At 38.0% G+C, this 121,998-nt stretch overlaps 4 protein-coding genes and 1 long non-coding RNA gene across 8 annotated transcripts; 1 reads left to right on the top strand and 4 right to left on the bottom strand.

Annotated features, from left to right (window-relative positions):
* Positions 1-7,074: 7,074 nt before the first annotated feature.
* LOC136263152 (uncharacterized) lies at positions 7,075-14,527 on the bottom strand. Of its 2 annotated transcripts, XM_066057656.1 has the most exons (4): positions 14,327-14,527; positions 12,164-12,228; positions 7,828-8,584; positions 7,075-7,574 (listed from the first exon to the last, which is right to left on the bottom strand). In XM_066057656.1, the coding sequence occupies exons 2-4, from the start codon at positions 12,206-12,208 to the stop codon at positions 7,201-7,203; spliced, it is 1,176 nt and encodes a 391-aa protein (XP_065913728.1). In that variant the 5' UTR covers positions 12,209-12,228; positions 14,327-14,527; the 3' UTR covers positions 7,075-7,200. The 2 variants fall into 2 exon arrangements, with proteins under 2 accessions (XP_065913728.1, XP_065913727.1); XM_066057655.1 differs by lacking the exon at positions 12,164-12,228.
* A 1,254-nt stretch (positions 14,528-15,781) lies between these two features.
* Positions 15,782-20,867, bottom strand: LOC136264858 (uncharacterized). Its single transcript, XM_066059619.1, has 3 exons — positions 19,878-20,867; positions 18,532-19,323; positions 15,782-18,430 (listed from the first exon to the last, which is right to left on the bottom strand). Exons 1-3 carry the CDS (start codon positions 20,865-20,867, stop codon positions 15,782-15,784), a joined length of 4,431 nt encoding a protein of 1,476 aa, XP_065915691.1.
* Positions 20,868-24,303: 3,436 nt separating this feature from the next.
* On the bottom strand, positions 24,304-73,493 carry LOC136263145 (scavenger receptor cysteine-rich domain-containing group B protein-like). Of its 3 annotated transcripts, none has more exons than XM_066057645.1 (10): positions 73,281-73,493; positions 63,936-64,262; positions 46,771-47,112; positions 34,946-35,269; positions 34,225-34,363; positions 33,975-34,174; positions 33,595-33,921; positions 28,897-29,068; positions 26,950-27,101; positions 24,304-24,874 (listed from the first exon to the last, which is right to left on the bottom strand). In XM_066057645.1, the coding sequence occupies exons 1-10, from the start codon at positions 73,333-73,335 to the stop codon at positions 24,450-24,452; spliced, it is 2,463 nt and encodes an 820-aa protein (XP_065913717.1). In that variant the 5' UTR covers positions 73,336-73,493; the 3' UTR covers positions 24,304-24,449. The 3 variants fall into 3 exon arrangements, with proteins under 3 accessions (XP_065913717.1, XP_065913714.1, XP_065913718.1); XM_066057642.1 differs by having other exon boundaries at positions 63,936-64,265; positions 73,281-73,492; XM_066057646.1 differs by lacking the exon at positions 73,281-73,493 and adding an exon at positions 71,135-71,183.
* LOC136263156 (uncharacterized) lies at positions 56,203-57,344 on the top strand. The gene is made up of 3 exons (XR_010704477.1): positions 56,203-56,722; positions 57,136-57,200; positions 57,260-57,344. It is a non-coding gene; the product is annotated as an uncharacterized lncRNA (long non-coding RNA).
* A 4,908-nt stretch (positions 73,494-78,401) lies between the features above and the next one.
* LOC136263150 (uncharacterized) lies at positions 78,402-104,601 on the bottom strand. Its single transcript, XM_066057651.1, has 6 exons — positions 104,436-104,601; positions 103,077-103,227; positions 87,243-87,624; positions 80,765-81,053; positions 79,970-80,704; positions 78,402-79,147 (listed from the first exon to the last, which is right to left on the bottom strand). The coding sequence occupies exons 2-6, from the start codon at positions 103,149-103,151 to the stop codon at positions 78,796-78,798; spliced, it is 1,833 nt and encodes a 610-aa protein (XP_065913723.1). The 5' UTR covers positions 103,152-103,227; positions 104,436-104,601; the 3' UTR covers positions 78,402-78,795.
* Positions 104,602-121,998: the final 17,397 nt, after the last annotated feature.

A 121,998-nucleotide genomic window follows, 5' to 3' on the forward strand; every position in this document is an offset into this window, starting at 1 on the left:
CGTCTTAAAAGCTTGTGCTAACACACTTTATGTACCTTTAACCATTCTGTATTCTCAATCCTTATCTAGTGGTGTCCTCCCTGATGAGTGGAAACAGGCACACGTTGTTCCTGTTTTTAAAAAGGGTCAAAGAAACCAAGCTTCCAACTACAGGCCAATTAGTTTGACATCTTTAGTTGTTAAGATCCTGGAATCTATTATACATTCTGAATTGGTAACCTTTCTTGATGGGCAAGGCATACTTAATGGTGAGCAACACGGTTTTGTTAACAGGAAGTCCTGTTTTACTAGTTATCAACTTTTGAAGAGTGGACTTCTGCTTTGGATCAAGGATTTGGCATTGATGTCATATTTCTAGACTACAGTAAGGCATTTGATTCTGTACCTCATCATAGATTGATCTCCAAGTTGGAAGCATTTGGTGTTCGTGGTAATTTGTCTTTGTGGCTATCAAACTTTCTTTCCAACCGCTTCCAGAGAGTTGTGTTGAATGGTCACTTGTCGTCTTGGGCTCAGGTGGTGAGTGGAGTCCCCCAGGGATCTGTTTTAGGGCCCTTGTTGTTTATATTATATGTTAATGACATCCCAGACCTTATTGAAAGTAATGTAAGAATGTTTGCTGATGATACAAAAATTTATTCTGTTATTCAGAGCTTTGACGATCACCTTAGGCTGCAAAGTGATGTTGACCGATTGTTGCAGTGGTCTCACACATGGTTGCTTCGGTTCAATATAGCTAAATGTAAGCTGATGTGGATTGGTAACTCTGCTCCGTTCACCTACTCTATGCTGGACAGTTCCACCAACTTACCTTTTGAAATCACAGAAGTGCAAGAAGAAAAAGATCTTGGTATTTGGTGCACTGAAGACTTGAAACCATCTCTACAGTGTCGTAAGGCTGCAGCAAAAGCTATGCAAGTTCTTGGTTTGCTAAGAAGGTCCTTCAAACTTTTTTCTGTTGACTTGTTGACTTTTTGTACAAAATGTATATCAGACCTCACTTGGAGTATTGCATCCAGGTCTGGAGCCCTTACTTGGCGAAAGATATTGATCTCCTAGAGAAAGTACAGAGACGTGCCACCAAGTTATTACCTAGTTTATTTGATTTACCATACGAAACTCGTCTAGAGAGACTTGGTTTATATTCACTGTATTGTAGACGTCAAAGGGGAGATCTAATTGAGACCTACAAGATATTGAATGGTTACTATGACATCAACCCTACCTCATTTTTCATTTTGAGTAATACGGATACCACCAGAGGTCACCACCGTAAACTCTTTAAATTTCGATCTCGGCTGCTAGTGAGGCATAATTTTTTCACCAACAGAGTAGTTAATTTGTGGAATTCTCTTCCAGCAGATGTTATTTCTGCACCAACCGTGGCATTGTTTAAGAAGAATCTTGATGATTTATGGAGAACAACAAGATATGGGCACTCTCAAAGGCCTGCGGCCTAGCTTGACAGTCTTGTACTGCCAAGCAATTTTTGTCCATTAATAATAATAATAATAATAATAATACTAATAATAATTTTTTTTTCACTGTGGCATCAATCTATGTAGCAAGATTAAATTAGACATCGGTTGCTGTATAGCTACGTACATAGTGGAGATTGAGGGACAACTAAGTTTATTAGTACCTAGACATAGCTATAATACTGCGGCTACTAGTTTTTATGTTATAGCTTTGCAGACCTGATAGCTATAGATTTAGAGCTGAATGTAGTCTATAGAAATTCCCTTATAGATCTAGCCGTTCCAGGACGCCCATGGCCACCAAGTAGCTAATGTTATAGTTGATGCACTGGGGGACTCGTGTGTCTGCTCTGTTCCGTTCCGGAGAATAATGCCACGGAATATGCCATTCCGTTCCGTGCCGTTCCGTGGAATAATGGTAACCGAATAAGGTAGTGTGCCATTGTTTCAAAGTGAACAAGAGTAAAATTTAGAAGTCATAATATAAGATGGTTAATTTAAAGCTTCAGTGCAGGTGATTCAGGGACAGAGATTACAGATTAGCCATGTGCAAGGCAATGTGTGACTTCTCTGGGGACTGGAGGCACATTTTTATGCCTATATATAAGAGTGTAGTACACGAAAGTAAACTCCCACTGTAGCTATTTGTTGCTAGTTGTTGCCTAGCTATAGCTAGTTGTCACTGAGCTGTTGAGCAGTCTGAGGAAGAAATTTTTTGGAAGGATAGTTAGCTATTGCTGCATGCCGGAGCCAAAACATTGTTTCAGTGTGTAACCAATGGCAGCTTTGATTAAATAAATTTACATTTTTTCTTCCGATACAGATCAAGGGAAATTTGCTGGTCAAAAATAAAAGCTTTGGCATAATACTTACAATTGTATACGTAGCTATAGCATGCTAGACTATAAAAAAACTGCTGTGATATTACACAGTAAGCTATACTGTAACATTTTCTTGGGATATTGGTTTGTACAATAATTGTACACAAAGGACTGGAAATCTGACCATGCGGCATTGCATACTGGTATGATGTGGTATCAAAGTGGAACAAAAGAACTTTCTGGCAGAAATCAAGAAGGTTCACAATGTGTGTATGTGACACCAGATGGAAGGACATGTGTGCAAGTCTTTTAAATGCTTGGCTTGTTAAATATTGCCTAAGTGTGATTCATGTGCAATACTACGTACATATAGCAGTCCAATTTCCATATGAAACTTATAGATCAGGGTGTTATAGTCACTCAAAAATTCAAATCACACAATGCAGGGGCGGATCTAGGATTTATAAAAGGGGGGGGGCTAACTCAAGGTACTAATCTCTTGGGTAGAGGTGTGCAAAGCACATTTCCCAGCATGCTTTGCATGCTGGAACTAGGGGGGTCTGGGGGCATGCCCCCCAGGAAAATTTTGAAAAATAGATACTAAAATACTGCAATTTTGAGACATTTCCACATAAAATTCATAGGCCTGTAGATATTTTATATACTTTAAATTATAGGTATGGCTCCCTGAAGCATTTTGCTAATGGAAAAGTTTGGGTAGGTACAGACAACCAAGTACATGATGCACCCCTCTCACAATTGCACAACACTGAATAGGTGCATGTTAGAATAATAATGTTGAAAGTGGAAAATTTTGAAATTTGAACAATACAAGATTGAATCTGAGAGCATTTTCAATGGAAATTGTGAACCTGAATTAAGTATTGCCATACATATTAACTACACAAGTAGATGAATGAAGCCCTTTAAACAGACCAATTCACTTCATTGCATGTATAGGTGCAGGCAGATTTGGAAAAATTCCATAACAGAACCAACTACATGTTTCCAGTGAATGTTCTATTAGAGTAGTTAGCTGACTGCTCTATTAGAGTATCTCGATCTTGTAAACCTCCAATGCTGATCCGGATCCTTGTTGCATAAATTTTAACATAAATCCACTGATAATACCTTGGAAATACGTTTATAAGGTGGTTTTATGAGTATTTGTATTACTAGTGATCATATAATTATGCTAAGACAAAATTTCATTATAATACTCAGCATATTGATCAAGTAAAGCCTAAATATGAAGGGGGGGCTTCAGCCCCCAAAGCCCCCCCCCCCCCCCCCCTGGATCCGCCCCTGCAATGGTTACAAACAACACACAGGTAAATCCCCACTTTGAATGAGACACAACAGCAATTCTTACAAAACTGAAACTAAGTTGTATTACATCAAGGTGCATGTGATTTGGTGTAATTACAATTGATAATGTGCATGCATTATTACAAGTCATTAGCTACATCTCCTCCTTTAATTGATGAAGCAATTATAATTAAATAGTAAATAATTCTGATACTGACCTTTCATAGGTTTGGTATACAATTACATCTTGGGTTACGATGTGGCAGAAGGGAGGAAACAGTCTCTGTTATTGGGTCTTCCACAGGTGATCTAAATGGATCAGTGACAGTGGTTTCTTGGTGTCGTCTTAAATGGTCTTGATGTCTCCTCCATATCATGTCCCATCTAACAAACAAACTTTAAAATGCATGGGCCACTCATGATTGGATGTAATTACAATCATGAGTGGCCCATGATTGTAATTATAATAATATAATGTATGTGTATTATTGCATTATTATACAACTCACTATACTCAGGGTTTCTGATAAAGCATGCAGTGATCACCACAGGAGCATGGACAAATTGCAGTATCATCAATGCCAGCCAGTTTACCCTGTGCAATCAGCCAAGATGTTTATAATGGACTCACAATGAACTATACATACTCAACAGTCAGTGCTAGTTATATCCAAAAATTTAATGCTACATGATGGTGACAGACATCACTGGCTAACTGTCAGTAACCTAACCAGGAATTACATATATGTTATATATCATGTAGCTAGCTCTCATGGTTGAGCTCAAATGGCTTGTTTACAACAGACAGAGAGTCCATGCATATTCTAAATTTTGTAGATGTACATGCATAGTCTAAGTCCTGAATTAGCTATGTTAGGTAATCCTAAGGCTGCAGCAAATGTTGCTGTCAGACCTTCAGTGCTGGTCACTGTAAAGTGCTAATAATAATAATGAGAATCTTGATGACTGTGACATATAGTTACTAGCATTACTTATTCTGTTGCTTTGCGCCTTGGTCGACAGCCTGGATCTTTACTTTATGATCGGCCATGGGAAATGTCTTCAAAATCAACACTGTAGTTTTCAATGTTTCCTAGTAAAGGAAACTTCTATAAGAAGAGGGCATTTAAAGTCTGACAGCAAAATAGTGTGATTCTATTATTCCAAGGCAACCAGATATCAGTGATCTGATGAAAAGTGGCACCCTCGGTGGTAGCTACTATGGCAACAAAGATGCTTGGAATAGATATATGTTCCTTGGTCAGTAGCTATTGCTTACAAATTCAGGCTGTGCTTCAAATCATTATGATTATGATTACATTATATTGGAAAGACAGCAATGTGATGATATACATCCAATAATATAAATTGATATCTATGCACATGCTTGATTATTTGGCTGTATGAAAAGCTTTCAAGCTGCTACATGTAGCTACAGGCTGATAATATTATAAATTATTGTTGAGTAGTTACTATTTTCAATCATTTGATTTGTTCTATCACCTGAAAAGCGCTAGCATGTTCGACACTATATCAGCTAAACATTTGCTGCTACCAGGTAGCTAAGGGCATTACACTGTGAAAAATGAGGGATATAAGATGGTATTTCGAGTGGCTTATTGAATACAAAAAAGTTTGATATAACCTGTAGTATACTAACAATCTCATGTAAGGCTTTAATTAATGTGTTAAACACACTGAAACCACTTATGTGATGGTATAGTGTGGGCATTATATTAGATATAAGCTATTTCAAGTAATGTGGTAAATAAACTGAAACCATATATGCAATAGTATAGTATGGATTATACTAAAGTATAAGATGAGTATAATACAGCATTTATATTAAGGCTTATTTGTATTCAATAAGCCACTGGAAATACCATATTATATCCCACCTTTATCACAGTGTTAGCTAGCAAGATTGCTGTCGTCTCTGATATGGACGTGCAAGCTTCACCCGTGAACAGTTGCCATCGAGGTTCACTGATAGATACTGTAGTTACATGGCTTTGTAGTAGGGTTATGGCTTTGTAGGGCTATGGCTAGCTAGATGCGTACGCCCAGCACGAGAGTGACCAGACCAATGCGAAGCTACAATCATCCGAGTACTACAGAGCTGGCAAAATGTTCGTGGGCTGGCACACAGACTATTTCTAGTCTGGTCCGTAAAATAAATTTGAACGTATCAAACGCTTGCTAAACAGGAACTTCCGGTCCGACGGTCCGGTCTGGTCCGGTCCGTAAAATAGACATTCCCCTTGCAGGGGGATGTACTCGGGGATGTGAAACTTCAGAACTCACAGAACTCTGAAGCTGAGCCTCTTCACTTTGATTTGATGATGGAATAGAAACAGCAGAGTTAGATCTACTGTTAACAAAGCTCAAAATAGTATTATTAACACTTTACAGTGACCAGCACTGAAGGTCTACAACAACATGTGCTGCAGCCTTATAGGATTACCTAACCTAGTTTCAAGGACTTAGACTTAATGACTTATACAGTAGCTGGAAAGGTGTAACAGAAAAGGGGCCAAAGTAAGGAAAAAAAATCCCTCCAGCCCCAGGAATCGAACTGCAGGTCACCCGATGTCTAGTCGGGGCCACACTCAGTCTTCCTCCAGGAGGGATGGATTTTCTTCCTTAATCCTAAGGTATTCATTATTAACACTTTACAGTGACCAGCACTGAAGGTCTACAACAACATGTGCTGCAGCCTTAGGATTACCTAACCTAGTTTCAAGGACTTAGACTTAATGACTTATTCAGTAGCTGGAAAGGTGTAACAGAAAAGGGACCAAAGTAAGGAAAAAAATCCCTCCAACCCCAGGAATCGAACTGCAGGTCACCCAATGTCTAGTCGGGGCCACACTCAGTCTTCCTCCAGGAGGGATGGATTTTCTTCCTTAATCCTAAGGTATTTATTATTAACACTTTACAGTGACCAGCACACTGTACACTCATTGAATTAATCATGTAAAGATATAACTAGTTTTACTTTATCAACTCTAACAAACAATCATAGAAGTAGCATCAAAGCTAGGATTTCTGCCATTTCAATTACATGGCCATCTTCATGTAAGGAAATTATACCAAGGTGTTAGGCCACTCCAAGAAAATTCATTGTTTCCCATTTCCTGCCTGCATGCAGATTCTCTTCCAGCATGGTCATCCATTATTGCTGTCAACTGAACATTTTATTCATTATTTATCCTGTGATTGCATAGCAGTAACTAGTTTAGCATTCAGAAAGCCCATTTAGCTAACTTTTCACTGTTCAGGTTCTTAGTTTGCTGTATTCTTATCTGTAGGTTAGTTATGAATTTCAAAAATTAGTGGAAATATCTACGTATAATGAATAATGAACTGCCTGCCTGCATGTATTTTTGAGGTCAATGAAATAGGAAACAAGGAATTTTCTTGGAGTGGCCTTAAGTTTCCGAATTGTCTGCTGTTTTTCAGAGCCACTAAAATTAATGAGTTATTAATTAATGTAAACATCTATTATAGTTGTAGGTATGTATACATGTATAACAGTTGGGTAACATACTTAATGTCAAAATAATAATTAGAAATGGCTAACTGTAGGTAAACTATTTAGTGATTGACAGAAGCCATTCATTAGCAGTCGCACTGTCCTGTAAAGTTTCGTTCCAGTTATCTTGTAGTATCCAGGTATTGTCTTTAGTCATTTGGGACTGTTTATCACTCCCAGTATTTTCAGCAACATAGGGGTGCCATATGTAGCAGATTTCTTTTAAATTATTAGTGCAGTGACGACAAATCACATTATTTGGCAGCAGTGTAACTTGTAGTGACACAGGGTTACTAGTGATTCCTTGATAATATTGATATATCTCAGCCTTTAATAACTTCCACTTTATCCTCATGTGATAGAATACATAATTCACAGCCACCTGATCATCAGTTTTTACATTTTTTATCTTCATCATATGCCAAAAATGCTCTGCAAATTAAGAGACCAGCTAATTGTTAACCATACATACCTCTATCTACACTGCAGTACTATAGAAATGAAAATTAACTACGATTGATTTCAGTTTTGGCTATCTCATGCATTGATTATACAATAGACAACTGTACAGTTAAAGTAGGAAGTTAGCTAGCTAGCTTTTCTTCAAAGAATAGTAAAAAATTTCAGTTTCTTACATGTATTTCTAGCACTACATTGCACATACAGGTAGTGTATGTAGGTTTACCTGTGGCAGGAGTGGCTCTGAATAAAGCTACACCCATACACAATGTTGTTTTCCATTTCTTTTGCAATTGCTTTGGATATGTACCAGATGATCCTATGATATCACTATTGTTAAAGTATTCTAGTAATGGTTGTATATCCTTTAAAACCAGAGCATCACTGTCAACTACTAGCACGCTATATTTCCAGCTGTTTAGTAATCTGATCACTGTCATCCTTGTTATCCAAACATTAGAAAACTCTTTAGCTATAAAGCCAGGTTGCATAATGGATTGCTGTGGGATGAAAAGTGACTGAAAACCTTTATTAGTTAATGTTTGATGGGTGGTAATATCAAGTGACAAGGTCAAGATGTCCCTCACTGGTAGGGATGCTTGTGAAACAGCATGAGCAAGCCAATTGGCTAGCACATTCAGGTACTGTTTATTACATATTAGAAGTGTAATTTGTGGTCCTGCCAGCTGAGTTGCTTGTCGAAGATCTTGCACCCAACTACAGTTAGCTGTCACAGGCAGAGTATGTGAAGGAAACAAAGTTAACCAATCAGCACTTTGATTAACCATCACTGATGAAATGTTAATAGGTAAACTTTTAGGTTGAGTCGTTTGTAAAGCATCTGTTGTTGAAGCTTCACTTTCAACATGGCTCATTTCTACTGTTGTTGAGGCTTCAGTTTGATGATGGCTTATCTCCACTTGTGAATGATGTGACGATTTAATGACCAGTGGCAAACCATCAGCTATATTTGCCATTTTATGCTATAATTCAGGGAGTAAAAGTGACACTATTGCACTATATAGGTTTACATCAGTTTGTTTTATGTAGTTATATTTAGCATACACACAATATGGAAGATGAAGAAACATACCATAGGTTACTAGGTTGCTGAATGACTGTCTAAGTATGCTGAAGTTCCATGGCATCCTGTGCCATTGAGTGACCACAATTAAGCATAATTAGTGTAATGTTACTACATGGAAGTTTTAGAAGTAAAATTGTGGCACAAATTAGGGGATATATGTCACAGTGAACTCTTGCACAGGACCAACAAAGTGATCTTATAAAGATAGTGTATACTTGTGATGTTATTAATTTTATAGTGTCCAAATTACGATGCCTTATATATTGCATTACTGGTTCTATGCTTATGGGAAACAATCTAGTGTCAAGAACTATGTGAGTTCAACTTAGGTCAATCAAAACAAGATGCACTTTGGATCAAATGATGGTTGACACATAGCGTTGCTTTTAATGGAACATATTCTACATACAGTTATCAGTAAATCTGGTATACCTCAAAGCATGATCGGATTTGCTTCCACACACATCCAATTCTATGAACTTGGAAGACCATAACTTTGTGTTCAAGAATGATACAAACCTGAACTTTTCACCATCCATTAACCTATGTTGGTGCTCACTACTGACAAAATTTCCAGTCAATATCTTTTTCCAATTCCACGTTATGAAATTTCAAAGTTTGTAAATTGGATGTGTGTGGAAGATCCCTTTTCGCAAATCCGGTCACCTATATGTACATCTGTCAACAATATTATTAAAGACTTATCTTATAGTTTATAAGATTGCTTACATATTATTTATTTACTTATTACTGTGTAGGACCCAATCAGAGTATAACACACAGATGCATTAATTTTATTATGCAGCAAATGATAATGATTTAATAATACTATGTTTGCTGTTGACTGTTCATTGTATTGTATGATTTCATGCAAGGAGGACATGGCTGAACTTCAGCATGATTGATCTCTGCATGATTTGTGGCAAATGAGATACTTAACGTTTTACCCTGAAAATTAAGCTATAGAATATTTCATCAATGCATATAAACTATAAGCATTAAGCATCCATACATATTTGGATATGGTATTCTAGCAAACCGCATACTTCATACATGTTTATGACTCCATGTATTCACAGGCTTTACACCTGCCCACAGTTCCCTAGTGGGGTAGATATATAGCATTCACAGATTCAAATAAATGATGTCTTTTATTTTACAACATGACATATAGAACAATCAGAACAGTAAAGTTCGTTAAACAAAATCAGAGCCTACTCTAGTCTCAAGAGACCAATGTGGGAATCCCCACTGTAATAATCATATTACTTTTGTGGAAAAATTTTGAAAGAGAGCTCTTTGATGAGTATTCAATGACTATATATAATGACATGCACCATTGTATATAATGCCCTTTCACAAGACCATCCTGGTGTTCTCAAGCAGCAGCATGCTTCATTTGGTAATGGGTTACATAAGGGTGATGTTTTCCATCCTAACTTCCAAAATGGCTGGCCAGATATCTTCATACACAGCACTACTCAACCTGCCTTTATTTTCTCCTCTGCTTCCTGTGCTGGGGTGGCAGCTGCCACAGCTGGAGAGGTATAGCCAAGCATTTGGCAGCGAATGGGATCTGATTTTATTCCCTTAGTAGTTGAGTATTTGGCCTAAACTTGCAAGGAAGAATCTACTGCAGCAACTTTCTGTTGTTGAACAATGCCAGAATGATCTTGAGTTATCGAGAACTTCAGGGAATTGATATTGATGACAATCCCCTTTTCCTTTAGTGGTATTCCCCTGCTTGTAGTTGTAGTAGTAGCATTTAGAGTAAGCAGACAGTTACGTAGTTTTATTAGTTGTTGTACTTATAGTCTATTTTGTTTTGATGTTTGGCATTGGAAATCCATTAAATATTTAAAATCCTGAAATTGAAATCATTCACAACATCAGATGTTTTCATTTCCATCTGCTCTCAACAAGTGCAAATGGATATAGCAGTATTATTACAAGTAGCTATAAGGAAAATTAGGAATTTTAAGTTTGAATAGGGATTATAGAAAAAGTAGGAAAACAAGGAAGTCACCCCTGAGAAGTTGCCCACACTTGCAGATATATTAATGAACATTTAATCCCTACTTCAGTCTACACATGACTGAATTAGAGATTAAATGTTCACTAGTATATCTGCAAGTGTAGGAGACTTCCCAGGGGCGACTTCCCTTGTTTCCCTATTTTTTCTATGATCCCTATTCAAACTTAAATCTCTACTTTTCCCTTATACTTATTTTTGTAACAGTAATTATTATGACTGGTGAACTCACGCATACTGCACCAAAAGAAAGGATGGCACCAGGGTTAATGTTTTCGTCTGAACGTGCACTCCAGCTATCAATTACTGACTTGAAGGGGAGGCTTGATCCCTAGGCTTGTAGGCTCTGCTTAGGTCTTTTCTGTAGGGTTTAGGCAAAAACGTTTAGAGACATGGAAGTGGAGGGGAGTACCATTAAGGCCAGTATAAAATTAATAATTTAAAAAATAACAACTCAAAGGTAAAGTGGTCATTATGCTTTGCTTTCAGCTATGTTCAGCCCATTACACAGCACTACAAACAAAGAACAGTAGCCTCTGAAATCAATCCTGTCACCATGAAGAATATGGACAATTTGTGCACTCCGGCCAACTATCATGAATTACTGACTTGAAAGTGATGACCATTAATAGCAGTATGCTTTGCTTTCAGCCCGTCACACAGCATTACAAATGAAGAACAGTGAATGCCTCTGCAATCAATCCACTCGCCACAGAAAATATACAAATGTATGGAAACCATACATTGTGCTACTGTGAATCGAGACTTTGGGTTGTCAGCATAAAGAAATGGGACACAAAGGGGGACAAAACATGATGCACACATTGTATGTACTGCAGTATACCAAAAGGCATGTCTTGGGATAAAGTGACATCAAACAGCAAGCATGTAGCCTTAGCCATTATTGAGTTATGCCTGCCTGAAGGCACCGGGTATGACAGGCAAGCAGGAAGTTAGTCAGTAGAAAATTCCAATAATGTTTTAAAATTCCATAACCATCTATTGAAGGTACTTTTGAGCTTGGTTATACCTAACCAATACTGCCAAGGCACCAGAATGGTATTGTGAAGCTGGTTTTAGGGTGATTTTTTTGGCCAAATACCCCAAATCTCCATGATCCCTAATATTACCAAACTGTGTGATGCTGCTAAATTGGAGTAGTACTTGTGTGCTCCTGTTGAGGTTATGTGGTTTACTGTTTGTGCAAAAGTACAAGTAAAAACATTTTGGTAACTAAAAATACTGTATTTAAAATTTAAAATACATATATACTGGACTCTTGTACATGATTTTGAGGATTTGTGGGTATTGGCGAATCCTTAGTATAAATCTATTAATGGTTTTATAGCTCCATACCCATTAATACAAGCACAAGAATTCATCATCACCATTCCTAATATTACTTCACAGATCTCAGACATGGATATACATATTGTTGCTTACTTTAAATTGTAATTTATGCATGGGCACATCTAGCTCCCTGGGCATAATCTGCCTGGTATAGATAGCTATAATAAAACACTCGTATGAGCAAGGATGACTGCATGTATCCATGCAGGAGTTGAATACTATCAAGCAACACCACAAGTACTTCTATATTAATTAAATTGGCCATTGATATAGCTATTCATGAACATTATAAAATTATATCAGTTAGCTATATAGATTCACAATCGCATAACCTCCTCTCACTACTATCATATTAGTAAACTACCCATTACATTGGAATACCATATCATATGGCTGTCACTCTACATATTAAGAAGTTAAGTCTATTACACTTTGCTATATTATTATATATGTGACCAGGCCTGTGAAAGCAGGGCATGTGGGCACAAACTACACCTTGTTACTCTACAGGTCATATCTCAGTACTGAAAAGGTATATTTCCATTCTGTAACTTGCATCATGATGCCAATTAAATGCTTACTAAGAGCGTAAAATTGCAGTGCCATAGCATAATGGTACAAGAAGTTATGAGTGATGAAACTTTGAAAAAGTAGGCAAAAATCATGTGCCCACATGCCCTATTTTTGCTGGCCTGGTCACATAATTATTATGTAGCCTTTTACTGCATGTTTTCTTTGTTTTGTCAGTAGCAAGCTAGGTTCTTGTTCTGCTAATTTTGATTTCGTAGTTAATCTTTGCTTTAATGCTGTGCTTTATTTTAAAAGGAAAAATCATGACGCAAAAATGAATTAGAAAAAGGAAAACTGCCATATGATCAAAAGTTTTGATAAAGTATTTCAGTTCTTAACTTTAGTGACCACTGTACGTGGCTAGCTATAGCTACCGACACCTCATTAACTCAGAATTAAGAGGCCAGTGAAGGTATTATAACCAAAGCCGAACCCTCAGTACCCTAAAGCCTGTTAACTATATAATAATATATAGCAACTACTGGTGTGTTGACTGCATGTGTGTATTGAAGGTATAGATAACTTATAGCCCCAATCATTCTAAGGTTGGCAGCATCTTCCAACTCTAGAACTCGTGTAGCCAAATAAATTCTCTGCTTATCATCCACCGTCCAAATCTGATTTTACTGTTAGCTCTAAATATTCCATTATCCTTCCAGTTTTTATTACTGTAGCTATGGTAAAAGCAAGCTTGTAATAGTGTCAGCTCAGGAGGTGTCAGCAGTGCTATCAAATTGGCACAAATTCACCTTTATGTTATTTTTGTGACTTAAAAACAAACTTAGGCATGCTAATATGCAGCTTTTGTTGTTATGCCAGGTAAATAATGGCTTGGAAAGCTACGAATCTTGTAAATGGCATAATGGAAATGAACCGCCCTCCTGCATGCAAATATTCCTGAGTTCATGTTACTAGATTGGCCTAACCTCAGAAAAACTTGTAACTGTGAGATTAGTGATTAACAAATAAATCTAGTTATCATTACTTCTAAAGCTGGGTGACCGACTATAGAATTTAATAACGTCGGTATTTTATTATTTTTTAATTCCCAGGGTGCCAGCACCTCTTGCCACCTCCTCCAGTACTAGCTAGATGGTAAAGTGATGCTGAGATAAAAAATGAAGACTATAATCATAAATGGATCGATGGGATGGACCTCAGATATTGCAAGTTCAATTGCACCAGGCTAGCTAGCTGCCACGATGAGACCTTCTCAATGCAAACAGGTCCCAGCTGACTTGAGTATTGAAAAGCCGGTGGAGCAAGACAGCATTGCTATAGCTATATCTCAGGTCTACCTGAGCAGCAAGCATTGATGCCAACCGCTTGTAAGCAATTGTGGCCACACCACCCATTAATTTCCCCCAAAACAACACCAATATAGGATTAACTGGGGAACCCATTTAAATATCCCTTATACGCTGTTCATATATTCACTGCTAGCTTGTCACGCCGCAAACCTTCAGTACAGAGAAGTAGCTAACTGCCGTGTTAACTACGCCTATCGATACTGACAATGAGGGTTAAATCAAAGAAGTATAACTGATATATAGCTATTACTATGATGGCTTGTTTAGTAATAGCTAATAGCTAATAGCTCAGAGTCTATGGCTACACCAGCACAATCAATAACATAATTATATATAGTATAGTAGTATATAACTAATATGTATGGTACGTTCTTACCCGCACTGTGTCTACTGGTGTATCCGTGAGGCTATAAACGACGCACATACCTATTGAACCAATAGAACTCGCTACTAGTATTAGGATGCAACGGAAGAGTCCAGCCTTTCTTGCCATTAGATAATTGGCTACAACTTAAAGCTTACACAGTGGATAGACTATAGAGCACCTGGATTCCAACACAAATCACTTGAATATGGCGCAATCATGCAAGCAAAATGAAATGGAATGTGGAAAAATCTTTTATAAGCCCGATTATTTCCGTATATTTGTGGTAAATTATTATTATTATTATTATTATTATTATTATTGTTACTGAGCAGACAGCACAGCTGATATGCTCAGGAAAAAAAAGCAATCATAAAATGAATTTAGCTACGTAGTTACAAAGATTAGCTACAGTTATTGAGTTCCATACAATGTTTGCAGTTCCGCTGAAAAAGAGTCAATATTGTTGCTCTCAATGATGGAAGATGGTAAGTTGTTCCAATCCTTAATTGATCTGGAGAAAAAGCTCTGTTGGTATGAATAGGTGGATGAGTTTGGTAGAATAAAACGATGTGGGTGATATAGTCTGGTGGATCTTGTCATTGAAATAAAATGAGGAGGAATTGACAGTGAATAATCTTGATGCATAATTTTAAAAAGTGCTTGTAATCTGGATATTTTACGTTTCAGCTGAAGGCTTGGCCAAGAAAGATGCTGTAACATAGCTGTGACTGAGCTGAATCGATTGAAATCATTTAGGACCCATCTAGCTGCCCTAGCTGTACTTTCTCTAGCTGTTGAATATTGTTATGGTGGTATGGGTCCCAGATGACTGCAGCGTATTCCATTGACGGTCGTACTATCGTAAGGTAGGCTGTTGCTTTGATGTTAGATGAGCAGCATGTCGTGAACGACGAGTCAAAGGAGCAGTTGAATGTCCAATATAGCGGGGATCCGGAGGGACTATTGATCGATACACTAACTCGAATTCTTATTAAAGCCAACGTACTCAAAACATGAATGAACACGCATGCGTCTACAACAAAAAGTATTTCTAAATACAATGAAACCTATAATTATAGTCAGTCTGTGACATCCTCCCGGCGCCGCAATATTTTGCTCCATTCAGTCATCTTGTCCTTAGCTCTAGCTGCAGCCCTTCTCTGAGGTCGTACAGGCGTCTGGGGTTCTTCAGTAGGAGACGAGGATGAATCATGGGGGTTATTATCATCATAGACGGACGGTCATCATCAGTATTATTCTCTACTGTAGTTTCTGCATTAACCTCCAGTGGATAAAGCTTCGTGATTGGTCGAGTGGTTACGCCAGTGGTTGTTTGAATGCTAACTGATCTCACAAATCCGTCATATCCTCTCTGTAATTCCTTGACTACACTGAGCTAATCGCCACTTGGCTCTCGGGCAATCGTCATGTACGATTACTACATCACCAACCTTCACAATCTCCTTATTCGCTCCATTGGCAGTGTGAGTTTCTCGTAGTGATGTGAGATATTCTCTTTTCCAACGATCGATTCCAGAAATGTTCAATGATGAGCGTTTGAGTCTTGGCCTTCTTACTAAGACTGGAATGTGAGGAAGGATTGATGGTATAGTCTTCGTCGTCAATTTCCTCTCGTTCTACTGTTGGATGAGGCATGGTGATTATCAACCTCCCGTAAAGAAGATGTGAGGGTGTCAAGGGTTCCAGGTCATTCAGTTCTGATCTGACGTACGTTAATGGATGGTTGTTCAGGTGTGCCTCTATTTCCACTACCAATGTCTGTAAGCTGGTTAGAGTAACATGTGCACGGCCAAGCGTCTTCTTCAGTGAGCTCTTAGTCAATCCAATGAGACGTTCCCAATACCCACCATACCATGGAGCTCGACAAGGAATGAATTTCCACTCTACCCCCTGCCTTGCTAAACCTTCATGTACCTTATCTGACTTGAACAAGTGCTTCAGTTCTTCAGAAGCTGCCATAAATGTTGAGGCATTGTCAGACACCATGAGTTGAGGCAATGACTTTCTACTAGCAAATCGACGAAATGCTTGTAAGAACGTCTCTTCTGACAGATCACTCACCACCTCCAGATGTACAGCACGAGTGTTGGCGCATGTGAACAAGCATATATAAACCTTGTCTTCTCCATTTGTTGTTCGAATGTACAGTGCACCAGTAAAATCCACACCCGTTACACTGAAGGGGTTCATCATCTGGACTCGGTGCTTTGGAAGTGGTGGCGGGTCAGGTGCTCTGTAATGGGTTCCGGAAACCTTGTTACACACAACGCACTGCTTCAGTATATATCTCACACACTGTCTGGCTGCTGGAATCCAGTACATTTCATGCAGGTATGTCACTGTGCCATTTGTTCCAGCATGACAATGCTTTTCATGGATATCACGAATAATGAGTTGAGTGAAATAATGTTTCTTCGGTAGCAGAAGTGGAAACTTCGTCAAATGGGATAGAGGAGCATTATGTATCCTCCCACCACAGAAAATTAGGCCATCTTTATTCAGTTGGAGATGAAGTTGTCGGACTAAGGGTAGTCGCTTTGTTGATTTCGACTTGAGATCCACAAGTTCATTTGCAAATACCTGTTCTTGTGCAGACTTAATCCACAGCTTCCGTGCAGTGTTGAGTTCAGTAACTGAGATGACTCCATTCTCTTTCTGAGATGCCTTCCGGGAGTTGTTGATGAACCGTAAGACATAAGCTGTAGTTCTGTAGAGATGTGCTAACTTGCTGTACCTGGTTATGTCTATAATCTGGTGTAATCCCGGTTGAGGAATAGTTGGTTGTTCTGTGTTAGAGGTAGTTGGCTCAACTTCTTCAGTGGTGTGGATATGATGGACAGAAGTGGGTGACCATGAGGGCCAATCACATTCAGATGGTAACCAGGTTGGGCCCTTGAGCCAAAGCTGTGAGGATGTCAGTTGGGTTGCAGTAATTCCCCTGGTTAAAAGGTCTGCAGCATTATCATTTGTGGGACAATACCTCCACACTGAGGTAGGAAGCATGTCACAGATTTCCCTGACTCGGTTGGCTACAAACTGCTTGAGTGTTTTGGTGCTGAATATCCAATGGAGGACAATTTGGCTATCACTCCAAAGTCGAACGGTTATCTCTGATAAGTGTCGTTGCAGTGCAGATAGAATGAACGTTCCAAGTTTTGCTGCTGTGACTGCTGCCATTAGCTCCAGTTTGGGTAGGGTGTGGTCCTTAAGTGGTGCAACACGTGACCTTGCCATCACAAAAACAACATTCTCTGTGTTCTGAAGATATGCCACCACTCCATATGCTTTTGTGCTTGCATCAGCAAACACGTGCAAGTAAATAGACTGACTTGATGACAAGGCAAAGTACCTGCGGTTCAATACTATGCAGGCTGCATTCTCTACATCTGCTGCTATCTGACACCAATCGTTCTGAAGTTCTTGTTCTAGAGGGTCATCCCAAGCAACTTGTTTCCTCCATAGTTCTTGTATAAACAACTTTGCACAGATGGTAACGGGAGCTAGCCATCCAAGGGGATCATATTGACGTGATGCTCCTTGTAATACACTTCGTTTTGTGACAGGAGTTGTATCATTGGGTTTAATCTCCCGCTGTGGAAAGCTAAGTACATCTGTGCAAGTGTTCCACTGCAATCCTAGAAGATTAACTGTGGTGTTCAAGTCAAGTGTATGATCTGCCTGGGCTGTTATCTGTAACTGTCGACTGTTTGATTCCCAAGAGCGTAGATTAAAGTTAGCTTCACTCATGATGGTTCTCGCTGTTGTATAATACTGGATAATGGCTTCCTCTGATTGGCAACCAGAAATAATATTGTCAACATAAAGATTTTCTTTCATATCGGTTGATACTTCTGAAGTATGAGAATTGAGATGGTGATCTAAGGTTGCATTCAACAAGAATGGGGAGCTGGTTGAGCCGAAAAGTACCACCTTGAATCGGTATGTGATGAGAGGGCTGTCTGGGTTACTTGGGTCAGATAACCAAAGAAATCGAGTAAAGTCTCTGTCATTTTCTTTAAGTCTTACATGAAGAAAAGCCTTCTCGATGTCCGTTGATAGGGCATAGTGGTGTAAACGGAAACTAGCAATATGCTACTCAGGTCAATTGAAGGTGGGCTACCAGCCATTAAGCAGTCATTGAGGCTTGCATGGTATTGTGATGGTTGAAAACTGCAATTGTAGACGATTCTCACAGGGGTTGTTGGAGAATTCTTCTGCACTGGGTGGTGTGGTAGGTAGTGTACTCCTCTGGTGTTCTGGATGACTGACGGGGAAATTTGTTCAATAAAGTTCCGTTCTTCCTGTTCAGCGATAATATTGCTATACAGTTTGAGCAGCTCTGGTTGACGTCCTAACTTCCTTGCCAATGTTCTTGCTTGACGTTCACAGATGGTTAGATTAGTTGGGAGAATGGGATGGTCTAGTTTCCAGGGAAAGCCAACAATATATGAACCATCTTTGTCCCGTGAAATGCAATCACGTTGATAGGCTTTCATGAATACTGCTGAAAGTTGGCTTGCAAATTGCAGGGAAGAATTGGGACGGGGAACTGGGACTGATTCATCTATGTCAGACAACTCTAGCACTTGGGTGGTACAAGCATGGAGAACACCAGTGACATTGGACTGTACAGGTAGTGGTAATGGTCCGGAGAGTAAATACCTTAGTTTTGACTGCATGGCTGTGGGTCCCCTGCCTCTTATGATGGGATCCTCCACTATATCCCAGTAATAGTCAGCACCTATCAGCAGGGAGATATCAAACCTTTCTTCATTGCCAACTGGATGAGCTAGTCGTAGTCCGTGTAGATAGGTAAGCTCATGTAGATTTGTGCTAGTAAAGTACTGTAGGGGTGCAGCAATCTTTGGGACAACTAGTGCCAAAATGTTTATGTCGCCTAAGTTGGTTTCAAGCTGAATTTTGACGACGTCAACTGCAGTATTGGCGGTGGTCTCTCCACCGAATGACGAGATGCACAGATCCTCCTTGTAACAGGGGATTGTTCATAGTTGGTCAGCTAAAGCTTGTGTTATGAATGATCTTTGTGCCCCTTCATCAAACAAAATATTAGCGGAAGCCTTGTTGGTACCACCCTTCACCAATGCTATGGCTGTTTTCAATAGACACACTGAGCTCTGATTACTACTAAGTAAGGAGTGTGTGGTTGTAGCTAAGTTGGCACTAATCTGTTGGGTGGGATTGGAATTAGCTGAATCAGATGGTTGGTTGGGCACAAAGGTTTGAGCGGTCGTACGTAGTGTGCCTTGCAAAGGCTGGGATGCAACAGTCTGGTGATGTTGGTTTGCGGGTACTGATCTGGGGCCACCATCCATTCCACATAGGCTGGTATGGTGTTTCTTATGACAAACTTTACATCGATTCTTAGAATTACATTGTGCAGCCTTATGGTGTCCCAAACAATTAAAACATAGTTTCTCCCCCCTCACAATGTCTACTCTTGCATGTACATCAGTTACTGTATTACAGTGTAAGGTGAATGTGGGCCCTTACAGTACACACATGATGGCTTAGCGCTTACTGCTCTTCTGTCATCTGGAAGTGAGTTTGGCTGTTTCTTGTGTGTACTAGTGTGAAATGATCCTGTCAAGGTAGATTGACTCCTTTCCCCTTCAACGTCAAGTCCAGACTCAAGGATAATGATCTCCTTCTCGATGGCTTGGCGGAGTTTATCAATATTCCATTCCTGTGAAGGGTGTTCCCGAGTCAGATTTTGTTTGATGGGTGGAGGTAACTTTCCAAACACAATTGGGACTAGAAGATCTCCAAATGATGCCCTTTCCTTTCGCAACGACTCTAAACCCCTGATGTGGATTTCAATCGTGTCATGTAGCTGTCGAAGACTAGCAGCCGTGTTGGAGGGGGATTGTACATCAAGCAGGGCTTGCATATGTGCATTCACAATTCGTTGTGGCTGACCAAATCTTGCCTTGAGCAACGTAACAGATTGTTCATAGTTGGTGTTGGTCAGTGTGAATCCCCTCACTGTCCTGGCTGCTTCACCCTCTAATTGAGCCCGAGGATAATTGAATTTCTCCACATCAGTGAGGCTGTTGTTGAGATGGACTACTGCCTCAAAGGAGTCCCAGAAGCTCTGCCACTTAAGCGGTTCGCCAGCAAATGTAGGTAAAACTAACTTTGGAAGGCGACTGGCCGATGAAGTGTGGGATACGCTATGAACTGTTCCAGTGCCTACTGTAGTACTAGGTTGCTGCTCCAGGTATCGCTTCAATCGAACTGTCTTCTCGATTATTGTATCCTGTATCCCTTCAGCTTCGAACGTATCCTGTTCCAATTCGTTGACGTCTTCAATCGCGGACGAAATCTTTGCATCTAACTGTCGTAAAGTTTCTGCTTTCCTGTTCATTTGTTCAATATACGTTGTAACATCAGTGGCGATGGCTTCGGTGAGTGGTTGTGTCAAGTCCAATGCGTCTACCTTCCCGTAGATGCGCGATAGATGGGATCGAAAGGCTTTGCGCGAGCCTTGCAGCTTGGTCAATCCCTCCATCCTGTTGTTACGTTCACTACGAAAGAAAAGCAACAACAATGGTTCTCTTTATAAGGTCCGCTTGCCTTACGGGGTACCGTATATGAATGCCACGGTACCACGACGTCTGAACTTCTGGTTACAAAGTAGCGTAAGGGAGCGGATCCTGGTCACAGCACCAAAATGTCGTTAACGACGAGTCAAAGGAGCAGTTGAATGTCCAATATAGCGGGGATCCGGAGGGACTATTGATCGATACACTAACTCGAATTCTTATTAAAGCCAACGTACTCAATACATGAATGAACACGCATGCGTCTACAACAAAAAGTATTTCTAAATACAATGAAACCTATAATTATAGTCAGTCTGTGACACAGCAACTCAGATTGCGTTTCAAGAAGTTTAATGTTCTATTAGCCTTAGCAGCTATATTACTAATATGTGGAGACCATGATAGTTTCTTGTCCAATATAACACCAAGGTAGGAGTGTTGGTTTGATGTACCCAAGTTGTGATTGTTTAGCTTGTAGTTGAAAATGATTGGTGATAATGATCTGGTAAACCACATAATAGTACATTTGGTTACATTGAATCTTAATTGCCACTTAGTTGCCCATTCGTGTAGTTGATCAAGATCATGCTGAGGTTGAATGGCATCCTCATTGGTGGTGATAATTCTGTAAAGTAAACAGTCATCAGCAAATAACCGTAGTGGCGAATTTACATGTTCTGATATATCATTAATGTATAGAACAGTGGCGTAGCCAAACCCGGGCAAGCCAGGGCATTGCCCGGGCATCAGACTTCTTTGCCCCACCATCAGCTCCTAGAGTAATTATAAAGACGTGGGCTGGATAGCTCGAGATTTTGTAGTCTCGCAGCGCCCGACCCTAAAAAGAGGGTCTGGTGAAACTGTACAAAAAGTTTGAGCTCTGGAATGTTTATTGGATGACGTTTTACGTTTTACGTAAGTGTACTGTTTACGTCACAACATCCATTCAACCAGATCCGCTTACAGCATCACCAAACTAATTGCGCTACTTTATTTATTCAACATTAAAACGAACCCAACAGAATTGTATGGCTGTTTTCTCAATGAGTCTGAGCGGCAGAGTCACCGGATGTAATTAACCGTAAGCCGCGAATCTTTTGAAATGTACGCATTACATAATCAATTTGAAATAGAGCGATCTGATTGGAGCTTCCAACATTCCGGCAGCGCCAAACTTTTTGTACACAGTTTCGCCAGACCCTCTTTTTAGGGTCGGGCGCCGCGAGACTAGAGATTTTGCTAAAGTTACTTAACTAGTCACTGTACAAGAATAAGTATAGCACAACTTATACAACACTCAGCGTGCCATTTTCGCCGATGGTTTCCTTCTTTTTGGCTAAACAGAGATGGGGTTATCCAAGGGATTTTCCCTACGAGTAACTTGATTGTGCAAAAATAGAGGAGGCAATAAATAGAAGCAAGATCACGTGATTACAAAAAACCGCGCAGCATTGTGGAAAGGAGTGAAGTACAAAAAATTGGTTTCACTATAGTGGGCTGGACGGTTTACAGTTGGATTAAGTGATCACGGTAGCTATTGGTGTGGTCAAAATTCGGGAGGCAAAGCAATCTAAAGGTATTTGTGAAATTAGCACCCATCTATCCGTGTGGATACTGCTCAGTTCAAACGGTATGGAGTACTTGTTCAGTCAGCAATTCTTTTCTTTTTGTTTCCACTTTTCTAGGCTAACAACTGTAGTGGCAGAGCATAGTCATCACGTGATAGAGCGCCTCGTGCTTTAATTCAAGAATCTTTGTAGTCTGGTAATAAGACACATGTAGCTAGATGTATGTAATATGTTAGAGGGCCAATAGCTAGCTAGGCGTTCGCTTCTATTAGGTTGATATTAGTCATCTTGCATACAGTAGTGTAGGATGGTACATAATGCATTTTAAAGATGTTATATTGATGTCCATATGAAGATGGGCATGTGTACGTGTGTTGTATGGGAAATGACTTGCCCAGGCATGGCGAAAAGTCTGTCTACGCCACTGGTATAGAAGAAACATCAAAGGGCCTAGGACCGTCCCTTGAGGGACTCCTGAGTGAATAGCTATCGAGTCAGAAAAAGTACTGTCCAAAGCTACTTGCTGTGACCTTCTGGTCAGCCAAGTATTGACCCACTGACAGATGTGATCGTTGATACCATAGTGTCTTAATTTAACTAATAGTCTTTGATGTGGGACACTATGAAATGCTTTAGCAAAGTCAAGGAGAATGACATCGGTTTGTTTCTGTTGGTCTAGAGCATGTGACAAGTCTTCTATCGGTGAAATAAGTTGGGTAACACAAGAGTGCTGGGATCTGAAGCCATGCTGGGTATCCGAATGAGAATGCTATTAGAGTTTAAATGATTCATTATGGAATGATATATAATATGTTCCATAGTTTTGGAGCATATATGTAGAAGTCAATGATATTGGTCAGTAGTTTGTGGTACTATACCATTATTAAATAGATATTTGTACACAAAAGCTACATAATCTATGCAAACCAAAATGAAACGCCTATTGCTTCAGGAGGGGGGCACGGCTTCCCATGCAGATTATATATATCTATATGCACCTTTCTTCCAAACTCTGGATCAGCCCAGCCCCAGATTTCAAAGATTAACAACAGTAACTTGAAAATGAGTTACTGTATCTAGTAGCTATAGTATGTATATTCAGATCTCAGAGCTTCTCTATATTTAACTCTCACAATTTTTTTTAATTAAAATAAGGACTGCTTTAATTATGATAGTTTAAGTACAGTACCTGATATATAAGGATTTACCTATTTAATTTCCTAAACTTGCACGTAGTGATAGAGTGGTAAACAATAACACTGTGTATGCAGTTACTATACAGTGATGCTTTTATGAAAATATCAAGTATACTACTAAAACAAGACTGCTAGTGATTATAAATTTTATGCAATTGAGTACCTTTATAAACCAAATTTATTGGCCAATATTCCAACCTACTATAGCTACCGACTAATGCAACATATTGTCCACCTGTATCAAAATTTTCCCTCAATCATTTTATATTTTATTCCACACCTAATACTGGCATCTTCCTTTCAACCAAACATGTGGGATTAGTGTGTGCTTTGTGGCTATTTGCTACATACCTTGACCTTAACAGTTTATCTGGCTGTCCAGGAGCTAAAATAGTTAAAATCTTAATTAAATCCACTTGGCTGATTCTTACAGTACTGCATGTAGTTCTCTCTCTCTCTCTCTCTCACACACACACACACACACACACACACACACACACACACACACACACACACACACACACACACACACACACACACACACACACACACACACACACACACACACACACACACACATACATGCACACACGCATGAACGCAAACACCCATTTCTACGTATATCTGTACTGCCTAAAACAGTTTCACAACAATTTCTCAACAATTTTGCAACAATTTATGCAGTTAGTGTAGTATTAGACTTGTCAAATGTTCTGTTATTATGATTATAAGGCACAGGGTAAATATGGTGAGGCTAAGCACAATACATGTATACAACAAGCAGTCACTGCACAACATCTTTAGTAGTAGGTGTGGCTGTCAGCCCATCATTAGGAGCAGCAGGAGGTGGCTTTGTTGGAGTATATTCTGGTGTTGGCTCTGATGCAGCATCACAAGACTGTGAAGTCATAGTCTTGATAGTGCAGTCTTCAGCAAGTTGATTATAGCTAACAGCGGTGGATTGAGGCTGTAGGGAATCTGATGATACTATATAGCCAGTCTCATCAGCTATTACATCTTGATTTGTAACTCCATATGTACGGACTTTTCTTTTCACATAGTGACGTCTTGTGCAGACACATGCAACAACCAGTAAAATGATGATTATTATAAATGATAGGACACTGGCAATGGAGATGCCAATAATAGCTCCAAAACTAAGATAGTCATCATCCTCATAATAATCATAGTAGTAATACCTATAATTGTCTAGAAAAAATATCGCATTAGCATTGCATAATCATTATGTAGGGGTAGCATCGTACAAAACTCTAACACACTATTTCTATATTTGTAGAGATTACAGTTTGACGGTTATAAATAGCTATGGTCCTGTACTGTTCACACAAATTTGTATCACAACAAAGAGAGATAGCTATCCAGATACACTGAATTTAAGGTAACTGTACTTCCCACCATTTTTAATATACCTTTTTAGTGGTGTTAGCTATTCTATTTATATGGATGAAGGAAGGGAGTATAGTACGTATGATTTAAGCTGAGCCCTCAAACACATTTAATAATTCAAGGATGGAATTACACAAGTTGTTGAATTTTGGCTCATTTGTAGTAGTACTGCTTGATCCGCTAAAAATGTTTCAAAATCTTTTGATTCAATTGTCTGACACAATTATATTTATGACCAATCAAAACTTTCACCATACAATTCCTGTCAATAGTTGTCAGACTAATGCTAGTGGCTCATACAATCAGAGGCCTGGAAAAGCAGCCAGTGTTAAGTTGTAGCCTAAGTGGTATACAGCACTATCCCAGTTTGAGTTGTGATGCATGCAAAAAAGCTGGGTTTTAGCTCAGACAAGTTGACTGTTATACACAACACTGTGTACCACCATTGTGAAACCACAAAATACTTTGTTCATATCAAAACATAAACAATGCATATAGTACTGTATAGTATAGGGATCATGAATGTTTGCTCCTTTCAATAAAAAATGTTTACCATTACATATAGTATACCTGTACTGTAGGTTACAGCAGTGCTTTTAAACTTGCCACTTTTAATATGCATGCGTGTACTTTTAAACTGGCACGATTGAGTTCAAGCCATTCAGGGCTTACTATTTTCATTGTAGAATCATCATAACAGACCTGAACATCATGAAAAGGCTCACAAGAAATAATCACAGTGTTCAAACAGCTCGCACGGCTGGTTTAAAATTCGCACATGCATATTTTGAAACGGCAAGATTATAAAAAACCATTGTATTATGTTATCCATGTAAAACAGCAAAGGAAGGTGTTTCCTTTAAAAGCCTGGGTGAAATCCAAGGTGCTGTCCAAGAAAAAGCTGATATTACTGGATTCATCATTAAAATTGATGAGCATCAGTGTCACCATCTTTGATCTCACAATTATTTTCACCCAGGCTTTTAAAAGTCACACTCTTTTCTACAGCTTTCATGAATTTTTCTTTCTTACTATGAGAGGTTTAAAATATTAGCTCACCATGCACTGAATAAATCAATACAAAAGCTGTTTTGTGCAAAGTGTTTAGTGCTATACTGCATAGAAAATAGTCACATTGCAACAGGAATCTAAATCCAAAATGTCTGGGTTTGTTTAGCAGCACTATCACATGTAAGGCTGCCTCCTTTATAACAACATATGCCCATATTTAACAGCTCTTAGACACTTGGAGAACAGTGGGAAGATGCACAAATCACAAGTTAAAGGTAAATTGTTTGATCCCTGCTAAGGGAAACATACTAACTTTTAGGAATGTCTTTTATGATTCAATTTGACAACTCTATTTGAGTATTTGAATGCTTCAATGCCCTATTAATATAGTGGTGTAACCCCCAAAAATTAGCCAAATTGTGCACTTTTCATAAAAGTATGAAACTTTTCACATAAATTGTACTATCTTGGCCACCACTTTCAGTTACATTAACCTTTGATATACAGTGGAACCTCAAACTCCTTGGGACCAGGGATTTTCCATATTAAGTCTGAAAAATCCATATCTCTGAAACTGCATAAAAATTAATAGCGTAACAAAACTTTGTTATTTTTAAAATCTGCATTTTCAACTACCCTAATAAACAGTCACTACTCTAATAGAGCAGTCAATTGCATAGTTCGGTTAACCAAGAATCTGAATAAGTGGGGTCTGGATTAACTGAGATTCCACTGTACGTAGCTAAATCTAAGTTCCGTAATAAGTACAAATTGGTTGTGCATTATTATACAGGTACACATAATGTTAATTTTTCTATGCCACTATACATTATTGCATTTCTTATTAAAACACTATAATGACTTACAGCAGGAGAGCCTAATATCATCAGAGTGAGAGCAAGTAGAACAATCCTGTCCTATATAGCAGGATCCTAAATAGGGAATATTTGTACTACAACCGGTGTAGCAAACAGCAAATGATGCATTTGAATGCTGACAGGGATGATTTTCTTCTCCACTGTAAATAAAGTAAAGGCATCATACACGCATAATAAGAAGTACTTTGTTATTATATAGAGTACATACTAGGCTTGAGCCAGCCTATTATGCTTTTGAGCACTGCTTAAAACTCAGAACCAATTGTACTCAAAATTATCCTTTCAAAATGAAGACTATGCTTAAGAGTTGACTGTTTTATTATAGTTTCCTGACTGTTGTGTGACTGCTCTATTAGAGTACCTTGATCTAATTTCTATAAAGTGTATGATAAACTGTCAATTAATAATATTATGTGTTTTTTAAAGATATGAAATGCAGAAACAATGTGTAGTGTATGCTATCATTCTGGTGCGTGGACTGTGCATTTTAATCAGAAGTTTGAAAATCACCCACACTATGCTGGTATAATGCTTGATGCTTTTTCAAATCTATTACACTCAAAATTATGTTGGCACAATTGGCACAATTGGCACAAGTCTAGTCCATAATTATGTACAAAGTTGTGTGTCTTGAATACAATGTGCACAAAGTTATAATATAGCTGATCAGAATCATACAGTAAATAGGAACAATAACAAAATTAATATTACTGTAGTACATATGAATTTGCTGTATTATTCTACAAACAACTTCCACAACAGATGTGCCATGAACTTTGGACTGCTTTGGCCAGCTGGAGGTTTCAGCAGGTCACTGTGAGGATGCCAAGCAGGCAAAGAAGGGTGACATTTTTTGGTACAGAGGAGGTAGGACATGTTGCTTGCTCTGATTGAATATTACTATCACGTGAGTCTCAGTAATTACAGTACAAAACCAGCAAACAATGGGACTCACTGGGGCTCATGAGCATTTCAAAACATGTACTTTGCTTTGTAAAAGACCCTAAATTTGTATGCTTAAGGGTTCTTTCAAACAAAGTACATTTTTCTTGAAGCTTTTGTGATACCCTAAAGATATGCAGTATGTATGTACAAATAGTGAACCCCATTGTTTGTTAGTTTTTGTATTATGGCTACTGAGACTCATAAGAGATTCTGATTAGTAACATGCAACTGTAAAAGGAGCGCAATGTATCTCTACCATATAGTGAAGGCCTAAAATGTCTAAATTTTCTGATTTTGGAAAGTGATAATTATTTGCACTTGATCACCAACCTTGTGTATTTAGAAGGTTCAGCCTACATTATTGTTATGAAGATTGATTGGTATGAACATTGCAGTTGGCTGTCACCTTTTTATTTCACAACTTTTAGAACCCTGGCTTTGTTTGAAGACCACATATTTTTCACAGTTGCTATTTAGGCATGAACTACAGGATAGATTTAAACTAGAACTTTCATTAACTGAAAGAGAAAGTGGACACCTGGCAGCAGTACTATGATTTATGGTATTATTTTTTAAAGTGTAACAGTCCATAGTTCTAGCAACTTTTTCAATATTACTTGTACTAGCTGATAAATTATGGACGATATCCTTATTCAACTATCTTGTTTTATAGCTCCATAGTTATAGGTATATATCTCCAATTTAAACCACATATAATTTGAACTACAATGGTTCGTGAAAAGTGTACAAAATGAAGAATGAAGAAAAATTGTAGAGGAAACCAAACTGTTGGTCACACATGTGGATGTATCTTGATGTGATTTACTCAAGATAAAGCTCTAATGTCCTGCTTCATGCAGCCTTGTTGTTAATAGAGTTCTTATTCTGGGAACTTAGTGCATTCCTGATGATAAACAAAGTACTAAACACTATACAGTTCACTGAAACTAGTATTATTTCATAAAATCAAGTTTGTACATAATTGCTTACCATGTTGAAAAATAACCATAATAATAGCCTAATTGTCTACAGGCGATTCTAGCAGCTTTATAATCAAATCCATGCTTGCACACTGTACCCCATGTGCCATCAGCAAGCTGAAACATCAGTGTGCCATGTGCATACGAACTATTGCCATCACCAAGTCGCAATCTGCTATAATCTACAAAAATTTGTATGCAGTAGAACATGAGTTTGTGCATACATGCAACAAACAACAACAGTAATAGAAATTATTTTGTTAACCCTTCGAAGACAGTTGAATTTAAAAAAATGTGTAAGTGTGTACTGTAGGCAGAGTGTCAGGCTTCTTTTACTGCACAATGGGATATTCTTATACATGAAACAAAACTTATTTCAAGCACTACAAGAACATGCAAACAGTTTTACACAATACTAAAGAGTACTTTTGATACAAAGCGATGAATGGCAGACATCATCTTCATCAGAACTAGATGGCATTTTAATTGATACGAGCATCCATTTAAAAATCACATGACCTATTGTATACCACTCGATTCAGTAGCACACAAAGATTCTAATGGTGCTATACTGTCATTTGCATCAGTGTTCGAATCCTGTAACGTCATGCGTAACTGTGTAACATTGTGCATAGTGGTTATTTTATCACGCTAACCAGTACCACCACCCATCACGCAATGCTAACTATGGTTAGCGTGATAAAATAACCTCTACACACTGCTCTATGCAGTCATGCACAGCATTACAGGATTCGAACACTAATGCAAATGACAGTAGTTTAAGGCCGTAGCGTTAAGCATGGCGATGATATGCTTGATTAGTGAACCAGTGTACAGCCATGGTGGACATTTGATGAAGAAGGCTCTTTTCTAAGTGGTGTGATGAACGGGCATTTTACTCAAATTCTTTAATATTTTATTGGGAAGTTCATGGTAAGTAACATGGTAGTGGTGGGATCCTACTGTCATTAATACCTGAGGAGATATTTGAGTTTGTATAGAGGCATACGTCAAAGCCTAAATATGGGGCTACTGTTGTCAAAGGGTTAATGAACAAAATGCATACTTAGGCTTGCACTCATTATAGCTAACAAAAATAAAATGTTTATGGCAGCAAAACAGTGAAAATGTTTAAAGATACAAGTATTCAATTATATTGCACAATGCACACATCCCAAAAAGCCAAAAAGTACACTAACAACAATAGCGGCTGATTATTTACACTTTGCAGAAACAGATCATGGTTTCCTCTAAAATGAGAAGTCACTCTAATACAATAATCAGGGATATCATACACAGTTTTCGATATTCTTTTACACAATCACTCTGTAGAGAGATTAGCTAGAAACAAGTCACCCTGTAGAGAGTTCAGCTACAAACAAACAAACAAACAAACAAATCACCCTGTAGACAATACAGCTAGAAACAAGTCACCCTGTAGAGAGATCAGCACCAACACAAATACATATTTCGATTACCTTGAAATGTCGTACAGATAAAGAGCATATACATGTGAATTCACGTACTAAGTCTGCAATGAATTCCCACTATAATATGACATGTTAAAAAAATTGAACTTTCTGTCACAACTGCAGGTCAATCAAGCTACAGAGTAAATCATGCATGGGAGTAATTTGAAAATGGTGTAAACAAAGGCTAGTCATTGTAGTAGTGCCTTTTGATGGTGTAAAAAATCATGGGGACCAGAAAGAGAAAATTCATCATTAGGATGTTTAAACACACACAAATACAATTCCTCTGACACATGCAACTACACATGAAAAATGTACAGTACAAATATGGCAAGGAAAGCACAAAAATAAACATGACATGCAATTTGATAGTAACTTTCTGGAAGCATTTCAGGTCATGCTAAAGGCACTTTTGGGTGGTTATGCATAACCAATTCTGCCAAGGCGACATGAAGGGATTTTGAGGCTGGTTTTAGGGTGATATTTTTGGCAAGAAAAGCCCAAACTTTCATGATCCCTAATATGCAGTAGTATGGTATTAATACTGCAGAAATCAAAGAGATTATAATGCAAAGGTGTAGTCATAGATGTTCCTTAGATTGCTACAAAAATCAACATAGGGGTAGACGTTACTTAAATTATTACCAAAATCAATGGTGGTAGTGGAATTAGATAGAGTTGACTCCATAATTTTATAGTAGAAGGAAAAAAGAAATTAATATGCATCAATCAGTGTTATACCCTGTATACGTAGTAGCCACTCCTCAAGCTTGAAAGTTTGGGGATAAGGCCAAGCTGTGATATTGATTCCAACTTGCATACGTTAGCCAAGGTGTGAGGTCCCAAACAGATGCAACATATTCAATACTGGGGTAAATCATAATCTTATAGGTAAAGGAAAAATTGAGAATTTTAAGCTCGATTAGGGATAGTAGGCAAGGGAAGTCGCCTACAACTGCAGACATAATAGTGGACATTTAATCTCTAATCCAGTCTATATATACCCATGACCGAATTAGTGATTAAATGTTCACTAGTATACGACTGAGTTAATGTTTTCATTTGAACATGTGCCCAACCCTGCAATCAATCCAGGCACCACGAAAAATACAAACGATTTGCATGCATGTCCCAGTTATCAGTTACTGACTTGAAAGTGAAGTGGCCATTACACTTTGCTTTCAGCTACTATCAATTTCATGTCTGATTAGAAATTCCATACTGCAATTGCTTATTGTGTAAAGAATAATGTCCAGGTAAATATTTGGGGTTGTGTAGTATGGGATATTTCAAAGGGCATGAAATTCACAGTATGTTCAGCTCATTACAAGCAAAGAATAGCAAGAGATGCACTTCTGCAATCAACCCAATCTCCATGGTAAATACGGTTTACAAGTGTAGGGAAGCCATCATGCTACTGTGAATTGACCACTTGGGCTGTCAGCAAAAAGAAATGGGACACAAAGGAGGACAAGGAAGTCCATGATGTGTTCATTGTACATACTGCGGTATGGCAAAAGACACCTGCTGGGCTGAAGTGATGTCAAACAGTGAAAAAATCAAGCCTGTATCCTTACTTGTCTAAACGCATTATTGTATAGAGGGAAACTTTGGTGGGGGTAAACTTTGGTGAATAGCCAGCTAATTAGCTGGCAAATTCCATTTCAATATTTAGCTATGAAGATGCTAAACTCAGATGCTACGAGTAATTGGAGGGTTAAACTTCGGCGAATTTGTAGCAAATCGCCAAATTCACCAAAGTTCCCCCCACCAAAGTTTCCCTCTATACAGTACGTAGTTGGTCAGTCAGTTTGTCAAGCAGTAGAAAATTACACAAAATGTTTCATTTTGTAACAATTTTTGGAAGGATTTCAGGTCATACTGAGGGCATGTTATACCTAACCAATACTACCAAGGTGCCATGAATGTATTGTGAGGCTGGTTTTAGGGTGATATTTTTGGCTAGAAAACTGCAAACCTTCATGATAATTATGTACTACCCTACTGTATGATAACAATTTATTACATTTAACATGGTCAAGATATTGGCAAAAATTGTGATACATAAAAATAATGTGTTTACTTGTCTAAGTTTTCTGAATGTGCTTAATTCATGGAAGGTTACTGGCTATTGTTATTTTAAGATATTTTGTGTGAAAGACTTGCCTGATAGCTAAATATAATTCTATGCAGTAATTAAAAGGCAAAGAGTTCTTTTTATCTGCTATTCTCTTACTCACACTTTTGGTGGTTGAACTCCATCTGCCAGGTTATCTGCCAGATGTGTGCCCATTGTACGAGTGCATCTAGATCTGCCTGTAGAAACTTACAATCACACCTTTGGACTTTCTAAAAACTCCTTTGACTTTTAATGACTGCATAGAATCTGTCTCTATCAGGCAAGTCTCTCACACAAAATATCTTGAATTTTGGAGGTTAATCAAATACTAGTTATGGTATTATTTATACATAATTGATAGGTGACTGCTCTATTGGGGTGACTATACTCTATTGGGGTGACTGCTCTATTAGAGTATTTCAATGTCTTCACCTGACAATTATTACACAATACAGCTTTGCAGTAATATTGTTGGGAGCACTGGAGCACTCCAGCAACCCCGCTTCCGCTGCCTGTGCAATATACATAATACAATTGTTTGTTTGAACACTGCCCATCATAAAACTGAAAATAGTTTATCCAGAAAGTTATACCTACTGCAGGAGGCACAGTAACTCCAAAGCCTGTCAGTAAAAATATATAAATACAGTGGAAACTGTCTAAGCCGGTCACCATCGGGCCAAGATTTCTTGGCCTTAATAGGCAGGTGGCTGCTTTAGACAGGTAAATTAGTGTATAAACTTCTCACTAGGGGAATTTAAAGCTGGTCTTTTTAAAGAGGTGGCCTTTCTATACAGGTGGCCGCTAAGGCAGGTTCCACTGTAAATAGAATGATGGTAGATATAACATGATTAACTACAATACATACTCACTAATTTATTTCATTAAACTAGGGCCAAACTGTCAATAATGGATTAGTGTCAATATATGGAAGACTTGGACAATATTGGTTGCAATTAATATTATTTCTGTGGAAACATTAATTAATACTGATCCTTTTAATGTCAATGTATTCAAGATATTTTACTACATCAACTATATGCTAGCAACAAGTTTTACAGCACAGATTCTGGAGAAGAGGTGCCTTTATATTAATTGATCAACAAATATAACTTACTGCCACATATCACGCCTGCATCATTGTAATGGTTACAACTGTATAATCTGAATCTTCTTGAATAAGGGCAATCAATTAATCGAGACTCTGATCCTTCACAGGATATAACATTACCCCAGACCTGTCCTGTTCCAGGTCCATGAAAGGAGTTCGTGGTGACTGCTACATATGGAAGTCCCAATTGACGACAAGCAACAATTCCTTCATTTCTTCTCCATGGGGAGTCACACACAGTTACCCATTCACTATTGTTGCATACTTCCACCCGACCTTCAAGATTGTGGTTTCCATGAGCCAGACGAATATCACCTTCAGTACAGGACTCATCTGTAAAACCGAAAGTATATTCATTCTATGCAGGTTAAGTATTGATAACAGACTTGATCCATTACAAGAAACAGCAGCAGCAGCAGTATTAGAAAGTCCACAATTAACATTTCCCCAGCCATCATGACTACATTCAGACAAGTACTGATCTCCAGTAGTACATTGTATTTCATCCAACCAGATAGTTGAGCTCCTAAATCTTTGTACATAAGCCTCAATAGCATCATTATATCCAAGCTGATGGCACACAACACTACATAAGGCAAATTATAGACCACCTATTGAAGAGAACATGTACTCTACCTTGCATCCACTATATCCCAGTTATCATCACAAACTATTCCCCATTGTCCGTCATAGTACACCTCTACAATACCTTCAAATTGGTTGTCACCATGTGTTAGACGAAGTGGAGCATGTACAGCATCAGTAGCACTGGTGTCTGGTAGTATAGAAGAATATAAAACATTATAGCATTAGTCTTATCAAGGGTTCACAATAATTATATCATTAACTCTTTGGTTTAATGGATCCTTATATATGCATGCGAAAGAAACATACAACTTCTAGTATTCTACCTAACATGCTAAAACTGGTAAAAATACACTACATTAATAAGCAAATCAAATGGCATCTCTAACTTGATGCACCTGCAGTATTTTCAGATAAAATTAATTTTCGAGCTTGCTTTTCCAGCAAAAAATACAGCTTGGTGCTGTACTTATAAAATTTAGCTATAGCTATAGCAGACTATAATGGATATTTTCAGACAATTCTTCTGTAATACAAACATTTTCCTTTTTCAGGGCATTGATGCTAAAACCTTTGTCTTTATTATAAAAGTTTCCTATTGTGTCTACAAATTTGTAGAGTCCTTTAAGAAAGTAATTGAGATAAGTATTATAGTAACATTCTTTTGTAGAAAATCTTTGACAAACATAATGCGATTAGTAATAACAATTGTGGACAAACAGTTTAAATCAAATCATCAAGGTTTATTACTTATTTGGCGTTAAGCACTTACTATCACAACGTAACCCTGCTACTTGACTACAACGGTATGAATCAAATCCACTATGAGTACAGTTGGTCAGTACAGTCTCAGATCCTGAGCACTGTACACTACTTAGCCAGATCTTTCCTGATCCTTGTCCATGGAAGTAATTATGTTTACTGATTGTTAGAAACGCAAGTCCCAGTTGGTGACAAGCTACTATTCCATCATTTCTATTCCAAGAATCACCACAGATAGATCCCCATACATTGAGGTGACATATTTCTACAAGATCCCCATAGTTATCTGCACTCTCCACAAGACGAACATCACCCTCGACACAGCTTGTTTCATCTGTAATGAAAGGCATATGTTTATTCATAAATCACAAAGCCAAAATCTTTTTGGTGGAAGGACTTATGTACATTCTTTGTTGTGTATGTTAAAGATCAATTCAGTTCTGGCTCTTTTCTTCACACTGGTGCATTCAACTCTTTTTCATTGATTCAATTTTGCTCCACAGTATAAATTTGTATAGGGATGCACCAATTTTGCCAGAAAATGTTTTGGAAAAATACATTGGTGCAAAGAGCAAAATACTGGAAAATAGGTAAAAATGGGCATGAAAAATCGAGATACTCTAATAGAACAGTCACGTATAGTACTAGGACAACATATGCTTATATATAGGATACTCTAATAGAGCAGTCACTATGTACAAAATATTCTAATAGGAAGAGCAGTCACACATGCTTGTAAGCTTGAGATACTGCAAGTGATTTTATTGATGCTCAACGAAATTTCGAGGAAATATTGAGTAAAATAGGTAAAGAAAAATAGGTGGAAAAAGCAGAACAGACTCATCCTTAAACTTGTACTTATGTGACTGGATTTGTGAAAAAGGATTTTCCACACACATCCAATTCTGTGAACTTGGAAAACCACAACTCAGTGTTTAAAAAAACATAAATCATTTCATCCTATAACCTATGTTGGTGCTCACTCACTACACACCATATTTTTAATCAATATTTTTATCAAAAGTTATGAATTGTCAAAGATAGCAAATAGAAAAACTCTTTTTTCACAAATTCAATTACAGTACATCAAGACACATGTCGTGCGCCCAAGAAGCCGGCGTGCCACACCGTGGGAGGAAAGAAAACGTTATTTTCACACCTTTGTATCTCGGTAATACCTAATCCGATTCGAACCAAATGTGCTGCAGAGTTGCCTGCCAGCTAGGGGAATCCACATTCCAAATTTGATGGAAATCGCTCAAGCCATTTCCGAGTTACGAGTGGCCAAAGTTTAGGTGTTTTTTTTCTTGGTTTTTTTTTCTTCTTTGTCTTTTCTCACACTTACAAAAATTGCTATAAAACGCAAATGCGTACTCCAATCGCCTTGAAATTTGGCACACAGAAAGGCAGTCCAAAGGCGAATCCTAGATTCAAAATTTGGTGCAAATCCGATGAACGGTTAAGGATCTATGACCAATTATTTGCGTAAAACAGGATCGATTTGTTGTCACCCCCACAGGGTAAACCGCTTCATGGAATGAGTTGAAAATCGTTTTGTGGATAGACCAACCATTGCAGGAGTGTCTTTTGGTGTTTGAAAGCAATCAAAGTAAAGATCATGGAGATATGACATGAAACCGAAGGTGTGTAATAATTGCGCGATCGAGATTCATGAATAAAAATACCAATAATTTTCACGCCTACCGGTAGGCGAACCGCTTAGAGCAGTGAGCTGAAAACGGAAATGTAGCTGGAATAGTCATCGTAAAAAGTCCTTGCAGTAGTACAGAGCAATCTAAGTACAAACCATTAAGTTATGATTACAAAGCCAACTGCGTGTAGCAAATGCGAGATCGAGATACTCTAATAGAACAATCACTCTAATAGAGCATTCTGCTAGTTCACGACTTACTCCATTACAGATTTCTATTACATTGCAAGTTATGCTGTAGGGAGTTCAGCAGCAACCAGTTAATATTTAAGACAGTTCAGCTACAAGCAAGTCACCCTGTAGACAGTTCAGCTTGATATATAGCTGTATAATTATTACAAGTCACACTGAAGAGAGTTCAGCTATCAACAAGTAATGCACCCTGTAGAGAGTTCAGCTACAAACGATTCACCCTGTAGAGAATTCTGCTACAAACAAGTCTTCATACAGAGAGTTTAACAATTAAAATCCACCCTGTAAAGAGTTCAGCTTTACTAATTATAACAAGTTATTCTTTAGAGAGATCAGCTAGAAACAAACCACCCTGCAGAGAGTCCAGCTACAAACAAATCACACTGTAGAGAGATAAGCTAGAAGAAGCCACCTTGTAGAGGGTTTAGCTGTGAACTGATCACCCTGTAGAGAGTTCAGCTAGAAACAAATCATCCTGTAGAGAGTTCAGCTACAAAAAAACCATCCTGTAGAGAGTTCATCTATACAAACAATCACCCTGTAGTGAGTTCAGCTACAAACAAGTCACCAACTAGAGAGATCAGCTAGAAACAAGTCACCCCGTAGAGAGATCAGCTAGAAGAAATTACTTTGCAGAGAGTTCAACTACAAAGAAACCATCCTGTAGACAGTTCAGCTACACACAAATCACCCTCTAGAGAGTTCAGCTAAGACACAAGTCACCCAGTAGAAAGATCAGCTAGAAAAAGTCTCCTTGTAGAGAGATCAGCTAGAAGAAATCACCTTGCACAGAGTTCAGCTACAAAGAAACCATTCTGTAGAGAATTCAGTTACAAACAAATCACCCTGTGGAGAGTTCAGCTACAAACAAATCATGCTGCAGAGAGTTCAGCTACAAAGAAGCCATCATGTAGAGAATCCAGCAGCAAATAAATTATCCTTTAGAGAGTTCAGCTACGAAAAGAGACACCCTGTAGAGAGTTCAGCTAGAAGAAGTCACCTTGTAGAGAGTTCAGGTACAAAGTAACCACCATGTAGAGAGTTCAGCTAGAAACAAATAATTCTGTAGAGAGACCAGCTACGAACAAATCACCCTGTAGAGAGATCAGCTAGAAGAAGTCACCTTGTAGAGAGTTCAGCTACAAAGAAAACACCATGTAGAGAGTTCTGCTGCAAACAAATCATGCTGAAGAGAATTCAGCTACAAACAAATCATCCTGTAGAGAGATCAGCTAGCAGAAGTTACCTTGTAGAGAGTTCAGCTACAAAGAAACCACCATGTAGAGAGATCAGCTGCAAACAAAATCACCCAGTAGAAAGTTCAGCTATGAATAGATTACCCTGTAGAGAGTTCAGCTACAAACAAATCATCCTGTAGAGAGGTCAGCTACAAACAAGTCACCCTGTAGAGAGATCAGCTAGAAGAAGTCACCTTGTAGAGAGTTCAGTTACAAAGAAACCACCATGTAGAGAGTTCAGCTGCAAACATGATAATACATTTATGATAAAATCAGAAATAATTAAAATATTTAAAGTCTTCTTTATCTTTTTCTTCTTCCTGTGGTAATGAAAAAAAGATAGGTTAAATAGCCCAAAAGCCGGCTAAAGGCTGGCTTTGTGGTATACAAATACAAAAAGAAGTGAAATCTAATTCAAAACAGCCAAGCTGTAAAAAAAGAGTGTGGCCCTCAAAAAGGCTATGGTGAAAAAAGATGTGAAATCCAAGGTGCATGGCGGCCAAGAAATGGCTGTGATGGTAGGTTAATGGTAAAAATTTTAATAACGACAATTCAGGTGAATTTTGTGCCAAGATCAAGCGGCACCAAATTCACCTGAATTGTCGTATTAAAATTTTTACCATTAACCTACCATCACAGCCATTTTTTGGCCGCCACCTTGGATTTCACATCTTTTTTCAACATAGCCTTTTTGAGGGTCACACTCTTTTTTTTACAGCTTGGCTGTTTTGGATTAGATATATGTACCATACTGATAATGTTACTCTTTCAAAGTGGTTTATTTACAGTGATTGCTCTATTAGATTATTATACCATTTATACTTTTGTTACAACTAAAGTGCAGTAGTACTGTGTAGTAAGGATCATATGGTTTGGGATTTTCTGCCCAAAAATATCACCCAAAAACCATTGGCAGTATTGATTAGGCATAATGCTTGCATAGCAACTCCAAACAATTTTCTATGGAATTTAAAAATAGATTTCTACTAACTATTTATTGTATGCCTCCAGCCAAGCATAGTTATGGAGGTTTGCTCTTTCTCATGAAAATATTTACCAGAAACCAGCTTTACAATACCTTCATGGCTCTAATGGTAATGTAGAATCAACCTCAAAAGTGTCATCAGAGCAGCCAAAAATGCTTCTGATAAGCTGCTACAGAATTATAAAACAATTAGTTTTTTAACATACTTTTCTATTTAATGACTGGCTGTCTGTCTGATACTTTCAGATAAGCATAACTTGGTAACAGCTAAGGTTATGGGCATGATTTTTCAGTGTTAGACATCACTTCAGCCTGAAATGTGCCTTTTTACATACTACAGTACATACAATTACCTATTTGAACTGTTATTAGGCACAGGGACATAGCTGAAAATTTAAAATATGTGAGTGGCAGCTTATTTTGGACCATGAAATGATGCAGGTACTACCAACCACAAGAAAATGTTTGAAAACTAGGTGTTACAAGTTTGAATCTGTACCATTATAGTGTATAGTTTCAAAAAGTGCACATACAATACTATGTGCCATTCATTAGCTGTAGCTGAGGCCTTGATTTATTGTATGTAGTTTGGCTGAGAAGTATGTACCAGTACTTGCAACAGACTATTTTCAAATATTAAATGTATGTTAGAGACCTAGCACAAGGATTTTCATCGATTTTACTATGTAAAAACCGAGGTGAAGCTGAGGTTTTTAAAACACAAAGATCAAGGGCGTGGTCTCTAAGTGACTTAGAAAATGAAAGTGTTTTATATGGGCATATAGGTGCATGGAGTTATTGTGGGATTGGATTTAGATATTGTTTTAAAACCGTCACACAATCTTAACATGAGTGCAGAAGATGGAACATATTTTTGTTGAAGAGCTGAAGAGAAATCGAAGCGAACCGTTGCTTCCTGAAGATGGATGCTAGTGAAGATAATAGTCTCAACAAGGAGACAGACCAATTGCTGCTAGGGATGTGGCGATTATGCCGGCACAATTTCGGGCATAATAGGTAGAGTAGTGGTGGTAGTTATGAGACACTTAACTTCAAAGCATTGCTATTACCTTAAACTGTAACCCTGGTATTTCACAATACTAATAGGGAAAGGTATGCCCATAAACTATATTATCCTAAAATTTCAAAAATTTTCATAACATTTGATGGTCTGTTTAATCATTTTTCTGGAACACTGTAGGTGTGTGTATTATGAGACATAAGGGGGTATTATGAGACGCTGTGCTTGCAAGTTGACTATTTCGTATTTGATTATGGTAAATTTCATATGTAAAAGGTAGCAGGGACACTGTAGACAGTCAAAGTAGATTAGTTGACTTAGTACATGCACTTCACATCTTAGTATTCTTTACTGCATAGTGAGTGGTACAAAGACAATCATTGACAGTCCTCCATTATGATATAGCAAATTTTAGGAGCTATATTATTCCCTAATTAGTATTGTGGTTGACTTATAATCACTATCTGTGATGATCTGAATAGGTACTATCTCTTTACTCCTAAATCTGCAGGATTTAACCCACTACACTTGTTTTAAGCTATGTGACCCATATTACCCCCTGTCCCATAATACCAGCCTCTACTCTATGTGTGGGAATCAGGAATTATGCTAGCATTTTGAGGTGATTATAAAGCTTTAACAGTAGGAAAATCTGCAGATTGCACAATTCCGTTAAAAAAGATCGAGATACTCTAATAGAGCAGTCAGAAACTCTAATAGAACACTCACTGAATCAAGACACACGATAGTGTGTCGTGCGGCCCAAGAAGCCGGCGCGCCACACCGTGAGTATATTGACAGGAAGAAAGAAAACGTCATTTTCACACCTTTGTATCTAGGTGATACCTTATCCGATTGGAACCAAATTTGCTACAGAGTTGCCCGCCAGCTAGGAGAGTCTACATTCCAAATTTGAAGGAAATCACTCGACCCATTTCCGAGATACGAGCTGCCAAAGTTTCGATTATTTTTCTTCGTTTTTTTTCTTCGTGTTTTCGCACACTTGCAAAAATTGCTATAAAACGCAAACGCGTACTCCGATCGCCTTGAAATTTGGTGCACAGAAAGGGAGTCCAAAGGCAAATCTTAGTATAAAATTTGGTGCAAATCCGATGAACGGTTCAGGATTTATTATTGATTATTCGCGTAAAACAAGATCGGTTTGTTGTCACGCCTACATGGTAAACCGCTTCATGGAATGAGATGAAAATTGCTATGTAGATGGACTAACCATCGTAGGAGTGCCTTTTGGTGGTTTGAAAAGAATCGAGATAAAGACCATCGAGATATGACACAAAACCCAACCTGTGTCACAATTACGCGATCGATTTTTATGAATAGAAAAGTATAAGTTTTACGTCTACTAGGCAAACCGCTTAGAGCAATGAGCTGAAAATCGGTGTATAGCTGGAATAATCTTCATAGAAAGTCCTTGCAGTAGTACAGAAGAATCGGATTACAAACCACTGAGTTATGATTCGAAAGCCAACTCCGTGTAGCAAATGCGAGATCGAGATACTCTAATAGAACAGTCACCCTAATAGAGCATTCAGCTAATTTATTTACTCCATTGTAGAATTCTATTACATTGCAAGTTATTCTGTAGGGAGTTCAGACAGTTAATCTTATAGACAGTTCAACAAGAAGCAAGTCACCCTATAGAGAGTTCAGCTACAAATAAATCGCTGTAGTGATTCAGAACATTGCAAGTCACACTGAAGAGAGTTCAGCTATAAACAAGTCATGCACCCTGTAGAGAGTTCGGCTACACTCTCTAGAGAATTCAGCTACAAACAAGTCACTGTGGAGAGAGTTCAGCTACAAAGAAACTACCCTGTAAAGAGTTCATCTATACAAACAAGTTACCCTATAGAGATCACCTGCAAACAAGTAACCCTGAAGAGAGTTCAGCTACAGACAAGTCACTTTATAGTTTATACAGTGTTCAGTTACAAGTAAGTCACTCTGTAGAGAATTCAGCTACAAACAAGTTACTCTGTAAAGAATTTTGCTACAAACAAGTCACCCTGTAGAGAGTTCAGCAACCAAAATACCACTCTGTAAAGAGTCCAGCTATACAAACAGGTTACTCTGTAGAGACATCAGCTAGAAACAAGAGAGAGCTCAGCTAGAGAAATCACCCTGTAGAGAACTCAGCTGCAAAGAAACCCTGTAGAGAGATCAACTACAAACAAATCACCCTGCAGAGCGTTCAGCTATAAACAAATCACCCTGTAGAAAGTTCAGGTACAAACAATTCACCCTATATAGAGTTCAGCTACAAAAAAAATCACTCTGTAGAGAGTTCAGCTACAAATAAGTTACACTACAGTGAGATCAGTTTGAAACAAGAGATTTCAGCTACAAACAAATTAACCTGTAGATAGTTCAGCTATGAACAGATCATCCTGTAGATAGTTCAGCTAGATACAAGTCACCCTATAGAGAGATCAGCTAGAGGAAGTCACTTTGTAGAGAGATCAGCTAGAAAAAAGTTGCTTGTAGAGAGTTCAGTAACAAAGAAACCATCCTGTAGAGAGTTCAGCTACAAACAAATCACCCTGTAGAGAGTTCAGCTGCAAACAAATCACCCTGTAGAGAGTTCAGCTACAACAAATCAACCTGTAGAAAGATCAGCTTGAGGAAGTCACCTTGTAGAGAGATCAGCCAGAAACAAGTCACCTTGTAGAGAATTCAGCTACAAAGAAACCACCATGTAGAGAGTTTAGCTGCAAACAAATAACCTGTAGAGAGTTCAGCTAGAAACAAATCACCCTGTAGAGAGATCAGCTGGGAAAGGTCACCTTGTAGAGAGTTCAGCTACAAAGAAACCATCATGTAGAGAGTTCAGCTACAAAGAAACCACCATGTAGAGAGTTTAACTGCAAACAAATAACCTGTAGAGAGTTCAGCTAGAAACAAATCACCCTATAGAGAGATCAGCTAGAAGAGGTCACCTTGTAGAGAGTTCAGGTACAAAGAAACTATCATGTAGAGAGTTCAGCTACAAAGAAACAACCATGTAGAGAGTTTAGCTGCAAACAAATAACGTGTAGAGAGTTCAGCTAGAAACAAATCACCCTGTAGAGAGATTAGCTAGAAGAGGTCACCTTGTAGAGAGTTCAGCTACAAAGAAACCATCATGTAGAGAGTTCAGCTACAAAGAAACCATCATGTAGAGAGTTCAGCTACAAAGAAACCACCATGTGGAGAGTTTAGCTGCAAACAAATAACCTGTAGAGAGTTCAGCTAGAAATAAATCACCCTGTAGAGAGATCAGCTAGAAGAGGTCACCTTGTAGAGAATTCAGCTACAAAGAAACCATCATGTACAGAGTTCAGCTACAAAGAAACCACCATGTAGAGAGTTTAGCTGCAACCAAATCACCTGTAGAGAGTTCAGCTAGAAACAAATCACCCTGTAGAGAGATCAGCTAGAAGAAGTCACCTTATAGAGAGTTCAGCTACAAAGACATCACCCTGTAGAGAGTTCAGCTAGAAGAAGTCACCTTGTAGAGAGTTCAGCTACAAAGAAACCATCATGTAGAGAGTTCAGCTACAACGAAACCACCATGTAGAGAGTTTAGCTGCAAACAAATAACCTGTAGAGAATTCAACAACAACAAATCACCCTGTAGAGAGTTCAGCTAGAAGAAGTCACCTTGTAGAGTGTTCAGTTACAAAGAAGCTGCCATGTAGAGAGTTCAGCCTCAAACAAATCACCCTGTAGAGAATTCAACTACAACAAATCACCCTGTATAGGGTTCAGCTAGAAGAAGTTACCTTGTAGAGAGTTCAGCTACAAAGAAACCATCATGTAGAGAGTCCAGCTACAAAGAAATCACCATATAGAGAGTTTAGCTGCAAACAAATAACCTGTAGAGAATTCAACAACAACAAATCACCCTGTAGAGAGTTCAGCTAGAAGAAGTCACCTTATAGAGAGTTCAGCTACAAAGAAACCATCGTGCAGAGAGTTTAGCTACAACGAAACCACCATGTAGAGAGTTTAGCTGCAAACAAATAACCTGTAGAGACAACAAATCACCCTGTAGAGAGTTCAGCTAGAAGAAGTCACCTTATAGAGAGTTCAGCTACAAAGAAACCATCGTGTAGAGAGTTCAGCTACAAAGATATCACCCTGTAGAGAGTTCAGCTAGAAGAAGTCACCTTGTAGAGAGTTCAGCTACAAAGAAACCATCATGTAGAGAGTTCAGCTACAACGAAACCACCATGTAGAGAGTTTAACTGCAAACAAATCACCTGTAGAGAGTTCAGCTAGAAACAAATCACCCTGTAGAGAGATCAGCTAGAAGAGGTCACCTTGTAGATAGTTCAGCTACATTTCAAGTCACCCAGTAGAGAGATCAGCTGCAAAATAATATCCTGTGGGGAATAATGGGCATGTAATAAATATATGTGACTGAATTTGACAAAACCCGGCTTCGACGCACAAAGCTTCCTTAGGAGATATGGCGATTTTAAGTAATCATTGTGTAATAACTTCCCAGTGCCTACAGCTGTGCAAACACAGTTTGCACCAAGTATGCATCTATTTACTAGCTATCACTGAGTGGGTGTATACATTTCTGATACCCAAAATTAGCCCTGTTTTGGGCAGCTTTTCTCGAGCGGGTTATAATATCACAGGTGGTAGTAATAGGGTGGGAGGGTGGGGGGCAGTGGGTGGGCCCAATATAGGGGTATAAAATGAAGCAAGAAGACGATTGGAATCCAGAGGCCAAGTTTGGGCTCTCCATGGCTCTCCATGGCCCTCAAATCACTCCAAATTGACTGAGAACACTATTGGCGAGCCCTCTGTGAATTGCCAGCTCAATACACACCATTATCACAAAGCCATGGCCATTCAATGGCACCAATCTCCCACTCGTGGCTTTGACAGGGTCGGAAGAAAGCTGCCACAGAAACCAGACTTGCCAGTCCTGAAGGAAGTACAGTTTGGAATATGATAGTGTATTACCATTTCTGGTAAAAACGTAAGTTTGATTTTGTATGTGTAGAAGCCTGATTATGTGAAATCCGGTCACATATGTATATAATTTGTATAGTTACTAATAAAATCAAAAATATTTGAAGTATTAAAAATCTTATTTAAGTTCTTTTCTTCTTCCTGTGGTAAAGAAAAAAACACATGGGTTAAAAAAGCCCCAAAGCCAGCCATTGGCCGGTTTTGCAGTATACAAATACACACAAAAAGAAGTGATATCTAATCAAAAACAGCCAAGCTGTAAAAAATGGTGCGTCCCCCAAAAAGGCTATGGTGAAAAAGATGTGAAATCCAAGGTGGCGGCCAAAAAATGGCTGTGATGGTAGGTTAATGGTAAAAATTTTAATAACGACAATTCAGGTGAATTTTGTGCCGCTTGGTCTTGGCACCAAATTCACCTGAATTGTCGTTATTAAACGTTTTACCATTAACCTACCATCACAGCCATTTCTTGGCCGCCACCTTGGATTTCACATCTTTTTTCACCATAGCCTTTTTGGGGGCCGCACCTTTTTTTACAGCTTGGCTGTTTTTGATTAGATGTTATTTACTCTAACAAAGCAGTCACATTGAAATGAAATACTCGAATACAGCAACCAGCTAAAGAATTCAAAGCTATGAAGCTTAAAGATCAATGAAAATGGTGTGATACAGCAATAAACTGGCATTATTAGCCAATTATGGTGGCATAATTTTGGGAATAATGGGCAATTCTCAAAAGCATAATAGGTGATTTTTTGACCACTACTCAAAAGCATAATGTTCAATTTTTGGAGCATAATAGCCTCATGCCTAATTGCTGCTATTGCATGTGCCAAAGTGTCACAGCAGTGTGAAGAACAGGTGCATTAACATAACAGTTGGCTTGAGTGATTATGATGATGACAAGTTGACAAAGATGGTGTAACAGCAGTATAAAGACCTGGCTTGGTTTCTCATATGAACCACACCCACATCACAAATAATACAAAATAATCATTCTAAAAAGAAGCCTACTAATCTAGGTATCTGGTAAAGTGCACCTACAGTTCAACTGATGACAATAAAACTTTCTAGAAAACAGATAGGCGCTAAACAGAATTTACCTGTATTATTATTGGACTTCTCCATTCATCCTGACAAATGTATAGCCACAATGTTAAATGGTTGTTGCTTGTTAAGGCTATAGCCATGACTAAAATAGGGAAAATCGTCCACTAGTATACATCAAGGTGTACACCACTGCCAAGTTTGACACTAATCTGATAAAAATTCAGTGCTATGGATCATTACTTACATTAATTTTCTGTCACAGCTACAGGGTAATTTGCTTACTGGAATAAATTGAAAATTGATGTGTACATAGACTCCCCAATGTAGTGTAAACATTTTGTGGTTTGAAAGAATCGGAACAGTAATAGTAAAAGTAATTTAGTGAGCACAATATTTTCAGTATGTGTTCTAACATAAATGAATTTAGATTAGAACAATGTTTACGATTGTCGAGCTGCTTAGTAATTTGCTCTACCATGTACGTACTGTAACAATGACTAATTCAACCAGTAAAAACTAAGCGAAAATTTTCAGCATTTTAGGTAAGAATGTTAATATTTCAATTACTTATCAAATCTGACTACTGGTACATACACCAGAACAATTAAGTGTCCATCACTACAACACATCTACATACACATCCACTCACTGTTGCAAACTAAACCAGCATCTTCATGATGACCACAATCATGTGATCCATATCCATTATGAGTACAATCAAATAATTGAGACTCTGATCCTGTACATGATAAATTCTCCAACCAAATTTGTCTTCTTCCTTGTCCATAATATGCATTGGTGGTTACTGACACATATGAAAGTCCCAGTTGATGACAAGCAACAATACCATCATTTGGACTCCAGGAGTTATCACATACAGTTCCCCATTCCTTATTATGGCAAATTTCAACACGTCCTTCAAAATTATCTGGACCATTTACAAGACGGATCTCTCCTTCGGTGCAGTTTGTTATAACTGGCTGTAGGTCAGCTAAAAATCAAACTTATTAACTTAATACAGTGTGATTCATTAATTAATGCGCAAATAAGTCACATAGAATGATAATAAAATTCTGACAGTGTTGGGGTAATTTCTTCTTACTAGTGAGTTATTCATTACAGATTTTTGTATTGGTTAAGTTACTAGTTACTTTCATATGCTTGTTTGTTGACATGTTTATGTATGCATGATTTTCCACTATACAATATAATGTATATTGTATATGTACTTCCTCAAATACGTACAAGCAAAATGACTATTTCAGCTCAGTATTAACTGAACAGGGGTGGAGGAGACACTTTTATTTGGGAGGGGGGGTGTAGCTATGTGTATCCAGGGAAGACATGTCTTAGTATGGGAAGGAAATCTAGGGGGTCTATACCCCTCAGGAATTTAGAAAATTAGGCCCTCTGAGATTGAGTGTGATTTTAGCAGTTTATCCAAATACTCTTAACATTAACTTGACTGTTGTATTAGGGTGACTGCTCTAATAGAGTATCTCAATCTTGAGGCGTTTACACATTAGAATCCAGTGTGCCTATAAGGGGGATCTTGGGGCATACCACCCTCCCTACAGGAAATGTTTGAGATTTAGACTCTCAAGATTTAATCTGAGAGTGATTTCAGCAGTCACCATTGATATATTTTGTTGACTGTTGTATTAGGGTGTTTGCTCTATTAAGGTACATCAATCTTAATGCATATAGAATCCAGTTGATTTGGAGTTGCAGGTAGCTAAGAATTAAGAATTTGTGTAGTTAACTATTAATCAACACAAATGTTCAATGACAGCTTGGGATAATTTTAAGGGGGGGGGGGGGCTAAGACCTCCATCATTTTTGAAAGGAGCTACAGCCCCATTTTCCCTCTCCCACCTCCTTCTCTACCACCCCTGATTTTGAATCATGGACATACAATGCACAGAATGTGCTTGCTTAATTTGGCTGTAGCCTGTATGGTGTAAAATTGTGGACAGCATTACTACTATAGCTACTATGTGTGCACTTTAACTATTATAACTATAGTTACCGTACTATTGTACTTTATGCAGTCACTTTTTTTGGACAGTTGTAACTAGTCACTAGTTACCAGTCACAATTGAACTAGTTAGTTATATACTTTAAAAGTAATATAATTATTATGTACAGTAACTAGTAAAAGTATCTAGTTATTCCAAACTCTGACAGTTTATAAGCATTACAGAAAATTAATACCACCCCAAAAACACCTTCGCTGTAAAAAAGGTGCATCCAAGAAACTACAAGCACCTGGACCCAATGTAAAAAAACAGCTCAGCTGAAGAGAAAAATAACTGGTAACTTTAAGAGCTGATATCTGGGGTGGCCAAGAATACAACTAACTACAATTACTAAAGTTTTAATCCATGCAAGAACACCCTTTTAATTGTAACGCAGGTGCTTATGCAATTATACATGAAAGTAAAACTAACTGGCAACTGAAACAGCTGATATCTGAAGTGGCCAAGAATGAATGTTCACATACAACTAATTCAAAATGTTATAAGCACCTGCTTTATAGCCAAGGTGTTCTTGCATGGATTAAAACTTTAGTGATTGTAGCTAGTTGCATTCTTGGCCGCTCCAGATATCAGCTCTTTAAGTTACCAGATATTTTTCTCTTCAGCTGAGCTGTTTTTTTACATTGGATTCCAGGTACTTGTAGTTTATTGGATGTGCCTTTTTTTACAGCGAAAGTGTTTTTGGGGTGGATATCACTCATTTTTGTCAGTAATAGGCTCTACAAATTGGTAAAAAAGGTAATTTTTAGAGGATATTTAAAAATGAGCAATGCAGAATGTTATCTTGGAGAGGCAGAAATGCACCTGTCATCTTGTCTGACAGTGTTATAAAAGCCATACATACTAATGACTGTTTCATAACACCGTAAATTCAGAAGTATGAATTTACAGTGTAGTATGACTGCTCTATTAGAGTAAATTTATCTTTACTGCATGTGATAATTATTGTATCTCATATCTAAATGCTCCAGACACCTTATGATCAAAAGTAAGTTTGTAAGTGCCTAATTAGTTCACAGTTGCTATATACACAGTTATAAATATATATACATATATTGTCACTATTATCAAGAGTCTTTAATAAGAGTACATGCAATATGGACTCTTAATAATTGTTGTTATCATAATATTATAACCATTTTCAATACTGTGGTCACAACTTCAGGATTGGAGCAGCAGAGAAAGGAATGGAGGACTCAATCATCAAGACTCGGGGAGATGGAATAGTATTGCCATAGACAATGCCAGCACTAACCGCTCAAGGATGTCACAGTGCAGTATCGATGCAACCACTCCAATCAGTGAATAAGACCAGAGCCTCGATCATCACCTTTTGACTGAAATTTTTATACTTGATGAAGCAATTAAAACTAAAAAGTTGTAGTACTTATACTTTCCTGAGGGAGCATGCCCCCAGACTCCCTTGCCTGTTCAACAGAATAATAGGATTGAGCCTTACTACCACTTTCACTTTTATTCTGGTGGCCTGGATGTATATATCAGCAACATAATTATATAATACAGTACCTGTAGATAATGCTAGTTAATGCCCCTAGGCAGAGTTATAGGGGTGGGCATTTTTCCCTACTATCACAGTAATTGTTCTCACAGTTCTTTGCCCGGCCATCATCAACTGCTGTTAAAACATTAGTCTTGTCTACCAGACCCTTCCTCAAGTACGCTTATCACACAAAACTAACTTAGTTTAGCAGTGCACAAACAATTCTTGACAGCTTATACTATATTAAAGTACACTTACTACATTGTTGAACCATGTATACCACCAGAATCCACCGGATTGACAACTAACACGTGATCTATTTAGGGGAAATCTCGTGGAAAGTCCCTAATTACCTTAAGCAGACACACATGATATGTGGTTTTCAATTGAATGGTTTAGAATGTAACTTGATAGTGAGGTGTACTTTAATTGGCTCGACTTTAATGAGAAACTCAACCCCCTCATGAGAAACTACACCATTGAGCAATGCTTGAAGAAGTAAGAGTCAAGAATACTGAGGTACTCTATGATATATGCCGGTCTTGAAGGCTAATGAAACAAGGAGTGAAGTTTGTGCAAAGTGTCACATTGCCACACACTGATTCACCATGTTTGTGCGATAGAGTTGAAAGGAAATTCATTCCACTACATGTTGAAAGAAAATTCATTCTAACTTATGAAGTTATTGATGTACTCATTGTTGGGGTCCACAGGGACCTTGATGATCATTTACCAGTCAGCTGTAAGTAATGTCACAACAGAAGGAAAGGGACCATTTTCATACCCCTATGGCATACTGATTTTCCAGGTCAGTTTATATACATTCAACCACAGAAATGTAGAACTTTGGTAGCAGGTGGAAAATAAACACCTTTTTACTCAGTTACAAGACATTCACCCAGCTGGGATAAAATGTTGAAGTGAATGTCATTAGTATCAACTTGTTCATCAGGTATTGGACAATTCCAAGTGTCTAGATTATGTAGTTGCCCTCATGTTCAAGTTTACACATTTAGGCAAGTTCCACAACATCCTATAATCTATTACTATATCAGTGTGGAATAAGGCTTATTTTCCATATTTTTCAATACCCAGGCTTTAGGTGTATTGTATTTAACACCTGCTTGTTGGTTTTTGCAGGCCATCTGGTCATACCGGTTTATCCACTAGCAGCTGAATGTGATCATGGTACGTATGTAAGTTGAGACCATGTAGGAACAAAGATACAGGTGTCATGAATTTCAGGTCAGTTGATGTACAGAGGAATTGAATTATTGCAATTGTTCTTTTGGTAGTTCTCAATTATCAGTGACCAGGTTGTGATAGCGTACTTTTGTTTGACTAATGTCCTAATGTTCTGGTTTACATGCTTACCCAACAGTTATGTTATTCACTTAACCTGGGATATAATTTTTTGTTCATTTTGATTATCCATCCTATTATTGGTACAGCCTGGCATATTGATTTTTTGTACATTCTCTTTTTAATTCAGTGCCTGCTGGATTGTTTCGTCAGATATCGAAACAGGTGTCTTTGGTGTTGCAACCGATGTTCCAGGTCAGCTGCATGTGTGTTTAATTTAAGGTTAACTTCAGTGCCTGCTTATTCTTTTACAGGTCTCGGTATCAAATGTCTTGAATTTCAGGTCAGTTGACGTACAGAGGAATTGTATTATTGCAATTGTTCATTTTGTAGTTATCAATTATCACTGTGTGAAACAGCTACTCTAGGAAACACTACCACTCATGTTATATCTCACTATTAATCCCCCATTACAAGTATGCGAAGCCTAACAACCACAATCATTACCTATATGTGTCAATTACAGGAGATCATGTGTACTGCATGCATAAGTCTGTGTGTACTATCAGTGTTACATCACCCCCTCCTTCTAAGGAGACGTCTCATCTTCCACACAACTTATTGGAACATAGTCACTGTATCGAGAGGGTGCTCTGTGTTCTCTCCTTGGATATCTACTTGTTGTACTTGGTATAGACAATGTACTAGCTGTGTCCTCTGCATGGTCTTCCAGTATCCTACCAGTTATATCATCATCATCATCCTCAACAATTTGTAGATTCTGTCCAAATTGTGGCGATACTGGCAGTTCTGGATTGCAGGGCCTGTTATGTGCTGGTGCCTCCAGGTCACTCTGGTGTTGTTGATTCAAGCGTATATTCTTGGGGCATGGCTTTAACCAATCAAAATGAACAATTTTCCTAGATCGCCTTCCCTGCAGCTGTTCTATTCTGTAGTTTGCCTCTGACAATTTCTTAACTACTCTGTATGGACCTGACCATGGATGGTAAAGTTTCTTGCTTGGTTCTCTCTTGCCCATGGGGGAATGTAGCCACACATAATCCTCTTTCTGGTAAGGCCTTCCATGAACTTTTCTGTCATATATCTCCTTCTGCCTTTCATGTTTGGTCAGAGAGTGCTTTCTTGCCAATGCAAATGCTTGGCCCATCTGCTTGCCAAGAGTGGCTGCATACTGATTTGGTGAAGGTGGGGCATTGTTTGGAATTGCATACATCACATCCACTGGGATACGTGCCTGACGACCAAACATACAGTAAGAAAGAAAGGGGTATAACCTGTGGAAGCCTGCACACTCGTATTATATGCCATACATACCTTCCTCACATGTCTCTCCCAGTCAAGTGGGTTGTCTTTGGCACAGGTAGATAACATGGCCAGCATGGTCCTGTTAAATCTTTCAACTAGGTCATCACTTTGAGGGTGGTATGGAGTGGTCCTAGTTTTATGTATCTGTAGAAGTTTACATACTTCTGCCATGAGTTGGGATTCAAATTGCCGGCCCTGATCGGAGTGCAATTGCTCTGGTGCAGAAAATCTGAGGAAGATTTCATCCACAAGCTTCTCTGCTACCGTTGATGCCTCCTGATTAGGTATGGGAAAAGCTTCCATCCAGCGGGAAAAATAGTCTGCTACAACCATGATATAAGAGTTTCCACTATCACTTTCAGGAAAAGGGCCCACCAGATCAACAGCCATTATTTGGGTTGGGTATGCAGCAGAAATTGTTACAATGGTGACCTTGTTGATTGTGAGGGGGACTTCCTAGAAGCACAAGTGGCACAGGTCTGACACCAATCTCGTACATCATTATATTACCCTGGCCAGTAAAAATGTTCCTTGAGTCGATGAAGTGTTTCATCTTGTCCCAAGTGCCCACCTGCAACTCCTTCATGGAGGTTTTGTAATATCTCTGCTCTCAGTCTTTCTGGGACAACTAGTTGCAAGTAGTTCAGATCATCAGAGGGATGTATAAACTGTCTGTATAGCACTCCACTTACTGTGACCAATTGTTCCCACTGTTGTAACAGTCGACGGAAAGCGATGGGTTGGCTCTTTGCAAAGTTGGTAGAAGGTTGCACATTTGATTCTTTAGCTTGAAGTAGCTGGCCGATACACTTATCAGTCAACTGCATGTCACGCAACTGCTGTGGGGAGTAGCAACATGTAGTATCGCTAGATGTAAGCATTCCTACTGGTGTACTACTTGTATGAGACTCTCTGCCACACTGCTGACAGGGTAGCCTTGATAGAGCATCAGCATTCGAATGCTTCCTGCCAGGGCGATGTATAATGGAAAACTGAAATTCCTGCAACTTTTCCAGCCATCGTGCCAGTTGTCCTTCCGGGTTCCTAAACTGCACGAGCCAGGTAAGAGCACCATGGTCTGTGCGCACCATAAACTCTCACCCAAATAAGTACTGGCAGAAGTGCTGAAGAAATGTGACTACAGCAAGCAGTTCCTTGCGGGTTATGCAATAATTTCTTTCAGACTTAGTCAGTATCCTACTAGCATACGCAACCACATGCTCTACTCCTTCATCATCTACTTGTGACAGAACAGCTCGGTGTCACTAGCATCTGCATCAATGATTAATGATTATGACCAGTTTGGCATAGTCAAGGTGGGAGCTGAAATGAGACATTGTTTAAGGTGATCAAAAATGCTGCTTGACAATCAGTGGTCCGTTTAAATGTGGATCTTTTCTCTGTGAGCTGATGCAGAGGTTTAGCATGTGAAGCAAAGTCCTTCACAAATCTTCATTAATAGTTGGCGAGACCTAGGAATTGTTGTACCTCCACTCTAGATGATGGTATTGGCCATTGTTCCACTTTACATGTCTTTGATGGGTCGGGGGAAATTCCATTTGGAGAAATGACATGGCCTAGGAATGTTACTTCTCGTTGTAAGAACTGGAATTTACTTGGGTGTACCTTTAGACCTGCTTGCTTGAGTCGTTCAAATACTTGTTGTAAGTTAGACAAATCCTGATCAAAGGAATTACCTACCACAATGATATCATCTATATAGACAAGACAGCTAGTCCACTGTAGGCCAGCGAGAACTGAGTTCATTAATCGTTGGAAGGTGGCTGGGGCATTACACAATCCAAACGGCATGATGTTGAACTCATAGAGACCTTCTGTCGTGCAGAATGTAGTCTTGTCACGGTGCTCTGCAGCCACCTCCACTTGCCAATACCCACTCTTGAGGTCAAGGGTTGTGAACCAAGTTGACCCTGCCAAGGTGTCTAAAGTATTGTCTACTCTTGGGATTGTGTATGCGTCTTTCCAAGTAACTTCATTGATCTTGCGGTAGTCCACGCAGAATCGTGTAGTCCCATCTTTTCTCTTGACTAATACTATGGGGATGCCCATGGACTCTTTGATGGTGAAATAATGTTCCTTTGCAGCATGTCTTGCAACAATTCATGTACTTTCTTACAGTGGGGTAACAGAACACGCCTAGCCTGCTGGTGAATTGTCTTAGCCACACCGGTTTCAATCTGGTGCTTCAACACATTAGTACGTCCCAAATCATTATCACCCTTGGCTAGGATATCAGAGTAATGAGAGAGTACTGCTAAGAATTGCTCCTTTTGTGCCTTCATCAAATCTGCAGATAGTGGTGTCTGTAGAGGTACTTCCAAACATTCATAATCAACTTTCTCTGACAGTGGCTCAGAAGCTGCACTAATACTGGCCTCTGTGATAAGTTTTGCTGTGGCCACTTTTGTCCCCTGGTACAGACTTACAGGCATTGCACTTGTGTTAGCAATTCTTATTGGTACACCATTTTCTGATAGAGTCACAACAGCCCTAGCAATCAGCACCTTATCTAAATTCCTTCCCTCAATGAGCCATGACCCCTCCTTTACTGGTAATCTAGCCATTATTTCTATCTCACTAGCACCTGGAATAGTAACTGTTCTACTCATGATGACATGGCTAACAGTACTACTGTGTGACAGATTGGATGGTACCAGGGCAAGGGGTTCTAGCTGCTCCAAAATGAGTTGCCTCTTAGCTATATCCAGCACACATTTGTTAGCTTCCATGAAGTCCATCCCCAATATACCTTCAGCTGTGATGTTATCTGCAATAATGAATTTTTGGTGGTATGTTTTATTGGCAATAGTTATAGAGACAGTGGCTGACCCACGCACATTAATAGGGTGGCCATCAACACCAACTATATTGTGGTATTCAGTAGCCTCAACTTTAACATCATTATGCTCAAACTTATCCCATACTTCCCGGTGATTAAAGATACCCCTGCCCCAGTATCTACTAGAAATGATACCGACAAGCCCAACACTGTACCACTGAGGTAAAAACTAGTGACTGTATTGATGGCCAATGGTGGGTGTTTGTTCTTTAGCTCACTGTTAACTTGTAACCCAATGCGCACCCTCTGGCAAGGTGACCAGGTTGCTTACACTTTCTACATATGACAGTGTCAGCCCTAGGCTTATGTTTACTTTTCCTGTCCTGAGATGGTTGCTGTCTAAATTCTTCTTTGTTCGTGTGAGCCTCGTGTAAGCTAGAAGTAACTGATTCGAGGTCCAATAACCTTTTATGGAGTTGCTGTAGAGCCTCTGTTAAGCACTGCAATTGGTTAATGGGCTGCGTGTCACTATCAACTGGGAGCAAGGACGTTTTGTGACATACATTGGATTGGGCTACTTGGGCGCTGTATGATTCAAGCTCAAGAGTTGCCTGTGCTGCTTCCCTTATACTTTTAGGCCTGCGCTGTCGCACTGCAAGTGATATCTGTGGTGACTTGAGCTGTGCCAAAAAGCGATACAACGCTAATTCTTCCTTTGCCTCGTTACAAAGCTCGGGAAATGCCTTATCTACGAGCAAACACACATCGTCTCCAAAGTCGGCCCAATCTTTTTCTGCAAGTTTTGTCCGGTTCTCCCATTCTATCTTATAAAGCTCTTTCTTACAGGATGGCTCAAATCGTTCTTGTAATGCCGTCCGCATTAAATCGAAAGAATCCTGGATTTTGTGATTGAAGCGATTATAAGCGACGTGAGCTTTCCCTGTCATGCGAACTTTTAGCCATAATGCTTTCTCGCCGTCATTCCATCCATTAATCTTTGATATGCACTCAAAGTGACTCACCCAGTCGTCAAAACTCTGGCTACGATCAAATTTCTCCAGGGGTAGAACTGGGCTGTTATTGTCATTGGCCATCCTCACGTGAGCAGCAACGTGGACCAACCTATGGCAAAAAATCAGAGAAAGACAGAATCATCGCGACAATCGGTCACCTCCTTGGGTGCCGTTAACAGTTTTTCCACGGTACAACAGAAGTTTCGCCTCTGGTTATAATGTAATAATACAGCAGGTGACTCAAGGTGAACGTCAGAGTGAAAGCGGGGCTTCGGTGCTAAACAGCTTAGGACTCAGTGAAGGTTCTGTGCTGACTACGCCAGTGTGAAACGGCTACTCTAGGAAACACTGCCACTTGTGTTATATCTCACTATTAATCCCCCATTACAAGTACGTGAAACCTCACAACCACAATCATTACCTATATGTGTCAATTACAGGAGATCATGTGTAGTGCATGCATAAGTCTGTGTGTACTATCAGTGTTACAACTGTATACTAGTGACATGAAAGGTGTGAATTTCCAGGTCAGTCTACTCAGATGTATCAGGGATAGTGTTGATGGGGCCAAACAAATATCCAGTGTAGACTGTAGTGGCATCAAGGGTGTTAATTTCCAGGTCAGTTTACATGTTGTGATTTTAGTGATTTTTCCTAGTATCCGGGTGTTAAGTGTATTGTATTTAATGCCCATCTGTTATGTTTTTAAATTATGGTATATCAGTGTGGACAGTGCAATAGTAAGCCTTCTGTGTTGTAGTAAATATTTGTTTCATAATTATGCCGTTGTCCCGGAATGGCACAATTTTTGGGCAACCAGTGTGAAGTCCAGTAGTACAAACATTGTATTATGACCCAGTTGTGATAGCGTATTTTTGTTTGAATAATGTCATAAAGTTCTGGTTTACATGCTTACCCAACAGTTATGTTATTCACTTAACCTGGGATATAATTTTTGTTTATTTTGATTATCCATCCTATTATTGGTACAGCCCGGCATATTAATTTTTTGTACATTCTCTTATTAATTCAGTGCCTGCTGGATTGTGTCATCAGATATCGAAACAAGTGTTTTTGGTGTTGCGACCGATGTTCCAGGTCAGTTGCATGTGTGTTTAATTTAAGGTTAACTTCAGTGCCTACTTATTCTTTTACAGGTCTCAGTATCGTCATGCTGACATACAAGAGATCATCACTATTGTTGAACTATTTTTAGTAATGTCTTGATGTGATCTTGATTAATGTTGAGTTACATATTGTTGAATGTTTACCATATGGCAAGAAATTTTTATGGATTTCATGGCCATCTTATCCATGAAATTTGAATATTGTGTAAGTTGTGTGGAACAACCCCAACTCATATACATGGTCACTGGCAAACCACGAACCACATTCGAGCCACAACACCACTAACCGCATTCGAGCAACCATTACAAAATTTTGTTACACCATTTGTGTGTGATAATGAAAGCCACAACACAAGCTCCATGGTACACACTACATAGAGGTGGTAGGTGGTAACCCCTAAAGGCTTGTTACCTTTCGTATTCACCTTACCGGCCTTTGTGGTTAATAATCTATTAAAAATTACATGTAAATAGAGAATTGAAGAGTATGCTTAAAGCACCCTCACTAGTGACTTTGTTCTTCACACCTTGTTTATAAGACATCTGGTGATTTATAAATGCTCGCATGGGGTGTGGCACTAAATGGAATTTAAAAGATTTCTGCTTAAAATGACATCCCTAGGGAACTTACGGTTCTGCACGCTGTCACAACTTTTTTATCAGGCATTAGAGTTTGTGTCCACGTCATGTCTTTAAAAGTTGTTGTAGGGATTAGAGGTTTGATTGAAGAAAATACACGTATAGGCAAACCAGAATTGGATAATGTCAGTACTAGCTGGACTGTACAAACACGGCTATGTTGACTGGTATAACGTGACAGTAGGTGTAACATAAGGTAGAGAAAAAAAGTGAAATACACCTATTTTTTTATTTAGCGATGGCTACTTTTTTATTATAGTGAGGTCGCAAGAAAACTGTAATGATGATGATGACGACTCCTAAAGATTTTTTTATCACGTAATGCAATACAAATCTATTGAGAGATGTTGCATAATCCAGGAATAATATTGCAAAACCGACCCTACACATAAATGACTCACAGTAGTGGCCGCGGGTCTTTTAATTGGGCGTGCGCTTTGTAGTTTCTTGGCCACGTGACTCACTACTGTGAGTCTTGATACACATACCTCCATTATTCAAATACTGGTACATGAACAGTTCCATGATAAGAGAAGCTAATTGTAGTTTGACTATATACATATGTAGCAACAGCTCAGTTTAATGATACGAGCAGTAATTTATTCTACTGTATATATAGCAAGTAATTTTTAAAGGGTATCTAATGTATTTTTGAATATTTTCAAAAAGGTTCATCTCTTCGAAATTAATTATATTCCAAAGATCTACTGTTCCCAGGCTTTTTTAGACTGCACCTTTTTTCACAGCTTGTGCGAATTTATTCTACTCAAAACTCCCCAAGTCTTCTATCTTGTGTATAGGGTGTGAGGAACATTCCAGTATTTGGTAAACATAAATATCTTCCCTGACACAAATTTCCAAAATCCATTAGTTTTTGAAATATGACTCTTCAAAATTTAAAACCTTCAAAATTCAAACTTTACCTTGTGTGCAAAATTTTCTGGTTCAACTGCTATACTTGTTGACAAAATATACTCTAATAGAACAGTCTCTGCAACTGCATGGTTTAATTTTCAAAGCGTTCTTTCTTTCAAAAAAGATTCCTAGACTTGTCACTCCTTGAAATAAAGTTGCATGATTAATACACCTTGTTTTCACTAAATCTACTAGATATTTTACCAAGAATATATTGGGTCAACCTCACAAATTGCAACAACAGCAAACTCAACAGATATTGATTCCTTATTATGTCCTCAATGACAGAAAAAGTCCTAAGGAATCTTCACAGGGGAACAGTGTGAAAATAACAGTCCACTTTTCACTCCTAAACATTTGATGTTTTTATAGTGTTTATAGTCATATCTCACTACTTACATACGTATATCAAAATTTAATATGTGACCCAGTCTGGGAAAACCGATCTTATCACCTATCGAGAAATGTTGGTTTAAAGTATTTAGTGTGTCATAGCTCGCCAATGGTTGAAGTTAATTTTCACATGTTTTACACAAATTCCTTACCTTCCACATCATCTGCTGGACTAGCCATTTTAGATAGTTTTAAAACCGAGGTTGACTGTATCAGACAAGCTCCAAAAGGGGTGGGTGCATGGCAGGGGCCTGAAATAGAGCAAGAGGCTGTTTAAAAAATGAAGAGGAACACCACAGAGCTGTACATCCACATACAGCCATTCCCAGGTTAATCAGAGCTCCACTAAGGCCCAACACCACACATATGGATTGCCACTGGGCTAGGGAAAAGCAGTCAGCAAAAGCAGACCAGCTGATTTTGATTGTGTGTAGGGATGCGGCGATTATGACGGAACAATTTCGGGCATAATAGGTATGTGTGGGAATCAGGAATTATGCTAGCATTTTGAGGTGATTATAAAGCTTTAACAGTAGGAAAATCTGCAGATTGCACAATTCCGTTAAAAAGATCGAGATACTCTAATAGAGCAGTCAGAAACTCTAATAGAACAGTCATTATTTACTCTAATAAAGCAGTCACATTGAAACGAAGTACTCTAATACAGCAACCAGATAAAGAATTCAAGACTATTGGAAGCTTAAACATCAATGAAAATGGCCTGATACAGCAATAAACTGGCATTATTAGCCAATTATGGTGGCATGATTTTGGGAATAATGGGAAATTCTCAAAAGCATAATAGGTGATTTTTTGAGCATTGCTCAAAAGCATAATGCTCAATTTTTGGAGCATAATAGCCTCACCTAATTGTATGTTATATTCATGTTGTTTTGTGTTCTTGGTGAAAAATCAAATCTGCTGACATGGGTATTAAGACCAGTTTTCCCAGATTCAGTCACATATTCATAGCATTAAAATGATCTTGAAAAGATGAATTTTGGGAGCTAAAATTGTCATCTTGGGACAAAGCAAACAGAAATTATAATAATTTCTGTTTCACATTATTAACCATGCTAAGTAGTAATGTCAAAGTTGTCAAATCAATCCTGTAGTAACTCAATGGCTGCAGCAAAATTTCTGTCAGACCTTCAGTGCTGGTCACTGTAAAGCAGTAATAATAGTAAACACATAATCCTGATTTTCTACTCTTTGTGCATGTTTTGCAGCTTTAGCTTCTGTAATAACATTTTACACAAATTCATCAGAGCAAAGTGCACAGGAAACTGGGAATTACATTTGCAGGTTTTCCGAGACACGTTTCTTTATATGGCAGCTTCTCCTACACTAAGTCTGGCTTGACAGCATTCAGTATGTCCTGGATGATGAAGCACTTTTACAATGCATCCCACAGTCTCATGGTTCTACATATGGAGACATCTGCCACCAGTACACAGAATATGTAACAAGAAAGTACAAGGATGCCATAGTTGTATTTGATAGCTATGAAAATATGAACTCAAAAGATATGACACATCAGAGGTGGTCAAAAGGAAAGGCTGGTGCAACTGTATCCTAACTGAGATATGACTATAAACATCGTAAAACCATCAAACTGTTATGGAGATAAAAGTGCAGTGATTTTTCCACTGTTCCCCACAAGGATTCCTTAGGACTTTTTTCTGTCATTGAGGACATAATAAGGGCACAAAATCTGTTGAGTTTACTTTTGTTGAAATTTTTGTGTGAGGTTGAGCCTAGAGCTGTACCGATAATCGGATCGGCCATTATATCGGTTGCCGATATGGGAAAATATAGCCATATTGGTAATCAGTATGGCAAAAATGATAACCGATGTACTTACCGATTTTTCTCTATCTAATGTGCATTAATTTATTGATGGCCACATTGTAGAAAGTTATGACTTCAACTCCGTGTAACTCGCCAGTTTCACCGGTACTGTTGTTAAATGATTCACAGTCGCCACCATCGTGTGATGAATCGCCTCCGTCGTCACCGAATTCATGCTATGATTCTCCTTCCGTGTCGAACGATTTTCTTTTCATGAATACTTCAACTTTGTCTTCAACTGCTTCAGTAACTCCACATTCACATAGTAAAAGAACTTTGAGAAAGCTCCAACCAGCATGGCACTCACCTGTATGGAAATTTTTCTCCGTTGAGGAAGACACCAAGTTTGCTGAGTGCAACAAGTGTGAAGATCTTGTTGCTCGTGGTGGAGACAACACGAAGAGCTTCAACACTAGTAATTTGGTACAACACCTAAAGTCTAAGCATTCTAAAGAGTATAGCAAGTTTTTAAAATTGAAACAAGAGAAGGAGACGGAAAGAGCAGACATAAAAAAGAAAAAATCTCAGGGAAAATCCATGTCTGGATTACACCAGCTAACACTCTAAAGAAAAGATGATCAGTCACCATGGGATATAAATGATTTTAGAGCTCGTGCAATTCATAAAAAACTGGGAGAAATGATAGCAATAGATAGTCAACCAATATACATTGTTGAGGATCCAGGGTTTATTAGTTTTGTCAAAAGCCTTGAGCCTCGGTACAAGATTCCAAGCAGGAAATATTTCACTGAGAAAGTATTTCTTAAGATAATCAAAGGGGTTAAAGTTGAGGTAGACAAAATTTTGCATAGTCCAAATGTTAAACATTACAGCTTTACCACAGATATTTTGAGCACCAATACTGCTCACAGGTGTCTACTAAGTATGACAGCTCACTGGATGTCTGATGGTTTTGAAAGGATGTCAGCTGTATTACATGTTACTTTACTGGAGGAATCACACACTGGAAATTACATATGTGAAAAATTTTGTCAGATACTTTTGACCTGGGGGATTAACAAAGAAAATGTACATATTGTACTCCGTGACAATGCATCTAACATGGGGAGGGCGATGAGAGATGCAAATTTGTGTAGTTATGGCTGTTTCGCACATAGTTTGCAATTGGTCGTAAATGATGGGGTGTTGTCTCAACGTGTTGTGTCTGATTTATTAGCTGTCTGTAGAAGCATAGTAGGACACTTCAGGAGGTCTACTGTAGCTTATGATAAGTTAAAGAAAATCCAGCAGCAACTTGACATTCCAGAACATAATCTCAAACAAGATGAGCCAACAAGATGGAACTCTTCCCTCTACATGCTACAATCTGTAGTTGAGCAAAAATGTCACTTGCTGCTTATGGATCAGATGGTTCTATCCCTGTTCTTACATCAACCCAGTTAGATATAGCCAACAAGGTTATAGATATTTTATCACCAGTAGAAGAAATTACCCGAACCATTTCAGAAGACAAGGCATTTATATCTGTCATTATCCCTATGGTTAGGGTATTAAGAAAAACACTTGAACAATCTGGGGAAGACAGAGGTGTACATTCCATGAAGTCTGCAATGCTAGAGTCATTACAGAAGAGGTTTTATGACATTGAAGAGACAGATTTTCTGGTATTATCCACTATGTTAGATCCTCGATATAAAGACAAATTTTTTAGTTCAACAAATTCTCGTGAAAGTGCTAAGGACCTACTTGAAGATGTTTACAAATTCCAAACTTGTGAAAGTGATGTGCAAGAGCCAGCTCCAAAAAGACCTACTACTGATAATGAAAGCAAGATATGGGGTTGTCTAAATGACATACTCACAGAGTCAAATGCTTCAGTAGATACAAGTGCACTTACTAAAATTGATAAATATCTTTTTGAACCATTGATTGATTTAAAGAAGGGATATCCATACAAGTGGTGGAAACTTAACAATGTGCGTTATCCTGTACTTTCTCAATTAGCCAGAAGATATCTCAGTGTTCCACCCACAAGTGTCCCCTCAGAATGATTGTTTTCAGGAGCAGGTGCCATTTATAATGACAAACGAAGTTGCCTAAAGCCAGAGTTTGTGGAAGATTTACTGTTGATAAAGTACAACTTTCCCACTGTTGGTAACTGTTATCAGGTTTAGCAAACTTTGACTTGTTATGTATTTGTACTAATCACTTACTTGTACTTGACTATTTGGTTTTAAGTGATGATATTTCACATGTTTAACGGTATTGTCAACATTGTCGAGTTACTTATAATTAATGAAATAAATCTTTGATACTTTTCTCAATATCAGATCGGCCATTACATATCAGCTTTCTGAAAAACACACATATCGATTATCGGGAATGCTTTAAACCGCACATCGGTACAGCTCTAAGGTTGACACACACAATGACTGTACAATATTTGCCACTGGCTGAGTGGATCAAAACTTGATTGTTTGCAACTCATTACAAACTGAGATACAATAGCTACATACATGCATACACTGCTCATTTCCACAGTCTTAATTTTTCATCCTTACTCTAGTTTAACTAGCCTTTAGTGACTTGCACATTGACAGTCTTATGACTTGGCATGGCTGGGATTACCATGATATTAAATCAGCATTCATGTATTCCCAACATTTCTGATAAATTCCATTTATTCAAAATCCAACTGGATGGATTCTTCAAAATTTAAATCCCTCAAAATTTAGATTCTACCACTCATGCAAAACCTTCTGCTTCAAATTAACTTTCCATATGGTATTGTTTACATAATTGAGGGTTCTGTTAATTGAGATTTAAATAATTGAAGTCTTGCTGTAAATAATGAAAGGAAACAAATGCATTGAACGGGATAGAGCAAGAATTTGTTGAAGTACCACAAAAGTAACTCACTGGAAAATTTACTCATTAATCTGCTTACCTTCACAAATCACACCTGCATCTTCATGGTGTCCACAGCCATGTACACCGAATCCACCATGGCGACAATCAATTAGTCTAGTTTCTGATCCAGAACAAAATAGATCATCCAACAAGATCCACCCTGTTCCTCGTCCAAAATAAGCAGAATAGACAACATCAACAAATGTCAATCCCAGTTGACGACAAACAACTCTTCCCTCATTACTATCCCAGTGGTCGTCACACACAGTTCCCCATACATTATTATGGCACAATTCCACACGACCTTCATGATCATTTGTACGTACACTACCAACAAGACGAATATCACCCTCTGTGCAGGTTTCTACTGCAAAATGAAACAATACAGTACTAGTATTACACAATTACAGCATACATATACCATTTGAGACACACAACTTCAAGCCATTGGAAAGTGAGTATGCACACAATTTTTTGCCAAATACTATTTTATTGCATTTCTGCACACTCCTACACTTTTATATGTGACCAGATTTGCGAAAAGGGATCTTCCACACACATCCAATTCTATGAATTCAGAAGACCATAACTATGTGCTCAAGTAATGGATTAATGTGAAACTGTCTCCATCTACTAAGCTATGTTGGCGCTCACTACTGACCAAATTTTAAGTCAATATCATTTTCCAATCTGTAGTTATGAGTCGTCAAAGTTGGTAAATTGGATGTGTGTGGAAGACCCCTTTTGGCAAATCCGGTCACATATTATATATGTACATATCTATTGAGTTCCTGCCAATTTAGATAAAATTTTGAGAAGTTTATATAGTAGTTACTAAGTAGTATCACATTTAAAGTCATACTGGAGTGGAGGGTGGCAAAGTGGAAGGTTCAAAATGTACAGGATGACAATTTAGGGCTAGAGATGAAGTATGAGGTGTTTAATAGTTAAATTACAGCACAATCAACACTGGAGACATTTAGCTAATTGCATAAGATCATCGATGCATCAAGTCTTGAGCAAGCACTGCTTTCCATCAAGCCAATTATTTACCAAAGCCAGAAATCATCATTTGAGTACACAGAAAGACAGCTTTTAAACCATCCTTGTGTAGTTTGAGGAAATCTGAATGAAGCATATACCGTATAGCTGGTAATTTTCGAAAGGTTTTTATTTTCGGATATTTCGAAGAGGCCCTTCTCTTCGAAAATAAATTCCAACGTCCGGTTGTTCTTCGAAAATAAATTCCCACAAGTGAAAGCAACGATCCAACTTTCGGTGATTCGATTGTGTATTCCTCGAGTTTTAGCTCAGTATTACTGATGGATAATGGGTAAACTGTATCATTTCTGTGCCAATAGCCAGAAAAACAGGTGATCCAGAATGGGAATTCAGATGCCGTCTGCTCTAGAATCCATGCTAGCTACGATCAAGCATGCGAGCCAGTGAATTTACTCCACTCGAAACTCTCTCAGTCTTCTCTCCAGTGTACGGGGATGGGAATTATTCCATCAGTAAGTCAGTTTTTGGCAAACATTCACGCATCTTCATAATTATTTTGTGATATCAATTTCCGTTTATTTGAAATCCACCCGGACTTCGAAATGTACACCCTTCGAAATTAAAATCCTTCGAAATTCAGATTTTGCTTCTTGTGCGAAATTTTCTGTTTCGAAAATAACCCGCTATACGGTAATCTGTAATCTGGTAGTGTAGTTACTCAATGGTGGTATTATAATCCTCCATGCAAAATAGCTTGGCTGTAAAACAAGGGTACATCCATGAAAGGAAAAGTAACTGGTAACTGAAAGCTGATATCTGGAGCAACCAAGAACAAAATGAATATTAATACAACTACAATAACACAAGTTTTAACATTGGACCTTTATCATTGACTTGCTCTACACTCAGTCTCACTGCATGTATTCCTGATTATTCTTTTTAGCTCTAATTGTTAGTACTATAGCTTAGCCACCTGTCTCAATAGTTAATGTAGAGAAAGGAAAGACAGCCAGGTTAGAGTTTAAAAGAATTAACTAGCAATGCATCAAGACTAAACACAGAACACAAGTTAATGGTAAAGGTCCAATATTAAAACTTTTATAGTTGTACTACTATAACATGCATTTTTGGCTACTCCAGATATCAATTCTTTCTTTTGCCAGTTTATTTTACTTTCATGGATTCTACAACTACTGTAAGTTGTCTTTGGATGGGGATTTTTAAATGCATTTAGTATATAATATATTGTATCATAGTAAGATTCTGTTGCTGCATTCGTGTGCCATGTTGGCAGCCAGCTGGAAAAATCTTAAAATTGTAACAACAAGCCAGCAATAATGTTTCAAGTTTTCAGAAAGTTCAGAAATCTTGTGTACCATGTGAGCCAGTTACAGTGGTTATAATGGTAATCATACTTATAATCATCACAATTATAATTTACAGCAAAAAGAAGAAGAAGGATCTAGAAGGTTGTTTCCAGATTTGGTAGTAAGGGGTCTGGGGCACAGCCCACCCCAGCAGTTGCAAACTTTAGCTACTAAATCATTCTTTATTACATACTTACGTATTTATATTTATAATAAGCTACCATTTTAAAATTAATGCATTCCATTATGAATGTTCCATGGATGTAGCAAGAGTCACCTATTGATTTTCTGACTTACAACAAAAGGGTTGAAATGTACTAATAGAACAGTCAGTGTGTAAAATTTCCCTAAGAATTGATCTCAGAAAGCTGCTAAACTTCTGTGTGCACCCTTCATCTAAAAATAACCAACAATGCCTATGATGTTCTATATATTAGAGCAGTATTGGTTGTTCTATCAGAGTATATAATATCTTGATGTTTGTACCCTTGTTCTCCCTTAATCCACTTTTGAGGAATCAATGTAAGATCCATAGCTGTACTGCCCCGATATTTGTGCTGTCAAGCTAAGGTAGTCTGGTGTTTCTGCTGCAAGCCTAGCTAGCTACAAGGTAAAATTTTAGAGGAGGGATCTCTAGCACTACAAAAAATCCCCTAAACATGCACCTGTTCCACATGCAAAGAACTTAACTTTGTATGGTGATATGTGTCTAGTCAGCAACATAACTATGCAAACAGGTTAGCACAGGAATACAATATAATGCCATGAAATTTTGAAGCCTAATGTATAGCACCAATGAATTACATAGTTGTGCTGCAGGACTCATTTCCAACTTCATCATTGGACACTTTCCAAGTCTCACTCGCAGTGAAGTTCCAAAGTTGTAGCTTTTGAATCATAGTTTGTGGAGCAAGGCAAAAGTGGGTGAAAGGGGAGGGGCACAACATTGGCAACAAAAATACTGTACACAGAAGAGCTACAGACACAGATGTCATTATTAGAAGTATAGAGGAATGCACCAGATTTATAAGCTCTATAGACTATTTTCATAGTGTACTGCTGTTGCAGAGAAATTATGTAGTGACTTCAATAGCATATTCTTGTGTAGTGGTTGACTACTGACTGTATTAGAATATCTTTTCCACTCTGAAGAAAATTCATACATATTTAACAGTACTAAACCTGGTATATACACACAACAGCTGCCTCTTTAACACCAACTTCTTAATGACATAAAGTATCCAAACTCAAAATCTTCATCTACACAATTGTGATATTCAGTTCTTGAAACTTTTACAATGTACTCATGCAATGATATCAATTGTGTCCAGGTAGTTCATTTAAGTTATTGTTTGGGGTAGGATTCAAATATCTATAGGATCTCAGTATCAAGATGCCAAGTACCTCTTATATTCCATTGTGCAACAGTAACAATTGTAGTCATTAATAATGTTAATAGTAATCATCAAGGGGTAGGTAACAAGCTAAAATCGTCTACAAAATTTCAAAGATGACTGCCCATATTTCATCTTTCAAGACAAATATCAGTTCAAATATCTCTGTAAAATTCAGTAATTCTAAAATTAGTAATCCGTAAAGTATAGACTCCAAAAACTTCCGTATATTTTCATTACATCTTTTCAATCGTCAAATTTCATCTTTCAAACTGCACAAATTTCAGGCAATATTTCATCTTTCAGAAATAATTTCAGGGATGATCTACAAAATTTCAGGTCGTTACCTACCCCTCGGTATTCATAATTATGATTTCATAGCCCTAATCTTTGGTCCTGGGATGAAAAATCATGGCTAATATCATAGCTGTGCAACAGCAAGGAATCACTTGATTTCCTTGGGCACTGATTTGCCTCGTATTATACAAATGGGTACCTTAGCATGAACACAAAATTGTTCTTCTCTGATGTTGAGTTAAAAGCTTGTCATACATCCATGAGCTGAGGTTTTGAAAATGGCAAACATCACACATAAATTTTAGTGAGGATTGCAAAACATCATACAGTACAATTGTACTGTAATAGAGACCACAAAAGTTTGGGCGTGGCCCATTAAAAACATCACCCAAAAAAACAGCCTCAGTTTTCCCTGACAACAATGAAGCAGTAGTGGTTAGGTAGAACTAAGCCCAAACAAGCCTTTGACCCAAAACACTTTCAACAAGTTGCTATGAATTTTTATTTTAAATATTAAATAGAATTTTCTAGTGACTGACTGAGTAACTGACTGATGTCTTTAGACAAGAATAAATAGGTAATGGCTAAGGCTATGGGCTTGATTTTTGCACTGTTCAATGTCACTTCAGCTGGACACATGCCTTTTGGCATACTGCAGTACATACAATGGGCGTACCAGTGTCCTCCTTTGTGTCCCATTCATTTTTGTTGACAGCGAAAGGTGTTGATTTGGTGGTAGCACAAGATGGCTTCCTGGGGGTTTGCAAATCTGAAAAATCCTGTACAAGATTTCAAATCTTTGTAATTTGCCAAGATTTCAAGCAATTTATGGCAAGTTTCAGAGCATTTAAAATCTTAGATATTCAGAATAGTAGCATCATGTGATACATAGTATATGGAAATGCATGGAATCCTTTCTCGAGTTAGATTTTCATTGCTACAAATTTCATGGGAGTTGTGGACTTCTTGTGAGGATGCTGGACGTAGTATACATGATACTGCAAATATCAGGAAATATATGAAACTTTACAACAATTTTCAGAGATTTCAGATTCCAAAATCAGAGATTTCAACAAGATTTCATTGAGAGCTGTATGAGATTTTAAGAGAGTTGCGGACCCCTCGGGCTTCCCTTCATAACAGAAATCTTCCACATTTTTAATAGTGACTACTTTGATTGCAGAGGTCATTTTCGCACAGTTTTTGATTCGTAATGCTGTGTAACAGGAGCATAATGGCTACTTCACTTTTCAGACGATAATTGACAGCTGGGCATGCAGTACCATTTCTTACTTTTGATGCGGTATGCGTGGGCTCACCAGTCATAATATTTTTTGCAAAACTAATAAACATGTACACAAAAAAATCGAAACTTTCAGGGACCAAAGCACATCAATATAAAATGCTGAAACAAGCTGTAGTAGTGCATGATATTAAATCACAGTAAAACAATAAGAAGTGTTATATCCTTACTGGGCATTTCTGTTATGGCATTGTGAGCACAGTAGAGATATAACACTTCTTATTGTTTTACTGTGATTTAATATTGTGCACTACTCCAGCTTGTTTCAGTACTTTTTATTGATGTACTATGGTCCCCATATATATTCTAGTTGAAAATGCCAATTTTTTTTGTTTACTTGTTGCTACAAATAGTTGACAGTAGTGATTTGAGGCATGCAGTTTTACTTTCTTGGCTGTGTGACTCACTACCATGAGACTTGATTTTCTGTTATTAATTTAATATTACAGTAACAGCAAACAGATGGTAATTGTTGCTGACTCATACCAGACCATTTATTTGGTTTCTAGATAAAAATTATTTTAAGGGTTTCACATAATATGTAGTTGAAATTTCATCATGCTTTTGGGGACAAAACCACTAAATTTAATTAGACCTTACAACACAGACTCACTCAGGAAGCCTGTGCTATGTACATAGATAAGCTTATGCTTGGATAGAGATTTGTTCTAGTTCATAACATAGATGGAGCTTAATAAAGAATTTGACAGCTTCAAATAACAATTTGAACACTAAAATCTATGTCACTGATGTAATCAATGTCTGTACAGTACAGGACATATCAGTGTCTGCAAGAAAGTATGTACAGACAAAATAGAGAGATTATAATTGATTAAGGATATACGTACATGTATGCGCAAAGTAGGAATGATTATTTGAACTATGCTTCAACTCATTTGAAGCATAACACAAACAATAGTACCATATATCCATGTTTGATTAAATCCCACATATAAATTTTCCCGGTCACTGATATAAGTTGTACTCATAATTTACTACTGTGACAGTAGCTAGAAGTAGTCTTGCTAAGGGGGAGTCATCTTTGCCTGAGTGGTGACCCTGAAATCTCAAAATGACCCTCACAACAGAGTTTAAATTGGTGATCCTGCACATCACCCTCCAGGCAGCTGCTATACCAAAAGTATTGACCACAAATGCACCAATGCCTGTATCTATGCTGCATGTACTAAACCTCATAGCTACACAGTAAAAACAAACTAGTGAACGACACTACTAAATGTAGTGAACGTCACTACTAATGTCTGCCACAATACTCTCTATTTTTGTGTAGTGACGTTCACTACTAATTTTGTAGTGAACGTCACTACATTGACCACCAAGTAGTGACGTTCACTGCAAAAAGTAGTGACGTTCACTACAAAAAGTAGTGACGTTCACTACCAAAAGTAGTGAACATCATGCACTACTTAAAAGTAGTGAGTATTGTGGCAGAGCAATTCACTACTAAATTTTTACAGTGTAGCAGCTGCAGTAAAGCATGTGATTAGGATATGTTCTCCTAGCTACATACACAAGACTTATTTGCACTTTCTATGTCCAGTCACTTTACAATAGCCGGCACTGAAGGTCTGACAGCAACATGTGCTGCAGCCTTAGGATTACCTAACCTAATTACAAGGACTTAGACTGCAATGACTTATAGCTAATAAAGTGTAACAGAAAAGGGGCCAAAGTAAGGAAAAAATCCCTCCAACCCCAAGATTTGAACTGCAGATCACCTAACATCTAGTCAGTGGAGCTGAAACAGACAAAGCAAATGGTGCTGATATGTGTCTGCAGTCATTTCAACTGCAAATCACACTTTAGGAAAAGGAACTTCAAGACAACTTCACAAAGCTATTAGGGAGCTAACCTATTATATACTGGTTCACTCCCAGGTTGAACATTCAGGTCTTCTTCAGGACATCACAAGTCTGGAAGCCGGGATTGCAGCAATGTAGAGGCGTAAAGAAAGTACCAAACTGCTACACTGTTTAAAAAAAAGGTGTTTATAAAACACCTTTTGGGGTGCTATTATAGCTGCCATTTATACCAAGCTCCTCTAAGGGTGTTTTGTTACACCTATAGGGTACTTCAATTACACCCATGGGGTGTAGAAGATATTTTAAAAGAAAATGGAAATGGGGTGTTTTCTTTGTCATACAGCCAATCACATTTTCACCAAACAATTTCAAACATCATATCATTGACACAAAGGGCATACAAGAAACATGGATATGTGATAGTAATACATACATTCAGTATCATCAACTCTTCCTACCTCTTGTGGTTTTCAGTTTGTATTTATAATATAACCAATAAGCATGACTTTTAATTGTGGATTTCATTTTAAAAGGCTCTGAAGTGAATTACTGCATGGTTGTCACAAGAAATAATATAGTGTATATGTACAGGTACATGATAATGCCATCACACTGTCATCTCACTGTAATTAGCACCTACACAAATCTATTGCATGTACATCATATGCATGTGTATGAGATACATCAGTAGTAGAGTCACATGCTATATTTCTTCAATTGTTTTGCCTTCTTCATTGTTTATGATTTAATGTACGTGCAATGCTAGCTGGAAGATATTTTTGTTTGTAAATGCTAGCCTGTATGTTCCTATTCACTTACAAACTTAATTTGTGACGGAATTGTGATAATTTTATTAACTAAACCAGGACTTACCAGGTGTACATAAACACCAAAGAGTGTTGAAAAACACCAAGAAGTGTTCAAAATTGAATTAGTGCAGTGCAAACACCCAAGGGTGTTCCTACCACCCAAAGCAGGTGTGGGTGTTTAGGTAACACAGCAACATGGGTGTTTGAGAGCACCCAACTTTAACAGTGTAGGCATAAGTAATGACTATGCAACAACTCACATTACTAAATCACCCTTAGGCCACATAAACTTAATTATTAGTTTATCATCCCCACCTGCATCGCCATTTTTCTTACCTCATCAAGGATTTTTGTGCCACTGGTGGCTTAGTGTAGCCATCCAGCACCTTTTAAAGTTGGTACCTTGCTAGACCAGTCTAAGGCTAATTCAGCTATCTATAGTTAGTAAAAAATAAAATAAAAATCCACCCTCCCGCACTGGTATTTTGAGTGCAGGAGGATGAGAAACTAATAATTAAGTTTATGTGGCCTTATCTGTAACTTTTAATAACGTTTTACATACGTGCACTGCATATACTATCATATAGTTTGATCAGACCTTGCAGTTAATTAATCAGCAAATTACATTCATCCACTGTGTATGGGTAGCTATCTTCTGTACAAAGTTTTTACACAGTGGCTCAGCATTAGTCTCGCGTGGCCAGACCGTTTTTTTCTCTTTGTTGTTGGGTAGAGAGAAAAAAGGGTCTGGTCCGGTTCGAATCCCACACTCGTCTTGACACTACCCGGATAATTGGGTAGTGTTAGCTAACCAAAGAAACGTGATACATCAAAGACGCGAGCGACTACTATTTAAAGATGCATCGCGTTTCTTTGGTTAACACTACCCAATTATCTGGGTAGTGTCAAGACGAGTGTGGGATTCGAACCGAACCAGACCCTTTTTTCTCCCTACCCAATGACAAAGAGAAAAAAGCGGTCTGGCCACGCGAGACTAGCTCAGCATTCAGTTTCATTTCATATGACTGTTGATACAGCTGTTTTACCTTCGTCCTACCCCATAGGCGACACCCCAACTTTCCTCACTGCATGAAGCCAACCATTCATGGATAAAACACAATAACTAGGGGCCGCGCCAGACACAGCGAACTTGGCCCGGCTGAATAATGGGTTGATAATGCCACCGAGTGTCTCACATGTTTCGACTAGGAACATAGTCTAACTGAGATGGGTTTCAACGGACAACCAGAAAAACCCGAGCGAAAAGGAGAGCAAAAAACCTAACACATGTAGCTAGCTAGCTACTAGCTAGACAGAATTACCCGTGCTGGTAGCTATCTAGCTACTATACAAAATACCGGATAAACAGCTATAGCTAATCATATACCTGCTAAAATTGCTGCAGAAGTGAAGACAACAATGTTCACCAAGAGTTTTTTCATCTTCTATCTCGTGTCACGGCTGGGAATTAATTTCTAACCGAAGGGTGGCCGCGCTAGACTACTGAGCCCAAAGCAACGATAAATTGTTTCCACTCAAAATAGAAAGGTTCTTCTGTTTTGTTGATTTCTACAATCTGACCTACTGGTTCTAATTTATTATTGTACATAGCTGTACAGTTAGCTAAATATTAAACGTGATCACGTGACCAAAATCCCATATTATGTACAGTCTATTTCCAGTTGGTTGACTATAGAAACAAAGTGTTAAAAGTCACGTGCTTGAAAGTAGCCTATATGAGATCAGCATCCTTCAGTTTAAACTAGCGCCGTCCACCTGGCGTGAAATTTCATTGGTTATTTCTATTCACGTGATATTTTTGCATTTGACCTAGACCTACATGGACAACGGGTATGACAACCAACCTGAAATAGACTGTACAAACAAGTACCTGGGATTGAAATCATCTCACGTGAGCCCCACAATAACTTAATACAAACGCGTTCGCCGGGTCATTGTCATTACCCCTTCGAAAAATGCTAGATAATAAAGTACACCACTTACAATACGATTTCAATATGTGAAAGACTTATTTTAGTAATAAAACACCACTTGCAATACGTTTCTGTAGAATTTCAATATATATGTGAAAGAGCTTATTTTAGTTGTTGGTAAGCCTTCCTAACCAAAAGGCTGCCGGGTTAATTAGCGGACGGGTCTGGTTTGGTCTCGAAGTGACTAGCCGAAGCCGCCATACCAACTGAGTGTTTATTCTAGGGTGTTGGGGGGGATTCCCCTAAAATCTCAGACTCACCCCCTAAACTTGCAATTGTGAGTGACTGCTACACTATATACTTAGCTATCTTAAGGAAATTCTCTGTTTCCCATCCTGGACTCAGGCATATTCGCCTTTCAGGCGGATGGTAGCTTTTCAAGTCATTATTTGTCTGGTACAATCATGCATAAAAAGCTGAATAAAAGCATGCTTAAGCTTTCTAAGTTGTAACAATTAAACGCGAAGTTTGTGCCAGCTTGATAGCACTGCTGACATGTTATAGCTGACAAAGATGGTTTTACTGAGCCTATCTGTATGCAAGAGTAACTGGAAGAATACGATACAAAGAGTTGACAGTAACCAGATGCAGGCAAAACAGAACTTATTTGAAGTGGCCTAAGCTTGTTAGCACACAAAACGTATTTCAAATTAGAGTGTTTAAATAGTAAAAATTTCCCAGTTTAAAAGTTGCAAACACAGCCTTAAAATGCTCTCAGATTCAGTATCAGATCAATAATTTTAAAGGTCTCCTAGGGTACATACAGTATACAACTAAGAAAACCTCCTATATAAAGTGATGGCTATTGAATAGCTATCTGCAGAGTCCAAGTTTATAATATTATTGCTTCTTAGTTGTTTTCTAAATAGTACGTTTAACTCGTCCTTAAAATCAATCTCAGAAAGTTTATAAAAATTCTAGCCAGTTTACTTTCAAAATGGCATGCACAGCCAACAAAAATACCCCCAGCCTTACTTCTTGGAAGGCATCCACCCATGAAGATCTTTTAATTTGCTAGTGCTTTGTGGTATCATCATACAATGATAGTCAATACAATATCTCAGTGATTTAGTGTTTATGCAACACATTGAACAAACATAGAACAATTGTAGACATGAGGTGCACTAGATATTGTATCATTATGTCATCACTACTTCACTCATGCATCAAGCTCTACCAGCCATTGGATCTGGCTGGCTTCACTCAATTACAAAAATCAAAATCAACAGTCAACACTGTACCTTAAATGACTAACCAGTTTGGCAGTTATTGTGTTTTACATAGTTGTGAACTTGGACAAGTATACAGAGAGAGAAAGAGACTTTTACCTGGTCACCCCCCCCCCCCAAACTTCCTGATTACCTCCCAAAGGAGAAATCCTATAATAAACCTGCACCATACTGAAGATGCCAAACGAATAGCACACGACTACTCAATTATTAATGTTTTAGGAAGTAGTCACAAGAGTAGAACTATAGTCTTCTATATGATAAATTCATAGATATTGCTACTTCCGGTAACAATGATCCAGTACGAAAAACCAGATCATTGATTCCAATCCCGGGTACTTGTCTGTATATCTATGCTACATTGAACAGCCTATTTAAAAATCATTGCATTTTAGGACACAATTATACTATTTTAATTGTATCTCTTACCATATGAAGACTTCTAACAAGATGTAGAAATCTATAAGAAATACTTGTATAGTGCTATAATATAGCATACAATTGTGGTCATGTGAAAACAGATATTTATACATATACATTTTGCAACTAAGTTTAACTCTGATCTGACATGTTCATTTTATCCTCTATGTCCAAGCTCAAGACAACCAATCTCCACTAATTTCCATTTTCTTTAATTATAATAATTAGAACTTTATTTTAAGTAAATTTGTAAGTTGCTGTAATATTGTTTGTATGTAGTTGTATATGTAAGTTGTACTTTCTGACTGTGGGCACAAGTTGCCCACAGACCTTTATTGCAGGCTCAAAGCAAGTAAATAAATAAATAAACATGTTAAAACTATGTACACTGACATTGAAAGCAATAAACACTTTACTCTTGTTTGCTTTATCTTAAGGGTCACATAGTCTATGAAAATCACCAGAAACAATGAAAAGAGGCATTTTCCTATTTTGCAATGGAAACTTTGGGAGGAAACTTCCTAGTTATGTGCAAATTCTAATAGTCGACGATGCCATTTGCTTAGTTCATGATCACTCAGTGATCTGGGGATCTGGCTAACCATAATTTACTGTATCTGGCTTACTGTATAGTTACTGGAGCATGCTCCAGTAAATATACAGTAAGACAGATCAAACTCCAGTAAAATAATAATGTGTATGTATAGTCACATGATGCATGCATAGTATGATTTACAAACCATTCCACTGCATGCACTGAAACACAGCAGAAGATCATAATAGCCATTTGAAAGATAATCACATTATGTGATTGGCGAGACTCTGCAAAATCCAGGCCTATAATCTTCCCAATCACTTCACTTCACACTGAAATTACATATCAACTTTTACAATCAAACTGATCATAATCTGACCAAATATCTATGCCATACAGAAAACATGAAGTCAGACTTCACATACAGGCTGCAGAGATCAGATAAATACTATATCTTAGAATTATAGAAGTGTGGTTTACTCTTACAGACATAAATACATATTTCTGACTCTTTGTATTAACAGGAGTTAAGCCTTTTCATAAGTCCTAGTGGGATAGCATTCACAGAATAAAATTATAGAGAAATTCTAATTATTAATAAACAGCTCAGTTTTTGCTGTGATAGCTATTTGTGACCAATAAAATATACATTAAGCATTATACATTACAAGTAACCATGACTGTACATATAGATTATATTTCTTAGTGATCCACGATAGCTAACTATTAGTACTGATTTTTACGCCTATAACTATTGAAAAATAATTGTTCAGTGAAACTAATCTCACAATACAATGTTACACTTGTTGATTAGGTTGTAAATACATTTTGCAACAGAGGCGGAGAACGGTACTCCAAAGTGGGGGCAAGTAATGTGGGGTAGCTGTCAGTTATTGTATACCAAAGAATGTGCAATACTAGGGGTGTCTAGGGGTATGCATCCCATAGGAAATTTTTGAAGTTTGAGTGCAACCCAAGAGCATTTTCAGTGGTAAAACATATACTTGAATATGATATTCCAGTCCTATTAATGACTATCATTACGATATTGTACAGGTATGCATTATATAATCAGTAAAATTAAGGCCTAGCTATAGCCTATAGGCATTTCAGATAATCAGCATTATATATATATATTATTACTATTATGCCTATGTTCATAACATTTATCAACACATGTATATACAAATATGTGACTGGAATTGCAAAAAGGGGTCTTCCACACTTATCCAATGCTATGAACTTGGAAGACCATAACTTTGTGTTCAAGAAAGGTACAAATTTTCTTCATCCATTAACCAATGGTACTCACTAATGTCCAAATTTTAAGGTAATACCTTTTTTCAATCTGAATTTGTAAGGTCATAAATTGGATGTGTGTGTGGAAGACCCTTTTTCACAAATCCGGTCACAAATTAATAATCTTTGAAATTTTAATTACTGAATGGCTGTAGTTTTTACATACCAGCTGTCCTAAGCCACAGATAAATGGATAAATACTCTATTAGACCATACACTCAATGCTTTATTATATATACTGTGTACATTTGTTATGCAGTGTCTAGAGTCATAACTGTAGTACTGTGAAAGGATATAACTGATCTCTTCCACAGCAGTAATGTTTGGCTACATAATAAAAATTTTTATTTTCTTATATTAGATATGCTATGAATATAATAGACAACCGGTGTGAGAAACGAGTGATTCTCAGACTGCTGAAATGCATTTGTCAAAAGTACAAAACCTCAAAATATTGTACATGACAATATACAGCATGACCTTTACATAACAATGAAGTATACATGAAGCTGTTTGTTATGCATGCTGATTGCTCAATATTGTGTTGGATATTAAGAATGACTCATGCAGGCCTGGCTGCCAGAGTTCAAATATGAGACAAGGTTTGCAATGTGAAAGGGGCTTAATTAATTAAAAAGGGTTTTCCATGTATGCATCCAATTTGACAGCCTTGACAAGTAACAGCTGCAGCTTTTAAAAAGCTACTGACTTGAAATTTGGTCAGCAGTGTGCAACTATATAGCTTATTATATATGGAGAAAATTTTACTCTTTTTTTTATGTTTCTTGAAAAAAGAGTAATGGTTTTATAAATTCATAGAATTGGATGTGTGTATTTTCATATGCACGTGTATTATATGTTTACATAATCACATAAATAGCAAACCATTTATTTACATGCAAGTATTAAGAAATCTAATGAAGAGTTTTGTGCATGCTTCGAAAACTACAGTATGCAACTAGTAATGTTAGCTTCTTTTTGTGCCATCACATACAGTACATAGCAAAGCTATAAACTTAAACCCCATGTGGTAACATTGTACAATCATAATAAATTAAAAATACAACCTTGATAGAATACATTTATCTACTTAGAATACATTTGCACTAGTTATACACAGAATAAAATTATATATGTTCAGTGCTGGTCACTGTAAAGTGCTAATAATAATAATAATAATGTTATCACAGTGTTGTTAGTCTTCCGGAATTAAATTAATTACCTAGAATATGATTACAATAAAATTACCTACTTAAAAGAAGAAAAATTACAATTATTAATTACATAATTATAATACAAAAATACAGGTATTACGTCGTCGTGTAGTCTCCTGGAATTAAACTAATTACTTAAAATAAAACTATAATTAATTACTTATACACTGCATATGCACAAATACACATCTTTGGAACCATGTCTACCAATTCAGCTACTCCTTTTAACCTCTCTCAATGCAGCTGTTAGAGAATTTATGATATCGGCATGCCCAGTTCCTGGCTCTGACTCACGAAGACAAATAAGAAACTTATCAAAAAATTCATCACCTTTTTTGGGTAGTTCAGAAATAAGGTACATAGCTTTATCAACATCAGGGATACTTGGGATCGTCATAATTTGACTGTCCCGGAGTGTCAGCATTCCATTTTGCAATAGGTATGGTATAACATTTGGAATATTCAGGTTTTTCACTATGATTGGGGCACACATTTGAAAAGCACGCACTTTTATCGATGTTGTGGGAAGAAGACTACCACTAGCTTCTGAATTTGAATATGACCTGTACAATATACACAAGATAATAAATTACTAAGTTCAGTAAAACACTCACTTAGAAAGTAGTTTGAATAAAATAGTTTACATGTATAAGTACCATATTATGAACATATAGCAATATAATATTATGTTGACCTAAAATGAACAGCTTTGATCAACAGCAACTGCTGGTTACCAGAACAAGATGATTATGGTATATACAATTATACGATGATTGCTATAACCAGTCCGATTTACTACATATTTGTGCTTCTTTGGTGAAAATTCATATCTTAGCATTTTCAGCATGCTGTGGTTTGCCATTGACTTGCACTATATGCATAAAATCATCTCCAGCTATCTACAGGTGTATAGCATACTGTATACAAACACTTTTGTACTTTTCCTGCCATTTTTGATAGCAAATACTCTTGTAGGAGTGAAGGGTGGGGGGCAAACAATAAATAACAATGAGGAAGACTATATGGAAAGTCAAAGGTCTGCGCATGACTTCACAAGGTTCACAAAAGACTTGGAAGTGCAATGTTATAATACAAATGTACAGAGATTTTTGTGCCCATTTCATCAAAAAGCCTCCAGATTGTCACTATAGAGGTCATCACAGTTTCATACAAAATTATATAGGCCAGCAAAGAACCCTGAAAAATTGAGATGGGGGAAACAGGTTACAAAAGCAGCAGTGCATAAATAATTGACATTGTTTAATATTTTGTGTTGTGAAATTACCATTGCTGATTTTACTTATGCCTAGTGACATATAATAAGCTTGTTAATTGCATACACCAACTCAAAACAATATGTAAATCTTTTTTTCTGCAGCACAAACCTGTTCAGTCTTTCCAGTGTGAGTGGTAATGGTGGACTCTGTATTAAATCACCATGTGAAGTAGCTTTAGAATGCATAGAAGGTGTATGTTTATACATGTCTCGCTTTTCATATAGAGGAGTTTCATTTTTAGGCTGGAAAGCTGGAAGGAGAGGAGCATCTGATATACTCAATGCTGAGGTAGATTGTGCATTGCCAAAGTAGTTCTCATAAGACTGAGCACATGAACTGGTAGATGTTTTGTAACAATAACTGTTTGAATATTTTAGTGCAGTGGTGCTAGTAGATCTGTCATCTTCTCTGCTACTATTGCTACTGCTTCCTCTGTACTTTGTTTCCTTGGATTTGAAATGCTTGTAGGTTCCCTTTGGATATAATGGAGCCCTACTGCTTGACAAAAAGCTGTCATTGCAAGGGTCAGACAAACTGCTGTTTTCAGAATAGTAACCACTTGAATACTGTGAGTCTGCTGAGGCTTGTGATGACATTGATGAATTACACCCTGTGTACTGGGAGTCAGGAACACTAGTAAAGGTGTACTCAAATGATGGTGGTTGTATTCTCATGTTTGAAAGTGTTACTGTTGGAAGGTCTATGTTGTGATCTTCATTGGGTGCTGGGAATGACGCACTGGTTTTACTCTCAGTAAAATAACTTGTGCTTGTTGCAGAATCACATGAAATCTGAGATGTTGCTCCAGGTTGAGTGACACTTTTAGGACCAAAGAAAAGATATCTGCAGAAGAATTGTACATGCCAATCACACATTCATCTGACACCTTATAACATAACTTACTCCTGGAGTGATTTTCGCATTGCCATGGCCTGTGATTTTGGATGTTGCATCCATAGTAATAATCCTGGACCTCTGCTATACCTCCTTTCTGTCTCTAAGAAAACCAGTGATTCAATACAACCAGATCGTTTTATCATTCCTCGATCCAAAGAGAGCAACCGTTCCCCATACAAGTCACATATGTTGAATGTGGCATCACTGTTGCAAATTGTAATAGCACGCAGCCCAGGCAAAGTGGCATTACTTTTAGAAATTCCTTCCTTGAGTATGTGTACCACCCATATGAAATCTATATAAGATATAGATTCAATAACAACATTTCACAAAAGGTTAACTGTAATCTGTCACATTCACATAATTACTTCAACACCGATACTTTAAAGAGACACAATGTCAAATTTTAATCATGCATTGTTTCACTGCCAGTGGAATCATGATGCTCCCATAATAATATTATACAATAAAACTCTCTGAATTAAGAACACAGTAGAAAAATCTCCATTTTGGTCCCAACAGGTCTAAACCCACACATGCTTACCACTGAAAGAGAAAAACCTCTTTATTGCAACAAAATATGGGCCAAAATATCTGGTTACAAAGTATTTGTTATAGAGAGGTTCCACTGTATGCATTTTGATGGCAAGTACACAAGAAAAAGCAGAGTCTAAGCTTGTACATTAATACAGTAGTTTGCCAGTTCAATACATTTTAAACTGCACACAGTGTGGCAAGACAATTAAACAAATGCCCCATATATAGTGCTACAATGGTATATAACACTCTAATCATCCACCTGATTGTGATACAAGAACATAAGTTGTTGTGTTGAAGTATTTACAAACAGCTATCCTTTCATAGCAGTAAAACATTGTTGACTACTTCACTATGATTTAATAATCATACATCATATACTTATATACACAAGTACACAGAAAAATTTGGAATTTTCAACTATAGTAGGGACTACAGCACATTGATAAAAGTACTGAAACAAGCTTAAGGTGGAGTAGTGCACGATATTTTAAACCACAGTAAACAATAAGAAGTGTTATATCCCTACTGTGCATTTCCATTATGGTATCTTGAGCACAGTAGGGATATAACACTTCTTATTGTTTTACTGTGATTTAAAATTGTGCACTACTCAAGCTTGTTTCAGTACTTTTTATCAATGTACTATGTACGGTCTCTACTCTAGTTGAAAATTCCAAATTTTTCTAAGTACTTGTTTGTTAACTTTTTTGTAAATGATTATTATAACTGGTGAACCCATGCATACCGCTTCTGAAATGGCACCGAGCGCCCCAGCTATTGTATATCAATTATAATCTGAAAAGTGAAGTATCCATTACGCTTCATTGTCAGCTATGTTCAACCTGTTATACAGCATTTCGGATCAAGAACTGTTTGAAAAGCATCTCTGCAATCCATACATACTGAAAAAAAGAAATCGTGCCGCGCACCCCAGTTATATCAATTATCGTCTGAAAAGTGAAGTATCCATTATGCTTCATTGTTGGCTATGTTCAACCCATTACACAGCAGGACGAATCAAGAACTAATTCAAAAAGCACCTTGCAATCAAAATAGCCACTATAAAAATATGGATGACTTCTGTTACAAAGGAAAGCCATCATGTGCTACCGCCAAATTGACACTTTTTGCTGTCAGCAAAGATGAATGGGACACAAAGGAGGACACTGTTAAGTCCATGAAGAATGCATTGTATGTACTGCGGTATGCCAAAAGGCACCTTTCGGGATGAAGCAGCATCAAACAGTGAACAAATCAAGCCCATAGCCTTAGCCATTATCGAATTACGCTTGTATGAAGGCATCAGTCACTGACAGTTACTCAGTCAGTCAGTAGAAAATTCCATTAAATAAATATTTTTTAAATTCCATAGAAACTTGTTGATAGTGTTTCGGGTCGATCTGAAGGTTTGTTTGGGCTTAGTTTTACCTAACCAATACTGCCTCATTGTCGTCAGGGAAAATTGAGGCTGGTTTTTGGGTGATGTTATTTCATGGGCTATGCCTATCCTATACAGTACTTGTATGATAGAGGGTGCTAAACACACATTTTCATCTTACATTGAATGCTGGCACTGCATGGCAGAATTTAATTTTACCATAACCTGGCAAACGCAGCAGTGAAATAATAATATTACAAAGAGTAAATATAGTATCACCTCTACTTTTACGTGTTATACCTAACTTGCATATCCTATTGCAAAACTTTCTACGGGTTTGAGGCATCCATAAATACCATCCTTATACAGTAAGGTAGTGGTTACCTGACAAATTCCAGATACTTTTAAAATGCAGTTATGAACACATTTGAAGAACTACACTACACAACATCGTAAATCATGCAGCTATTCCTCTATCTACATGCTCATTTGTAAGGTCATCAGATGTTGAATAACAATGCAATAGAACTGATTGTTCAAGCATGCAAAAATACTTTAGGCACCACTTAACACAAAGCTTATTGCAGATAAATTTCTGGTTTAGCCAGCGTAAGCAAGGTGCAATGAATACAACTCAGGCTGAAACACATGCAGCTGTGTAGTTTAGAAGTGTTTTTGGCTGCCACGAAAGGACCTAAAACTGTAAAATCAACAGACAGCAATAAAGTTTATTTCTCAACATATACAGCCCTGCTACAAATATCACTCACTTATGTTAATGATATCATTCACTTATGCTAATACACAGGTCTCCCTTACTAGTATAGTATTACAAGAAAAAACACACAGAAAACTGACACAGAAAGTTGTAGTAACACTGTAGCGTACTATACTACAACAAAATTATATATGTTGTCAAAGTTTTGTGCAAAGAACCCAAATCCCTATGAACAAAGGTCCTAAACTACTCTATTTACTTTAGTGGATGTCCTCTTGAACAATATTTACAAAACAGCACCATGTTACAAGGCCTTGAGCCTTAGCACACACAACTGGCCATTGCATAAAATACTAGTCACATGATGTAATAAATATATTTTTATAGAGGGATGTATGTCTTAGTTTGAAATGGCTTCAAAACCACTACATACTTCCTAACAACCACACCTTTAAAACATCAACCTTAATCACACACCTAACTGAGCCATATACACCTGTAGGTGCAAAAAGGATAACGCTAAATTATCACTGTTCATACATTTCTCTATGGGGAGAACCCAAGGGAACCATACTCACAACCCACAGCAGAAGGCCACTCCTCACACTACTAGGGATGGCTGCTGGAGCTTAACCCAATGAGAGTGTCCACCACAAATGGAACTGTGCTTGCGCATGCATACACACATGCACACTACTGTGTCTTTCTCAACAAAATATGTTTGTACCAACAATGGAAATTATACTTGTCCAACAATAAAACAGTATGTAAGTGTTTACCTCACTATTAGCCAGTAAAGCAAGTTTTGCATCGCATCTAATTCAAATAAGTTTTTAAATGTTAATTTTAAAATGAAGTAGGGATCCATGTGATAAAAATAGTAAACCAAGAGATGAATGATGGTATTACAGCACAGCTTGGTAGGAAATTCCAACTTTGGCATTGAACAAAATAATTGTTATAGCTAATGTGCCAAAGTAGGGACTTTCCCACTGAGCTATGCTGTATTACCATCATTCATCTCTTGTTTCACTACATAGATCACCACTTCATATTTTTAAAATACTAGTTTGTTTAGTTTTTTGTTGTAGCACAGCTAGCTACAGCATAACTTGTGACTGTTCTTAGACTATTAGAATATCTGTTGTATTATAGTGACTATTGTATTAGAGTATCTTGAGTCAGCCAAGAGGTGTGCACTAGACCAATAAGGGGTGAGGTCATCTTGTTTACTGTTAAGTAAATAGATAAAGATTGTTAAGAGGTGTGGTCTCTGTACTTTATTACTAGTAGTCAACCTAGATCTTTATTTGATTGGTGCAATCATGAACCTATCGTGAACATGATCCCAATCACAAAGTTACAGATATCTCAGTAGTTAGTATATCTCTTATAATAGCACCACTTTTGAAATCCAGCTCTGAAATAATTCCGTGGCATCTAAATATGCTGCTGAAAAAAAGTGTTGATACAGAAAATTAATTCCTCGATATGGTTTCATTAGATGAAGAAGAAGACAAGCAGCCTGACTGAAGATAAAAAAAAAGACAAGGTGCAGTGGGATTATACTCATTGGAACCCCAAAAGACACATCCCACTAGTAGGATATGCAACATGAAAAATCGATATCCTCCAATCAACTACCTAACTATTGTCATGCATTAGGCTAAGTGTTACTTGAATAACACCAGCGTGGCCACCAAAGTTTGTCACTTCTGGTACAGCTGTAGAAAGTGATACAAATGTCTTAAAATCATGTGATTTTTTATTGCAGTGGTTCGTAGGGTTATTCATATGCTACGATATTCACTCTCAACAGTTTTCAAGTAGTCTATCATCAACTCAAAGTATCGGTGGTTTGCTTCTAGTGGTGAGTTTCTGGTGGCAGCATGATCTGTGGCGACAAACAAAATGTTTCTTCCTCTGGAGCACAGGACAAGCAGAGCAGCAACTGTGCCATGGGTTAGCAATGACCAGTACTAGGTAAAGTACCTGCATGTGGAGCTTGTTAACCATCTGGCTGAGCCATCTATATGCTGAAATTTGGCAAAAACAATGCGATTTCTGCAAACAAATACCAGAATGGTTGCAGTGGATATACGTATATGAATCTTTTAAACACCTAACAATATGTGTTTACACCTAAGCATATGCAAGGCAATATTATGTGTTTACTTGGCTATCTCGCCTAGTAAACACATAGAACAATCCAATGCATAAAATAAACACTCACATGATTGAAATTTAAATCACAGAAATACCCATGAAATCACTTTCATTTCTGAAAAATGAACCTTGCAATGTGCTCCTTTGTAAATGTTAGTGTTGATTGTCCACTCAGGCATGGTCTGGGCCAGTGCAGGTGTGTTTTCTACTGTGATAGCATCATAGGGAGAGTCGTAGACTGCTGCATGGGCTAATTGAGATGCTGAATCTAATGCATACAGACGATACAGTACAAACTTGTTTCAAGTGATGTTAAGGTCATTGGAATAGATTATGGTTGTATTTTCCTGATATTTTCTGTGGTTTGAATTTTGATCACGTGAGTGCCTATTTCATACATTGGATTGCTCTATGCGTTCACTGGACAAGATAGTTGTATAGTTACTGTAGGTGTTTATAAGCATATCAGCCATTCCGGTATTTGTTTGCAAAGGTCACATTGTTTTGGCCAAATTTCAGCATATAAATGGTTCAGCCAGATGGCTAAAAAGTTTCAATCATAACCATACTCCACATGCCAGTGCTTTACCTAGTACTGGTCATTGCTGACCCATGGCACAATTGCTGCTCTGCTTGTCCTGTGCTCCAGAGGAAGAAACATTTTGTCATCGCCAAAAAGCCACACAGATGATTGTGCTGCCACCAATAAAACCAAACCACCAATAGTTGTAGTTGATGATAGACTACTCGAACAATGTTGAGAATGAATGTTGTGGCATATGAATAACCCTACAAACCACTGCAATGAAAAGTCACGTGATTTAAGACATTTGTATCCAGAAGAAAGTGACAAACTTGGCTGCTACGCCTGACAATAGTTGGAGGATATCAATTTTTCGCATAGCGGACCCTACCACTGGTGAATTTGTTATTGTGGCATATAATGGTGACCGTGCACTGCTTCGTTTGGCCTCTAGTCTTGCAAGTGTGGTCAGGCAGTGAGGCAGGCAGGTAGGCAGGCGAGATGAAAATTCGAGTTTTGATGATTTAAAAAAAAATTCTGTATCCAGCCACCTGTACATGTTTTATCATATTTAATGCTATATATTATTATGGACTGTACTATTCTGTAAAGGTGACTTTTGTCATGTAAGATGTCTGTAGGTTAATTTTCAAAGGCAGAATTTTGGGTGACATGTAAAATTTTTGGGGTGATCCCTACTTAAACGGTACTATCATACTGTTTGATATCTTTGTTTCATTACTGTAGCCTAAAAGGTATGAATGTTACAACCATACATTTACTGTACAATGAGGCAGACATGAACAATGTTATCATCTGCTTTATATACTCATACGTATGAATGAACTAAAATTATGCTATAGTGAGTTTGTTAATTCATGACAAACAATTTGAGCTAAATTGCAACTCCGTAGACCAACATACAAACTATGGCCTTAATATTTAGCACCTGTAGTCTAATTTTAGTACAGTTTATGAACAATGCTCTTCCTACACTCCAGTGCTATGTTTACTTCCAAAACTACTTTCATACCACAATTAGTTGAAATTTTGTGATGGAAATATTACAGAGGCAACAAAAAGAAACTGGGAAATGGTGTAAACGATGTGGGTTATTGGCTGAGACAGTCGCATAACGTAATGATACAATATAATGTACCTGCATTAAACATCCTGGGGTCTTTATACTGCTCAATTGACTGCTGCAACAGAAAGTCCTCTTGTGGCACCTCTGGAATTGCATAATATGGTATGGTGTGGAGAAATTTACAGTAGTCACACCAAACTATAGAAGAAACTGAGACTGAAGAATCTGCATAGAATGAAAGCTGATCTTCATCCTGGGTGACCATTTCTATAGTGACAATTCCAACTCTTCCCTTCATGTGATCATAGTAGACTTGCTTTACATTTGTAAACAGAATCTCCTGCATCACAGATTTGTCATCAGCTATGGACATCAAATCATAATGGAGTTTTAACTTTGCTGGTTCATTTTCACTGACTCCACTAAAGCCTTGTAGATATCTTTTCTTCCATTCCTGTAATATAACGTATATTAGTATATAGTGTACAAAAGATCCACTAATTTAAAAGGCCGGAACACAATGCAATGCCGCTATTAATTTTGCTGATTTTATTTACATGTACTTCATCATATATTTTCAGGGGGTCATTGCCATTATCCACTATCTATTCTTTTACATTAGAGCACAAAGAACAATTTGAGTAAGGATCACACTGCAGAAATAAAAAAGGAGGCCACCTTAGCTTAACATAATTCATGACAGGTGAACACATACGTATACCACATCCAAAGACAAAAAAAGGCACAAAATAATAATTTCCATCCCAATGCACATGCACCTTTATAATTATTGTCAATTATATGGGCAAGCAGCATATCAGCATGTCACTATTTTGCAAGCAGCGTTACCATTTTACTTTGTTTTCAGCTATATACATACATATGTTCTGCCTGTTATACAGCAGTACATACAAACAAGAGTAAATAATAGTCCACAGTGCTAATTGTCCTGTATGACCACATTTTACCTATATTCATTTATAAGAAGCTAGCCTAGTGAGTTTTGACAGAAGCCCTTGTTACTCCTTCTTTTAAATGAATATAGCTAAAATGTGGTCATACAGAGACAATTAGTACTATGGAGGGCTCATTTTTGATGGGCTAATACTGAGTTAGATACTCTCTTCTCCATCATGTACTCTTAATATAAAAAACAGTACAAAAAAGACTCAGCCACTGTCATAAATCCACTCCCGAGGCATGGTTTATAGTTCCTGTTTTATGATAGTCAGCAATATATTGATGTGCTACACTACGAATTGACACTACTGCACTACTAAAGGGAAAAAACAGAACACAAAGGAGCTCAAGCGTGAGTACATAATCTATGCATTGTAGATGGTGTGGGTGGTCAAAAGGCATGTTTCAAGCCAAAGTGACATCGAATAATATGGACATCAATCCTTTAGTCATTAGTGAGTTACGCTTATAAAGGCAACAGTCAGGCAGACATACAGTCGCTTTGAAGTGGTCGAGACCAGTAAGAGAATATTGACGGACATCTTCAATCAGTTGGGGGTTCCATTAAAGCCCTCAACTCAATGCTGGGGCCCTGCAATGTGTTTATCTTTCCTAGGGATTGACAGTTTCCTGCAAGTTCTTCTTCCTAAAAGAAACTTGTGAAACTGAAACATGCACTGTCAAGTGCTGTCGTCATGCTAAGTGAGATAAAAGCAGTTTAACCGCTGATCAATATAGACTCTGAATGGCCTACTGCAACATGCCACTAAACCAGGCAGACCCTTTTCTCCATCTCTGCAAAGTATGAGAAGCTCCCGATACATACTTATTTGTAGACAGGTGGAAATGAAGTGTTCATAGCATGGAATCTGCATAAAGTTTTTATATTTAGGGTGTGAGTTTAGCATAAATTCTTGATTGTGGGTTTAGTTTTATCTGATAGGCTAGTATTTTATTAAGCATTTTATTGCATGGTTAAACAACTAGGTATTACTAGGATTCTGGAAAATCAATCCAAATTGTACATTAGAAGTTTCGAGATAAACAGTTTTAAAGAATTCAAATCGGTATAACTTGCCAAGGAGAGCAACCACATGTATGAAATTTATACAAAAGATGCATCAGTCAAATACCATTCAGACCACTTTCAGTACTTGTAGCTGCTTGTAGAGTTTCCCACAAAATAAGGTAGAAAATCTGAGCAGTTGGATGAGCAAAGTAGTATCATGAGTGCTCACAAAGGGGTGGAAGGTGTGGAGTGGGCAAGAGAAAGACTTCAAAATGAAAGCAAACCACAACTGAAGTCCAGATACAAGATTATAGGGCAGTAATGGCTTCTAGTGATTTATTTATTTATTTATTTTTATTATTACTTTATGGCAAGTATGCCAAGGGTCTGCAAGCAACTGGTGCTTGCAGCCTAAAACACAATACATTATAATTACTTTAACTAATTATAACTTAGCTACAGTGTTTGAAAGTTTGATGGTGGCGAGAGATCGTGACATTTGCTGCACGGACATAGATAATGGTATAGGTACAGTGATTGTCATCGTCAAAATGAGTTACAAAATGATTCCACATAAATTTCTTTAGTTTAGCCTTGATGGTTGCAATTGATAAATTGGTATTGATTACAGGAAGAGCATTCCACAAACGAGGAAGACGGTGGAAATAAGAGTTTCTATTTAAGTTTGTACTATGGAGACGATGTTTGAGTTTATTATGTGTAGAGGATCTGGTGTGACCCTGAGTAAATGTAATGTACCTATTAATGTCAAAGTTTCTTGTGGGTGACTTAAGTGACTTGATCGCAAACAAAACATCCTGAATCTCGAGGATATACATGAATGGTAGAAGATGAAGTTCTAATAACCTGGATTTGTAGCTGATATTATAATTATTCAAGATGTGTTTGGTTGCTCGACGTTGAATACGCTCAAAACATAAGATGTCCTTGATTAGGTAAGGTCGCCATAACTGAGAGCAATAGGTAAGATGAGGATGAACTAAAGTAATATACAGATGTAGCTTGACTGATGGGTAGTGATTGGAACAAAAAGTACGTCGTATCAGAGCCAACGATTTATATGCTTTAGATATTATAGAGTTGTAGTGATTTGACCACTTCAGGTCACTGGAGACAATCACTCCCAGGTCTTTTTGAGTCTCCTGACAATTGATTTCTGTGTTGGAAATAAGGTATCTGGTATTGGACGTTGATTTGAAGGGAACATGTACACACTTGGTAAAGTTGATAGTTAGATTGGAAAGGAATGTTTGGTGAATAATAGAGTCAACATCTTGCTGGAGCTTGATGCGGTCCTCATCACACGAGATGGTCATAAAACATTTCGTGTCATCAGCAAACTTCAATACTTGACTAACTTCTATACTGGAAGAGATATTGTTCATATAAACTAGAAATAACAGGGGACCTAAAATACTTCCCTGGGGGACGCCAGATATAACTGGTAGTACACTGTCAGATAAGGTATTGTTGATAGATACCTGCTGTACTCGGTCAGTGATGTAACATTTAAACCACGACCACAGGGTACCAGTAATGCCAAAAGACCAGAGGTGATTTAGTAGGATTCCATGTGAAACAGTGTCGAAGGCTTTACGTATATCCAGGTATATAGTATCAATTTGCGTTGGGCTGTTGGTCAAGAAGTCAAAGAATGTTAAAAGCTGTTGTAAGGTGGAAGCTCCTTTTATAAAGCCAAACTGGCAGGGATTAATTTGAGTTACCAGATGATTTACTATTTTATTATACACTAATCGCTCAAGTACCTTTGATGTGCTGGAAAGCAATGAGATGGGTCTGTAGTTCTTTACCGATTGAAACACAGCAAAATCAATACAGAAAATGTTTGGCGATCCACCAGTACACCGCTGATTCTTGCCAAGCCAGGCCCTTCACAAGGCCATAAACTGCTATTCAAGCTCACCACACCACCTAGAAAAGATATCTTTTAAAACCATCCTTGAGTAATGCTGAGGGTAAAAACTAATTGTAGATAGTGTAGCTATCCACTGGTGGTGTCAGTTTGATTTTGTTTGATTTTGTCTGATGTGTGATTTGGATCAGTTTTGTAAAATCTGGTCACAAATAATAATTGTTTTCATAATTGGAGGATCGTTTCTACATGGGACAATTCAACCACATGATAAAATGGCTCTGACATTCATAAGGTAATTAACTTATAAATAGCCTTAAGTACTTACTTTGTACCTAATGAACTTAGTTTGGGGTCCTTAATGGAGCTAGATGGTTAGAAATGGTACCACTAAATCCAGCAAAACCCACAATTGTTTGTTTCAAAAAGTACTAAGATAACATACAAATAACGTTTTTTGAGTGCTATACTGTAGCTCATGCTGTTAATCCACAATCAATCTTTAGATACCTGTGCATAATGGGGTTATGTACATTTGTCTTTTAACCTATCCAGGCATTCTCTGAAATCAACAGATTTCTTTGACAAAACTTTGTTACTTCCTTCACTCTAATATATGACACTTTACGGAATCAATTGTGGGTTTTAATTTTGTGAATGATGTACATCATACAGTTGAACCAAACTTAAGCTGGGGACTTAGACATTAAGATCATAGTTCATTGCTTTTTGAATGAATTAGGTCACAGATTGTTGTTGTGATTGAGACACCTGGAGGCATACTGTATTGCACAAAAATTTAAGGGGAAATTTTTTAGGAATTTGATGGTTTGCATTGCAATTCATCAAAACATTCCCTTTCAAAATTTTGCCTTTAATGTGCAAAATTAAAACATTTCACCACAGTTTTACTTGTCAAAATGTTCGATCATTTCATTTGTCAAATTTTGCACATCAAATAATGCACTATACGGCATAATGATTAAATGAATTTAGCCATGGTTGCAGTGCTTAAATGAATATAGCCATTAATATTGGGAACATATTTAGACTTTAGTTTATTATGGCTAGTAAAGTAAGTACTTTAGTACATATAAAACATTTTATGAGCTATCATTTCAGCTTTCTGTGCTGGATTACGTACCCATGATTGAAGTTTTCTGCTTGCTCATGTTAATATACTTACATTTGTCCTCAGTAACACCTTTCTGTTATTCTTATGTATGTTATTCACAATTAAAATTCGCATGGCCCAATATCACAAAGCATGCCTGCAGTTTCCCACACTTGCAGGTGAATCACCCAAGTGGATTTTTAGTTGTAACATGGGCACTTGCGATTTGCCTGATATATGTATACACACTCACGCTCATGCCATATTACAACTATTACATAGACGACAGGCATTTGTTTCTATAATTCACTTGTGAACCAACTGAAAAATCTTGCTGCTCCATTGCAGCAGCCACTGTGGACATCCTTGTGACAAATCATAGTTGTAGTAAGCCTTGTTCTACAAATTAAGACTGATGCATGACCTTACATTTAGATATGTATGTAGCAATCCCTGGCCTTAATTTAGAACCCAGCATACTATTTAAGTCCAGCTTTAATATGGATATATACAGCACTAAAATTCCTCAGTGTTATGGTAGAGCTTATTACAATAAAGACTGGTTCCAAATAGAGTGGTCTCAAAGAACCCAGGAGTGTTCAGTCATTATTAAGGAACTGTTAACAGCAGCTACGCTTTAGGATAAAGAGTGATTGAGGAAACTACTTTAAATTTGCTCCACAGTGGCCAGTTTGGCAGTGGTGCATGTGGTCCACAGTAAAGAGCCTCACCTGATGCATCCCATAAGACTTTTAGTTTTTTTGATGTTTCCTATCATTTCTGGTTTCCTGTTGCTTATAATTCCTTGTCCCATAATAATTCAAGTCTATCACAGATGCCTCCAATCCATCTCTGTTTATTTGTGATTCCTCCTTAACTACATGATGAGCTTTTTGTCGAGAATAGAGCATATGTAGACATTGATGTCTTGGATCAAGACAAGCAGTCAAAAGTACTTTGTCACTACTTTTAGCTCCTTATACCCATATAAGACTTGCTAGGTAGCACAGCACCAATATCTATTATTTTGTGAGAGTCCTTCTAGCTGTCTAGTTCAGAAGCTAAAGTCTTATGTGGCTTTCCTAGGCCATGCAGCAAGGGCTAGTGCACTCTTCAATATTAAGTATGAGGGAACTACATGTATTTAGGCATGAGGCAGCTTTAAATATATTGTGTTTCAGCTCATATAGAACAACATGCCAAGTCTATGCCAAATCATTGCAAGTTTTGAATGGAAAAGAAGGTACGCAAGTATAGGTAAGACATGCAGCACTAGGATTCTTTATTGGATAAACGAACCCAAAGGAATGATATAATAATCTGCCAAGAGCCAAGGTGATTATTACACCATTCCTGAGGATGTTTACCCACTGAAGAATCCTAGCAATGCATGTCTTAGTTATAGACAATGGCCCCTGTAACTGCAAGTTTGGTAGTAACCCATAAAGTTTGTTCGTCAAAATTTGTGTACAGGTCTCTTACTATAATAAAAACCCTACATGTTTTTGTGAATATTCGAATGCCATTGTTTAAGCTCAGACTCTCATAGTACCTGATATTCTTTGCGATCTGAGAAGAATTTCCATATCAGTGACATTCCTTAGTGATTAGATACATTGTTTGTACAGACCCTTTTAAGCTTATTCACATGTCTTGTACTTAGTTAACTACATTCATGTGTTTTTGTGTAACCTACTTTCCCTCTTTTGGTTTTGTAATTAATTTCCTTTGTACATGTTTTTCATGTATGTTTTGTATTGTTAAATTACCTTTTGTTCTGTATCTGTGGTTTTATGGTTTAATGTGTGTGTATAAATACTGTGTGCTAGTTGTACTTGTTCAGTTGTATGTCTTAAAGGTATTAAAGTTAGGCCCCTATTTGGTGATCATTAGTTTCTCATCCATTGCCCACATCCGTTTTAGGCTACCGCATGGTAAGCCATTATTTACTTGTGCATGCTCAGAAGAACACGTGATACCAAACTGTCATAATTTGTATTGACACGATGACGTTTTTAATTAACACTACAGTTCGCTAGGAGTACTGCAGTGGATTCTATTTTCGACTGTTTTTCAAGTCAACTGAAATCTTGCTAGCTCGATAGAGCACGATTGCAACTGCGTAAAAACCAATGTTTATTTGTGGGAGGAAAGATGGAGAATTTGGACAAGGTCTGTACATCGGTGTATTAATATTATAATGGCCTAATGGTAATGCCCTCCCGCCCGCATCATAATAATTAGAAAGACTGGATGAGAAACTAATAATCACCAAATAGGGGCCTTATTGTCAAGTTATGACATACTGGTGACAAAGATAAACCATGGAGAGATTGGAGTTCTACTTTACTGCCAGTGAAGTAAAGGAAGCTGACAAACAGAAAGTTGTTCTTTTCAGTACCTGTGGTGCTGCTACTACGAGCTCATCAAGAACTTTCTGGCTCCTACTAAACCTGTTAACACTCTACCTTCAAGGACATTGTGAAACTGTTCACTAAACATTACCAGCCTAAACTTTCCAGAGCTGTGTGACGTTACTTATTTAATTCCCATGTTCACAAGCAGGGTGAGTCCGTTGCTACCTACATAGCTTAGCTTAAATGTTTGTCTGAACATTGCGAGTTTGCAGGTACCTGTAAGATATGCTTTGTGATCGCCTGGTACGCATGTGACATCAATGATAGCTGTATTGAATTCTGTTTGCTGGCTGAACCAGACCTTAACTACAAGAAGATGTATGAACTTGCTCTGGCCTTAGAAGCAGCTGATAAGCGTACTCAAGATTTGCATGCCAAACCAACTTTGTGAAACCTCCTAGTAAAGACAAAATCTCTAAACCTGTTGTTTGCCACAGATGTGGAGGCCCTCACAAAGCTCCGTAGTGCACCTTCTAGAAGGCCAAGTGCCACAATTGTGGGAAAGTAGGTCATATCACTAAGGTGTGTCATTCTAAGGCCAAACCACTAAAATCCACAGCAGCTAAAGCTCCTCAACAGCAGCATTCACTTCAGTTAGATGGACTGTCTTCAGATTTGAGTATGGCATTCACACTGTCACTGTTGGCCATTCTGACCCAACTGTTGTCAGCATTGAAATCAACAAATCAAAGCTACAAATGGAGATAAACGCAGGAGCATTCAGATGTATTATTGGTGAGGACACTTTCAAGCAATTATGGCTTGAAGAACAGTGACCAGCCATAACTCCAGCCAAGATGAAGTTAAGAACTTACACTGGTGAGCTGATTTACTGTTTTGGCTGTGACTCTCAATAACTGTTAATTAGTGGAAAGTGCTTGAGTTGTTAACCTGATTGGTCGTGACTGGCTTAACAACTGAAACTTGGCTGGACTATACTATCCACAGTGTACAAGCTGAGAATACTCCTCGAGCAGTATTCAACAGTGTTCAATGATGAGACTGGAAAATTCCAAGGAGTTAAGGCCAAGATTGTTGTTGATCCAGCTGTACCACCTAAGTTTTGCAGAGCCTGTACAGTCCCACATGCTTTAAAGCCTAAAGTGGAGATAGAACTGAAATGAGTACTAGTACAGCAGACTGCCATCATTAAGCCAATTGAACAATCTGATTGGGCAGCCCAATTGTGCCAGTTGTCAAGAAAGATATTTCTGTGAGAATTTGTAGTGACTATCACCTGAAAGTCAACCATTCAGCAAAGCCTAACACTTACCAACTCAAATTGATGACATTTTGCTTCACTGTCTGGTGGTAAAACATTTAGTAAATTAGATTTTGCTAATGCTTATCAAAAGATTCCCTTGGAGCAAGCATTTGGTAACAACACTCCTAAAGGTTTATAACAGTTTTCCAGTGGTATTTCCACAGCTCCTTCAATCTTCCAGTGTACAATGGAGAATGTAATGTTTTACAGGGCGTCTCAAATACCTACATTTATTTGAATGATCTGCTGGTGACAGGTGAAGAAAGCCACCTAGCTAATCTGGAAAGCTATTTTGTCTAAGTTGTAGACTGCAGGCCTTCATTTGAAATGCAGCAATTGTAACTTCATGATGCCATCTGTCAAGTACCTGGGTCACCAGATATCAACCAAAGGAATACAGCCTACTGAAAACAAAGTTAGAGCCATAAAAGACACTCTTGTACCTACTGATGTGACACAACTATGGTCAATTGTGGGGTTAGTGAACTATTAATGGTAAATTTTTGCCAAACTCATCATCAGTGTTAGCTTCCTTGAATACTTTACTACAGAAAGGTTCCAAACAGAAATGGGGAGCTCAACAAGAGACAGCCTTTTTTACAGTCAAATCCCAGCCAACTTCTGAGTGTTTGTTAACTTACTTCAATCCCAGAAGCCACTTATCTTAGCCTGCGATACCTCTCCCTACAGACCGGAATTGGCGTTGTGCTTTCCGGCACACAGACTAGATGATGGCAGTGAATGACCAATAACACTTTTGCATCCAGATCCTAATCTCCAGCAGAAAAAGGGTATGCTCAATTAGACAAAGAAGCTCTAGCTCTTGTTTTTGTTGTAAAAAGTTTCACGTGTACTTGTACAGTCATTCTTTCGGGTAGTGCTAAAAGCCGGAATGAAATGGAACGGAACGGAACCAATTGGGATGCGCGCCGAGTAGAAAAATTGTTGTAGACGGATTTTGCATTGTTTTCGACTGCCACACAGTGACTAGAATTGTGCTAGAGTTCATTTCCTTCTACTTATATACAAGCTAGAAATCGCGCTCTCGAAGTTTCTATTTAAAGCCCGCCACGTAGCATGTTGTGGTCTTACCAATCCATCAAATTCTGATGTAGAATTGTTTCCTTATCATTCTAAAAGGTAAACTACTGTACTATTTTCATGTTATAGTCGTGTCCAATTCTTTAGTAACAGCTAGGATGGTTTTCTGAAGTCTGCCAGCATGGGTAATAATTTTACAAGAGTTAACCACAGTGTATGTTAGTGGCTGTGAATCATATGCTTACAGTGCTTGCAAAATAGTGCAGCAGGTTAAATGATAGTTTTTCAGCGTAGGTAATTGCAAAATGCTTTCGTGCAGTGGGAATTAAATAGAAACTTCGAGCGAGCAATTTCTAGCATGCCTACAAGTAGAAGAAAACTAACTTCAGCACAATTCTAGTCACTATGTAATGGTAAAAAACGGTGTACAATCTGCAAAACCGATTTATTAACTTGGCGCGCACCCCGTTCCATTCCATTTCGTTCCGGCTTTTAGCACTACCCCATTCTTTCACAATTTATTCAGACCACAAACCATTACAGTACCTTTTCAATCCTAGTAAAGCTATTTCAGCTATGGCTTCTGCTAGAGTTATTATTATTCCCCAGTTCATACCCTCTTACAAACCAGGATCTCAGATGGTTAATGCAGATGTTCTAAGTAGATTACCTCTGCCAGAGATGCCTGAATCAGTCCGAGAAACTGTCCTTCTAATGCAAAGCTTACAAACATCACCAATAACATTTATCCAGTTGAAACAGTAAGATCCAATCCTTTCCGAGGCATACATACTGCTACTTCAAGCATGGCAGTATTCTAATGATCCTAATCTGAAACCCTATCAAGTGAGACACAATGAACTGACTGTTTGTGATGGATGTGTCACGTGGGGGAGTCATGTTGTTGTTCCACAAGCAGGACACAAGAATGTAATGGAGCAGTTACATGGTGGCCATCCAGGTACATCAAGAATGAAGAGTTTGGCTAGAAGCTTTGTTTGGTGGCCCCAGGTGGATGATGACATTGCTGACAGAGTGAAATCATGTAACCAATGCCAGCTGACATGCCATGCACCACAACCTGCTCCCTTACATCCCTGAGAATGGCCTGATTGCCCTTGAGTTTGACTCCACATTGACTATGCTGGACCCTACCTTGGGAAATGGTTTATGATTGTGGTTGATGCCCACTCCAAGTAGCTGGAAGTCAAGATAGCCGGAGTGCTACTAGTGCCAGTACAGAGAAGGCTGTGCAGACTTTTAAAGAAGCCATGAAGTGAGCAAATCCTTAAGAATATTTGCCAACCCATATTTCTAGATTTCTGTTGTCAGATGGGCAACACATCAAGCATCATGTTGATCACCTGAGAAACACTGACATCACTACCACTGATCATCAAGCTACTGTTCCTGATGTAATTGATGACTTCATTCCCTTCCAACTATACCACTACTACGCAACAAGCCAATATACTAAGTCAACTACACTACTATGTTGATCTACCAGAGTCAGAACTGCCCAGACAGATTGACTTACCCTCCCAAGTGATATGCAGTATCTTAAGTGGGAAGGCTGTACATGTAGTAATCAGTAACATTCCTTTGCGATTAGATGTATTGCTTGTAAAGACCTTCTCAATCTTATTCATATGTTTTTGTAATAAGTTAACTATGTTTATGTGTAACCTGTTTTTCTCTCCTTTGGTTTCATAATTAATTTCATTTCTCATGTATGTTTTGTACTGTTTTAATTACCTTTTGTTCTGTTCCTGTGGTTTTATGGTTTGATGTGTATGTATAAATAGTGCGTGTTAGTTGTACTTGTTCAATTGTGTGCTGCTGCTGCTACTGCTGTCTTAAAGTTATTGTCAAGTTACAACAGTATAAGGGCTGCTTTGACAATACAATGCTCTGGGCAGCTGCAACAACTACGTTCTTTTCTTCTGCCATTCTGGTGAAGTAACTATTGAAAAAGAAGACTATCACAATCATCTTTCTTACAATGACCTGAGAGCTGATCAGAAAGTCCAGGAGCAAAACATATATACTGGGAAGATAGATAATGACCTTTTCCCTGTGTCAGATTTGCTAACTTACCTGTCTAAGAGGAGAGATAGGCCAGGTCCCCTATTTCAGTGGGAGAGTGAGGTGCCTTTTTACCAAAGTCCAAGTTCTAGGAAAGCTGGTTTACCACCTCAATACTTTGCCGGCTAGAGGTTCAGAATTGGGGCAGCTACAACTGCAGCAATGTCAGGTCTGGAAGATTCCATGATTCAAAATGGAAGAGCACTGTGTTCAAACAGTATATGGAAATGGACCCCATTACCTAACTGCTTTGGCCTCAACCATGACAGATTGTCAAGTTTAATTCTCTAGTTGTATATAGTCTGGTTAATTTTAATTCCTAGACTAGTCATTTCCTGTAGTATTGTGTTTATATCTTTGTTACGGAATGCAGGCAGATCGACAATAATCTGCTTGCATTGTGAGTGCCACTGTAGCAGCTAGGTGCTAAGAATTCAGCTGACATGTTCTATTTGATCATGTGATCTGAAATTGTTTCTGCTATGGGTAATACTATCATAGCACCCCAACAAATCATTAACCCATTCCCCTTTTAATGATGCTTATAGTTTATTGATGCCCCTGTCAGTACCGAATTGAAAGGGAGCCATACAATGTTTGCAAACACATTTCTAATCAAAACCACATGGTAGCCATAAAAGTGTAAAGCACAAATAGACTATATATGTAATGTTTTGATGTACATGTACCAATACAACAATATTTAATATTACTTCTAGATCTGTTCAATAATATTACAGACGACTTACAATCAGTTAAATACTAAGCTGTAATGGCAGTTAGATTAAATCTTTGTCTTAGAGATATTCATGCCACATAACTAAAGTGAGCTGACACTCATACAAAGAGCAACCTCCTCATTACCCATATAAGCAGAGCCTAGCCTGGGAAAATGAACTTCAGAGCCAAGAACTAATGACAAATCATCCCAGCATACAGTATATATGATATAGCACATACTGTATGCATATACATTTAAAATATATGATAGGTTGTAGACAGTGCTGAGATTTTAGTAGTGTGTGCTCATTTTACAAGGTGTCAGTTTCTGTGAACTTCCTAGTATAGAAGAGTGACTTTTGTCAATCAAGTTGTCAATGGAATCTCTCCTGAATGATTTTATGACAAATTGAAATGAATTCTTTTCACATTTGCTACCAATTTAAAACTAAGTTAGACTTTGATCAGGTACAAGGTACAGTAATTGCATGGGATAATGAAATTCATGTGTTTACAGATTCCACTCACCTATTCATGCATTAAGTACTTTAGGTAGACTAAGACCTGTAGCTCATAAGCACCGCAAGGTGCATTTAGGAGTTCCTGCTAAGACTTAGCCTCTGTGGGTTTACCTACCTATCTGGCAGGGATAATTTCCCAAGAGATTTGTGGACATGGTTAAGAGATTAATGGAGAAGGGTGTTGGTACCCTTTTGACTGAGATTAAAGCTGTATGTATTAAACTGCTGACATAGATTTATTAAGATTTCAACTTTTTCTTTAATCACTTCACATTTTAAACTCCATCAGGTGATGGTGATTATTCTGATGATAAGGATTTTCAGTTTGATAAGTACTCAGCTACAATACTAATTGAGACCAGCTTTATTTTAGAAGATGTGAAACTCTTTAAGTTGGAAGAAAAGTTTCCCATTATGCACAAACAGTCGAAGTCGTAATTTGGGAAGTGATAATGTTGAAGATGACCAGCAGCTGAAAATTAGGCAAAGTGACAAGATTAGTTACTAGCAAAGACTTGTAGGTTACAGCAGTGGAGATTCATTACTATTTGTTTTCATTAGATTAAGTTACATGTAATACCTACACAATCTCATTAAGTATACTGTAGTCACTGGAATATGAGAAGGTTGAAAGAATATCTATATATTCCTTCCCCCAGGATTATCAAGCTGGACTTGATAATCACTGACACATTGATACCGATTTATTGTATAATAATTACATCATTTTTGAAATCCATTGGTTGCAATAAAAGTTGTAGCTAAAATGCACTTTTCTTCATGACTAATAACAAGCCAAATAATTACGTCATATATTGCAATCATTGTGGGAAAACTGGGCAAGAAAAGGGTGGTATTGATAAACAAACATTACTTCAAAAAATAGTGGCCAAACATAATATTAATGTGACCAGATTTTGGAAAATCAGTCACAGTTTACAACTGGAATATTTATGATTAAACTAAGGCATTAAAAACATTTACTCAGCTTTATAGTAATTAGATCAGTAGTAAGTCCCCTGAATTACAAGAAATGCTAGGAAATATTTTAATAGGAGTATAAGTGCTTTAATGGTGACACATATAAGTGTGGATTTCTATGTATTTTCAAATTTGACATTAAGATTGATTTTCCAAAATCAGGTCACATATGGTCCACAACATGAAAAATCTATACCCTCCAATCAACTATCTAACAATTGCTACAAACAAAATGTTTCAGATTTTTGTAATGAAATACCATGCAGAGTGGGTGATGAATTACTGAAACAGTCTCCAATAGCAAGGATACAAAGCTAAACACTTATCAATATGGCTATCTCACCCAGGAACAATCCAATGCATGAAATAGCCACTCAAATAATAATGATTAAAATTCAAATTGCTACAAATACACCCAAATCCATTAAATCACTTGAAATTAAGTTAAAATGCTTAGATTCCACTTCTTGATGCTCCCAGCAGCCTATGAATTGCTCTATGATGCCATCATAGCATAAGACTCACCTGTGATGGCCCATCCAAATGCTCTACAAAACACTGTAGCAAAAGATCATGTGATTTTAAGACATTCTGCCTGACAAACTTGGCTGCCACACTGATGTTATTCAGCATAACACATGTCAATATTCAGGTAGTTGATTGGAGAATATCGATTTTTGTGTTGAGGACCCTACTGAACATTATAAACCAAATTATAACACTGCAACATGGTAAGATCTCAGGTTACATATCATTTTGATGTAGCTAAGTAGATTTGCTAATGAACCTACTTGTATCACTGTCATGATCCACCTTCCCCACCCCCATGGGTTTTGATATTCATTTCTTGCCTCTTTGGGCTATTGATATCTATTACAGTATATAGTTACTTTTAGACATTAGTCAAATGACAAATAGAATTCCCTCATTAGGAGGTGGGGACTTTATGGGGATTTGACAAGCGACTTTGTCACATTTATTTGTCAAATTCCCTATGGTATAAGTCACCTATTATCGAATGGTACGTATTATCAAACTTAATACACTAAGCGAGCTACACTACAGATAAAGGTCAATAAAGGCTAACTGAATACTTACTGAGCTGTAACAGCAACAATACAATGTTTACAATAGTTTCCTTCAGTACGTGGTTTCTCACTCCAGAGGCTCTAGTGGATACTTGGTGAGATTAATCAAACAAAATTATGATCATTCTAACTATAACTTCTCACCACTACAATGCACACGCTTCTAGTTTGGAGCTTTCAATAGAGAAATCTTTGTTCTTCCTGGATCCCAAGTGTTAAGTAAATCGACCTACAGTAGGAGGCTTTAAGTTATGAGTAAAACAGTAGTACTTATAAAAACCATTGTTTCAGTCAAACCTGAATTGCTCATGAATGGCGCATTCAATTTCCGTTAAATTTCGGTTGCAGATTGACTTGGATATCCCATAGAAACCTCAAAGTGCAGGGTAATTCCAACGTGAGTAATTCATTAAAATGTGCGAACTGTTTGAAAAATGGTCAGTACTGCTGTTTGATAATACATACCAATGGCAAACAATGAGATTTGCAGTTTCACACATAACTTGCAGTGTGCTGGTTTGATTTACATGTACTTGCAACTTGGTATCCAAAGAGACCAAATATCGCTCTATCGAATAGTTCAAACTGGAAGTCTGTATGTTGTCATGGTGAGGGAATATAAGCGCTTGTTGAAATATGTTCGATAAATAGCGACTTATGCTACTTCCCAGGAGTGGGGGATCATAACATCATTGCCAACAAGCACATCATCAACAACCATATATAGAAGCAGCTGTTTGTGTTTGCATGCACTGCTGGTGTACAAGCAGTGCATTTTAAATGCACTGAGATATTATGCATGTCATACTCACATGCTGCCTAGACCTCACTCGTACTGGACCTCCAATAAGTGGTCGACAGGCACTACTGTCAGGGTAACTTGACATAATCACACACTTATTAATTGCAGTTGTCCGAGCAGTTGTCAATCACAGTACCAGGTAGCCTTTAGAATTCTCCAAGCTGTGTAAAGGCACATAAGGAAACAAATTAATGCAGGAGTCTGACATACTAGTAAAGTATTTATCTGTGAGTCGTTAAAGTAATTTTGTTCACTGAATGATGTGTTACCAAACAGCATGGGTAGCAGTGCATGCCAGAACACCAATGAACCATGCCTTAAAGAGTAGGTGATGGTATTATGAGACGGCAGATATTATGGGACACCTTGCTGCAATGTCACGATTTTCTTGTCATTAACACTTGTTTATGTAGTGAACATGCTGTCAAAATATGGGCTATAATACATTCTCCAGTACATTAAAGTTATTGCAAAAATGGGCCTAGCTGAAAAATGAGATGAATATAAAGCTGTGCATATGCATTGCTATACACACATTATCTAAGTTTTTTGGTTATGTGAACACGACAGCAGCCTATGAATGTAAGAAATCTATTAGCTAATTAAATTTCAAATATTTGATTAGTTGGAATTAAGCTCACAAACTTGTGTTGGCAACAAAGAAATTATACAGTAAAGGAGCTTGACTTATACTTTACAATTTAAATATTATCAGTGAGCAATAAATACTGTAAGGAATCATTTTCTTCCTTGTTCGATACAGTAAACTACATTATTAGTGTATGGTGTCTCATAATTGCTGCAAGTGTCCCATAATTGGTTGATTGAGCATGTCTTAATTTTTTAGCATTACTTGCTACAATTAAATTTATACCACCAGTAGATAGAGCCACAGTAATGACTGTAAACTATAGCTAGCTAAATCTCAAGTTTCAATGCTTAGTGGGTGATTTCCTTTTGCTTTTGAGGATTAAATATGTGTGTCTCATAACCCATCCAAGATACACAGCCATAATTGGGTCATTGACTACTGTGTTTTCTTCTGCTCGAATGATTATTATTAAGCCATACCATGCACACATGTATATGTGTGCCTTAATTTGGAAGTCTAAAAAACCGGCTATTGCCATTTGGAACAACATGGATTTAAATTTTCGTGTCTCATAACTGCAACATCTACTCTATGCTCGCAAATTATTTCAGTTACAGTCAGGACTCAGTAAACTATTGTTATAGTGACTTCTATTGAGTGGTTGTGACCAATCCGTAAGCTGCTGCTGGCTAAAAAAACTGCCACGGAATCATTCACGGCGCGGACGGAATGTTCAAACGAAAATGAAATCAACAGTATGTTTTATGTTCAACTCACCGCTTAATTTTCACGTACTCTATTCGACTTCTTTGTCAGTGACCGCTAGTTGACACCCTGGCAAGCTACTAGTCTCAGTTGGCGCCGAGGTTGGCGCTGACCAAAATCTTAAGCCGGTAAGTCACGTGTACTGGCCTAGTTCGGCCATGACTGAATTCCGGCAGACGTGTAGGAGAACCCTTGTGGTGTAAGTTACAGTTCTCCTACACGTAGGAGGGAACAGGAGGGGATGTAGCTACGTAGTCTGTATTCGATTGACTGGTAGGAAGACTGGTTTGCAATTAGGATGTTAGATGTGGCAGCTATCAACTGATCTTACAAACTATGTAGCTACGTAACTCAGTTAAGACCATCACTTGACCACAGCATTTTATTGGGAAGATGTCAGACTATGACTTGTCCTATTCTGTATTGAAATGGTTTAAAGATTATGGGTAACAGCAAGACATCATCGTGTGAAATACAATAATCAGCTCTCATCCTGGAACTTAAGGGGGTATTCCTCAAGGCAGTGACTTAATTAGGTCCATTGCTATTTCTAATTTACACTTCCTTCATGATGGTGTATTGTTACAATAATATTATGCAGATGACACCACACTAATTTGTTCTGGTAGAACCCCAGTGGAAGCTGCTTATAAACTGAATCGTCAACTGCAATTTATTGTTGACATTCCAAATGGCAATCTTGTTTCTGCTCCCCACCCACATCAGTTTTTGGTTATGCCATTATTTGGTGTTATGCCTGAATATTTCAGTGTTATAGTATCTCTTACTGTTCAGAAGAATTACAAGTAAGTTGCATGCATGTAGCATTGTGAATTACTGAATCAACCAACAATGTACGTAGACACTGATAATTTTAGATAGATTAGTGTGTGTATAGTATAATTATACGGATACATCTATAAGTTCATTTAGCTTTAATTTGTTGTAACTCGCCAAAAAAAAATACCAGCAAGGTACTGAAATCCACCTGTTGAATGTTCCTGGAAAATACTCTGTCTTATAAGGAATATTATTATGATGAAACATTTGATGAGGTACCAATGGGTGAAATTCTTGGATTTATGAAAAGAAACAACTTGAAAGCTGCAAAAGCATTTGCCAAGGAAGTTTTCACTAATCAAGAACAAAAAATTAGGGATGCTGGAAGAGAAGATTGCAATTTACTGTGTGAATTTGTTCCATACATTAGATTACCAGCTGTCTACAATCAGCTAGAGGCTGATTAAGGGGGGTGGCCAACCACCAACCATGCATGACCTTGCAGCCACTCAGACATACAATATTTGATACTGAAATAATTCTATAATGCTAATCACAACTGAATACCACTATATGCAGAGGAGTTCTTGAAAGAAAGTACGTATGGCGGGGTCTGCTTTATGGCTGAATCAATTTTAGTTTATGTAGCTACCATTATTCTTTGGGTATAATTGCCAGCAAATTATCCTACAACTATGGCAAAATGTGAGTGCACCAAAGTTAGTGAGTTGCATAAATTTTAGAGTCGGTTATTTAATAGGAAATACAGTATAATTGGTTTTAATGACGTGTTTCTTTCTGTGGGGTATGTGATTAGTGGGAGATGATAGTTTACATTGTGCTAGACTATCATCTCCTACATACAACAGAGGATTGTTTATTGAAGTTTAATCATATTAAACTAAGTTAATGATGCGGAAGGGGCCAGCGTGCAATTGGTACTGTGTGGGGTATAAGATTAGAGATAACTAAAAAGGCGAAACACATGCTCAGAGCGGATGTGATTAACTTAGTAAGTAATCAAGTTGTGGAAAGTGGTCTCAGTAAGTCTAGAAGAAATTCCCTCCCACCCTCTGCTAACCAGGTGTCCTATATACAGTGTATTATTATTATTATAATATAGCTGTTGTGTATGTACTTGCTGTATGTTTGCTTAGTTACATGCTTCTTTATTAGGAAGCAGCATGGGGAAAAAAGCATGCAAGAGGTATTGCTTGAAGCAGAATACTGCAATTTTGGCTCAGCAAAACTGACTCTTTTAAGGGAATTAGGGGTTAGGAATTATCCTAGTCCTCAGATGGGAGTGGGGAGAGAGCAACTTAATTTGACTACCAGATTAAGTTATCATTTTGATTCATGACCTTTAACTACCACAGTAGGTTCCAACTCTAACCCTTATAGCACAGGTGACATGGCAGCATCCTGACTGTGTTCTCCATTTCTAGAATATTGTAGCTAGAAATGTGATAGTGCAGGGTTCATAGCTGTACTCCACATAGAAGGCCTATGAATTTTGGGGAGGAAAAACTTTTATTTTGCTCCTCTCTGGTATCAGCCCCCAAAACGTCTTACCCCTCCAAGCTCTAATAAGGGATAAATCAAAAAAAGATATTGAACTCTGCACACCTACCAAATCATCCACTATCACCAGATAGATGGAGTTGATATGTATTTTATTACATGAATATATATATATATATCCTATCAAAAACAGCCAAGCTGTAAAAAAAGGTGCGGCCCCTAAAAAGGCCAAGGTGTAAAAAGATGTGAAATCCAAGGTGGCGGCCAAGAAATGGCTGTGATGGCAGGTTAATGGTAAAAAATTTAATAACGACAATTCAGCATATCAGACAATTCAATGTATTTTAATGTCATTCAGCTACAGTATGAAAATGTACTGTTTGTTCAATTAGAATTTTAAAAATAAAACTGATTCTACAAAAACCTGTTAATTTTAGCAACTGTTATATGCTCACCTGTATAGCATGTATATTGTATAGGGGGTGGGTGGGTGGGAGGGTGTGGAGGGGAGGGGACGATTAAATGTCTATGACATAGTTTTCTGTATAAATACTTTGGTTTGTTTATCATGCTGTAATATTGTGCTGCTGTGTTATGCTATAATAATATTAATGCTTATATTATTTAATGATGTTTGTTTCTATTACTTTAGTGCACGGTGGGAGGTGGAAGCGTCCATGATGACGATTGGGCAATGTGCAAATAAGGTGAGTGTATGCTTTGTAAAATGAAGCCCACGTAGCTGTGCAGGGCTCATCTTCTGTACAGATCAGCTTCTGTATAGTCTTTCATTATTTTATTTTTCCCGAGGGGTAGCCAACGCCCACGCAAAACACAGAAATGGTGTACCAGAGGGGTTGCCAACGCCCACGAAAAGCACCCAAATGGTGTGTACGAGACTCCCAATCTTTATGTATTTTTAAAAGCATTTAGTGACATTGCTAACTAGTAACTACCTGTACAGTTGTTGATCTACATCTTGTTCTAGTTATTCATGATCGATCATTGTCTACTTTGTTAAACTCACTTTCTCCATTATTTTAACATGATTTTGGATTTAGTATTTGGTTTCTAATATATTTGTGTATTTCTGATTGGATTTCTCACATAGCATACAAGAGTCCCAAGGCATTGGCTACCCCTCGCTTTTTACCAAAAGCCAGTTCATCTCTAGTTGACAAAGATAGTGTGACCATCTAATTATGATATTACAATCTAAATTAAATTCTTGATCACAGATACACATTTCCCTTGTTGCTATATGTGGCGCAGGAGCATAGGGAGGGGGGGTTCCGGGGGGTTCAGGAACCCCCCCTGTAAAATTTAGACTTCTGCAAGCAGGATTCTAACACACCATTTAGTGTGGCAGGACAAAATGAGTGAGCAATATAGTGTAATGGCACAGCACAACAATTGATAAAACTTACATTCATCTCTCAGGGAAGGATTTACAGAGGTAACATGAGCCCTCTTCAAAACTTGTTTAAAAGATCGATATACTCTAATAGAGCAGTCAGGTATATACTCTAATAGAGCAGTCGGGTATATTCTAATAGAACATGCATGTAAATATCCATGTCCATATGAAGTTTTTCAGACATTCCAACATTAAATGCAAAACTTAGCATAACCTTATATATACTGCTATAGCTTTGGTGTGCAGTGTTTAAAGATATAGAGCTCCAGTAATTTATCACTTGTGTTATACAAAATGAATTCATGCTATGCATATTTGTATAGTTACAGACCTTCCAGGTTATCTAGCTAGTTCCAGCCCCCCCTAATACCATCCCAACCACTCTTTCCTCCACCCTCAGCAGGCCTGACTTGGTATTGGTTTCTAATGATTTGTTCGAATTGACAGTACCAACTAATACCCAGCAACATCTTCTTGCTGCTAGAGCTAGATAGGAAGATCGATATAGCTCCTTGCAATATGACCTTCAGCTTTCTGGGTTAACTGTCAATCTTGTTCCCATTGAAATTGGTTGTTTAGGCCACTTTTTGTCAGAAACAATTGCTCAAATGGCTACTGCTTGTGAAGTGCCAAAGAAAATCGTAAGATTTTTGTTTGAGCAGGCAGTTCGCATTGCTGTGTCCTGTTCTTACAGAATTTTTAATTCTAGAGCCTCCCTGGACTGGGATCCTTTAGACCACCTTAGGTAAACTTTAAGTATTACATATAGATATATGTAGATTTTTTTTTGGTGTATTGTAATTTAATTTAATTTTAGTTAATGTAAGTCTTTCCAGGGCTCCTGTACTGATCCATCAGCACATGGTACCCTTGTGTCTAGGCCCCTGTATGCTTGTAATGTGTATTTTGTCTTAATCATTAAGATGTTTATTATCTCTTGTTTTGATTGTCATTTGTATCAGTGGATTCATGGCTCTTATACCACAGTGAGATATAACCATCACTTACAGATTACTATATGTGTCTCTATGTGTTATGCTATCTGTTTCCACTAGGTGACTTTATCTAGTACTACCTTCATCCCAGGGGTACTTAATGCATCATAATTAATGTACTTTTTGCATAAAATATAGCAATTTGCTGAGTTTTGTTTCATTAAAATATTGAAAGGCTCTCAGCGGCTGGGGGCTGCGCCCCCAGACCCCTGCTTCTAGTAACTCAATTCTGGTGCTGGAACCCCCCTTCAAAAAATCCTGGCTACGCCCCTGTGGCGCACCATAAAATTAACCAATGTAAACAACCATTACCATACCTTGTAGTGTTTTATTTTTATGTGAATATGTAGTGAAGTGTGTGTGTGTGTAGTGTGTGTGTAGTGTGTGTGTGTGTGTGTGTGTGTGTGTAGTGTGTGTGTGTGTGTGTAGTGTGTGTGTAGTGTGTGTGTGTGTGGGTGTGTGTGTGTGTGTGTGTGTGTGGGTGCGTGTGTGTGTGTGTGTGTAGTGTGTGTGTGTGTGTGTGTGTGTGTGTGTGTGTGTGTGTGTGTGTAGTGTGTGTGTGTGTGTGTGTGTGTGTGTGTGTGTGTGTGTGTGTGTAGAGTGTGTGTGTGTAGTGTGTGTGTGTGTGTGTGTGTGTGTGTGTAGTGTGTGCGTGATAAAGATTTTTTTTAAATTCACCAATTTAAATGTGACTGTTTTTTCCACAGGTTTATATGTCGGAGAACTGCAAACAACTAACTTGAAATTTTTATAATGACCATTTTTAAAAAATATTTATTTGATTACATGTACAAAATACAAAGATGTATCACGTGATCAAAAAATTATTAGCATGATGTACAAGGACTATTGACCATTGAAAAGTTGATGAATTAAACATTCAAGAACGGAATGCTTCTCCATTGCAACTCGCCCACGCAATATAGCGCGCGCGTCACTATTAATCAGTGCTCAGCCGGGATTGAGATGGTGATTTTTATAAAATTATTTGTACCGTGTAAAACGTTCGTCACGAACGGTATAGCTAGCTGAAGTATTCAAGAAAGGATAGATCTAGCCTGGTATAACCTGGATTCGTTAAAAAGTTCGCGCCTGGATTGTTGGGGTGAGCCAATATTTTCATTGCCAATGGTTCTATGTGTAATGTTAAACCCCCTACTTTGTACCATGAAGAAGGCCGTATTAAGCTGTTACATTTTACGTGAAAGTAGATGTCATGCTGGCCATTCCTGCTAGAACCTGGGAAAGGTTTAAAAGTTATCTGACGCTCCATAAGTTAACAGAGCCTTGAAAACCTGCTTCCAGTGTAGACGCGTGTATCTTGTCAATAAATTTTTTTTTATTAAAAGTCGCTTAATTGTTGGATACGGGGGAATTTTGTGCCAAGACCAAGCGGCACCAAATTCACCTGAATTGTCGTTATTAAATTTTTTACCATCAACCTACCATCACAGCCATTTCTTGGCCGCCACCTTGGATTTCACATCTTTTTTCACCTTGGCCTTTTTAGGGGCCGCACCTTTTTTTACAGCTTGGCTGTTTTTGATTAGATATCACTTCTTTTTGTATTTGTATACCCCAAAGCTGGCCATAGGCTGGTTTTGGGGCTTTTTTAACCTATCCTATTTCTTTACCACAGAAAGAATAAAAAGACAGAGCAGATTTTTAATACTTCAACTGTTTTTGATTTTATCAGTAATTATATAAATATATTTATTACATGTCTATTATTCCCTACTGGATAACTTGTTCGCAGCTGATCTTTCTACTAAGAGACTTGAAATGTAGCTAAACTCTCTACAGGTTGATTTGTTTGTAGCTGCACTCTCTACAGGGTGATTTGTTTGTAGAAGAACTCTCTACAGGATAGTTTCTTTGTCACTGAACTCTCTGCAAGGTGACTTGTTTCTAGCTGGCTCTCTACAAGATGACTTCCTCTAGCTGATTTCTCTACAAGGTGACTTGTATCTAGCTGAACTATCTACAGGATGATCTGTTTGTAACTGAAATCTCCACAGGGTGACTTGGTTCTAGCTGATCTCTCTATAGGGTAACTTATTTCTAGCTGAACTCTCTACAGAGTGGGTTCTTTGCAGCTGAACTCTCTACAAGATCACTTCTTCTAGCTGATCTCTCTATAGGGTGACCTGATCTCTCTGTAGGGTGACTTTTATCTAGCTGAACACTCTACAGGGTGATTTGTTTGTGGCTGAACTCTCTACAGGGTAATTTATTTGCAGCTGAACTCTATGCAGGATGATTTGTTTGTAGCTGAACTCTCTACAGGATGGTTTCTTTGTAGCTGAACTCTCTACAAGGCGACTTGCTTCTAGCTGATCTCTCTACAGGGTGACTTGTATAGCTGAACTCTCTACAGGGTGATCTGTTCATAGCTGAACTCTCTGGGTGATTTGTTTGTAGCTGAACTCTCTACAGGATGGTTTCTTTGTAGCTGGTCTCTACAAGGTGACTTGTTTCTAGTTGATCTCTCTACAAGGTGACTTCTCCTACTACAGGGTGACTTGTATCTATAGCTGAACTATCTACAGGATGATGATCTGTTTGTAGCTGATCTCTCTACAGGGTGATTTGTTTGTAGCTAATCTCTCTACAGGGTGATTTAGGTTGTAGCTGCTCTCTCTACAGTGGGTGATTTGTTTGTAACTGAAATCTCTACAGGTTGATTTGTTTGTAGCTGAAGTCTCTACAAGGTGTTTTGTTTGTAGCCGATCTCTCTACAGGGTAACTTGTTTGTAGCTGAACTAACTGCAAGGTGATTTGTTTGTAGCTGATCTCTCTACAGGGTGATGTGTATGTAGCTGAACTCTCTACAGGGTGATTTGCTTGTAACCGAATTCCCTATATTGTGTCTAGTGTCTATATAGCTGATCTCTCTACAGGTTGATTTGTTTGTAGCTAAACTCTCTACAGGGTGATTTGTTTGTAGCTGAACTCACTGCAAGGTATTTTGTTTGTAGCTGATCTCTCTACAGGGTACTTTGTTTGTAGCTGAACTCACTGCAAGGTGATTTGTTTGTAGCTGATCTCTCTACAGGGTGATGTGTTTGAAACTGAAGTCTCTACAGGGTGATTTGCTTGCAACTGAATTCCCTATATGTGACTGGATTTTGGAAAAACGATCCAAATCGCACATTAGAAGTTTCGAGATAAACGGTTTTAAAGAATTCAAGCCAGCATAACTCTCCAAGGATAGCAAGCACGCGTATGAAATTTACACAAAAGATGCATCAATCAGTTACCTTTCAAGCCAGTTCCAGTACTTGTAGCTGCTTGTACAGTTTCCCGCCAAATAAGATAGAAAATCTGAGCAGTTGGACGAGCGAAGTAGTATCACGAGTGCTCACAAAGGGGTGGAGGCTGGGGGGTGGCGGGGAGGGCAAAAGTTAGACCTCAAAATGGAGGCAGACCACGATTGGAGTCCAGACACCAGATTACAGGGCTGTGCTGGCTCCTTAGTGGCTGATATGTAGCAAAATCAGCAGAGAACACGTCTGGTCAACATTATAAGGCTGTCCACCAGTAAACCACTGACTCTTGCCAAGCCAGGTCCTTCACAAGGCCTGAAACCGCCATTTGAGCACTCCACACCACCCAGAAAAGGCGTGTGTAAAAACCAGCCTCGTGTAGTTTGAGTAGTGCTGAGGGTCAAAACTTGTAGTACGATAGTGTAGCTATCCACTGGTGGTGTTAGTTTGATTTTGCCTGATGTGCGATTTGGATCGGTTCTGTAAAATCTGGTCACATATTGTGTCTAGTGTCTATATAGCTGATCTCTCTACAGGTTGATTTTTTTTTGTAGCTGAACTCTCTACAGGGTGATTTGTTTGCAGCTGAACTCTCTACAGGGTGATTTGTTTGTAGCTGATCTCTCTACAGGGTGATTTGTTTGTAGCTGATCTCTCTACAGGGTGATTTGATTGTAGCTGATCTCTCTACAGTGGGTGATTTGTTTGTAACTGAAATCTCTACAGGTTGATTTGTTTGTAGCTGAAGTCTCTACACGGTGTTTTGTTTGTAGCTGATCTCTCTACAGGGTAATTTGTTTGTAGCTGAACTCACTGCAAGTTGATTTGTTTGTAGCTGATCTCTCTACAGGGTGATTTGGTTGTAGCTGATCTCTCTACAGTGGGTGATTTGTTTGTAACTGAAATCTCTACAGGTTGATTTGTTTGTAGCTGAAGTCTTTACACGGTGTTTTGTTTGTAGCTGATCTCTCTACAGGGTAATTTGTTTGTAGCTGAACTCACTGCAAGGTGATTTGTTTGTAGCTGATCTCTCTACAGGGTGATGTGTTTGTAGCTTAACTCTCTACAGGGTGATTTGTTTGTAGCTGAACTGTGATTTGGTTGTAGCTGAACTCTCCAGAGGGTGAATTGTTTGTAGCTGAACTCTCTACAGGGTGATTTGTTTGCAGCTGAACTCTCTACAGGGTGATTTGTTTGTAGCTGATCTCTCTACAGGGTGATTTGTTTGTAGCTGATCTCTCTACTGGGTGATTTGGTTGTAGCTGATCTCTCTACAGGGGCGTACGTAGGAATTTTGAAAAGGTGTTTCCACTACAGCTAAGTAACTGTTATATTAAAGTAGTTTATATTGCCGGACTGCTCTATTAGAGTATCTCGATCTTTTCACTAAAATCACAATTCAGAACAATGCTATAAGTGTTGCTATCATGTTAGAAACCATTATTTAACTAAGATAAAAGTTTAAAGTGTGTCCTGTTCCATGACAGATTCCAGATTCTGGAAACCTGAAGTATCAATTTCTTAATGTTTCGAGTACTATGTAAAATCCAAAGGGGTTTCCTGAAACCCCTGGAAACCCCCCTCTGTACGCCCCTGCTCTACAGGGTGATTTGGTTGTAGCTGATCTCTCTACAGTGGGTGATTTGGTAGTAACTGAAATCTCTACAGGTTGATTTGTTTGTAGCTGAAGTCTCTACACAGTGTTTTGTTTGTAGCTGATCTCTCTACAGGGTAATTTGTTTGTAGCTGAACTCACTGCAAGGTGATTTGTTTGTAGCTGATCTCTTTACAGGGTGATTTGCTTGTAACCGAATTCCCTATATTGTGTCTAGTTTCTAGCTGATCTCTCTACAGGTTGATTTATTTGTAGCTGAACTCTCTACAGGGTGATTGGTTTGTAGCTGAACTCTCTACAGGATTGTTTCTTTGTCACTAAACTCTCTACAAGGTGACTTGCTTCTAGCTGATCTCTGTAGACGGTGATTTCTTCTAGCTGATCTCTCTACAGGGTGACTTGGTGATCTGTTCATAGCTGAACTCTCTACAAGTTGATTTGTCTGTAGCTGAAATCTCTTGTTTCAAACTGATTTCACTGTAGGGTAACTTGTTTGTAGCTGAACTCTCTACAGGATAGTTTCTTTGTAGCTGAACTCTCTACAGAGTGATTTTTTTTGTAGCTGAACTCTATATAGGGTGATTTGTATGTACCTGAACTTTCTACAGGGTGATTTGTTTATAGCTGAACACTCTGCAGGGTGATTTGTTTGTAGTTGATCTCTATAAAGGGTTTCTTTGCAGCTGAGATCTCTACAGGGCAACTAGCTCTCTCTTGTTTCTAGCTGTTCTCTCTACAGAGTAACTTGTTTGTATAGCTGAACTCTTTACAGGTGGGTTTTTGGTTGCTGAACTCTCTACACTGTGACTTGTTTGTAGCAAAATTCTCTACAGAGTGACTTGTATGTAGCTGAATTCTCTACAGAGTGACTTACTTGTAGCTGAACATTGTATAAACTATAAAGTAACTTGTCTGTAGCTGAAATCTCTACAGGGTTACTTGTTTGCAGCTGGTCTCTATAGGTTAACTTGTTTGTATAGATAAACTCTCTACAGGGTAGTTTCTTTGTGGCTGAACTCTCTCCACAGTGACTTGTTTGTAGCTGAACTCTCTAGAGAGTGTAGCCAAACTCTCCACAGGGTACATGATTTGTTTATAGCTGAACTCTCTTCTAGTGCGACTTGTAATGTTCTGATTCTTCTGAATCACTACAACAATATATCTGTAGCTGAACTCTCTATAGGGTGACTTGCTTCTTGCTGAACTGTCTATAAGATTAACTGTTTGCAGCTGAACTCCCTACAGAATAACTTGCAATGTAATAGAATTCTATAATGGAGTAAATAAATTAGCTGAATGCTCTATTAGGGTGACTGTTCTATTAGAGTATCTCGATCTCGCATATGTTACACGTAGTTGCTTTGGAATCATAACTCAGTGGTTTGTAATCCGATTCTTCTGTACTACTGCAAGGACTTTCTATGATGATTATTCCAGCTACACACCGATTTTCAGCTCACTGCTCTAAGCGGTTTGCCCAGTAGGCGTGAAAACTAATAGTTTTTTTATTCATAAAAATCGATCGCGTAATTGTGACGCAGGTTGGGTTTTGTGTCATATCTCGATGGCCTTTAACTGGATTCCTTTCAAACCACAAAAAGGCACTCCTACGATAGTTACTCCATCTACATAGCAATTGTCAGCGCATTCCTTCTAGCGGTTTACCCTGTGGGCGTGACAGACCTTCGACCTTATTTTACGCAAATAATCGGTAATAACTCCGTGAATGTTCATCAGATCCCTACCAAACTTGGTACTGAGATTCGCCTTAATGAGCCCTTTAAGTGTGCCAAATTTCAGCCCGATTGGCGCACGAATTCGTGTTTTATGGCGGATTTTGCAAAGTGTGCGAAAAGAAGAAGTAGAAGAAGAAAAAAAACGAAGAAAAAAAACCCAAACTTTGGCCGATCATATCTCGGAAATGGATGTAGCGATGTTCTTCACATTTGGAATGTGGACTCCTCTACCTAGCCGGCACTGCTGTAGCAACTTTGGTTCCAATCGGATAAGGAATCACGGAGCTACAAAGGTGTGAAAATCGCGTTTACTTTCTTCCTGTAAATATACTCACGGTGTGGCGTGCCGGCTTCTTGGGTCTACCGTGTGTCTTGATATATGTATATGTAGCAGCATTAAATATAAAATACAGTATAATCGGCTTTAAAATAACATGTTTCTTTCTGTGGGGTATGTGATTAGTGGGAGCTCGAGATGATAGTTTACATTATGGAGCAAACCTAGACTATCACCTACATATCACATACAGGTGTATTATGTGAACTATTTGCTTTTAGGCACTTCATATGATCACATTGTACTGGGATCACATTAATACAGCACACAAGAGCAGAATACCATGCTACTCATAATATTATTATGTGTGTTTCACTTGCATATAAGCTAGATTATAACACTGTTCCTAATACTTCTGACAATCGAGACTCTCAACTTAAATTCTGGGTCAACCACTCCCTTTGTTTATTTCTGGATCAGTGTCTTCTACAATGCAGCCCTGTATGAATATTAATTTTGTTGCTGTTTTGTACAGTTACAGCTAGCTATGTACTTGCAGTTTTATTACCTTTTGTTGATGCAAAATTTTCTATTAGCTAAAAGTACATTTTACCGTGCTAATCTGCATATACATATAAATAATGGCATAATGGCTAATTTTAATAAATCCTCCTGCCCTCATCCAATTTTCAATTCATGAAGGACCAGAAACAGGAATACTACCTGGAAAACTTAATGTCAAGAAATCCAGCATTATGTGGTTCGGCATCACTTGACATAGAAACTCACAGCCTTTTCAGTGAAAACATCACATTATGTACTAGTAACAGACAAAAATATTTTCAGTTGGGTTAGTGTTTGATAGTCAGCTAAGGTGATATGAACAAGTTGTGAATGTATGTAAGAAGATGTTGTATTATATCATCCACCTTGTAAATTGCAACAAGAAGGAACTTCCTGGTGAAATCATCAAGCTTTTAATGAACTCGTTTGTATCATCTCATTTGCTTCATGCTTTGCCTGTGTGGGCCAGGGCCCCTCCTTGCTTCAATGCCATGTGACTTGAATTCAGCAGTTACAAATCATGCTGTGTGTTTAATCTACATATCATCTATTCTTCAGTATCACTCCACAAGTAGGATCTAATCCAAAACAGCCAAGCTGTAAAAAAAGTGTGTGGCCCTCAGGAAGGCTATGGTGAAAAAAGATGTGAAGACCAAGCGGCACAAAAATTCACCTGAATTGTCATTAACCTACCATCACAGCCATTTCTTGGCCGCCACCTTGGATTTCACATCTTTTTTCACTGTAGCCTTTTTGATGGCCGCACACTTTTTTTACAGCTTGGCTGTTTTGGATTAGATTTCATTTCTTTTTGTATTTGTATACCCCAAAGCCGGCCTATGGCCGGCTTTGGGACTTTTTTAACCTATCTTTTTTTTACCACAGGAAGAAGAAAAGATGGAGTAGATGTACTTTAAATATTTTATCAGTAAATGTACAAATTATATATATAATACATATATTGATTACAGAAATCTCCTTGGTGGTTTCTTTGTAACTGAACACTCTACAAGGTGACTTCTTCTAGATGCTCTCTCTACAGGGTGAATTGTTTGTAGCTGAACGATCTACAAGGTAACTTCTTCTAGCTGATCTCTCTACAGGGTGATTTGTTTGTAGCTGAATTCTGTACAGGCGATTTGTTTGCAGCTGAGCTCTTTACAGAATGGTTTCTTTGTAGCTGAACTCTCTACAAGGTAACTTCTTCTAACTGATCTTTCTACAGGGCAATTTATTTGTGGAAGAATTTTATACAGGGTGATTTCTTTGCAGCTGAACTCTCTACATGGTGGTTTCTTTGTAGCTGAACTCTCTACAAGGTAACTTCTTCTAGCTGATCTTTCTACAGGGTGATTTGTTTGTAGCTGAACGATTTACAAGGTAACTTCTTCTAGCTGATCTCTCTACAGGGTGGTTTGTTTGTAGCTGAATTCTTTACAGGTGATTTGTTCACAGCTGAGCTCTTTACAGAATGGTTTCTTTGTAGCTGAACTCTCTAAAAGGTAACTTCTTCTAACTGATCTTTCTACAGGGAGATTTGTTTGTGGCTGAATTTTCTACAGGGTGATTTCTTTGCAGCTGAACTCTCTACATGGTGGTTTCTTTGTAGCTGAACTATCTACAAGGTAATTTCTTCTAGCTGACCTCTCTACAGGGTGATTTGTTTGTAGCTGAATTCTGTACAGGTGATTTGTTGCAGCTGAGCTCTTTACAGAATGGTTTCTTTGTAGCTGAACTCTCTACAAGGTAACTTTTCTAGCTGATGTCTCTACAAGGTCACTAGTTTGTAGCTGAACTCTCTACATAGTGGTTTCTTTGTAACTGAACTTTCTACAAGGTGACTTCTTCTAGCTGATCTTTCAACAGGGTGATTTGTTTGTAGCTGAACTCTCTACAAGGTAACTTCTTATAGCTGATCTCTCTACACGGAGATTTGTTTGTAGCTGAACTCTCTACAGGTGATTTGTTTGAAGCTGAACTCTCTAAATGATGGTTTCTTTGTAGCTGAACTCTCTACAAGTTAACTTCTTCTAGCTGATCTCTCTACAGGGTGATTTGTTTGTAGCCGAACTATCTACAAGATAACTTCTTCTAGCTGATCTCTCTACAGGGAGATTTGTTTGTAGCTGAACTCTCTGCATGATGGTTTCTTTGTAGCTGAACTCTCTGCTAGGTAACTTCTTCTATTGATCTCTCCACAGGTCGATTTGTTTGTAGCTGAACTCTCTACATGGTGGTTTCTTTGTAGCTGAACTCTACAAGGTGGTTTCTTCTAGCTGAACTATCTCTTTCCATAGTTGCATGAACTCCCTACAAGGTAACTTCTTCTAGCTGATCTCTCTACGGGGTTACTTGTGTGTAGCTGATCTTTATACAGGTTTCTTGTTTCTAGCTGATCTCTTGAATTCTCTTCATGCAGGGTGACTGCTCTATTAGGATGACTGCTCTATTAGAGTATCTCGATCTCTCACTTGCTGCACCAAGTTGGATTTCGTGTTATAACCCCGTGGCTTTAAGTCTGATTCTTCTACACCATTGATGAGCCTTTCTAAGATGATTACTCCATCTGTACAACGATTTTCAAAGGATTACCCCAAGCGGTTTATCTGGTAGGCGTGGTAAGCAGTGGTTTTTTTTTTTATTAGCTAATCTCGATTGCGTAATTGTTACACACTGTTGGTTTTTTCGTTGTATCTTCCTGTTTTTTTAGCTCGATTTCTTTCAAATCACAAAAGGTTTGAGGTTCAATAGTTAACCTATTCACCCACCGATTTTCAGCTTCTTCCCATACGCGGTTTACCCTGTAGGCGTGACAACATATTGGTGTTATTTATCGTGAATAATCGCTCATAACTCTTTATCGTATTCCAGCCAAAGTTGGTACCGAGATGCGCCTTTATATCTCCCTTCTGTGTGCCAAATTTCAAGGCAATTGGATTTGGCGTTCGCGTTCGCGTTTTATAGCAGTTTTTGTAAGTGTACGACAAGAAAAAGAAAAATAAGAAGGAAAAAAAACGAAGAAACTGAGCCAATTTTTGAAGTCGCATATCTCGGGAACGCTGGAAGCGATTTCGCTCAAATTTGGAATGTGGAGCGCTGCAGTTGGAGGGCATGTCCACAGCAAACATCGTCTTGTTTCATCAAGGAAGTACAGAGCTACGGAGGTGCGAAAATTGCGTTTTCTTTCTTCCTGTCAATATACTTATACTCACGGGTGTTACGCGCCGGCTTCTTGGGCCGCACGACACACTACCGTGTGTCTTGATTCCACTTCTCCCTCTGATTCGGTTTGGCAATCAGACTAACAACACTAGGACTGCACCATAGTTTGCCTACCCAGTCAGATGTAATTTAAGTTTTACTCAAAGATTTTTTCGGTACAAAGCTACTCATTTGTGGAATTCCTTGCCAACTGACATTAAAGAACTTCACTCTTTTAGAGGCTTTTGAGACGAAATGAAAAGCCATTTCTTGTCATGTAATTCAGTGTTGTTTGTGTGTGGTGCAATGTTTGTTATTGTCTTGCTTTGTGTTTATATATGCATGTATGTTTAGTTTGTTGTTGTAGTTTTTTTTTTGCATCACTCCAACAAGGAGGAACAGCATTGTGTCGATTGTTGTGAATATAAAATAATAAATCAAATCATCTCTGGGTGTTACTATATTCACTGGACTGGCACTTGACAGCCGAGAACACTACTGGACTGACATATTTTGGGTTTTCTACACACTTCAGTTTAATGTATTGAATCTTGCTAGATAAGAACCATCAGCAAGCCTTGAGAGCAAGTTACAAAATTTAATGCTGAATAGGACATACTGTAGGAACAGTGGAATATGTGAAAACTGCCTTCATTAGGATTTCACTACTGTTCTACAACACTTATACACTCCTTATTTGTGATTCTGCAGGGCCGTAATAGCAATGATTGACCAATGATCAATTGCAACTTGCCAATAATATCCTTGAGTGACTTTTGGGGATGCTATACAATTTGAGATATGCAAGCTACACAGTCCTGTACTGGAACAATCTACCTAGGTTAAAATTTTAATATACAAAATTGTCTGGTGCACAACTAAAGAATTCTTTCTGCCTGCCATACTTGTATGTGCTAGATGGCCTACTATAAATTTATTAGAATTGCCACAGCATTACTTGCCACTCTATATCACTAGTTAATCATTGCTATCATTGCCTGCAGCATTACTATATGCACAAGGGTAAGTGTTGTAGAGGAGTAGTGAAATCCTTAGACACTTACTTCACTGCTACTATCCAGCATTTAGTTGTGAGCTGAAGGATCCCTGACATACCTTTAGCTAGCAAGACTTTAAATAAATCCAACCAAAAATGTGTAAAATCCAACGATATGTTAGTCCAGAGTTTCACTCCAGTAGTCCAGTCGACTGGGTAGTAACAGCCTTAGTCAGTTACAAAACTATGAAGCAAAAAAGGGAACCACCACACTGCAGAGCTGCCCAGTAATGTAATAGTATCCAAATGTTGTACACTGAATGTTGTTGCAGCAAGTTTCTTCAAGCCATTTAGTTTTAAAAGCACCACTCCCGGCAGTAGTGCATTCATCAATGGAGTAAAGAGCTCGAAGAGTAAAAACTAAAAAAGGAGACCAAACATCAAAAGTTTCCACAGCAAATGGGATAAAGTCACACCATGCTTCCATCTCAGCTGCAGCAGCTAGCTATTCTAGCACTTGAAGAGGAGGAATAAATGTGTGAAGAAGTATACAGGGCGGCCATGCTGAAAATCTGGAAGATACACATAGCCAGGGCAAGAGTTATCATAATAAGATACATTCAACTCCAGGATGAGTGGATGACTCTGGGACAGAGCATGCCGGGTAGGCAATATCAACTGGTGCATCATGTTTATAAATGTGCATGCCATGAGAACATTCAAGAAGATGGTCACTAGTAGAAAGGTATACATACGAAATGCTGACAATGGAAATAAATTAGCTAGGCTTACTAGCACCAGAGATAGAAACGCCAAGTGAAATTAACCTTGGGGGGGATAGGCTTGAGCCACGCACTACTGAGTGAGAGAGAGCTGTAAGGCGAGCGTGCTCAAATGCCTATAACTCCTGAAGAGCATCACACTACTGTACAGGGGGTTAGTAAAAATCAAAAATTAGTTAGTCCAGTTTTATGTTGAGATCCGGGGGTAGTTACACTGCATACTATTCCAATCACAAAGTGGTAGCTAATAGGTGTCTTAAGATTGAAACAACTTGTTGTGATTGTAAGAGATCATGCAAGGGTTGATGTAGCTGTCTGGGATAAGTTTATTATTGTTGATTTAATTAAGAAGGATCATAAGTAAAGGCATAACTATAATTATAAAGATGATACATTAGATAAAATGTTATTCTCTTTGTAAAAG

This window comes from Dysidea avara, chromosome 8 (genome assembly GCF_963678975.1).
Source record: "Dysidea avara chromosome 8, odDysAvar1.4, whole genome shotgun sequence".
NCBI lineage: Eukaryota > Metazoa > Porifera > Demospongiae > Dictyoceratida > Dysideidae > Dysidea > Dysidea avara.

Coding starts and splice junctions, on each gene's coding strand:
- LOC136263152 (XM_066057655.1), bottom strand. CDS start 14,443: ATGGCAAGAAAGGCTGGACTCTTCCGTTGCATCCTAATACTAGTAGCG. Junction 8,585..14,326: donor CACCAGTAGACACAGTGCGG/GTAAGAACGTAC, acceptor CCTGAATTATAG/CATAAAATGGCAAATATAGC. Junction 7,575..7,827: donor CAGAGCCACTCCTGCCACAG/GTAAACCTACAT, acceptor CTTAATTTGCAG/AGCATTTTTGGCATATGATG.
- LOC136264858 (XM_066059619.1), bottom strand. CDS start 20,867: ATGGAGGGATTGACCAAGCTGCAAGGCTCGCGCAAAGCCTTTCGATCC. Junction 19,324..19,877: donor TTCCAGATGACAGAAGAGCA/GTAAGCGCTAAG, acceptor CCCTGTTACAAG/GAGGATCTGTGCATCTCGTC. Junction 18,431..18,531: donor AGAATTCTCCAACAACCCCT/GTGAGAATCGTC, acceptor TGACCTGAGTAG/CATATTGCTAGTTTCCGTTT.
- LOC136263145 (XM_066057642.1), bottom strand. CDS start 73,335: ATGAAAAAACTCTTGGTGAACATTGTTGTCTTCACTTCTGCAGCAATT. Junction 34,364..34,945: donor AGCAGGGTTACGTTGTGATA/GTAAGTGCTTAA, acceptor CTATACTACCAG/ACACCAGTGCTACTGATGCT. Junction 33,922..33,974: donor TGTTTCTTGTAATGGATCAA/GTCTGTTATCAA, acceptor TCGGTTTTACAG/ATGAGTCCTGTACTGAAGGT.
- LOC136263150 (XM_066057651.1), bottom strand. CDS start 103,151: ATGTCAAGTTACCCTGACAGTAGTGCCTGTCGACCACTTATTGGAGGT. Junction 81,054..87,242: donor CCCCAGGATGTTTAATGCAG/GTACATTATATT, acceptor TATCTTATATAG/ATTTCATATGGGTGGTACAC. Junction 80,705..80,764: donor ATGCGAAAATCACTCCAGGA/GTAAGTTATGTT, acceptor ATTCTTCTGCAG/ATATCTTTTCTTTGGTCCTA.